This window comes from Natrix helvetica (genome assembly GCF_964273705.1).
Source record: "Natrix helvetica genome assembly, chromosome: 6".
Classification (NCBI taxonomy): Eukaryota; Metazoa; Chordata; class Lepidosauria; order Squamata; family Natricidae; genus Natrix; species Natrix helvetica.
Window position 1 is genome coordinate 85,301,283 of NC_138553.1, and position 137,139 is coordinate 85,438,421.

Sequence of the window (137,139 nt, forward strand, 5' to 3'; positions counted from 1 at the left end):
AAAAGACTGAAAGGCAGCCAAACATTAGCTGGATTCTGGACATGTTGCTCAAGTAAATCACATTAAAGTGAGCATACAACTAACAATTGCCTTATGCTGCAAAAAGCAATTAAAAGAACAACAACAGAGTAACAGAGTTGGAAGGGTCCTTGGAGGTCCTCTAGTCCACCCCCCTGCTCCAGCAGGAAACCCTTTACCATTTCGGGGCAAGTGGCTGTCCAAACAGTCTCTTCTTAAAAGCCTCCAATATTGGAGCCCCCACAACTTCTGGAGGCAATTTCTGTTCCACTGGTTAATTGTTCTCAGTGTTAAAAAGTTTCTCCTTAATTCCAGATTGCTTCTCTCCTTGATTAGTTTCCACCCATTGCTTCTTGTCCTGCCTTCAGGGGCTTTGGAGAATAGCTTGACTGTTTCTTCTCTGGGGCAATCCCCTTAGATATTGAAATGGTGCTATCTTGTCCCCACTAGTCTTTCTCTTCCTTAGACTAGACATCCCCAATTCCTGCAACCGTTCTTCCTATGTTTTAGCTCCACGGCCCCTAATCATCTCCGCTGCTCTTCTCTGCGTTCTTTCTAAAGTTTCAACTTTTTTTTGCATTAGACGTGGTCTCTGTAAGTGACCCCTAGAAAGTTTGTTTTCAAGACAGTCTGATTAATCATGGAGGCAAAACACACTGCTGTACAGAATGAGGCGTTTCACTGGGTAAGTTTCATTGCAGATCTGTTTGCAGAGGGTCATCCTTCTCCTTCAAAGGCCAAAGATAAAAAAGTTGACCTTCCAATCTAGTGAAAGGTAGCAGCAACCCTCCAGCTCCTCCTGGGAAGAAGCCCCACTGAAATCAATGCCTCTTGCTTCTCTGAAGACGCTGCTTTCCCCATAAATACAGTTGACATTATGAAGGCGACTCCTTAATTGTGGTTGCCAGAAGGCCACGGCTTCTGTAGGAGAGCATTGGCACCACCTGACGGAAAGTCACCTGGACTTCAGGGGAGTCAAAGGGGGAATTGACGACATGAATGAAGGCCAAGTGAACATTGACTGGAGGTTGGGAGACAAGGAATATCCGAGGAGTAGCAGGAGGCTTTCTTGGGGAACTTTTCAGCAGCATGGAAATGAGAGGAAGCTTTAGGAAGTGGGGCCTGGAGCATAGGGAGCCTGTCTTTCCTTCCTCGTCCAGATCTCTTCTTCCTTCTCTCTCTTCGCTTCCCTGTCATTCCCTAAGATCCATGTGGAAACTTCATCAGGGGGAAACTTCCAAGAGGGCTGCAAAAGGGAGCGAGGGAGGCAGAACCGCAGAAGCCAAGGCAAGCAGTCCGAGCTCCCTCTCAGCAGAGGCAAATTCAAAGCAAGACTTTCCTTGTGAGCCCCTCTCTTCTTCTGCAAAATTCCCTCAGGCGGCTTGATCCCCACTTTAAGCATTGCCATCACTGCAAACATATTCTACCCCCCTCAAACATTAAGTGGAGAAAAGCACCAGCTGCAGCTCTCTGTGCTTTTCCTGTGTTGTATGATAGGGAAAGGGATCTCCTCTCCTTTCCCCTCTCCTCTCCTCCCTCCCTCCTCTCCAATCCCTCCCCTCTCCTCTCTTCTCTTCTCCTCTCCTTCCCCCTCTCCTCCTCTCCTCTTTTCTCTTCTCCTCTCCCTCTTTCTTTTTTCTCCTCTCCTCTCCCTTTCTCCTTTTTCCCTTCCCCTCTCCCCTCCCCTCTCCTCTCCCCCTTCCCCTGCATTCTTTTCTCCTCCCCTCCTCTTCCTCCCTTCCCCTTTTCTCCCCTTTCCCCTTTCTTCCAATCTTAACCAACACCTGGTTACCATGAGTAATAACTCTGGATGAGAGCTCCCCAAAACTGTATGGGATATTCCTGGTACAATGGGCACAGAATCAATGGGTACAGTGGGGGTGTTTGGCATGCATTGCATGTACCGGACAATTCAATGTGTGACTCTTTTCTGCCTCCCCCCCCCCCAATCTTGTGAGAAAGGTTATTTAAACAAGAGGGACTGGTCTGTTTTTTTAAAGCCACATAGCAATTCGGGCCGTTTAAAAATTTCCAGCAGATATAAGTTGACTCTGCTATTTTAGGAAAGTTTGTTATTCTCAGCCTCATCCTTAGGCCAATAAACCATGGCTGTCACTTTCTATTTTTAAGGCAACCTTTTGGAATGCCCGGTGTGCTCCTTCATGACTTCTTCACAAGAGATTGTCCACACAGGGAAGTCGTGGAGCAAAAGGCAGACGGATCCATCAGGGTAAAACCCAATGTAAATGAATATTTCATAACTCTGTGGCACAATGTCATAGGTGACTTTTTTTTAAAAAAAATTCTTAGTCAGCATTGACTGAAAGGCACCAAAAATTATGAAATTAATTAATTCTTCAATGCGCTTTAAGAAAAAAAATCACAGGTATTTTTTTTCATTCTTTAATAACCAGATATACAGCAGGGAGGGAGGGAAGGGAGGGGGGAAGGAAGGAAGGAAGGAAGGACATGGATGGATGGTGGGATGGATAGAGGGAAGGAAACAAGGAAAAAAAGAAGGAAGGAAGGAAGGAAGGAAGGAAGGAAGGAAAGAAAGAAAGAAAGAAAGAAAGAAAGAAAGAAAGAAAGAAAGGGAGGGAGGGAGGGAGGTTCAGAGAGGAGAGTAAATGTTTTAGAGCTTCTCAACTGCTCTGAGCAGCTGAAATTGGCAGGCAGATCCTTTGGCTAAGACTCCAGTCCAGGCTGCCCTTGACTTCCCACCGTTCCTTCAGCCACCGTTCAAAGTTACAAGTGCACTGAAAAGAGCAACCTGCTTTTTCCTCACACTTACAGCTCTGGCAGCATCCCCACATGATCAGAATCCAGGCCCCTGGCAGGGATTTGGTCAGTTGCAACACCCCAGGGTTACAGTCGTTCCATTTGCTGCCTCCCCAGCTGGGCTTCTGATGAGCAAAGTCCAGAGGGGAATCCAGTTTCATTTAACGGCTGCATGATTCACTTAACAACGGTTGTGCTTTGCTTAACAAAAAGGATCATAAAATCAAGCTCAGCTCACTTGGCAAAGGGAACTCTTGTTCTGATTGTGCTGGTGAGCTGTATATCTGCATCCCAAATGCAGCGTTTCACACGGGTTCAGCCTGCATTCTCATTTCTCAGCTATTGAAAAGTGAGCAGGTAACAAATAGATAGCAGGTGAAGACATAAACTGTGAATCAAGACAGGAGGAAGTCAACACAAGCTTTTCATTCTGTCTCCTCCAATTGCTCAGATGTTTGTTTGACTTAGCAATGGCTTCATATTTTTAATACGAAATAAGAGAGTTTTTTTTAAAAAATGTTCTGCTTTACGACCGAAGGAAAACAATGTATGTGTGTCTCTGCAGCCATTTCCTGTGGCCAATGTTTGTAATCATTACTTTTCAACACTCTCTGTGGAAATCTTACTATATTGATGTTGCGTTGAACACCAACATTTGGATGACAGCAAAGTTTTCTCCCTTCTATTTGCCAACTTTTGAAGAGCTGCAGGAGACAAAACCTTCCGCTCCTTTTTTCTTTTCTGGTATTGTTTCCCAGGTCAAAATGCCTCTCCTTCCATTGGGCTTCCCTTCCACGTGAAAACAGAAGCAGATGCGAGGCAGGTTGGATGGAGAGAATGGCAGAGGGCAGGAAGGTAGGATTATCCGTCCCTTTCTCCCCCACTGTTCCCATCGAATTAACCATCTCCTCTCCCACAGCCTTACATGAGATGAGAAACACCACAAACCGGGTAGACCAGCCTGAAATCAAATGTGCCGCCATTGGCTCATGGTCTGAATATCACTGAGAACACGTATCTAGCTTTGCTGGTATGCGCGTCTTTCTCCAAAGCAGGGAATAATCATGTGCCTTCTCAAATTCTTCTCTCACTTAATACCCTCCCCCTCCCCCAAAAAATAAGACCTCCCCGAAAATAAGGCAAAGCATTTATTTCAGGGGGGGTCAAAAGAAAATAAGACCCTGTCTTATTTTCAGGGAAATACGGTGCATGGAGGAATTTATGCCCTTCCTTGAATCTTTCCAAAAAAAAATCCATTTCGCTTAACCTTCTTCCTGACCACTCCTTGACTTCGTGGCCTCTTCTCCTCATCTTCCAAGCCCCCAATGTTGGCTAGGCTAGAAAAAACAAAGCCAACCCAGTTAGTGTGGGTGCCGTGTTTAATGTCAGGCTTTCCTCCAGCAGGAAATTTTGACTCTTATTTCAGGAATTGACTTGGCAGGGAGGCTCACAAATACAGCTTGGCTAGATTAGATGTTTTATGGGGTAAATAATAAATATACTGTCTGCTGCAGCACACAGAAGTCAAGGCCCGTGCTCTATATGTTCCATATGTTCCAGGCTTTAAGGCATCAACTTTTTTCTCCTACCTTTCTAAGGCAATTGATCTCCACTGCTGGGTTCAAGAACTGGGGAGGGGTGGGTGGGTGGGAAGGAGCTGCACCTGAGATTTGATGATGCCGACCATGTCAGGCTTAGTCCAAGAGCAACACAGAAGGATCTTGCCAGAATTCAGTTCTTTATTTCTTACACACAATAGACAGAATCTTGCCAGGTTAAACCCTTACTACTCTCACCCTAATGGAGAATCCCTGGGAGATTTCTAGGCAGTGGCTGCCCTAAATCTCTCTTCCTCTGCCTCCTATTTAGCTCTGGTCTCTGCTGACTTCTTGTCTCATCCACCTTTCTGGAATTTATCCCTTCTTCCTGGGAAACTATTGCTTCACTGTAGCCCACCACCCTGGCTCCATCCCTCACAGATAGCTCCTTCTAACAATTACCAGCTTCACTCTTAACAATGGAGGGGTTGAGTAAGCCTGAGAGTCCAAAATTGCCTTGTGCCGGCTGGGGAATTCTGGGAATTGAAGTCCCCACATCTTAAAGTTGTCAAGGTTGAGAAACATTGATTACATGGTAGATTTCTTTCACCTCCTACCTAATACTCTATAAGCTATTATTCAGAGTAAAAAAAAAACCCCAACAGCCAGCCACCAGGGGGCATTTTTTCAAGGATTTATTAGAATTACCTGGATTAATTTTAGCATCAACCAGGCTTTGGGGTTTATTCTATTTTACTATAATGAAGATGGAGAAAACCTTTCTTCTAGAACCTGTCAGATTCTGGCTGTATGGTTTGGATTTGGGAGAATCTTACATTCTCTGATATCCGAGCAACCACTTAAGACAGATATTGTTCTGCGGATATGAAATCTTCCTTCAAAACTTCAGAAATTGTTACCCAAAGCTTAAAAGAAGGGAAACTGGCAGATGAAATTGAACAGAGGAACTTAGCAATTTTTCTAAAATGGACTTGCCCATTTCCTTAAAAAAAATGAAAACAAAAGTGGAGACAAACAGAAACAATCATCCAAAACAAATTCAGATCCAGGGAAGGGAAAAAGCCACTTTTTAAATATCTCAGATGTTGCCACAAAGAAGAGGGGGGGTCAACCTATTCTCCAAAGCCCCCGAAGGCAGGACGAGAAGCAATGGATGGAAACTAATCCAGGAGAGAAGCAACCTGGAATTAAGGAGAAACCTCCTGACAGAACAATTAATCAGTGGAGCAACTGGCCTCCAGATGTTGTGGGTGCTCCAACACTGGAGCCTTTTAAGAAGAGAGTGGACAACCATTTATCTGAAGTGGTAGAGGGTCTCCTGCCTGAGCAGGGGGTTGGACTAGAAGGCCTCCAAGGTCCCTTGAACTCTTCTTCTGTGTGCCATATGGTTATCTGGATCTTGATTCAAGAACTCTCATCTAGAAATGAAGGGAGACTCTCCAGCCCTTGGGAAGAGGAGTGCAAGAGCCAGAAGGGAGTCAAGCGGATCTTGAACAGTTCTATCCTAGCAATCAAAGACGGCGGGTCACACCTGGGTAGGCCCTGTGAAACACCTGGGCATTGAAGGCTGCTTCCGAGAGAAGATTCCTGGCTGGAGTAACATTGGCAACCATCTTATCCAAAGAGGGATCCTGTGGGAATCGGTTGCAGAAATCCCGACTCCCATTGACTTGAACCCAGCTGCTGCTTGGCCCTTTGCCACTCCCCGTTGCAGCCAAGGAGGCTTTGTGGCTCTGCAACCCAGCCTAATAGTAAGAACATTTGATTTATGGCCTCCTGCATCTTCCCTGCCAGAACCTTGTTGGTAGCTGGAAGAAGCTTTTTTGCAGCTGCACAACACACAGACACACAGACACACACACACAGAACTCCCTTCCAGATGTTGAGCTTGTGGGACTTTGAGTGACACAAAGATCATCCATGAGAGGAATGCCATGGTCTCTGTGGCATGAAGTCTTCCGCCCAGCCAGCAAAGGATAAATCACGAATGGTCGACTGAGAAGGGATGACGTGGATGGAAATCCTTCTGGACCATATTTGCAAGCTTCCTTCCCCCAACATCTCCTCTCCTGAAATCCGGGTCGTCTTCAGCTTGGCCTCTTCCCCAAAGACAAAAGGTCCTTGTGTAGCCTCTTAATCGATTGCTGCTGCTAATAGTTGGGGCCTTATTCATAATATCATTAGCAGCTCTTGCCAAGCGGTTCTCAGAAGCGAGAAATGAGTTACCAACACTTCTTTAATGTGCAATAAAGTGGATTTGCATGTGGGAGAAAATGTAATTCAGCCTGCCCCCCCCCCCGCCCCAAATGGATACAGAGGAACACAGAGGCAAGGAATTGGGCACCCAAGAAAAATAAGTCCTCATTTCCCCCTCGATTTACAAAGGTTTCTCTTTTAAAAGGGGGAGCCTTGGTGGATTGTGTGTGGGTGGAATGAGGGGTTGAAAGGAATTAAGAAATGTCCTATTTGTGAGAACAATCTATGGAACAGCTCCTTCCCTCCAGAAGTAGTGGAGGTTTTTAAGGAGAGACTGGACAGCCACTTGTCTGGAATGCTACTTGCCTCCTCTTTGAGCAAGGGGTTGGACTAGAAGGCCTCCAAGGTCCCTTCTCTGTTATTCTAAATCTTAGTTTGAGCTCGGTACGACTGACCTCCCGCCTGCCTGGCCGTTCTTGACTGGCGCCTTCAGGCCAAGAACATCCGCAGCCTTCCTGCCCAGGTGAGGCCTTGATGACTCCTGGGGAAGGAGCACAAGGGCCCAGCCCCCCCGGGGGGCCTTTGGATCCCTGGAAAGGATCTGGCTGCTTCCTCCCCTCTTCAGAGGGACACAAAGGAGGAGATTTTGTGGCCCAACTGTGGCACTCGGGCAAAAGTTCCCACTTGCTTTGGGAAACCCAACCTAGTGACTCACCGTAGATGCCTAACAACAAGGACAGGTCTCTCTCTCTCTTGCTCTCTCTTGCTCTCCCAGTTTCTCTGCTCTCTCCCCCTTCCTCTCTCTCTCCTTTCCCTTTCTCTCTCCCTCTCCCTCACTCGCTCCTTTCTCTTTCCCTCCCTCTCTCCTTCTTTCTCTCTCTGCCTCTCTCCTTCTGTCTCTGTCTGTCTCTCTCCTTTCTCTCTCTCTCTCTCTCTCTCTCTCCTTTCTGTTGCTCTCTCCCCCTTTCTTTCTCTCTTTTCTCTTTCCCTCCCTCTCTCCGTTCTCTCTCTCTGTGTCTCTCCTTCTTTCTGTCTCTGTCTCTCTCCTTCTGACTCTCTCCCCTTCTTTCTGTTTCTCTCTCTGTCTCTCTCTTGCTCTCCTTTTTTTGTCTCCTGTTCTTCTCTGTCTGTCTGTCTGTCTGTTTCTCTCTCTTTCTCCTCCTTTCTCTCTCTCTCTCTTTCTCTTCCTTTCTCTCTCTCTGTCTCTCCGTCTCTCCCTCCCTCTGTCTCTGTACAATACCTAATCCTCAGTCTGAAGGCCTCAGAGGCCCTGCGTGAATTGAGAGTATCTTTTTTGGGCTCATGTTCATTCCAAATGGAAGTACGATGGGATTGCGAGAGAGCAAGCGGGAAGGTTTCCTACCGGCTTTGCCCCCTGGACCTTCCATTCTGTAGGAGGACTCTGCTCCCCCCTCCCCCCATCTCCCCTCGTCCCCCGAAGGGTCAGGAGAGACGGTTGCAGGGCCGATTCGCCTTCCCTCCCAGACTGACCTCCCTGATCCCAGACTGACCCCCCTTCCCTCCAGCTACTCAGGAGAGAGGAAGGGGGGAAGCAGAGAAGGCCACTGGCTTCTTCCAGGCCTCAACCTTTCTACTGCTGCCAGTCCTCGACTTACAACCATCTACTCAGTGACCCTTTGAAGTTACCACAACGCTGAAGCGTGACTTATGACCCGTTTTCACACATACGACCGTTGCAGCATCCCCATGGTCACATGAAAAAATTAGGCACCTTGATTTTACGACGGTTTCCCTCTCTCGGGTTGATGCCATCATTACTTGCAACCTTCCCAACTGGCTTATGAGGAGCAAATGGGGGAAGACAGATTCACTTAAGAACCATCAATCATGGTTTCCCCGTTTCCCTGTCGGGGTGGGATTTGTGCAACCTATAGAGCAACTTTGACCCCTGTGCCCTTGACACGGAGTGCCCATTGAGGGCTTGGCATCTCTTGCTCTCCGGATCCCCACTGCCATCGCCATTCTGCCTCTTGTCTCTGGGCAGAAGAGGAGGGCTGCAGATGAAAACCCACCTTTTGCAAAACTCTTACTGCAAAATCCCTTTCCCCCCCCTCCTCTGAACAGAATTACCGGCCTCTCCCGAGAAAGGCTGGGGCTGCCTCCTTCTCCTCTGCCTGCCAATGTCTTCCTTCCATGGGATCTTAAGTCTTCTTCCGAGTCAGGATTGGCAACACGGTTTTTCTAAAATTATAACCTGCCTGGACTTTTTATTCCTCAGCTTCATTGTGGCAGAGAGCATCGTCTGGACTAGCTTAGAGATGGTTGCATTAATAATAATAATAATAATAATAATAATAATAATAATAATAATAATAATAATAATAATAATAATAACAACAACAACAACAACAACAATAATAATGAAAATAGAAATAGAAATGAGTATTTTAACTTATTGCATCCGTGTCTGGTTTGCCCATGGCACTGTGGCAGAGGAGGACAGCGCTCCAGAGGGCCAAGGCCATTGCCCAGAAGGTCACGGGTTGTCCTCTCCCCTCCTTGGAAGAGCTTTGCAGCTCCCGCTGCCTTAAGAAAGTTCAAAACATCCTTATAGAACCTCTGGCCCTCCTGCTGCTCTTGGAGGGTGAATGGGGGCCTTGGAACCAGCCTTGATTCCTGGCATCCATGGGAGCATGGGGTCTCCTTGGCAAGTTCTTCATAAACGCCTTGCCTTTGTCTTCTTCCTAGGTTTGAAAGAGAGGGCCTTCCCAAGGTCCCCTAGGTAGATTTCTACCTGGCAGGACTGGAACTCAGAGCCTCCTGGTTTCTTCCCAGCACTTTTAATCACTGCCCCAACCCAGCTTCTCTCTTGTACATTAATTATAAAGTGAGATAAATGCCTTCTTATTATTTCATTAGCTCAAACAAAGGGGCAGAGAACGGGCACGTCTCTCTCTCTCCCCCCCACCTCTTTCTTTCTCTTTTCCCCTCTCTCCACCTTTCTCTCTCTCTCTCTGCTCTTCATTTCCATCCCTTGTAAATCTTTTTCTGAGTTTCTAAGGTGGGGGGGGGGGGGAATGCAATCCAAACGGTGCCAAACAAAATGAATCAGGAGGAACCCACTGGTGCAAATCCAAAACAGAGCCTGCCTTCCAGAGCTTGTAATAATTTGTTTTGACCCTTTCATGCATGAAAAGTCCACAACCCCCCCACCCCAGTGTTTAGATACATTACAACACCAGGGAAGAGAGCCTGGGCAAACCTGTGCCTTTTTTCATAGGAGTGACTAATTCCACGTTAGTAATCCTGTGCCAGTCCCAGATCGGGTGACTTAATATTCCAACTCCCGAATTTACTTATTTACTTAGCTGTATTTGTAGCCCTTCCCTGCCCCACAGGACACTGGAGGAGAAGCTGCAAAGCGAAGTTTATTCCATTCATTCCGGCAGCCACCCAACTCAACCAAGTGGCTCTTTTAATAATAAAAGCAACAAATGGAGTCACCTTACTGGAGGGACGGGCAGCCTATAAAGTTAATAAATAAAAGAATCCATGGTAATAAAAATATTAATAACAGTCCTGCTCCCATTCTGCTGAACTAGGGCTGCTGAAGGCTCCATTGGAGTCCAAGAGGGTTTTCCCTCTTTCTTTTGGCTTGTGGCATTTTAGCAGCTGGGTGAGGGTGAAGGCTCCTTCAGAGGAGGGTCTGTGGTCCTCAAGAGAAGGCCAGCAGCCCCTGGCCTGGGCAGGGGGTTGGAAGAGAAGTCACCCAAGGTCTTTGGCCTCCTCTTTCATCCCAGGAGACAAATGGAAGGTCACCTGGGGTCTTGGCAGGGGAGTCTTCCTCACTTCCATCTATTTAGGCCACTTAGTCAGAGTTAAGTCAGAGGCTTCCTCCCTCCAACCATTGCAGCAGGCTAACTTAGCCCACTGGCACTCCAAAGCTGTGGTAAGGTACAATGCCCAATCATTGCATGATGGGAGTTGTAGTCCAACCTCTTAGGAAGGCTCCAAGTTGACCACACACACAAGGTGTGATGGGCTTTTAAGGTGGGCCTTCTGAAAGACCCTCTCCCCAGCTGCAGCCCTCCTTCGGGGCCAGAAATGGGGCTTGTTACCCACCCTCCTCCCGATGCCGAGTACCCGAATTTTCTCCAGGGGGGCAGCAACGCCTAAGAGAAGCGAAGGCTGCCTTGGAGAGGGGAAGGGGGAAGAGGCAAGCTGGGGGCCGTGTCTGTGCCACGGGGGGGGGCGGGGGGAGACGGGGCCCCGGACTCTTGGAGAGGAAGCCCAGGACCGGAGTTCACCTCCTCCTCCTCCTCCTCCTCCTCCTCCTCCTCGCGAGGAATCCGCCTCCAGCCCTCCAGGAGGAGCAGTGGCGGCGGGGATCCCCCCGGGGCAGAGCGGGGACTTCCCGGGAAAAGCAGCGGCGGAGACCCTCCCTCCCCTCCGGCTCCACCTCCGCAACGGGCAGGTTGTAGGGGAAGCGGGCGGCGGGGGCTGCCCCTCTCGCTTCGGGGGCTTCTCCGCAGGCGCCTCCGACCCAGGCAGACCCCGACAGGTAGCAGCTGCCCCCACCTGACGGCCCAACTTTGCGCTAAGCCGCCTTGGGAAGCCCAGCCTGGCAGCAGCCTCCGGGCCACGCGGGGGGCGGCAGGCGAGCGCCGAGCAGGGCTGGGCGTCTCCGGGGCGCAGCGGGCGGCCGGGCGAGGGAGCGGAGCGGACGTTCTGCGGGGAACTTTTCTCGACTCCCAGACCCGCCCCGGCGGAGGTGCCGCCCGCCCCGCCCGGCCTCGGTCCGCCCCCGCCGCTGCCAAGAGCCGCCGCCGGGCAGCGCAACTCAGCGCAGGGCTCGCCCGCCGCCCAGAAGGAGATGCGCTCCGTGCCAGACGACGCCCGGCCCGGCCCTCGCCCGCTCTGAGGTGCGCCGGCTCTCCGTGTGTGCGTTTGTTTCTCCCTCCCTCTCCCTCTCTCTGTGTTGCGGGGGGCTTCTCCGCCTTCGCTCCCGGCTCTCCCTTTCCGCGCACGGCGGGTAGCGCCGGCCGAAGTCGACTCGGGTAAGAGTGGCGTGGGGATGCGCGGACGCGTGGAGTGGCGCTCGCTTGCGGGGAACCGCCCGCGACTTCGGCGTGAAGCGAGGGGAGGCTTTGGCTTCTCTGGCGTGGGTCGGAGCGCTGCTTTCTCGCGAAGGGGAAAGGGGAACTGCGATGGGGAAGCCGGGGTGGCATGGCCTCTCCGAGGGAAACTGAGGCAGCGCCAAGAACGTGGGAATGATGTTGCGGGGGGGGGGTATTATCGCCCAAGGAGAGATTCTTTTCTGCTATTCACGCCTTTTGCCCTCCTGGTTTGGCTCCTGCAGCTTTCTTTGGGGTGACTCTGACTGGGCGGGCAAAGCGCTCTGAATAATAATAATAATAATAATAATAATAATAATAATAATAATAATAATAATAATAATAATAATAATAATAATAATAATAATAATAATAATAACAACAACAACGACAACAATGACAACAATAATATCCTTGTGTTGGTCGCCTTCAATGGGAGGGGTGAATAATGCACCATTTGATGTCTGGAGTCTGCTGGGAGGGGGGGATGTGTGAGTGCAACCTAGAGCTTAAATTCTGCCCTCTGAAATCGGCCTCCCTGGTTTGTTCCCGTCCAGCTGAAGCTTTCCAATAGGTTCATTTCCTGCTGGGTGGATCCCCTGACCCTTATATTTAAGATCCAGCCCTGAGTTTTACTTCTGTGTAAAGTAAAAGTGTTTATGGATGCGCTCACCCTTGCCAGCCTGTGCCAGAGTTGCCCTCTCTGGTGATGCCAGAGGGTCTCCTTAAGGTTGAACTGCCGGGCGAGGGCTGGTGCCCTTTATTGTTGAGGATACCTGAGCTCCTGGTCCTCTCCTCCACAGTCACAGTGACATTGCAATGTGGGATGGCACTAAGTAGAGAGATGTGCCGTGATGCAGGAAGGGAGTTGGGAGCCCAGATGTTCCCTGGCAGGTCTTCAAGTCCTTGCCTTCACATCTGCAGAACGTGGCCTTGGCATCTTAAGTCAAGTTAAACTTCTTATCTGCATCAGCATTACTGACCTGAAGGTTTTTTCCTCTTTTGGCCCCAGAGGACCCACAAGCTGGCTCAGGATTAGCTGGGAAGAACTTCAGCTCTGCAGGGGGGGGGGAGGTCCTGATTCACACCCAACAGCCTTGCTCCCACTTTTGCAGGGCTGAGAGGCTGAGAGGGCGTTGGGCTGCTGCCATCAGCTCCGGTGGAATTATTGGGCAGGCAGTTCTGCCAATCTGAAGCCGAGCTGAGCCGACTCTACGCAAAGCAAGGAAGGATGAAAAGGGGTTAGGATTTGGGTGGGCACAATTGGGGAAAAGGAAAAGCCTATTTGAGGAGGGGGGCAAAGCAGCTCCATGCTGAAGATACTAAGAGGTGGGGGAGCTTTTAAAAAAAATTGTTGTGTAAAGTTGTGGAAATAAACATCTTTGAAACTGGGATTGGACAGAAATACAGACTGAGCACTAAGGTTTTTAAAAGCTTTTTTGGTCATATTTATTTTCAAATGGTGCTTGTTCAAGATTACCAGTGGAATATGAGGACTGTCACAAAGATTATTTGTTTGTTTGTTTGTTTGTTTTTTGTTTGTTTATTTATTTATGGAAAGGTTAGCATGGCTACACCAAATTTTCCCCAATCTGAGCTCTCCTGAATTTGTGAGCATGAATGAGCCCCTCTTCCTCCAGGAACTCCGATTTCCCCATCATGTTATCCTCTGAACAAGCTTAAGTAAGAAAGAGTCAGTGGAGAAATCCTCCTAGGGTCAAAGCCACCCCGAGAGATCCCACCAGGGCTGCAAGAGATCTGGAGCTGGTCTTCTCCATCCTGGTCTCTAGCCCTCTTAACCACTAGGCCATGCTGCCTCTCCCTGGACAGCTGGATGGGAATTGTGTCCATCCATATAAGGTTCACACTGGAACGGTTGTTGCAATGAACAGTTAATCTTCCCAGTCTTATTTTGCTTCTTTCCATTGTAATATACAATCTTCTATTGCCGTATATCCCGTTCTCTCAAAAGGAAAAGTGCAGCCGCTTCTCAGCCAAAGTTCAGGGGAGACTGCAAGAAAAACGGGGGCCCTCAAGCCAAGATGGTCCCTGTGACAATGAGATGAAAGGCCTGATTTTTGTGCGTCTTGGACCAGGCAGAGCATGGATCAGACCATGGCACTCACCCTCTTGGCTTCTTGGGCCCTATTCTGTGGCCCAAGAGACACAGGTTAGAAAGCAAAGGCTTTGGGGTAAGTAGATTCGTTCGCCTTTAAGTGAGATGCCCAAAGGACGCAGCACCTTTGCTTGAAGGGTGCCGTTATTGGCGTTATCCACTTGGCGATTCTCATGAGGTTCTCCCACTTCGAAAGCCATTCTCAGCTGTGGGCATCTGAAGAGGGAGAGTCCTTGAAGTCTCTTGCGGAAGGGAGGACTTGGGCTGATTCATTGAGGCAATAAAGGTTGCATCAGGGCCAAGAGCCTCCACTGATGGGCAACTTAATGTCTTCTTTTCGTTGCATTTACGCCTCTTGCTTAATCTAGAACAGAGGTCTTCAAACTTGGCAACTTTAAGACTTGTGGACTTCAGCTTCCAGAATTCTCCAGCCAGCAGAAACTATCAGTGAGCTATGGGTTCACCCTGGCACCTCAGGGTCTGGGGGCTAGGAATCCTCTTTACTATACCACGGTTACTGTAAAAGAGTCGTGCTTAACCCCAAGTTGGGAGAAGGAGTAGGGATCATCCAATATAGGGGTCTCCAACCTTGGCAACTTTAAGACTTGTGGACTTCAACTCCCAGAGTTCTAAGCCAGTTCTAACCCTCACCCAGAATTCTGGGAGTTTGAAGTCCACAAGTCTTAAAGTTGCCAAGTTTGGGGACCCCGATCTACAAACTGCAGCTCCAGAATCGACTCTGTTTTATTAGCAGTAGCCTTTAGTTCCACTCTCCCTTGCCTCATTTTTCTTTTTGAAATATGTGCGGCTCCCGTGTGCTGTGCAAACCCTGCCTCCCGGTCTGCTCCATTTGTGGTTCAGTGCGTGGTGTGTAAAAAATATCCCGGAAGTCAACAAGGGCCGAAATGACTTCCAAAACCTGGTTGTGGTGCAGAGTAAAGCTTTACATGAGGCATGCAAGCCCAGAGCAGAGCGAGGGGGTTCTGTCATTCTGTTGTCAGGCTGAGGGTCTTTAATGCCTTGGCCAGTCTTTAGCACATTCCTCTTTCTTGGAGATGTTGGTTTAATCAACCCTCTCCCTGGCTTGTTTTTCTTCCGAGGTGGCTAGGAATATACCTGACGGAGATCCATTCAAAGCAGCCTCTGCCCCTCAGCAGCCTTTTAATGACAAGGATAAGCCAAACTTGAGTTCTGGCTTTGTGCAGGGAGGCAGATCAGTCCTGACAATCCCCTCAGCCATCACATACGGCAGGGGGAAAAAACCAACCCTTTTTTATAGTGTTTGCAATTCTCTGATTAAAAGAATCTGAATGTAGAACTAAATATACAATGCATAGTGCAGGCACAATGGGAGGGGGGGGGATTTATGTTTGAAAGTGTGTCTGCCAGGAAAATGCAGGCTAACCAACCAAGTATATGCGTCATAGACGTTTCCCCCCACTTCAAATAAAATTCAGAATGACAAAAAAAGTGCAGCATTTCCTAGGAGGCCACTCTGGTCTGTGTTTGCGTTTCAGCTTTTCAGGTATTAATCCAACATTTGAAAGTGATCTTAAACTTGTAAACCTCCGTCCAACCTCATTTTATTCTGACTTTGCCTGCCTCCTCTTCTGCTGCATCGCCAGTTGTACAGGGACATGATTACGCTTCTTTCGTTTAAATTTCCTGGGCTCTCTGATAAATTTTATTTGTGTCACTTGTTAAACAATCAAAATGAATTTATTCCTCTGAAAGTGGCAACATTTTGCAGCATTATGTGTAAGCTTCGCAGAGGTTGCCAATAGTTCTTGTTGTTAGGGATAGTTTTGTGTTGTTTTATTGAATGGACTTTTATTTTATCAACAAAGTTTCTGTCGGTCTATTCGTTATATCTGTTTTACACTGCAAGTTTAATCTGTTTTAGTTAATTGTTCCTGATTAAAGATGCTTTAGAAAGAAAGGCTAACTCATTGCTAGCTATTTAAAACTTTTCCATGCTGCATTTATTTCCTACTTTGTTCTTTGTCTCTCTCTCACTCCATCTGATCATCTATTTCTCTATCTCTCCATTTATCCATCTCTGTCTATCTCTTATCCATCTATCTACTGTAAATTATATGGATTAAACTCTCTGTGGGCACAAAATGTTGGGGTTTCTTCCTCTCCTGGTTTTAGAAAAAATCTTGGACCGCCTTCTGCTCTTCAGAGATTTTTGTTTTGGTTGGAGATGATTGAAGAATGTAATCTTTACAAATGGCCTGATTTGCATCCCTTCGGACTCATATTCAGATTTGAACACAACCATCCTCTGATTTCTCTGCTTTTCTGGATGTCACAATCCAGGTTATTTATAATTGATGAGTGCATGTTAAACCTCACATTTTTAGACAAAGTACCCATGGATTTGAAACATAGAATGGAAAACTACCAACTGGTATCGGAAAAACATGCAAAAAATTACATGGATAAAAGATTTTGTTTCTACTAATAAAGGATATGTTCAAGGTCAATTAAAAATTAATTTTGATGATAAATTTGGGTTTAGGAAGAAATACATTAACAGAATAATTGTTTTCCTCATCCTAGTCTCTTGGCTTTTAAAAAAAACATTCTGATATGTTATTTTTGGGGGTGTGTTTGTGTGTGTCTGCAAGTACCTTTTACATTCACTCTGAATTTCTGAGTGCAGGTAACATTTGGTAGTCCCTTTTATCACTGTTCTTCAGGCATAAGCAGGGAAACAGAGATTGTACTGTGAAACCAGAGTTTGCACTCTCATCTAGGTTTACAGCTGTTTACAGTATGAAAGTTGGGATGCCCCTGTTCCCAGAACCTGATTTAGCTTGACAATGCTCAGGTTTTCTTCCTGTCTGGTTAGCTGGATCAGGGCGATTTAGGGGGATTTAGTTGTGAAATCAAGACAGGAGTGGCTTTTCTTTTACCTCGCCTACCTGGAGTCCTAACGCATTGTGAAATAACAAAGCAAACCTTGAAATAGAAGATGTCCATCTCTGCCTACTCTGGCAAGAGGTTGAAGAAGACAATCATGGGGTTAGTTGGTTAGAAGGGACGTTGGTGATCTAGTCCAAACCCTGCATAGATCCTCAGATCTCACCTCAGGCAAATGAATGTCTCACCTTTGCTGGAAAACCCTCCCTTGACGGAGCACAAGTGACTTCAAGAGACAGGCTCTTCCACTGCTCAATGGGGTGTTTCTCAGCCTTGACCATGGTAAGATGAGTGGCCTTCAACTGCCAAAGCAAAGTTAGCTGGGGAATGCTGGGAGCTGAAGTCCAAGCATCTAGAAATAGTCAAGGTTGAGAAACACTGGCTCTTAGAGAGGAAAATTTCAGCCTGGATCTCCCTCAGTAAACAGGCTTCCGCCCACTGCTTCCTCCCCTGCCCTGGACAATATGGAGAAGGAATCCACCCTCCTCTTCCACGTGACAGGTCTTCAACATCAAAAGACTTCTGTCAGGGTTTTCCTCAGTCCCTTCTTCTTTAGCCAGGAGGAGCCAATGTTACAATGAGACTACGTGCAATCTCAATGCTCTGAGATTGCCATCGATACTTTTGCCACTGGGTGATCTACATGGACCTAAACCGTCCCGCAGAGACGGTGAACAGGAAGAATACGTTTTGCTGATCTCAGGGACATCGCAAAGTCCCTGATCGATCCAAGAGAAGTTCTTCAAGCCAGCGACAAAAAAATCCAGCCATTAGGCTGATGAAGTTGGGGTGGCTCCAAAACAGAAGGATACGGAAAGAGAAAGTGTTTCCAGGAATTTTTACCATTTTAAAAGAGACTGCCTATAAAAAACGTAAAGTTAATGTAAATTGGAGAACAGAAGAAATAAGCGGCGGAATTAAGTTTGGAATGGTTTTGGACAGTGGGTTATCTTACTTTTTAAATGCTATCTTCATGAATGGAATTTATGCAAGCCTTTTAAAATGAATGGATTAAGTTTTCTTCTTCTATTTTTTTTTCTTTTATTATTCTTTGTAACTTATGGACTAAAATTCTCCTCCTTCATTACTGTGGGTGTTCTTCTAACTCATTCAAGAATCAGACTTTTTTTTAAACTTGAAATAAAAAAAGATACAAAAAGAAACAAAGAAAATTGCAACAATGCTACTCGGAGGCTGAAGGTTTGTGTATTGGAAATGAAACATTTTTACTTTTCTCACTGATTATCCTGGCTTGGCACTCCAAGGTCTCACTGCTTGTTTATAGAGAGTGATAAGAAGAAAAGGATACAGATGTCCCTTTGAAGTATATCTTTAACCAGAGAAAAGTGAAAATAAAACGTTATTGTGAATCTATGCTTAATCTTGTTAACCTTCCAAGCTAGAGCAGCAGTGTTTGTTAGCTGGAGATAATGGCACAATTTCAACAGCAGAAAGAAACTTTAAGTCTGCAAAATATATTCTCAGAAATACAGAAATTATCAAACACATATGAGAGGATAGAGAAGAAGTTGGAAGACTTAGAGCATCTAACAGCAAAATATGATGAAGAAGTTGGAGATGTTTATCAAGTGGAAAAAGTGGAGGTTAGAGTCCTAAAAATCAAAGCGGAAAGTGAATATAAAGAAATTTAATTTGCTGATATTTATGGTGATTGGTTTGTCTCTGAAAATGGAAAGAGTGGAATAATGAAAGAGGAATTAAATGGACGGGAAATCTACCCCAGAGGGCAAGATACAGAAGAAGAAAAAGCAAAAGAATTTATGGATTTAAAGAGAGAAGTTTTATTAGCAATATCATTGATAACACTATCGACAATCAAAGATAGGCTGATTAAGGAAACAGAAGAAGGGCATTGAAATTACATGACAGATTTTATAAGCAAGGAGTTGCTAAGAGGAGTCCATACAAAGTTGATTAAGGAGATGATTAGAGGACTAACACCACAAATGGCAGAAAATATGAGACTGTTTTGCTACTGGAAAGATACAGGTTGATAGATGGAAGAGTATAATTTAAAACTAGTTAAACTTAGTGAAATTTAGTGACAATAGATATAGTCAAATAATTGATAATGATAATAATGTATACAATGAGTAGTATTATGATAAGTAATAATTGGATATGAATATTGAATGGTACCCATGAAAGGAAGTTTATAAATCCTTTTGGATTATATCTAAAGGTTAATAAAAAAGAAATAAGTTAGATTCAGTTAAGTCTTGATTATTGGGGGGGGGGGAATGTTATGATACAGGATATAGTCAAATAAAGGAGGGATAATGATAACAACGTATATACATGTATGGGTACACCATAAGGAAACTGGATGTAAATTGTAAACAGTGATTTGGAAAGGAGGATTAGAAAATTTTGTTATTAAATATTATGGATGTTTAGCTAGAATAGGACATAAGGATTCAGTGTTATCGGAGGATTTTAGAAATAGTAAATGAAATGCCAGTATGTGGTTATGTATTAAATCTTGGTATAATTTATAATTGTTTATGTGTTTAAACAATTATAGTCAAATGAAAATGGAGGTATGATGATGGTAATATCTGATATCTGAATTAAAATACTTGAGTGAATATGAATTGTGGTTGATGACTGTGGAAGAGATGCACGAAAACCTTTTGTAACCAACTGATACACTTTCTACAGTATGTAAAGAAGGATGTGTTGTGTTTGTTTTGAAAATTAAAAATAAAAAGATATATTAAAAAAAAAAGACTTCTGTCAGGGTTTTCCTCAGCCCCTTCTTTTTTAGCCAAAGCATAGATGGTTCCTTTGACCCAGAGGTCCCCAAACTTGTCAACTTTAAGACTTGTCCACAAGTCTTAAAGTTGACAAGTTTGAAGACCCCTGATTTAACCCTTCTTCATAGGACTTAGCCTCTAGGAGCCTTGCCATCCTTGCCTTTTGAAGTGGCAACCCTCGTACAACTCTCAATGCATCTTCTGTTTCCAAAAATGGATCCACCTCCTTTTCAATTCCCAATCTTCCCTCAACTCCCCCGCCATTCTGGATGCTATTTTGGAAGCCCCAAGCCCTTACATTCCACAGGCTGGCATTTCTGGATCCAGGGCTATGCGGTAATTGAGCCACACATTTCTGCTTTTTTCGTGCTGCTAACTTTTTTCTTCGTGGATTTGATGCTTTCCACCTGCAGGAAGTCTTTTTTTTGTTTTGCATCGACTAGAGTGCTGAGAAAAGCACATTTGCTGCTCTGAAAAATGCCTCTTTTCAAAATGCGTCTCTTCATTTTTAAAAAAAATAGTTTTTATTAAACATTTTAACCTTTAAAAACAACAACAAATACAGAAAAAACAAGACAAACGTAACAATGTATATACTTTTACAACCTTCTGTATCGGCATACATGTTTAGCTTTTATAGTTCTCTATTCTACGTTGCCTTCCTATCGGTTTTGATATCTGTAATAGTGTAATAACAGTTGTACTAACAATTTTAATAATATTAATTGTTCATATCACCATTATAGTTACATTATGGTCAATACTTTAAGTTTGATAGTAATACTATCTCCTGTTTTGGCTTCTGTTTTCTAGCCACTTATAAATTCTATTCCATATTTTATAATAATCCAATTCTTTTTCTTTTAACTCCATGGTCATTTTGTCCATCTCTGCACATTCAAGTACCTTTATAATTATTGTTTCGTCTGCGGATGTATTGATTTGTTTCCAGTTTTGTGCGAAGGCAATTCTAGCTGCAGTGAGTATGTGTAGTGAGATTTATTGTCTGTTTTTGGGTCTAATATTCCTAATAAGAATGATTCCGGTTTCAGTGCTATCTTTTGCCACCGTCATTTCTTCCAGTCATTTCTGAATTTTGCACCAGTAACTCCTTGTGATGGGCCACGTCCACCACATATGGTAGAATGTTCCAGACTTGTGGCTACATCTCCAACATTTGGGGGATAGATTTGGATACATCAAAATGCATCTCTTCAAGTGCATCCTAAAATAATCCCCAAAAACCCATTGCAACAATCCGTGCTGTGGGTGTTTGGTGGGCAGATTCCCTTTGAAGAATTTAAGCTTCAAATGCCGAATTCCACAGCTAAAGAAACACCGTTTCTGTCCAAATGCTTAAAATCTAGGGCTTAAAATCACCAGCAGTAGAAGGGTTTCCAAGTCTCTTGGTAAACACAGGCACATGAGTTCAGGAAGCAGCTATTTTGCCAAAACTGACCAGGATTTTAGAAGATTTATTTATCATCCGCTTGAGGGTGGAGGAGAATGGAGGAGATGTGATTTATTCCAAAGAGGGGGAATTGTTGGATTTCCCTAGATATTTTAAGTCCGCTCTTCTGTTTTTTGTTTCAGACTGTGCAAACTGTATATTGATTGCATCAAGTAAAGAAAAGGAAAGGGGGGGGAAGGAGGGGCTCTAGCTGAAAGGACATAAGCAATATGGTTTTACTCGGTCCCTGAATAACATTCCTCTGCCATGACCACAAACTCCTGCTGATAAATGTACATAAATGAATTGAGAAGAGGCCACTTTGCGGAATGGAAACGTTTCATGCTTTTCACTATTTTACACTCCCATGTATCTCGCTTTTCATTTGAATCCGTCGATGACTGACGGCAAGAGGCGGTTAAAAAAAAAAGCAAAAGCAAATTTGGCTGAGTGGAATTTCCCGGAATCTCCCGTGCAACTCTGGAGGGAGAGAACGTGAAGAAATAGTGAATATTCCCTTGAAACTGAGCTCAAATTCCTGGTGAATTCAGGACTTGTGGATTTCTTTGAAGATTTTTTCTCCCTATTCCCCAGTGTAGCCTACAGCACTGGGATTTCCTCTTGGTCTCCCATCCAAGGCTTTGCCAGTCAGACCTTCTTTATCCTCCTGAGATCAGGTCAGGTGAGGCTGGCCAACTTCCATGGGATAATCTGCTTGTTTGAAAGGCAGGGGTGGGGAGATGGGGTTTTATCTGCTAGAAAGCACAAGCTGTGTTTGCGATGACATATTCACACATGGGAAGATCCTGCTAAGAGGTCTTCTTTTCCTCTTTCTTTTCCTCGTGTCCCATGCTCTCCTGAATTCACCACCCAGCTCTAAAGCGGGACCTGCCCAAGTTCAGGTTGCAATGAAGCTGCACCTGGTGGAATAGCTCTGAGGTTGTCAACTTCTTTGCTTGTTTTAATTCAGGGGCAGTTTTTTTTAAAGCACTCTTGAGTTTTAATTGTAGTCGATTTTCAGTGATGTTTGGGCAACCCTTTCCCCAAATGCAAAGAATTTGAATTCAGGACCTTTTCTTCACTAAGCAAAATAGAGAGAGAGAGCTGAGTTCTAAGTTAAGAAGATAAAGAGAAGATAGAGAGGATGATGATGATGATGATGATGATGATGATGATGATGATGTCGTCGTCATAAGCAGGTGTCCTTCTCATCTGGGCCGTGCAACTATACTAACGGAGAGCCTTGTTGGATCTCTTTGGATTCAGTTTAATCTCTCTCAGAAAACACCCCAAGAAAATCAGAACCATTTGTGTCTCAGGGAGGGGACTTTCATCTCCCGGTGAGTAACACATGGGAGAGAAGGAATGAAGGACCAGGAAAAGGGAGGGAAACAGAAAAGAAAAGCTGCCAGAGTAATCAGCTGCAATGCTGCCTGTGGCTTTGAGAGGGAACAAGGCACGGTCTGTGGGAGTTTTCTGGCACGTGAACAATGAACAATGGAAATAGCTTTGTTAACACTCTTCCTAGGATTAATATGCCTGTTTTATGTTATCCCCCGTCCCTCTGCCAGGAAAGGTTCACAAAACCTTTGCTGAAATCTTTATCTACCGGGGCCTCCTGTTGCTTGGAGGCTGTCATCATCCCTGTTATTGCGACTATTGTAATAAAGTGAAATAAAGAATAATAAAGGTTCCTCTGGAAACCCAAAGGGGCTTGCTGAAAAGTTAATTTTAAACAGAACAGCCTTATTGTGTGTTCACGCTGATCGGATTTAAACAGCCATCCTAAATTTACCTCCAGCAAATTGGAATATGTGTGTGTGTGTGTGTGTGTGTGTGTTGCCTCACTTTTGAACAATTTTCATGCACGTTTCCCGAAGTTGGTCGCAGAACAATTTGCTCATTTATGGAGGACTTAGAATGTAGAACATTGTGATCAGTTTGGGATGACCTGAATTTTCAGAAATTTTATACCGTACTCGTACAAATCCTCACTCATAGCATGCAACGTGTACCTTCAAATGAATTTAAATGCATTGCATTGTTTTTAAAATAACCACGAGTTCTGTGAAGGAGATAAACTTCTGAAGTTTTTTTTTTCCTTACTGATTTCATTTATGTGGTTTCCCATCTTGTATAAGCAACTCTGGGTAGCTATTACAGTTCGTTCTCTCTCTCTCTCTCCCTCCCTCCCTCCCTCTCTCTCTCTTCTCAAACCTTTATGTGTAATTAGTGTAGAGGCACTGCAAATGGCAAGAAGGATGGCATATATATTAAACAAATAAACTCGGGACTTGCTTCGGTTTGACATTTGGAATGAATTAACCTGCACCTGTTTTCTAAACTGTGCCTCGCTTGCTTTCATTTTGTAATGAAAGACTCATGAAGCACACTCGCTCTCTTTCACAAGCTTAACCTGGTTAATGGCGCTTGGGGAGTTGTTTTTCAGATGGCTTTCTTAGGATGGTTAGAATAGATGGGAAGTTTCATTATAGGAAAGAAGGAAGGAAGGAAGGAAGGAAGGAAGGAAGGAAGGAAGGAAAGAAAACAGGAGGAGAAAGGGAAGGAAGGAGAAAATATTGTGAATATTTAATATCTAAAATTATGAACATTATAAAAAGATGAGGATTTCATATGATAAATCATGAGGAAGGTTGGGATGAATAAGCAACTTGGATTTGAGAAAAGATCAGAGAAAAAGGAAAGATTAATAACCCATTTCAAAATATGCTCAAACTTGGAACTCGGGTTTTGCTGTTGGAGAAGAGAAGATCCTGGATCAGTACGGAAGAGATTGAGGGTTGATCATTTGGCTAAAGCTTTCTAAATTCCATTAGGTTGTCAGGATAAAGAAGACTTAGGGATAAAATATTTAAACTTCGATCCATCTTTTCTGAATTTTGGGTTTTTCCCCCCCATGGCGGGGGATTGTACATTTGAGTGCTTTTGTGTTTTCTAAGTATTTTGACCACGTTCTTGGCTCAAGAGAGGAAAAAATAATGAATAAAAGTTGTTTTAAAATGCATATTCCTATGTGGTGGATTCATACACAATGGCCCCCTCTTCCCCCTCCCAGGTCTCTCTGCATTTAAGAACGTGGATGATGAAGATCTGGGTGGAATTGTGGGTTAAGACATCTGAAAGCAATCTAGAAATAGGCAGATTCTTTATAACCAGGATTTTGGGGGCCAAGAGGGATTAAGAAATGCAGGCTGGCCGGCCCTCAATCTGTTACCCTGCATGCATTCGAAAGATTTAAATCTCTTCCACGCTTCTGTTACCCTTCACTTTATTTACCGCTACTGTTTCTGTGCTGCATACAATCCTGTTGCTCTTCTGTGTGTTCCCATTTGTTTTGCAGCCCCCGCGCCCTGGCCTCGCTCTCTCCTTTCCCTCTCCGGCTGAAGGCCAGGTCAGGCGACAGATTCCCTGCATTCAGAGGAATCGGCTTAGTTCACTAACTTCCATGCCTAACTGGACTGGGAAGCCTTTCTCCCTCTAGGATCCAAAGAGAGGAATCTTGGTTCTCTGCAATGCAGATCCTTGGGTGGTTGGATCTGATCTTGGAGGATCTGATCTTCCACCTCCCTGCAGAGGCTCAGAAGAAAAGAAAAGCAGAAAAGCAAAGCTGCTGATGGATGCAAAGACCAACCTCTATGCAGGGGTGGGCTTCAAAAACGTTTTGAATTTTCTTTTTTTTTACCAATGGGTTCTCTGCCTGGTTGCTCAGTGGGCGTGGCCATAGTGGGTGTGGCCTAGCCAGTCTCCTGACTAGGGGGGAGTTTTTGCCCTCCCTGGGCTCCAGAGGCCCCCTGGAGGCTGGAAACGGGCCCCTTCCTGGCCTTCCCAAACTTCCGGTAGGCCCGTTGTTTGCCCTCCCCGGGCCTCTGGGGGCGCCCTGCGCTTACCTGCATCCAAAATGAGCCGTGTGGAGACTCCTGGGAAGGGCGGAGTGGGTGGTGCAGGGCCAGGCAGGAGTGGGATTTGAGGGATTCTCTGAACTGCACAGAATCTTAGCTACAGGTTCTCCGGAGCCCCTGTGAGCCCCCAGCAGCCCACCCCTGCCTCTAGGATGCCTTTGTAAGCTTTTTAATACTTGTTTTGTGCAACACACGAAGCCTACTGCTTGTAAAACTGGACATTCCTCTCTATTTTTGGAGTGCAGTACGTACTGGCTACCTTGGTGGTCACTGTGCATTTCTAGATGTTCTGAAGGAGTAGAAATAGAAGGAGGAACTTGGGTTGAAGAATAGTTTTCTTAATGAGGGAATGCTCCACAAAGCTCATTTTCTGCAACCACCACTCTCTCAAAGTGCGGGAGAGCAGCTCCTCTCACTGATGTCTCCGTCTTTGCAACTTTCCTTTTGTGTTTGATCTTGACTCTTTCCCTTGCTTGCTTTCTGCTCATCAGCAATGTTAGGTTCCATGAAGGACACCACTTGTCTTTTCTTTTTTTATGTTGCTGTTGACAAAATAAAAAAAAAATTATGTGAATTGCCCCGTTTTCTCAATATCTGGGAGGTCCATGTGCATAGCAGCTGCAGGGATCGGGGCCTTTGGAAAGTATGGGTAGCGAAGAAGAAGGCCTCATCCTAAAAATGCAGAGGGCCATGGATGACCTGGTAGAGAGTCTTCTCTTGAAGTTCTCCCTTGGAGTCATTTAATTCCTCAAAAGGAATGGAAGCTAATTGGCCCCACCTGCTTAGCGTGTGTGACGGCATTACTTGCTTTCTCATATAAATGGTTGGATAACGGAAATAATGTTCTTTTGTCATTTTTGGTATTTTTGCCCTGAAAACTATTTTTATATTGTCTTGGTTACAGTGGTAATCCCCAAACCATCTTCTAAAACCTCTAATTTCCCCAATATGTCTTTATGCTAGCTCTTCTGCTCATATGGAGTTGCCATATACAATACAATAGTAGAGTTGGAAGGGACCTTGGAGGTCTTCTAATCCAACCCCCTGCCTAGGCAGGAAACCCTATACCATTTCAGACAAATAGCTATCCAACAGTATATATGAGCAGACTTTCTAACTCCTTCCTTCCTTCCTTCCTTCCTTCCTTCCTTCCTTCCTTCCTTCCTTCCTTCCTTCCTTCCTTCCTTCCTTCCTTCCTTCCTTCCCCCCTTCCTTCCCCATACTTTCTTTCTTGATCTATAGCACCTACATACAGCATTCTTCTTTCCAGTAATGATTTTTTTTAAATCATAACTAAGTTTTCGGAGGACATAAGTGAATCAACTTTATAGCATGAAGATTTGTTTAGGCTACTTAGAAGGGTGCATCAAGGAACTACCAACTAACCATATAACTATCTAACACAACATGCTCTCCATCACATACAAGTCAGGGAGAAATGTCTAATGACTGTGAGAGCCTGCATTCAGTAAAGATTCTCTGTTTGTAATGCTGAAGAAGGCATTTCCAGTAAAAAATGTGACATTCATTTGTTGCTAAATTGGGCTGGCTTTGAGTGTTACACATTTTTGGATCTAGCATTAGGTAGCTTTGTGCTGTTGTGCTTCGATTTGTTACTGGTTTGTTGATGCTGATCTTGTCGATCAGAAAGGTCAGCAGTTTGATGGTTTGAATCCCTAGTGCCGCGCAACGGAGTGAGCTCCCATTACTTCTCCCAGCTTCTGCCAACCTAGCAGTTCAAAAAAACAGGAAAAAATGCAAGTAGAAAAATAGGAACCACCTTTGGTGGGAAGGTAGCAGCGTTCCGTGCTCCTTCGGCATTTAGTCATGCCAGCCACATGACCACGGAGACGTCTTCGGACAGTGCTGCCTCTTCGGATTTGAAACGGGGATGAGCATCACCCCCTAGAGTTGGGACTAGCACGCATGCACAAGGGAAACCTTTATGCACGTTTTAAAACAGCTTTTATTCTAATATTTCAGAACTGAAAGTATTGTGAAATCTATGTCCCCCTTTGAGTTGATTGAAACAAATCCTAACCAACCCAAAAAAGTCCTACAAAGAAATGAAATGTCATCCTTTCCTTCTTATGCATGAGATAGCTAACAATGGGTGGAACGTTGACTTCTTGGCCTTTCACGCTTCCGGTGTCTTTGTAAGTGCCCAAGTGTAGATTTGTCCATTCAGATCAACTTCACTTAGTAGCAGATTGGAGGCGAGTGCAGCTTCTGCAGACCATGGACAATATGTTTCTAATAAGGTGCCTCTGTGGCCACACAAAAGGGACGAAAGCAAACATTAGTGCCCTAATTGCAAAGGCCTTCTCGATTTGGTTCTCCCCGCAGGCCTTGGGGCCAGGAGGTTAATCAAGCTCTGATGGATGGCCTTGTTTACTATGAGCTGTTGGCAACCTCCGACATTTATTTTTTGGCTTGTTTTAATTATTTAAAAGTTGTATCCTATCCAGGAACACTGCTGTGAAACAAGAGGCAATGTATCCACACGGATATGCACATAACTGTCATGGAAGTTGGAGCTTATGAGCCATTGAATCATTGCGGCTGGATTCTCTCTCTTCAGGAATAGACTTAAGGAACCAGTCGGAGCACAAACAACGCAACATTTGCCATGGAAGCTGTTTGTGTCTCCACTGATGCTCCTAGAGGTTAAGCCATGCACCGTCTCCTTCAAAGGGTTAGGGTTATCTGCCTTCATCTTCATCCGGTCTCCAACTACACCTGGCGACCGATTTACAACTTGCATAACTTCCCCTGGCAAAGGGGATTAAAGCAAAACAAAAATGAGTTGGGGGTCAGCAGTGTTCCTGGTTACGCTTTATTCAGATCTTCTAGTGATCGGGAGTTTCATCTTCTGCAGATAGGGAAGAGCCGGGATCCCGTAGAGGACCACCTGTCCACGAATCAGAGGCTGCCTCCAAAGTTGTCATTGAGCAGGAGACTTCAGGCAGGAACTCTTCCATTTAACACCATCCCTGTAACTTCCCACTTGTAGAACTTTTCCAGAATTTGGAATTGTGAAGGGAAGGCTTCCATCTTGGTCCCTCTTGAGTTTTCCAATTGCACTGCAGACGTGTAGAAGGCCATCTCTTCAGTGCCACAGCAATTGGGCTGGCCCTTTTTTTCTCCATTGTTGGGTTGAACTGTTGACGATATTGTCTGAAGAGGCATTTTCATTTAGCCCGAAGGAAGGAATGGTTCTTTAAGGTACAGTATAGGGTAGCTGAGCCCTGAGTAATAACTGTTGACAAGTCAAGGATGTGGATGGGTGACCTGGTGGTTTGCATCAGGGGTGGGTTCCTGCCGGCATTGCTACCCGTTCGGCATGCAGAAAATGCTCTACGTGCATGCGCTTTTGCACCTTAACTTTAACTTTTATTTAATTTATAAACTGCGCCCTCTCCCAGAAGGGACTCGGGGCGGTGTACAGTCATATTAAAAGCACAATAAATATACATAAATATAAATATAAAAGGCCCTCACATACGCACAACATTAGAAAAGGGGGGGGGGGGTACATTTTTTCAATGAAGCTTGTCCTGCGCATGTGCAGAACAGAAAATCAAGATGGCGGCCCAGAGGACAGAACCGGATGAAGGGAGCGTGTCCAGCCGAGCTACTATCTACTTGGCTGAACCAGGGCGAACTGCTAGGAGCCCTCCTCTGGTTTGGATGTTTCAGTTGAAGATGACGTGGTGACCATGGGATGGAATGAGAAAGTTCCCAAAGTTAAGCAGGATTTAGATATATTATTGTTATTGTTATTGTTATTATTTAGATATTGTATTGAAAAACTCTTTTGCGTCTTTTATGTTTGGGTGAGTGTGTGAACTTCCTTCCTCTGCTCCTCCCTACAACTTGTTATCCATAGGGCTGGTCAATTTGAGCGGTTATGTTAGAATTGTCTTCTCTGACACATTAAGACTTCGATATTCTTGGAAGGAAACATTTTTTTTAAAAGAAAAGGGGATACTACTTGACTATAATTTCTGCAGTATGAACAATGGATGCCACTAAACCAGACACCCATTTTTTACATTTTAGTATTGATTGGAATGATCAAATTTTAACCTTTTCTTTATATTAACCTGGTATAAAAATACTGCCCTGTGTGAATCTCTTGGAGTTTACGAAGTTAGAGGAAATCTCTGGAATATTATTAGTGCTGATGTGAACGAACAGCTTTGAACTATTGTGGAATATCTCTGATTTATATTAATCTGGAATAAACGGATTAATCTGTGTGACTCACTTGGTGTTTACAAAATTAGTGTAAATCTCCTGCATGTTAACTCAACATCAGCCATACAACGGGGACAGGTTTTTTTTTTTTGGGGGGGGGGTTGCTGGCTGCTTGTAGTCATGCGGGAGTCTCCAATTCAGCTTGGTCAAAATGTGAATTGAGCAAAAATACTTGTGTGATTGATTTGCTACAGCTGGCCTCAAGATCAGCACTGTATTTACTGTATTATTAAGAAGTGCCAAGATTGTGTAGACTTATTACCTGTGTTGACTATGCTTATAAACAACTTTGCCATTTGTCTTACGCTTTGTTAATCTATTTAAGCCGTGCTCTCAAAATTCCAAGTTTAGGGATGGTTTTTTTTTTTGAAGAGTTTGAAATGGCTATTTTTAAACAGCAATAAAACCAAATTTGCCATTAAGTGTTTGTTTAAATAGAAGGAAAGTGACACCTGCTTTTCTGGTGGGTGCACACAAACGAAACTCAGTTATTGTAATTGCTCACCATATGTTTCAGGTTTTATGTACACTTAATTTTTTTAGCAATAGCAATAGCACTTAGATTTATATTCCACTTAATAGTGCTTTACAGCCCTCTCTAAGCAGTTTACAAGGTTTGCCCCCAACCATCTGCATCCTCATTTTACCCACCTCAGAAGGCTGGAAGGCTGAGTCAACCTTGAGCCGGTCAGGATCGAACTCCTGGAAATGGGCAGAGTTAGCCTGCAATACTGCATTCTAACCACTGCACCACCCCAGGGCTCATACTTCCCTTATTATGTTTAAACCTATTGACGAACGTATCCATGTCACAACGTTAACTATCAAGCAGTTTCAAGACAGATTAAAAGAAATGAAAAGAGGAGGAAGAACTGGAAAATTGCAATATGAACAAAACAGTTTCCCCAATTCCATTGTGTGGGTTAAACTGTGATGTGGGGAAGAGGCCCTCCCACTTTCCCTCTTTATCCAGTGAAAATCATTCTGCACATGTGCTGAACATACCATCTGTTGCCTGCCCTGAGCATTCCAGATGGGCTCATCAATTCTTAATGTAGAAATCTCACACGCGGAAGAAAATAACGGCGCCTGCTTCCTTGGCTGACATCTTTGTCGTTGAGGTGAAGTCTGCAGCTGTGGAAAAGACACAGGTTTCATTAAGGCCCCTTTCAGACATTTAATTGCGAGAAATTGTTCCTATCAGCCATTAAAGATAATCTGGGTGCCAAAAGATATTCTAGGCTGCCCTGGAAGCAAATGTGAGGATGCAATTTTAAAATGGAGCAGTTGGCAAAAGGGCCATCAGGATAAGCATCCAATTATTATGGCCAAGGAATTCTTAGCAATTGTTCGCACTGGGATAGAATTTGAGAATTCTGCTGCCCTGGTTGAAAAGGGAGGTTTTGCAAAGAGAAGGGTGTGGTTGAAGGTTAAAAGAAGAATAAAGGAGAATATTGGTAGCTCAGGGTTGACATGAGGGGTTGGGGTTAGAGAACTGTGGGTGTTCTCTGAGCTTGGTGGTTTCCTTGCAGACATCTCATGACCCAACTAGATAACATCATCAGTGCTAGTAAGGAATGCCGTTTGCTGTCAGTTTATATTCTGGTGTCTTGCCTTTCTGTGTGGGTGGGTGGGTGGGTGGGTTTTGGTCTTAGAATTTCTTTGGTTGGGCTCTTTGGTTTCTTGACTGGGTGTTGCTTACTTGATTGTTGGTCTGAAGTTAACTTTGGAGTTAATCTATGCTCCTCTGGGTGCTGATTGCTGGCGTAGAGGTGCTGGAGTCTTTTTGTTCTCTTTTGGGCTGGTTGATTGTCTCTTTTGCATGGTCTGCAGATGTTATTGAAGTCTAGGTGTCTGTCAATGGCTCATTTGTCAGAGTGCCAGGCTTCTAGAAATTCCCTGGCATTTTTGGACTTGGTCTGGTCTAGGAGGGTCACATTCTCCCAATTGAACCTATGGTTAATCTGCCTATATGTTGTGAAATGAGAGAATTTTCGTCATGTCTTCTGACTGCCAGTTGGTGTTCAAGAATGGTTGAGGTCTTGAAATGGGTACGAGAGGCTAAAGGGACAGAGGAATAGAGGAGGGCAAAGGCTTGGAAAGAGAAGGCCATCGGTTGTCTCCACCACCACTGCCTCAGTAGGCAGCATCCGGGCACTTGAAGTGGGTGTCTCAAAAGTAGCCCAAATCCTGGAGGATTGTGAATCTGATGACGTTCTGCTTTTATGGTACGAAGAGCTGATCAACAGGTTTTAAGGAAATCTTTCCAGAGTCAGAACCGTCATGTAGCCGGGTCCGCCATTGAAAAGCTGGCCAACTCATTCCCTGAATGAAACTTCTGTTTCCCACAAACTTAATCCTTGTGGTCTACGGCTCAATGTTGGGTTTTATACCTTGCGACTGAGCTATCTGACTTGGAAAGATGGAGACAAACACTGAAGAGGGCCCAAAGGTTTTGAAAAGGATAGTTGTCCATGGTTAGTTGGATTGGCTGGTGGTTGAGATGATTGACTGACCGAAGGACAAATGGGATTTTCACCCGCCCCACAAGTCCTGTAGCTACCTCTGAGATCTCGGTGGAACTTCCTGAAGTGGACAAGCTCCTCCTGGAGCACGTGAGGTCCACCCCAAAGGCTCTTTCCAGACAGGTGGATCCATCCAGTTTTAAGTTAAATGCACATTTTCCATTTGACATGACCGAAGGAATGCTGAAGGGAGAGATGATTTTATTGGCAAACGTTCATGCCATTTAATGCATTACAAGGGGAGATTTGTTTCATATTAAGGCTATCGGCCAAATTGCATGCATTTTTACTGTGAACTGAGCCTAATAGAAGAAATCTTAATTCCTCTTTGCATTGTCCAGATGTTGGAGCATTACCTAGATAGTTTCCTTGGCAGTAGTTAGGCCAAGTTAGTAAGGCTTGAGCTAGTTGGCATCGGGGTGGAAATCCCTTTCGGAGAAGTGTGCTTAAATAGATGCACATTTTTGACTGAAATGGAAAGAAGATGCAAAGAGACCCGGTATATTAGTGGATCTTAAAACAAATGTGTGTATGGGAATAATTAAAGTACCAAGAGTCTGTGCTGAATACTTGAACAAAGATATTTCCTGTTAAGCAAGAAGCATCTGTATTGAAGTCCACTTGGATCATTTGCAGAGAAGTTGCATTCCAATACCCTCAGAGATAAATGCTATTGCCCAGTTTGACTTATTCCCAGGTGCATAGAATTTCAGGTGCTTATGAGAAGAAGACAGCAGGCCCAACGCTTGGAAAACACTACAAGAATACATGTGGTGAAATATAATACAGTGAAGAATTATTCTGTTATAGGAGGGCCAGTTTTAGAAAAAGGCAGACAGGATTGTTAAATAATGTTGATACTATTGCTTTTTCTTTTTTTAATTTTAAGCACAATTTATTGTAAAGTGTAATTTTCTACTTGGCATTTTTAAACTTACGGCAATTGAGTGTTTATAGAAACAGAATATCAAGGTATAAGGAAAGCCAAGCAGAATATAGTATATGCTGTTACACCTCTGATCCTTAAACTGGTCCTGCTGGATATGCTGGACTACAAATCTCATGGTTCCCAGATGCTGGTTAGAAATCATGGGATTCGCAGTCCAACACCTCAAGTAAAGGATGGTTGTGTCAACTCTTTTTCATTTTGGGCGAGGTAAGCCAAATACAGTTTTCAATGAACACTTATTGTTTCCAATAAGTAATATATTGTCAATGCTCCAATGTTATTTATATTTGCATTTGCCAAAATGCATGCAGGATAAAGATAAAGGGCACAATTTAACCCAGGTTGAGTGCCCACTTAAATAGAAAACCAAGAACTCTTGACAGGCTATTTCTGGGTTTGTTAAAAGAGAAAGTGCAGGGACATCTTTGATTGTCGATGCCGGAATATCAAAAAGTGATCAGAAAAGTCAGGCCAAGCCATTGGGATGTGGGCTTCTGGTTGGAGACAGATGGAAGAGGAGGACAGCTGGGAAGTATCTCCTGATTTTAAGCAATGCTCCTCGCCATTGTCTGAGATTCTGTGTTCTCACCAGCTCTTGAAGCTGCAAAGTTGCAGCCGATGTCATTCTCTGCATATTTTGGAGCAAGTGTGAGGAGGAGGCAGGGAAAGGAATCCAAATGCCGAAGAGGAGGAAGTATTCCGGGGTTGGGCTGAAATTTGAGAGAGAACGCTTCTGTTTTGATACGATGACTAGGGTTTTATCAGAGTTTGCTTTGGAAGCGGTCCAAGATGGATGCTTAACAACAGCAAAGGGTTTTCCCATGCAGCCAAATCGGAGGTAGCCATTTTACGGCCTTTTTTGTTGTTACTCTTGGTTGTTGTTGTTGTTGTTGTTTTGCAGATTTTCCAGGCAGGTGGAATCTGAGAAAGTCATTTAAGCTGCACTCCTGTATTTAGAGCTCTGGAAGGCAGCCCCACTCAACTCAGTGGACCCATTTCCAAGCAGGCCTGCCAGATGTTTGCTAGCTGTGCAGTGGGATTATTCTCATCTGTACTGCAATACACAGCATTAATGGTTGTTTATACTGGTGATAATAGCAACAATAGCATTCTGTACTATCATTTTAGCTTGTGCTTTATATCCCCCTTTTTCTTTTAAAGAATTCACTGTTTTGTCCTGTAGTTCTATTTGTTCAGTGCTTGAGTGATATAATCATGGAGCTGAACTGTGCAGCATTAATCATCAATATTGTTCAATATAACTTTTCACTTGCTGGGGTAAATTGTGTAATTGTTAGCTCCCTTTTTCCAGTATGATTAATATAGTTGGTCTGGTTTGGATAAATAACTCCGATTTTCTTTATGTCAAATTATATCTTATTTTCTAGGAAATAAATTTTATTATTGCTGACTTTCTGGTGGAAAATCTGTTGGAAACAGTGGTTGGTTTATTGCACATGTCTTTTTCATAATTGGTAGTCTTCACAATGTTGATAATTTTTCTATTCCATTTTGTTGGACATCCTTTCCAAGCCCTAAATCTGAGGAAATGTCTTACTTTAACAGACTATGTTTTCAGAGTTGAGCATTGCAGAATCCCCATTCAACAAGTAATATTATCATGCACACTTATTTTGGCTTTTTGCCAGAATGAGTCGGGGAGGATTAACCATGATTAGGTCAGTTATTTGGATTACTGGCAAAAGTATTTGTATCTTTAAGCATGCTGTGTGATAGTGATACTTAATGGTAGAAGAGGGAAGGAAAGGAAAGGATAAGGATAAGGATAAGAAGGAAAGGAAGGAAGGGAAAGGAGAAGGAGAAGGGGAAGGAAAGGAAAGGAGAAGGAGAGGAAAGGAAAGAAAGGAGAAGAAGAAGGAGAAGAAGGAAAGGAAAGGAGAAAGAAAGAAACTTTTTAAATTAGATATCTGAAGTATGTTTCTATTTCTTCTGGCTACTTTGTCTTAATCTTTGCATTTGGTACACCAATGGTTAATGAACAATTGTTTATTGTTATATTTCAGAACTTGGACATTTACTTCTGAATTTTAGGTCATATATCTCTTTTTATTTATTTATTTCATCAGAATTTATTGGGTTTGACACACTGGAACAGTTCTAGAGAATTGTGAGCAATATTCCCTTTTTAATCAAATCGTTTTATAAAATAGGGGAGGACAGTTGCCTATCTGTGATTGATCAATTGTTGGAAAGAAAGTCACCAACAAAATGTGAGTTCAACAACGGAATCTCTTCAACAAGAGATTATTGCTGAGTAATCCCTCCTGGCTTCTTTGTAAAAACCAGAGTAGTAGGAGACCTTCTCCATGGACAGGGCACTGCCAGCCAGTCTTTGGGGAATAGTGCACTTTCTCTGCATAAATTCCAAAGGTAACGAAGTTGTGACAGCTGTTCTGCTGAAAGCTGTCAGATTCTTGTATCTGTCATACTGCTAGTGTTACACCCAACACTCCCAAATATTTCTGATAAGGAAGACATTTCAGAAGGATATAAAAACCTTCCTTCTTCAGAGGAGTTCATTCTGTAACTGAACCATCCAGACATGTTGTTGTTTTTTTACACTCCATTGTGCAAACAATACACAGAGAACATTAATTTCTTTTCAAGAAAATTTGAAGAGAAAGCCAAGCAAATAGCAAGCACTAGTATCTGAGGGATACTTTATCTATCTCACTCTGAGTATTCCATCCTAGGTAGAAATCAGGGCACTGGGGCACTGATGATGTTACCTAGTTGGGTCATGAAACGTCTGCAAGAAAACAACCAAGCTCAGAGACCACCAAGGACCCCTCATTTCTACAATTATTCTCCTTTGTCGCTAAAAGATACTGTTATATTCCCCAGTTATGGTGACTCCCCCAGAGGTTGAGCTACTTGGAAACTTACAAAAAGTATGTAGATGGTGCATAGATTGTATTGAATTTCATAGGATACAAAGGTTTAACATAGCAAGTGATAAAGAATATGAGAAGAATAGAGATAAAGTCAGTTTGAAGTCAATTTTCATGCAGCGTGGCCCATGAAAATGGCTACCAAAACATTTTTTTAAAAAAAATAACGAAATTTCAAAGGAAACTTAGGGGATGTTCCTCAAGATTATTAGTCAATAAGTGATGATTCCAGATTTAATTCCCGTTATAATTAATGCACCTTTGACAGTGTGAAGTTTGTAGCAGAGAGAAGAAGAAGAAGGCTGTACGTACGAGTACTTTGAAAGGAAAGGAGGAGAAGAAAACGTCTGTGCCTCTGACCTTCTGTGCAGAGGGATTTCCTGGACAGGCCAAGGGAAGCGAGGATGGAGGTTTCTCCAGAGTGCAAGCGAGCGAGAGACATAACTCCAGCCCTCCCGATGCCATCATAAATAAAAGCTGGACAGTAACGGTGCTTCCCTGCACCAGCCTAAATTCCTCGAGGCCCTCTTTTAAAAACTTTTACAGTTTAAAGGCATGATAAATGGGAGCCTAGAAGTGAAAGGTTAAAAAAATAATCAGTTTATCACATCTCAAGCCAGAGAGAGATCAGCCAGTTTTCTTTGCTGGGCCCAACTGCAGCAGCCAACGATGGAGTTGTCGTCTTTGTCCAAATAACTTCAAGTGATGGGTTCCATCTTGAGCAGTTGTTGCCTTGGTTGATGTAGACCCAACGTGGAGGTGAAAGGTCGGGCGAGGGGCCTTTGTTGGCAGGGCGCCACCTGCCAGTCGAAGTGGGTTTGAAGACCTGTCACCACATCCTGAGGGGACAAGGACTTATGAGGTGGAATGATAGGCCGCAACAGAGTTTTTAGCCTTGGGGCGACCTTTCCACACAAAACTGGAGATTTGGGAAGTTCTTTGGAGGCTTTCTGAAGGGGTGCTTGAGACCGTCAATGATATCCCCCCCCTCCTTTTTCCCTAATCAGCATCTCTTCGGTTTTATAGGGTTCTGCCAATATTACAATTGTCATTATTTCTCCTCTTTTGTATTGATCATAATTACATAATTAATCTAATTGTATTGATCATAAAAAAGTAAGGAGATGGGACCAGGATAGTATCTGGATGGTAGGTCATAGGCAAGATCAGGAAGTAAGCAAGAATAAAACAAAACAAAGCAGAAGAACAGGGTTGGAAGGGACCTTGGAGGTCTTCTACTCCATCCCCCTGTTCAAGCAGGAAACCCTAGAGCTGTGATGGCAAACCTATAGCACATGTGCCAGAGGTGGCATGCAGAGCCCTTTCTGTGGGCACATGTCCAGTTGCCAGCTACTCTTCTGGTTTAGAGTGCACACACCCGTTTTCCAGGCTGTTTTAGGGCCACAAAATGGCCACAAAACAGGCATGCGCAGCAACCAGCTGGTCTTCGGGTTTCCGCCATTCCAGCGCACGAGTGCATGCCCACACATTCAGGTTTGGGCACTCGGTGCTGAAAAGCTTCACCATCACTGCGCTAGACCATTGGAGACAAAAGGCCGCCCAGTCTCCTCTTCAAAGCCTCCAGTGATGGAGCCCCACACAACGACTGGAGGGAAGCTATTTCACTGGTTAATTGTCCTCACTGTCAGGAAATTTCTCTTTTGTTCTAGGCTGCTTCTCCCCTTGGTTAGTTTCCAGAAGGGATTGGCACACAATTTACCTGTTGTTTACAATATGGAAGCTTCCACGGAAAATTAAAAAGGCCACTGGCTTACTTGCTCTTAAAAGACAACTAAATTCTTCAAAGTTGGTCTACCTGTGATGGTCTCTGTCCTGGCTACATCCTTTTGGGATGGGAAGCAGCCACCAATTACACTTTTGGGAAACAGCAGGGAGAACAGGCGTCATGAGGGCGATTCCTACCTTGCTACTCGGAGTAGAGTACACAGGCCGTTGGTTTGTTATATTCCTGTTTTCACTGAATTCCAATAACATCTGATCTACTGCCATAAACGGCTTCCTGATTCTATTGGGATTTATCCATGCTAGGCTTCCTTGCCTAAGTAAGTCGAGTTTTAATTTATCTAACAGAGAAAAGTGGTTTTCCTCTATATTGGGGTGATCTATGGTAGACAGGTAAAGCAACAGGGATGTCTTACATTACATCTCCTGCTTCTCTTTTTTTCCTGCTGTCAGCTCAGACAAATGTTTTCTTAAGTTTCTACGAGGCTTCAGAGAAAAGAAAGACAAACGGGAGCCATACAAAGCTGAGTTGAGATACTCTCTTCTGCTGGAGCTGATTCTCTTCTGATTCTGATTTATTTGCACTCGCAGGTGAAGGGTTGCATTTCTCCAACATTCCCTCTGTAAAAACCACAGACAGAAAGGAAACAAGACCATCCCAGATGATAGAAAGCCAACTTCATTTTCCATTTCACTTTTTATTCTGCTTGGGACCATTTGATTTTGTTTCATATCTAACAATACCGCAATCACAGCAGCTGCATGAAACTATTTGAGGACTCTCTTGTGCCGCTTGGCGAGATGGAATTCAGAGTGTGAATGTGTGATCGAAAAAGCCAGAGAGTGTGATTGCAATCCATTTTAATATACCTTCTATCAGTGTAGCTTTTGGATCTGCCTTAGGGAAAGTGGGAAGTGAAATGCCGCATAGCTATTCCTGGAAGCCCATCTTTCTGAGTTCTTCGGGGCTTGGAGATGTTTAAATCTTCAATGCTGGGCTGTCAATAATTTGATGGTTTCCCCTCCAAAAAAATCCAATTGTGCTACAATATTCTCTTCATACAAGGTTTCTAGTTTTTTTTTTAAATCCACACAAATCATTTCTTTTACTGCCAACATTTTTAACCATCTGTTTGTCCTGCACCATCTTTAGGAATGCTATGCAATGCTGAGGACTGTGGGCACTGAAGGATTACATCATTTAAGTTCAAGTATTAGCTGAAAAAATATTAACCCATTATTTTTTGCAGTAAAGCATGAACAACAGAATGGAATAACAGAACTGGAAGGGGTCCTGGAGGTCTTCTAGCCTAACCCCTCCTTAAGCAGGAGACCCCATGCTATTTCAGACAAGTCTCTGTCCTGCCTCTTCTTGAAAACCTCCAGTGACGGAGCACCCACAATTTCTTTCTTTCTTTCAAGCCCTAAGAAAAAAAGAGAGAAGGATGGGAAAGGTCTGGGGGTTTGTCTGAAGCGAAGAGGGCTGAGGTGGGAATTCTAACATCTTCCTCTCGGGACAAAAAAGGGCCCTTGAAAGAAAGGCTGTGACGAGGAAGGCTTATTACAAGCAAAAAATATTTTTAAAAGCCAAGTTGGTCCCATTGGTGATGTTTTCAAAGCTTGGAGGCCTCTGGATCTCTCTCTCCCTCTCCCTCTCCTTCTCTGCCTCCCACGTGGCCTGACTTTATATTTTTGTGAGACTTGCCAATGCGGTTTTGTGTCTTCCTGGGGAGTTTTCTCGTGCGAAACACATTTTGCATCTTCACAGCCTTCGCCAGGAACAAGTTCCCCTCCCAAGAGCATGTCAGATAACAGCCCCTTCCACCCAAGGAGAGTCTGGAGATAAGGGGAGATGTTTATGCAAAGGAGAGAGTGATTCTTCTTTGCTCCCTGCAGAAGCCTGGAAGGCAGGGACCCATTTCCCCACGGCCCCTTGCCAAGTCGGGACGAAAACAAAGAAAGTTATCACGGGAGGAATTTGGTCAAGGCTCCAGGAAAACACAGATGGGACTATAAGGTTCTTCCCAATACTTTCAGAGATGTTGAGGGTGTTTGCTGGGTGTTTATTAATAACCTGAATAAAAACTAAGTGGAGGAAAAATGGTTTAATATTACATTTCTCTTCCAACGTTGTTGTTGGTCTCTTTTCACAGTATTTTTTAAATACTTTCTGAAATATCCCAGCCTAACACGCACACAATTTCTCCAAGCTGACCATGACAAAAGAGGGATTACAGGTTCTCCTTGTTTAGTGACTACAATTGGGACAGGCAACCTGGTCACTAGGAAAAGCAGTCACCTAGTGAAGCTACGACTGTGCTTATGATCTCACTTCAGCTTTCTTTTGTTCTGCAGTTCTGCAAAGGTTGTATATGCAAGGACTGGTCACCAACTTACTTCTTTGTCACCATTGTAACTGCAAGCGGCCACTAAATGAAGCATTCACTGTACTGTGAACTTCCACGAAGGGGCCGTTAGTCAAGATGTACAGAATGTGGATATCTGTCCATCTCCTTCCCTTATTAAAATCCCAGGCAAAGGACATGGGATGGAATTACTGATAGGCCTCCATATTTGGCTGAGAGGCTCCGTTTGACCTCTATTTGTTCAAAGGAAAAATCATGTTCTTTGTCAATGCATCCCATGCAGGATACTAAGGAACAAAGCGTCCTGCTCCGTTCCAGATTTGAAAATGCCCACAGCAACACGAGGTATGAAACCCTTGCCAAATGTATGAATGCTACCCTCCCAATGCAAAGAGTAATTTTCCCATGCCTTGAAATAAGAGCATTTATTTCCAGCCTGTGGAGATTCACATATCTACAGATAATGAAGCGATCAGCTTTGCTACAAAGTGGCTGTGAATAGGCTGTTTATTGTTGAGATTTTGCCGGAGGAAATGTGCTTTGGCACCCAATGGACTCTGATGATGAGAAACAAAATGGTTGGTCCTTGCTGCTCTCTTGGTGGTTGTTTTGCAGACATTTCATTACCCAACTAGGTAACTCCATCAGTGGTACAAAGAGTGGGATGGGGACTCTTTTTAACTCTACTCCCTTATGTCACTGAAGATGTTACCTAGTTGAGTCATGAAACGTCTGCAAGGAAACCACCAAGCTCAGAAACCATCAAGGCCCCTTCATATCAACCCTGAGCTACAAACATTCTCTTCTATTGGACCATTTTGCCAAAAGAAATGCAGACCCATCATTATTAGAGAGGTTAATTATTCATCACCTCTCCTTAAGTGTCATTTCTGCTGACTATATTACAGTAGCTTTTCTAAGTAGTCTCTACCAGAATGGATGCATTGCTCACTGGGAATACTGGGAAATGGAATCCAAACTGGGAGGACACCAGTTTAAGAAGACGTCATTAATTCTAGTATTCTAGAAGCCAAGAGGAAGTGGAGTCTATCAATTCAAAAGCCTCTATTTACCTCTGCAATAAGCTCATTTATCTTTAACCAGATTATTTAAACTATAATCAGAAACTTTCCCCAACCGTTCTAATTGCTTTGCTGTCTCATTTCCAGAATTGCGGTCTTCTGTTTGGAAGATGGTAGCCAAGCCAAAGTTAATAAGGAAAAATTGCCAAATCAGACCTGAACTTTCTATCCACTTTGTGAAATGATTATGTTGCACTGCTATTGAATCAATCACCACAAATAATAACAGCCACAAGGGAGCTGAATGTGACCATCAGTGCTCACCACAGAACATAATAAATGGAACATGAGAATCCTGCAGAAAAATAAATAGAGCATCTTTGAAGATAATTTTGATTATGGAAAGGGCGAGTCTAACATGGAAATAAGATATCGTTTTACATCTAGATCTCTTAATACCAGTTTAGGCTTAGAGTAGGAGCTGGTTCCTTCAAAATGGAGCTTTAAAGAAGGTCCAAATCTAATGGAATCTCATCATCATCCCTAGCAAAACCCAAGAAAATCTTTCCCACTCCAATGATAATTCTCCCAATTAAGTTAGGAAATATTCCCCATGAACACAGATAAATTCCACATTGGTCTCAATTCATGTAAAACCCGGCTGAACAAACCAATTGCAGAAGATTGGAGAGCGTCCCCAACTCCTGAATTTTGGGGCCAGCTGCCAAGAAGAAGAAGAAGAAGAAGAAAAAAAGTATTAGCTTTTGTAATCAATCAGTTTTTGTAAGTGTTGTATTTCAAGACACCATGGAAGAAAGTCAACTTCTGGGGTTGTCACTTTTCCATAGTCTCGCTTCCTGTAGCTTCCAATCTAAGTGATTTTGAGAAAATACAGGATCTCAATGCTGAAAAATGGCCTGTTTTGTGTTGTGAGCAATGTTGAAGTTTAGTTGGCTTCAGCATGTAAGATAACAGAATAATTTCCCTGCAGTCCCTCATAAAATGGAATGGTTCATTATTTGCTTATCAGTGACTACAATCTACTGGGTTAGGGAACTGTACAGAACTTTTTATACATTTTCTCATCAACATTGTGTAGTTACTAGAAGGAGTTTCTTGAAGGGGGAAAGTTTGAACATTTTGGGTAGCTCCTCTGTTTTCCAAACTTGTCATGTTTGGATTTTGCAACTGTGGTGAATGTTGATTTATACAACATGTCACAGTTTGCAAACATTGAAATAAACAATTTTCCATTTGACATAATGTAACTTATTCGTGAATAAAATATACCAACTTCCAATATTGGTTTCTTTCCACCATTTTACATGAACATTTGGAAATCAAAGCGCATTAAAACTGACTTACGTAGAAGGCACTAATCTACGAATGAAACGCGCCCTGTAGATTTACTCCCTTCTACACATTGTTTGGCTTGCATTACTTTGAAGTTTTTGAAGTATTTAATTTTCTGTCAACTTTATTCAAAAGTTTTGCTTGGATAGAAGTTCTGCGGTGATATTTTATAGTGGTTTAGTTGTACATTATTTACACTAACAAAGCATTTGGTTCATTTGCTTGGAAAGTAGCTGCCTTTTGAAAATGACGTTCTTTGAATTCTGTGTGCTATTTTGACATGAGTCCTCTCAGGCATCCTTTGCACAGATCTGGATTTAGGGGTTTAATGAAGGTATTGCAACAGGCTGTAACTGTCCATTGCATTCGAAAGGAAGATCTACTCCATTCAGGTAAACGTAGGACCCAGGAAATGTGGAGGGCCAGTTTACTGTAAATCTGCGATCGGAAACAGACCTATCAAGGCAGAGGCCTTCGAGCTGAGTAATGCAGAGACATCTGGCTACTGTTAAATAAGTGCAGGGCTTCCTTTTCAGAAAGTTGTCAAGACAAACGCTCAAATTCCAGATATTTGCGAATTGAAGAGGGGAGGAGAAGGGCAGCCATTCCAAACTCTGAGAATTTGGATTGCAAGAAGTTTACCTTCGTGCAAGTTCCAGGGCTACTTCAAATATTTGGAGTTGAGGTCTCAGGTTAAAAGAGGCTCAAGAGCCACGCCTGGCAAACCACACATTCCATCCGAATGAAGGAGCAGGCCCCGAGGGGAAGGGCTCAGCAGGGGCCTGGTGGAGTCAGAATCACGGCTGGACCCTCTGGAAGAAGCCTGGCTGCACACAGGTTGCTTGGGTGATGCGTTGCAGGGAAAAATAGAACGGGCTTTTGGCAGTGAACAGGTGAAACTCGAAAAATTAGAATATTGAGCAAAAGTTCATTTATTTCAGTAATGAAACTTAAAAGGTGAAACTAACATATGAGCTAAGACTCATTCCATGCAAAGCAAGATAGTTCAAGCCATGATTTGTCATAATTGTGATGATTATGGCTTACAGCTCATGAAAACACCAAATCCACCATCTCAGAAAATTACAATATTGTGAAAAGGTGCCATATTCTAGGCTCAAAGTGTCCCACTCTAATCAGCTAATTAAGCCATAACACCTGTAAAGGGTTCCTGGGCCTTTAAATCGTCTCTCCGTCTGGTTCAGTAAGAATCACAATCCTGGGAAAGACTGCTGACCTGACAGTTGTGCAGAAAACCATCCTTGGCACCCTCCATAAGGAGGGAAAGCCTCAAAAGGTAACTGCAAAAGAAGTTGGATGTCCCCAAAGTGCTGTATCAAAGCACATTAATAGAAAGTTATGTGGAAGGGAAAAGTGTGGAAGAAAAAGGTGCACAAGTAGCAGGGATGACCGCAGCCTGGAGAGGAATGTCAGGAAAAGGCCATTCAAAAGTGTTGGGGACTTTCACAAGGAGTGGACTGAGGCTGGAGTCAGTGCATCAAGAGCCACCACACACAGACGGATCCTGGACATGGGCTTCAAATGTCGCATTCCTCTTGTCAAGCCGCTCCTGAACAACAAACAACGTCAGAAGCGTCTTACCTGGGCTAAAGAAAAACAGACCGGGTCTGTTGCTCAGTGGTCCAAAGTCCTCTTTTCTGATGAGAGCAACTTTTGAATGTCATTTGGAAACCAAGGACCCAGAGTATGGAGGAAGAATGGAGAGGCACACACTGCAAGATGCTTGAAGTCCAGTGTGAAGTTTCCACAGTCTGTGTTGATTTGAGGAGCCATGTCATCTGCTGATGTTGGTCCACTGTGCTTCCTTAAGTCCAGGGTCAACGCAGCCGTCTATCAGGAGATTTTGGAGCACTTCATGCTTCCTTCCGCAGTCGAGCTTTATGGGGATGCTGACTTCATTTTCCAGCAGGACTTGGCACCTGCCCACACTGCCCAAAGCACCAAAACCTGGTTCAATGACCGTGGGATTACTGTGCTTGAGCTATTTGAAAAAATAGCAAGCTCTTATGCAACATGGTGCAAAAATGCCAATAACCCATTAAAGAAAATACATGAAAACACCGAATATTGTCCAATCTCAGTAAGCGTGGGTGAAAACCAGTCTCTTGGGTTTTCTGGATTCTGATGAAATTTGGAGATGGCCACCTGAAGCCTGGCAAGGTCTTGGGGGAGAAGACTGAAATCTCTTGAAATGTGACGCTGTTACAAAAATGTTGGCGCAACCATCTCCATAGATATGTGAATGGAATGGGAAAAAGGGAATGGAGGAGAGGAGAAGAGAGGAGAAGAGAAGAGGCCAAGTATGACTGGACACACACAAGGCATCACCTTGTGGTACACCTGCGCACACTCTTTTTAAAATTGAATTGGAGAGGAGACAGGCTGTTCCTACCAAAGAACATGAATAACATTTATAATCCCTGTCATTAAGAAGAAAATAAGGCATTGGCTACCTGGCCGTGCTCAAGAGCTCCTTTCTGCTTTTGGAAGAAGGTCTTCTCCAGGCCTGAAGGAAGGAAGCGAACGAACGACCTGAAGCACTCATTCCCCCCCCAAAAAAACCCTCTTTGAGTGTGTGTCATGTGAGTATGTGAGTAGCTGACAGTGGGTTGAAGATGAGGTGGGATGCTAATCCTGAGCTGCTGTCTCTAAGCTCCATGGACTTCTCCAAGGAGGTCTGAAAGGATACTTAAATGGATCTGACAGAGATTGAGCTTCTGAAGAGCTGAGATTTTATTTTATGAGAATCCCAGATTGTATGTAAAACTGTCCTCCCGGGAAGCATAGGTGCCAACTTATGGAAATCAGAGAGGGAGGGAGGGAGGGAGTAGGGTGGTTTATGGGGGCATAAACTCTCCAATCCTTTTGGCTTCATCGTGAAGGAACATCTAGAGAGAAGGACAGTTCCAGGGTTCAAAGCTCTTTATGACTTCTCCTTCCAAGAAGCCTGAATCAGAGAAAAGAATTTCTGATGAAGCCTGCAGGATGTCACAGCTTGCTTTGAAAATACCAGATGTTTGGGGTCCTTCAACCTCTCTGTGCTTTATGTCCATCACCACTCCCTATCATATCTCACTTTCTCTGTCTTCCCTGCTAATTGAGCAGAAAAATAATCAAAACTCCTTAAGCTCTTTTCCATTTATCTCAATTCCCTGGCCTGCGTCTCTCTTCTTCTGAAATGGGACACGTCTCCTGCTCAGATGCACCTCAACTGACATGGCTTTTCCAGAGAAATTACCCCAGAAATAACTGCAAGGAGGCAAACATGTTTTTCCAAAATTCAAAGATTTAACACTCTGCAACACCTCCTCCTTTGTGATTAGTAGTCTTTTATACTTCGTAGGAACTTGTAGCATCTGCAAATTTACATTATGTTTTGGCAAACAGAATGTATCTGTCATTTACCAGCAACAACTAATTGTAATCATCAAACATAAGAGCCCAATTTCTTCAGTTGAACTGTGTAGTTCCAGATCAGTCAATTGGAAACTAATAATATATTTTATGAATTGTCCAATTTGGAACTGAACTTCATTTTGGGAGTTTGTGCATCCCGAGAAAATGAATATTCCAGCCGTCTGAACTTTGGAACCAGCTTATAACTTTCTTTTTTCAGGGTCTGTGAAAATGTGGCAATACCTAGTGCAAATACGGTCAATTTATCTCACACCCCTGTTTTTATTTATTTATCCTTGGTGAAGTGGTGGGTGTATCATTGATTTGTGGTCGTCATAAGTATTTTGAGCTTCTAAAATATAATGCGTAGCCTTCGAACTATTTACCCTTCTGCCAAAGTAATTTCCAAGCTCTGTTTGCTAAAAAGATGATCTTTTATTTCTCTTTACAGACCTCTGTTGTATTAACTAAGGAAAGACAAGTTTTCGGCAACATGAACAGAAAGCACAATTGTGAAGGCATGAAGAGGGCGAGAATTTCCAAGCCACAAGTTCTATGTCTCCTTCTATTTTGGGGGATTCTGCTCTTCTCGGCTGAGGGGACATCAAAGCACCATGTTCCAAGACTGAAACTGTCTTACAAAGGTAAGGGAGGTGTTTTTTTAATGGCCCCCGTTTACTCTTCTTAGGCTTTTCAATGTAATGTATGTTTATTTAGCCGAACATAACAGAATAACAAGAGTTGGAAGGGATCTCGGAGATCTTCTAGTCCAACCGCCTGCACAAGCAGGAGGCCCTATGCAATTTGAGACAAGTGACTGTCCAGTCTCTTCTTAAAAGCCTCCAGTGATGGAGCGGCCACAACCTCTGGTGGCAAGCTGTTCCACTGGTTAATTCTCCTCACTGTTAGGAAGTTTCTCCTTCGTTCTAGGTTGCTTCTCTCCTTGGTTACTTTCCATCCGTTGCTTTTTGTCTTGAATCTGGGTAAGGCTAGTAATTTTAAATTAGGTTAGTTCAATCAATTTATATTAATTTACACATTTTACACTTACAGATTTATTTGATGATGATGTTATCCGTTCAGTTGTGTCCAGCTCTTGGCAATTCTAGAGCCAGCCTCTTCACATCTCCTAGTGGATTTATTTGTAGCTGTGTAAATGTTATTTTTATACTTTATGCTGGTCAACAACCAAAGTTTTATTGAGTAAAATATGGCATAGAACAAGTGCCATTAGATCCAATATGGTTGGGATTCGTGGTGTTTGTTCTGGCAGCCAGTTTCCTATGGTATTTTTCAGGATATGTACGAGATAATTTATCTTATTAAATAAAAGCAAGCAACACAAGTGTCATCAGACTTTCTGAAAATGGAATTTACTTGGCCAAACAAAACTTTTCAAAACAAACCTTTATTTGGTTTTGTTTAGGTTGAGTAGAAATATCTGGCAATAGAATTGAAGATTTGTGAAACTGGTTTTAGGAGTCCTTCGCTGATAATGTCACAATAAAACATCATTAAAAATCAACGCTGCTAAGAAAATAACTTAGAATATTGCATAAAAGTGGTTTAATATAAAAGCTACAAACATAGGAAATGATATGAGACCTTTCCTTGTGGGTGGCATGAAAGGATCTCAAATTCTTGAAGTCCCTTTATGCTTTTGGCACTGAATAAGGAGACCTTAAGAGAGGGGCTTTCTTTGGAGAATGGGATGCAGCCCTGATGCATTCCTGAAGTTCTCCAGTGAGGCCCGTGGCTGAATTAATAAAGCATTTTCCAGTTTTCAGCCAACATGATTACCCACTGCTGGTCTTCATGTGGTGGGGTGAATCTGCAGTCTTCCTAGTCAAAGAAGCATTCCCCCCACTCAGTTGAGAGAACTGAATTGTTCTGAAGAAAGTCAAAAGTTTTGGTGAAACATGTCTCCACCAACACAACTTCCAGAGGCTGGAAGAAAGTCCCAGTTATAAGCTTGGAGAAGTGATGCCAGAGGGACTCAGCCTAAGTGGATAATAAGTACATTTTGTGATGCTTTTTCTCCCGGTTTTAGATGCTAAATATGGATGGCCATGTTTCTAACAGTCTTCTGCATTTCCTCTCTGTTAATTATCCCTTCCACCGTCCTGCAGCCCAGCCTTCCCACAGTGACATCAGGGTGGCTTATGCAGCAGCTGAACTAAGAATAACCTTTCAGAACTGACCCCTCTCAGTTTCGTGACAGTGTAAACAGTTATGAACTTGCCCAGTTTTTGCTTTTTGGGAATCACAAGAGGGTCTCCGTTGGAAGCGGGAGGGAGGGACAGGGAAGCCAATATTTCTCCAAAAGATACGGCACCGTAATTCCCCAGGGGACTTGGCTGAGTCCCAGGAGATGAGATAGGAGGGAGAAAGAGAGGGAGGCGGTGGAGACAGGGTGCCTTCTCTCCTTCTTCTCCCCACCGCTGTCTTTCCTTTCACCAGGAATGCCTGGCTCCACTTGACCCACTGCTTTCCTGGACAACTTGGCAAGGATGGCCAGGAAGCAACTTGTATCATATGATATGATATACATGGAATTTCCTGTCCGACTGAAAGGGAGAACCGAGAAATAAAAAAAACAGAAGGATAAGGTGGAAAGTTGGATTCTGTAACAAGATGGCAGCGGCCAGTGGCAACTTTCAATCCAGCTGATTAGTCAAAAGTCCAATTACAGAAAAACAAATATATACCCTGGCCTGGGATACTAGCTGGCTGTACTTCAGACTTATGTATTTGCTCTGTTTCCCTGAGAAGGAGTGGACTTTCTAAGTGCCACCTTGGAGACCCATTGGAGGTACAGGTTCAATACAGCCAGGAGGGCAAAAGTAATGCCTCAAAGCCCAGGCTGATTTTAGGGAATTGGTTGCTAAGCAGAGGGATGGCATGGGGGGAAAACTGTCCTTGTGCCTAGTTGTTCTGGAGTGCAATGCTCTATAGCATTGTTTTGAGGGTAGGAGTTGAAACAATTTATGTCCAGGATGTGAGGGGTCTGTAAATATTTTCCACTTTTTGACTCGTGCAGTGTGCAGGTCCTCAATGGAAGGCAGATGGGGAGCCATTGTTTTTTCTGCAGTTCTGATTATCCTCTGAAGTCAGTGTCTGTCTTGTTGGGTTGCAGAGCCAAACCAGACAGTTATGGAGGTTCAGAGGACAGACTCAATCATTCCTCTGTGGAACTGAATCAGCAGCTTTTGGGCAGTTTTGAGCTTCCTGAGTTGGTGCAGAAAGAACGTTCTTCGTTGTGCTTCTTTGATGACGTTTTGGATGTTAGGTGTCCATTTTAAGTCTTGAGATATGACAGAACCTAGAACTTGAAGGTCTCTACTGCTGATACTGTGTTGTCTAGTATTGCGAAAGTTGGTCGTATAAGAGGGTTTCTCCTAAAATCTACTATCATTTCTACAGTTTTGAGTGTGTTTAGTTCAAGATGACATTAAATCAAGGTCAATTTGTGGAATGTGGCTCTTGGATGCCATCAAGACTCAAGCGCACCCTTCAGACGGGGAGGCAAATGTGCAGTCACATTCAGATGTTGGCTTAACTCCGTCATGATCTCTTTCTTCTATTTCCCTCCAGATTAGCTTCTCCTTAACATGGTGAAGTCTCCTTCCTTTCTGGATTGATTCATAAAATTAGTTAAGAGCCCAGCTTCAAATATAATTATCCCGACTCACAGTATCTTTTTAGCATCTCTGCCGTTCTTTTCTGGCAGCTGATGAATTGTAAGGCCATCAGTTTTCAGAAAATCCAGGCTTGTCCTTTAAAACAAATGTATAAGTGAAAGAGATTATGAATTATGCAGGCATAGGGGTAAATCATACTGTAATCTCTAAGATTGGCCTGTGAGGAATGCCAACGCTCTTCCCAACAGGCAGCACTCAATGGGATTTGCCAGGGACATAAAAGGTTTCCTTTCTTCTTTGATAGCCCCAGAGCTTCCATTCCAATTAATTTTGGGTATTTTCCCCAAGGGCTCAACGTGCTGATCGCTTTAGCAATGAAGCTAGAAATCTAACAGAGTTGTAAAAGATGGGGAGCAGAGATTGACTGTTACGAATTAAAGCCCGTTTGCCTCATTTCCAGTTAAGAGAGATAACAAAGCAGTGGTGAAATCAAATTTTTTTTTTGCCACTGCTTCTGTGGGCGTGGCTTGGTGGTGGGTCATGTGACTGGGTGGGTGTGGCCAACTTTTTTTCACTTTTTAAAGCATTTTTCCCCCCTGCCGGTTCAGCTGAATAGGCAGGAAAAGTGCTTTAAAAGGGAGGAAAAAAAAGCTTCCGAGGAGTGTGTGGATCAGCTGTGAGCTGGGAGATCATTGAAAGCTTCCTCCCCGACTTTTCAAAGCATTTTTTCCTGCCTATTCGCCCAAACTGGAAGGTAAAAAATGCTTTAAAAGGCGGGGGAAAAGCTTCCTACGATCGCCTGGCCCACAGCTGAGCCGCACAATCCTTGGAAGCTTTTTTTGTTTTACTACCGGTTCTCAGAGCCATCGACAACCGTCCCTATCGCCCGAACTGAGCCGAACCGGGAGGATTTCATGCCTGTAGCAGAGGCGGAATCAGATCCCTGACTGATCGCTGCCCACTTAAGACCAAATGGGGGGGGGCATTTAGCCATTTTCTGCTTCCTTTGTTCTTTTGCACAGTTGGGGGTCCTGTGGTGGCGTTTGGCTCTTGGGCTGCTCCTTCCCTCCTGTCCTTGGGACGCTCGGAGGAGACCCAAGTGGGGGAGGCTCCCAGTGACTGTTTCTTGGCACTCGCCTCTGACAAGGCCTGCTGTCTTTTGGAATGAACTCGTCTTTCAATCAACTCCTCTGTCCTCTCCATGCAGCAGACCCACACAAGGCCCATCTTTCTCCAGAGCATCGATGGCCACACAGTCAGCCTTGGCACCATGCGCTGAGGGTCAGACGTATATCATACGAGCCAGGGTTTGTACAGGCACATGCTTTCTGCCCTGTGCTGCAGAAGGACCAGAGGAACAATCGCAGAAGAATAACAGAGCTGGAAGGGACCTTGGAGATCTTCTAGTCCACCCCATCCTCAAGTGGGAGGCCCTGTATTATTTCAGACAAATAGTTGTCCATTCTCTTCTTAAAAACCAGTGTTGGAGTAGCTATAAGTTCTGGTGGCCAGCTGTTCCACTGGTTAATTGTCCTCACTGTCAGGACATTTCTCCTTGGTTCTAGGTATTTCTAGGTAGCAAAGGCACCCAGTTGCTCTGATCCGGGAAGGAAGAGCTTTTCTTTACATCGCAAAGCTACTTTGCTTGGGAGATTGGAGTGGATCTCTATCCAATCACCAGTGGAAGCTTTGCAGAAGAATGGAAGGAGGGTGTAAGTCCTCTAAACGAGTGTCTTTCTTCCTTTTATTTGTTCAGTCTCTCTCTCTCCTGCCTGCCTTCCAGAAGCTCAAGACAGATTGGACGTAGTCTCCCTTCATTTTATCCCAACACCAACTCTGTGGAGGGAGGACAAGAAGCAACGGATGGAAACCAATCAAGGAGTGAAGCAACCTAGAAATAAGGAGGAATATCCTGACAAATGAGAAAAATTAACCAGTGGGAAAAACTTTCCTCCAGAAGTTATGAGTGCTCCAACAATGGAGGTTTTTAGAAGGAGATTGGGCGACCATTTGTCTGACATGGGGGTAGAGGGCTTCCTGCCTGAGCAGGGGGATGGACTAGAAGACCTCCAAGGTCCTTTCCAACTCTGTTGTTCAGTTGTTCTGAGGGGTGGGTTGGCCTGAGGAATCGGGAGTGGCTTAAGAATCTTCTTCCGGTGAGCTTCCTGTGATTTGGAGTAGAGTTGAACGTGGTCCTGATCAGGTGCTTTACTCACTGGAGCATTTGGGCCACCTGCAGCCACACCGTCAAAAAGAAAGTGGTGGCAGTTGACCCACCTTTGTGTGAATGCAGATCAGACTTTCCCAACCTCAGCCGCTTTAAGGCGTTTGGGGCTTCCTCTCTGCTTCCACTGAGTCATTTGCTACAAGATGGATGGCAAATAAATTCAATAAACAAATAAATACCTTCACAAATGAATGAATAAATAAATTAATCCCCCAGAATTCCCCAGCCACACATGCTCAACAACACTTAACACTTTATATCCACTTTAAGGGACATGAAGTTATCTAAACTGCCTTTCTCCCCACAATGCTTAGCGTTCGTGACGTTAATAAACGGCTGTAAGTAGAAACAGTTCTTCACTTTTATTTTAAGATCGGGGGAAACAGTGGGGGGGGCCTTCTCCATGCCTCAGATCAACAGCTAAGCATGTAGACAATTTCCATGTTCTTTTTTCTCTTCTTCTTCTTTTTTTAAAAAAGTACATTTTTAACTGCTTGAGTAACAAGATGACTTTGCTTTGCTTGGCAGTAGCAGAAGTAAGATAAGCCGGTTTCTAAGACGGGAACCTGTGCAAACTCCCAGCCGAAGGTCGCCTTGTAATGACAACTGTTTCACTTTGGACACATTTTCATTCACAATGTTTATAAGCTCATTATTTGGACTGGCTACATTCTGGGAAGGGGGCTTATTGTTCTGTCACCAACAATTTGAAGGCACAAAAGAGAGTTTCATCATCTCGGTAATAATAATTATAAGAGCCACAATATTTTTAAAAGGCCTGTTTGTGCAGCTGTGCCTCCCGTCAAACCCTATTTGAAAATACTGCGTACAATTATGCCTTCCAAGCCCTAATGGGGCTGCCTTGTGCCTTTCGCGATTACATTGATGGCTAAGCTAGTCCTGGGACAGAGAATAGGGGGGCATTTCAAGGAAATGTATTTATTTATCCAATGCGCAGGGCTTCCCACATGTCAGGCAACACAGTGCATGATTTTCTCTTTTGGGAGAAGTCTCAAGCCCTTGGAATCGATGCTGTTTGGCTTCAGTCAAAGGGGCTAATGACTGCAGCTTTAGCGAAAACCGGGAGGCCAAATAAATAGGGCAATAACCGCTGCTCTCTGCCTCGAGGGGGCTTCTAAGCTGGAGGGCTTCAGATCAGGGGTCTCAATTTTTTTTTATTACCAGTTTGGTGGGTGTGGCTAGATGGGGGCGTGTGACTGAGTGGGTGTGGCTAACTTGGCATCACTCAAGCACACTCAGTCACATGACTCCCTCACCAAGCCATGCCCACCGAAATGGTGAAAAATTTTGATCGGAAGGGGGGGGCTCTCCAGCCTCACCGGAGCTAAGGGAGAACCTGCAAACGTAGACAAAAGTTTTTTGTCTTCTTCCCCGGCCCCCGGAAACACTCTGCAGGCTTCAGCAGGGCAGGGGGAAGGCAAAAATGCCCCCCCCCCTTTTGCAAATCAAGAGACGCATCCAGTCTGCGGGTTGTGAGTTTGAGACCCCTGGGCCTAGAGGTTTCCTGTAGTCTCAAGTCCACGGTTTGGTTCTCTTTTGGTTCAAAGTGGTGGCAGTTCTACCTTGATAGCCAAAATGACTATCTAGCCAAAGACTTCAGTAGCCTGAAAGTGGAAAGTTACGTATTTTGTACCAGATCTGTGGACATTTTTTTCCAAAGCTGGAAAGTTCAAAATGCTTATAGAGGTGACATAATCTCAGTTTTGATAAATGTGGAGCTTATTGGGGGGGGGGGATCAGCAACTGCTGTGCTAGCCTTCCTCTGCCCTGTGTCCTCTAGCAAGAGATCTTTGCTAACTCAACTGGGTTATCTTAACCAAGATCCTGCTGGGTGCCTGTATTTATAGAAGACACAAGGGATCCGTCTTTATACATTCTCGGTTCCAAGGATTTTCTTCGTTCCCTCACAGACTTGCTGCTTTCGAACAGCTGCATCCCGTTCCTGGGCTCGGCGGAAGGGCTGGATTTTCGGACTTTGCTCCTGGATGAAGAAAGGGGTCATCTCCTGCTTGGCGCCAAGGACCACATATTTCTGCTCAGCTTGGTCGACTTAAACAAAAATGGAAAGAAGGTCAGTCGATCATTGTGCGCCCGTATTTACAGAATCAACCGGTCTGCCTCTTAATCGATCTGCTTCCTCCCCCTGATTTTGTGGAAATATCGGATCACCCGTCCTGAGCCATCCTGTGGGTTTAATAATCTAAGCACCCAGGGTTACGTAGCTTGCTTTTAATAAACTGAGTTTGTCAGCCTGCGGACCCCGCGGAGAAGGAGAGCAATATAATAGCATAAATATCAGCTGGACGTTTGCCCTCGACGGAGCTAGAAAGTAAACAGTTGTAACATCTTTCTCTGCCTTTCCCCGGGTATTATGACAGCTCCATGCAAACAGGGTCAGTCTTCAGGCAGAAGGACTCATATTTCACTTCCCTCCAAGGGAAAGGACGGTTCCTATTGTTAGAAGTCACCGGAGACACCCTGGGGCCCTTAGCGTTAATGGGGGAGGAAGGCCTCACGTTTGATTTAGCTTGCTTCTTCTTTTCTTCCAGAACTGATTCTAGTTCCTTTCTGGAACTGGTTCTTTGCTCGGATGTTTTTTTAAAGAACAGCAGAGAAGCGCATATGCGCGGAGATGCTGAAGGCCCAACTGAGCGTTTATTGCCACCGTCTTTATTTGTTTGGGTGAAAATGGCTTTGGCTTTGCTGTCAGGAGCTCCAAGGATGTTAGATGGGAAGCAGAAGGGCTGAGCGGTGATAACTCCTTCCTATAAAATCTGAATAGGCATTGGGCATAATCCAAAGTGACTTGACTATAATCAGATACGCGTTTGAGATTTCATGGAAGAACATTTAAGAAGAAAAACACGAGGGCTTTTTTAAATTTTTGCTGGCTATTCCAAATTGGGTATTTCAAAGAGGGAAAATGTATGCGCTCAAATCACCCTTGGATTAGACTTTCCAAAAAAAAAAACTCATTGAAGATGCAGTTACACATTTTGGAGCACAATCCTTTCTTTCTTGGTCTGCTTCTGACGGGCTCTTATGATTCATGAGGGTGCAGTTCTCAGCGAACATGTTGTTTGCCATCTTTTGTCACAGTTCCATTGGATGGCAGCTCAGCCTTTCCCTCTTGCAGCAGAGGGAAAGAATCTCTGAAAAATGGTCCAAGAAGGCAAAATCATGGAGACATTGGACTATGGAGTCCTTGCTGTCCTCTGTGCCTGGTTCTTTGCTTGCAGACATTTCATTACCCAAGTAGGCAACATCATCAGTGACTCTTCTCTTCAGACATTAGAGCCAGCCCTGCTAGCTGAGGAATTCTGGGAGTTGAGAAATCCACTTATCTTAAAGTTGACAAAGTTGGGAAACAAGCATTAGACTGTAATGAAGTGAAGTAGGTCCACTTCAAGGAAGCAGTTCATACCATGAAGATAGCGTGGCTCTTTCAATTCAGTCTGGGTGGACTGGAACCACCTGAGACAGGTGCTGCGAGATACATGCCAGCCTTCTTCTCCTAGAACTTCCAGGCTGGACCTCAAGATGTGATGGAAATGCACCTCTCAAGAATTGTAGTTCCCAATCCATCTGAAGAACGCCTGGTTAGAGAATCTTGGTTTATCCTATGGAGACTCTCTACTCCAGTTGAAACACTGAAGGTTAAACCTAGCTATTATCTGCTTCATAGTTCAACGCAAGTTGAGCAGGACACACCATCGTTCTTTCTGGGGATTTTCAGACTGCCAAAAGGTTTGCGGCCTTCTCTTCCGTAGGTCCTGCTTTCCCTTGGATGTGGTTAGTCAGGCTGCCCCATGGGCCTCTGTTTACAGCTGGGCCGGTCTGTTTCTGATACGTTTCTCCCTGACCTCCATCGGCAGCCACTAGCGCTAACGGCAGCCTATTTTAAAGGTGAGCTCCTGTTCTGAATTATTCTCCCTAAATAGTGGTCTCAGGGAGATGCTGTGGTCTTTTGACAACCAGCCTGCCTCTTAAAATATCTCTGTATGGATTTATGCTTCTAGGATGAGACACTCCCCCCTCCCATCAATATCTCTTTTCTATTTTGTCCCTCCAACTACAATTTTTATGTCTGTCAAGGCCACGTGAGAGGCGCCAGGCTCGAAAGATGCTTCCTGGTAGCAGATGAGTGTTGGAATGCAACGTTTGTGTTGTGCTATGTTCGTCCAGTCAGGTTTGTGTTGGCTAGAGGCCACCTAGTCGCTTCAGAGCTTCCTGTAGGTGAGGAAACTGCATCCTTTGGGAGAATCCGGCCCTTCGCGTGCCTTGAAATTGCGTCATCGGACAAAATCCCCCCCCCCCCCCGGAGGGGTAAACCCTAGAGGGAAACATCCTGAATTAAAAGGCTGTGCGAAGTGCTTTTCCTGCAGCGATAGGAGGAAGGACGAGTGCAGAGCAAGAAAAGAGGAAAATGTCTGGCCTTTAACATGGCAGGAGAAAACGGAGGGCTCTAGGGGGAGATTTGGCACCATGGAATAAATACGGTCATTTTTTTTATTAGTTAGGAAAGCGTCTGCATACATTCCCCCATGAATAAATGCTGTTGTACCTTATAAATCTCCAGAAAATAGATGCTCTCCGAAAGGAACCAGTCAGCCTGCGGGATTCCCCGGAGAAGCCCAGCTAAATGATGCAATGCTGGGACTTGGAGCTTTAATGGCCTCTTCTGAGCATCAGGACACATATCTTGTTAGAACAATGTGCCCCCCATAGATTCTTCACAGTCTCCTCTTTGTCCATAATACGACTCTCCAACTCAGGGATTTCACCACAATGAGAGAGGATAATTTGGTAAAAGTCCTCCCTAAACACAGCGTGGAAGACTCATTTAAAATATTTATTTATCTTGACGTGTTTGTTGCATGTTTTTAAAGATGTTTTGTTACTTGGGAATGTAAATAGGGATTCAGCACACAGACACAGCGGAGTTGACATGGACGTTCACCCTGCTTTTGCTACAATGTGTTGCTATCGAAGAACAACAAAATGTTGACAAGCTGCCAACACGAAAGGCCTGTGAAGGCCAGAGGTAGTTGACGTACATCTGGGCAAAGAGATAAATAGATGGAGCTCTCTTATTTCGAGCCAGCTGGCTTGGAGAAGGCTAAAGGCTGTGGATGCATTGGACTTTCTCTGCCTTGTGGGACCTGAAGTGAGGTTAGCTTCATCCTTCTCAATGTCCAGGAAGCCACTCAAGAGCAGGCTTTGTCACCTGGGCCTGGGGCCCCAGGGCAACCTAAAACAGCTCCATGGCTCAATGGACAATTCGGAGCCCTGGTGGCACAGGGGTTAAAGTGCAGTATTTCAGGCAAATTCTGCCCCACTGCCAGCAGTTTGATCCTGACCGGCTCAAGGTTGACTCAGCCTTCCGTCCTTCCGAGGTGGGTAAAACGAGGACCCAGCTGGTTGGGGGCAAGAGGCTGACCCTGCAAACCGCTTAGAGAGAGCTGTGAAAGCACTGGAAAGTGGGATGTAAGTCTGAGCGCTATTCACTCTCTGCTGTTTGTGATTTGCCCATTTCACTGTCAATAATGATCCTTGATATTTTTATAGTGAATGCTTTTATATATTTGTTTTACTCGATTGTTGTACACTACCCAGGGTCACTTTTGAAATATGGCTGGCCATGTAAACCTAAAAAATAAATAAATAGAAATATTCAGTGCAATGTTTTCCATTGGAATTGTTCATGAGCCGTGAAAACCTCTTATGAAGATTCAGGGGGAATCTGAGTAACTAGCAATTTTGCTGACTACTAACCTTTTCTAACCAGCAATTTTACTGAAAGGGTTTAGTAAACCCTTTGGTGAGCTGAACTCTTAGTAAACCCTTTGGTGAGCTGAACATTAAGAGCTGAATCTCTTAATGCCTCTTAATAACATTTGTCAGTCAGTAAAAGTACTGGCCAGGTGCCTTCTCATTTCTGGATGTCATAGACTAACATGGCTTAGAATTGGTCCTGGAAAAAAAGGCTGTTCCCCTGGAAATTCCCTGCCTAAAGGAATAAAGACAAGTGAGCCATACAAGTGAGAGAATAACATCATTTTTCAATCACATTTCAGCCCCTGTACAGATGGCTGGAGAATCTCAGCACCAAGGAGGGAGAGTCACGCCTGCTCTCTGAGTCATGCTTTGCTTTTTGAAGCCAAACAACCCCCCTCCCCATATCTGATTTCCATTCTCCTCTTCCTTAGCCATCTGACATTTTCATTCCACCCAAGTGGACAGTGGTAAATCCATCACTAGGCCAGCTACCCGTTTTCCGTGTGGAAAACATGTCACTCTACATATTGTGAGTTGCCTTCTCCCTTCTAAGTTGAGTTGCAATCTCAGTATCAAAGCAGCGACTATATTTTTTTAACATAACAGGAACAATCTGAGCCATCCTTCACTTTCTCCGCTTCGCTTTTGAAAAGGACTCGTAAATCAGCCCCATGGAAATATTCCCTGCTCCCATCACGTGTGGCTCATTAGCTCCAGATTTATGGGACGCCTGGTGTTTCCCCTTCCATCTGGAGGACCCTGTTCCTCCTGCAGGGGAGTCCCCCAGAGGAAAAGCTTATCAGTGGCCATGGGTCACCAGGAGGGCTCAGCTACGTATTGATCCCGGTGTCAAAGGCCACGTGCAGTGAAACGTGAGTGGAAGGAGCCACAGCTTCGTCTCCTACAGTCACAGAATGGGAAGGAGTTGTTGAGTTGTTAAGTCTGCTTAATGGCCATCTAGTTTCCTTCCTTGGTAAGGAAAGCTACCCTCCTTCTGAACTGGCCATACAATTAGAAAGGCTGTGTCTCCCCCCCCCCCAAAAAAAATAGTCAATCAGAATCTGTCTCCCAAAAGTTTGTTATTCCCTGTCCTGCCATTGAGAACAAGAGAGAACCAGCCTTAAGCCGCTTCTGTCTGATGTGCTTTCAACAATTTCAAAAAGGGATTGATGACGTAGTTGACTTAGTTTCTAAAGGCTGAACCAACTGAGGATCCAATCTATTCTTCCAAACTTCTCTCTCTCTCCCTCTCTCCAGAATTATGCCTTGCCTTTTAGTTTACACCAGCTTTGAAGGTAGTTGCAGCAATTAAAAAAAGAACATAAATTATAATAATAAAACGATGCAGTTTAAATCAAAGCCAACATTTAAAATTCATGTCATTGAAAGACAGTTATAAACTTGGCCCAGTTTTTCTGGGGACAACAAAAATGTAAATGCGTAGGGTGCAAACCCCATTCACACTGAGTCAGCCTTAATAGGGATTGCACCCTAAAGCTGTATACATTTACAAATAAGTACTGTTATAAGTGAATGTCAATAACAGATCTCAAAGTTTATTCTTAGAGTTTTTTATCTTTACGGTTGTTAATCATCAAGGCATGTTTTTATGCAGGTATAAAATCTAAATGCGAATGTAATGGGTGAACAGCATGCTTAGACTTCGCCTTCCTCAAAAACGAAGCTTTAAATGAAAGCACCCAATAAAGGAAATAAAACTCAAAATAAAAAAGGAAGGGAAAATAATAATAATCCGAGTGATCAGTTGGGTGAGGAATGGAAGGAGGACATTGAAGAAATGGAAGACAAAATGTTATTTTTTAAAGGTTTTCAGGCATTTTATTTACCCACAATTATATATGTTTTGAGATATAGATAGTACACCCAACTAATGGATGCTTCTCCAGGAGGCATTTTTAATGCAATCAGGAGTTTTGTTTTTTTTTAAAGTGTTTTTTATTTGACATTTTCCAAACATTAAAATCACAATTACACTTTTACAGCTTTCCATTATTGGTATTTCTTTTTTCTGATTTCAGGTTTTCCATGTTATGTATAAGATAATAGAATGGAAAATGGAAAACGCGATCAGGACTTTTAATGCGTTCTAGCTGAATTTTAATTTTAAATGTAGCTGCTGATTGCATATTTTATTTTATTGAATGTGCTTAATGCTTGTTAAATATTTTACCTTCTTTCACATCAGATTTTAGTATATTGAGAGCCAGGAAAATCTTGTTCTTTGAAAGGTGATGACCAGCGTTTTAAAAAAACCAACGCATCGTCCATGCGGTTTTTGTCCAGACATGAAATTATTGCAAAATTGTTATTTTTTTCATGGGACTGCTGTGGGGGGGGGAAGGGGGGAGGAGGAAACGATACCTTTCAGGTAGGCGAGGATCCTGTGGCTGTTGAATGCCAGCTCCGTCCTGAGCGTAGGTCTGGGCCTGCACAGAGGGAGGCGGGGGTTTAGTCACAGGCTGCCTCATCCTTGCATTGAGGTCTTTGGATGCTGATGTAATAGAGAAGTGAATGTATAAATATAATTTAAGTCAAGAATAACAAAATCATCTGATCCTAAGACCCATTTCTAAATGAATTGCAGATATTTTGGCCCGCAGCAAAGGAAAAAGTGGATTTATGTAAACTAGCCGGGAAAGATGCCCATGTAAGTATGTTGCTTTTTCTTTCCCTCTCGGTCTTCTTACGATTGCAATCTGTGCACTGGGGGAATCGGGTGGCCTGAAATGCACGCGGTTCTTAACGTCTCTTTCATTTGATCTCTAGCAAAGCCTCGGCTGCGGAGCTCATGGCAGTGTTGGCACAGCGCTGTCCCTGGGGGTTATATCTGGTTTACTCATGGTTTACTCAGCCTGGTTTACACCCACCCTGAGTCAGAAGGGGCTCCCTGGCTGCACTTAACAGGGCTGCGTGTCCTTCGCCACAAAGAGACGCTCGTTAATTTCTCCTGCAGCCATAAATAAAACGATTAGTCAAAAATGTTGCCACCGTCAAAGCAGGAGCCATTTTGGTTGGGATTAATGCTCCACTGAAGATTTCCTCTGCGTTTTTCAGTGTTTTTCAATCTCTTTGCTCCTGATGCCCAAGGGGGCTATAATGAGATGTTGCATTCAGACGTTGGTTTGGCCAAGAAGTCCACTCCATCCGTCATCTCATGGCAGCTCAATCACGCAAATGAAAATCAGACAGGAGGGGAAAAAGCATTGCTGCCATTTTTCATGGAAAGCCCCCTTGAATATATTATTTCATCCCTCCAAGATTTGTTATTTCACAGAATCAGAGTGGATAACTTGAAAAAGGGTCTTAGAGACATCTAGTCTAGGAGATACAAAATTAACTATAAAGGCTCTCCTTGTGCTCCAATCAGAGGCCCTCACCTGCTGAGGAAATCTATTGTTGAACAGCTTTTATCGTAGGACTTTTTTTCTTGATATCTAACCAGAATCTAATGGTTTAAACCAGGGATGTCCAACCTTGGCAACTTTAAGACTTGAGGACTTCAACTCCCAGAATCCCCAGATAACAAGACTGGCTGGAGAATTCTGGGAGTCGAAGTCCACAGGTCTTAACGAGGCCGAGTTTGGACATCTTTGGTTTAAACCCATATTGTTGTTGTTTTGTCTTGTGAGGAAAACAATCGGGATAATTCTTTCCTGTCTTCTACATGACTCTTGACAAAGTTATCATGGCATCTTGTAGGCTTCTCTTCTTTGCAGCCCAACGGCATTCAACCCTTCCATTCTTCAGAAAGAAATCTCTGATCAGGCTGCAGTTCATCGCTGGCCTAAAAAGAGATGTCCACAATTGGACACAAAGTTTGGGGTCCATCACGAAGAGGAATCAGAATGCTTTTTTAAAAAAAACTTCAACGCTTTGATTTCACTCCACTTTCTCTTTTATGCTTCCATCTGGTATTCTGAATATTAGTTTCTTTTTGCTAAAGAAAAAAACCCCTTTCACCATTATTCCCCTAATGGCATTACAATATGTGGAATGTTGTACTGGAAATGTTATGAAGATGTGATTTGCTGCAAGAAGCCACCTAAGGATGATCAGGAAGAGAGAAAGGAAGCTGGAATTGGATATGCAGCAACCTGCTTCTTCTCATACATCACCTGGACATGTTCCCCCCCCCCCCCCCACACACACCTTTTTGTTCCAGCTTATGTTGTCCCTCTTCAAAGTCAATACTGAAACTTTTCCAGTAACATCAACCGCAGGTCTTTTCCCAGACTCCCACTCCATAAATGACATAAATTGATTTTCCAGCCGATTGTCCCTCCTTTGAGGGCAATCTAGCTGTCGAGAATACATTGTAGACAAATTATCATTATGATGTATTTGTTTGATGCAGCTCCCGAATGCCGCTCTCTTCCTGTTCTGTCTGAACTACGTCCACCTCTTCGCTCTTGTTTTCTTCTCTCTCTTTCTCTCCATCCCTTCCCATGGCAGATGGTGGAGCTGAACTTCCCCTGACATCTGCAGGTGCCGTTTGATTCCTAGACTGCAGGAAACTTCATATCATCTCAAGGCAAAGGAAGGGTGATGGAGGAAGCCTCCCCTCTCCCCGCTCCTGCAGGGACATTGTTTTAGTTCACCCTTGTAGACCTAGCCAGATAAGGCTGGCAGGAACCCTTTTCTCCTTGGGCCTCGGCATCTCTTCTAGACCACATCCGTTGGAACGAGCAAGCAGCTGGCCAAAAAGCCCCCTGGCTTTTCCTCAGCTACGAAGCTGTGCTGATATAGGACCTGTCCTGCTCAGCTAATCACGGGGATTTTGTCCAGCTGGTAAAAGACAACCCAGCCAGCTCTGGCCACTCCACCCACCACCTCCTACATGGATCCATCTGATGGGACTTTTCTTCCAAGTCTCCGTGGGTCCAGCTTTTACACCCAGCTTTGGCTCGCTAAAGTCGTGCTTTTGGTTTCTACTGAGACCAGCGACACGAGGGGCTTCCTGCTGCCGGCCATGGCAAGGAAGGTGAATAAAATGGGCTGCAAAATGAATTCAGGGCGGCTTGCTGGTATTTTTGACCAACCGGGCTGTTTTTTGAGACAAAAGGAAGGGAAAGTGCCTGAGGATGGTCAAGCCAAAGAGTTCTGGCCACGAAGTAGAACTTTGCTTCTACTTCAAAAAATTAGTATATCCATATTTCTTGCAGAATAAGGGATTTGCTGCACAGCAGGCTGCAAAATACATTCAACTCTCAAATGAAGGTTATTAAAAGAGAAACCAACGGGTGGTAGGCTAATGTGGGCTGCTGGGCCTGGAAATGCCCCCCGTGTGATTAATGTATAGAAGCAAAACCTCTGATAAGACGTTTCCCTTCTTCCAAACACTTTGAATCAGGGCTCTGACCCAGCAGCCTTTGGGGAGGGCACGTGAGGAGGACCCTAGTCAGGCAGAAAGGCTCAGCTGCCGGAGGGTGGCCAAGACCCTTGGCTTGGAGGGAAAAGGGCAGCCTTCATTACAAGGGCAGTAAGCAGGCTCCCCCTCCCACCACCCACCCTCTGAAGTCAACAGGAGTTGGGACACACCCAGGCACCGTCTGTCCCGCAACCCTTTTTGATTTCTGTGGAAATTGAGCAATTCCCGAGCAAAGGAGGTTGACAGGAGAAGACTTCCAAAGGGATACGACAGCCATTTCTGCAGTCCTCCGTGACTGATTTAAAGAGAGCGGCCCTGAAGATGAAACCTACTCTAGACCAGGGGTGAGTTGCTGCCGGAATCACTGCCAGTTTGGCGTGCAAAACGTTCCATGTGCGTGAACATTTGCACCTAAAAAGGGAGTGATGCAATGAAAATAGTTCTGCGCATGCGCAGAACCGAAGATCAAAATGGCGGCGCTGGAGGAGAAGCACTTCGGGGCGTGGCAGGCCTGGGTCCCTGCCGGTTCCAGCAACCCAAGCAGCCAAGTTACTACCAGTTCGGCTGAACTTATCCGAACTAGTAGGAACCCACCTCTGCCCCAACCCCTTTTAATTCAAGAAGGTGGGGGATGAAAGGATCCGATGAGTGATGTGCTTGTAACCCTTCTGAGATAAAGCTGCTTAATATCCCTTTTTCGCCTCTGCTATTGTCTGTTCCTGTCACCTCTTGCTGCCCACGGCCCCCTTCCTCACACAGGGGCTGACTGAAGACATTCGGTTTGACCTGGTTACAATAAGCAAGTGGGTATTCAAAAGATGCATCCCCATCCCCTTGTAAGCCCCCTTTCTTGGGAGAAAAGCAGCGCTTTATTGATTCGGGCAACACAAAAACCTCCCAAGCAGAGTGTGAAAGCCAGGGGTTATTTTTAAGTATAATGAGCCCTCTTCACCAGCTGGCAGCCTTGCAGGAGAAATGCAACTGCTCCCCTTCTCGGTGCCTTCCCTGAGTGTTGTGTAGCAGCATTCTGGGCTGCCCTCTGGATGTTAATAGCCGCTGATGTGGCCTGTCCTTCTTTTCACAATAGACGGAATGTGCCAACTTCATCAGGGTCCTTCAGCCTTACAACAGGACTCATGTTTACGTCTGTGGTACAGGAGCTTTTCACCCGGTCTGTGGCTACATCGATCTCGGGACACACAAAGAGGTAATTTAATCCTTCCCCAAATGGACCATGACTTTTCCTAGCATCCATCATTTCCATGGAAATTAAAAAGAAGAAGAAATAGAGAGAGAGAGTGTACAAGGTCTTATAAAAATGATCTGAGCAGATGCTGCCGTCAACCAGGCAGGGTGAGGGGTTTTTACCAAATCGTGTAAGAATTTATGTTCTCACATTTTTGAATATTGATATGTTGGCCAACCTCAGATGAGGTGATTAATGTGGTTGGGTACAGACGTGCTTTTATCAGGTGATTGATGGTCTCGGGAGCACATTTGAGCCCATCAGATGCCTTTTGCCAGCAGGGGGTGGCAGTAAATGAAAGGAAAACACCCCCGGAATCCTTTTGAATAGGCTGTGGGCAGAGTCTCCCCTCCGGAGCTCCATCATTCCCCTTCTGGTGCCTGCTGAGCCAAGATTCCCCTTGAAGATTTTGTCCATCTCTCAGCATTATGGATGAGCGGTGAAATTAGATTTACAGAGTTCATAGTCAGTGATGGAGGAGGAGGAGGAGGAGGAAGATTATGGTACCAAATATCTGCTCTGAAATTGAAACGTGGTCACCACCCCACAAACCAACATGGAAAGTGAAGTAGAAATACTTTATCTCTGTTGTCTTAAAACTTTTTTCTCTCTGCATAAATAAAAAAATCTACAGTAGCATCATTTTTTTTCTATTTTGTTCTGTATCTCGAAAAGGCCAGATAGCTGCTATATTAATTCTGTTAATTATCAAGAAATATGACCACATTTCCTTGGCGATGTCTAGACTCTAATCTGAGGGCTGTCTTCCAGTCAGCCTTGGGGATACCTGCCGATAACGTTCCCTAGGAAAAATAAATGTCTGGCTAGAGAGCAGATTCCTTCCAACCTGATTTTAAGCTTTCTGGGTCCTTTTCCAAGAGGTTTGCATACTTTTGTACAACGTGATTACGAGTCTAGGCCGGCTGCCACCAAAGTTCATGCCAAATTTAATCTAAATTCCATAGGAGTCTCTCGGTCATACCTATAATAAACACATGGGGGTAAGTGCAGGTGGGATGGAAGCTGTCACCGTCCTGTCCAGTTGGTTAAATGTCCCAGAGAGAAATCTGGCCAGCTGATAACTCTCTGAGAGGGCAGAATTCTGCGAGGGTTTTAGCCACCCGAGTGCGAAGGTCTTTCTCTGGCCTTTCTTCTGAGCAGCATTAAAGAGATGCCACCTTGGGGATAACAGGTGGCAAAGGCCGTTCATAGCCCTGGATACTTTCCCCTCCGCCTGACCCGGGAAGGGCACCGTTTAAAATGATGGATTTGGACCGAATGCTTTATAAATGAGTTGGGCCAATTGGAAACTGGAAGGATCACAGCTCCAACATTGCTGGAGGTTGTTAGGTTGTGTAACTTGGCTCTGTTCTCCATGAATTGCTCTGGCACCCTCTGTCCTTTCTAAAAACCAAAAAATACTTTTTCTGGGAAACGTCTAAAAGCCTGTTTTCTTTTGCAGTATTTCTTTTACTCTGTCACTGCTGGACAGGTAGGTTGTATTTGAGGCAGTCTTGATGTAGCCAGAAAACAGTCAGGGGAAGTGCTAAGTAGCCTAGCTTTGGTCTAAAAAATATATATATATAGTGTTTGGTTATAATTATATCAGTGTAGTCAATGGATGTGTACTCAAACCTAATTCATCATGTCTCCATTTGCACCCAATGGGCAGTTGGCAATCCCAACCCCAACCGTAACCCCTTGCTAGACATTTGACTCTTTCCTGGCCTTAGAAGAGAATATTCTTTCAGCAGCAAATGTGTCTGTAGAGCTTTTCAGGGAAGGGCGAAGAGCATTTGAAGAAGGGCTTCTGAAAACAGAGACCTCCATGCAAGCCATTCATTAATTATAGACATCTGTAGAGTGGATTGAAGCTCATAATCTACTCTACTTCTTCTTCACTTCTTTATCTTGCTTTAAATCCAAGAGGAAGCACATAACACTCTTTCCTCCAATATTCTCTCCCAGCAGAGGGAGGGGGGAAGGTAAGGGTGGGATTGAGTGTCTGATCCAAATCAGCTCCAGGACCTCCATGGCTGAGGTGTCTCCTGGGTCTCCTCAGTTCTGGTCTCCAGATCTCCTCAGTCCTAGTTCAACAGTATAATGGCCGACTGTCTTTAAATCCAGACTTCCTCCCACCTGAAGCATTGAATTAATGGATGTGTCTCCTTTCTGTGCAGGATGTCATGTTCAGATTTAATACTCACAACTTGGAATCCGGCAGGCTAAAATGCCCCTTTGATCCCCAGCAGCCTTTCGCATCGGTCATGGCAGGTAAGAATTCCTCTCCCAAGAGGCGATTTTTCTGTCACTTGGCTAAGACGGATACATGTTTGAGTTTTTCTTTTCTTTTAAAATGGGATGGGTTTTTTTAAATTCCTTTCTGCTGAATCTGTTAATAACCAGACTGGATGTCTGTGGAGGCTCTCAGTCATGCATGGTCGTGGTTGTCCCAAAAGTTCTTTTTCAAGAGGCAACTGGACTTTCTTTCTTTTTCCCTTGAAGACTTTTCGCTTCTCATCCAAGAAGCTTCGTCAGTTCTGGAGCTCCTTGGATGGGAAGCAAAATGTCTTCAAGGAGAAAAAACAAGAAAACAAGCACCTTTGGGACAACTAGAGTGGACTGGTCACCGTTAGTCTTTGCAAAACTGCATCCCAGCTTCCTAGGGAGAAGGAAGGCAAGTGCTGGAGCGGAGGTCTTCTCTCCCTAGAGCAGCGGTTCTCAACCTATGGGTCGCAACCCCTTTGGGGGTCGAATGGCCCTTTCACAGGGGTCGCCTAAGACCATCGGAAAGCACCTATTTACGATGGTCTTAGGAACCGAAACACCTGTGTGCCAGTGTTTGGAGCCAGGGGAGAAGCGGTGGTGGCAGGTGCTGCCTTGTGAAAGGGAGGGGCTACCTGACAGGAGCGGCGGGGCGAGGACAGCCGGCGACCAGCCAATTGTGACACAAGAGGCACCGGCGGGCGGATCCGATGGCTGTGCTTGACGAGGGGAGGGGGGAGAGTGGAGCACCTGAGAGGTGGCCGGCCCGAGCTCGGTCTCCCAGCGGCAAGGGGAGGGGACGCCGGGAAGAAGGAGCCGAGAATGGAGGCGGGAGGGATGGCGACAATGTCCCTTCAGTCCGCAGCCTCCTCTTCCTCCTCCTCCTCGGAGACTCGGAAGTTCACGTGGGCGCTCTGCGGCAGCTGTCTCCAGGCATTCGGGTTTTCCCTTTTCTGTAAAAACCGTCCATTCACAAGGAGACCCGCCTTCGTTTCCTTCCCACCATATCTATGAATGAATGAGAGGTTGGAAAACTTGGGATCGAGAGGATTCCGGGAGTTTAGGGGCGGAGGGGAAAAAAGGAAGCCGTCACAAAAGATCTTCAGCCGCTTTGGAAAAAAATAGAGCACTACATCTTTTTAGTTTTAAGTTTTAAGCTTCTATGCTTAGAATAGAATGGAATGGAACAGGAAAATGGAATGGGAATGAAATAGGAATAGGATGGAATAGAATAGAATGAAATCGGAATAGAAACGTTTATTGGTGACGTGTGATAAGACACACAAAGAATTTATCCCCAGTGCACCAACTCACTGTACGTATAAACAGCAAGTAATAGGTCATAGGTCAAAATAATAGTTACAATCGTTAGTTACAAACAACAATTGATAAATCATAAAGAACCAGTAGGTCAAGATGAAAAATAGGAGGGGAAATCCAACCTAGTACTGGATTTCTCTTTGACCGACCCTTTTTTTTTTACTGTCTTTCTTCTCCGTTCAAATTGTAATAATGAAAATACATCCTGTATATCAGGTATTTACATTACGATTCGTAACAGTAGAAAAATTACAGTTATGAAGTAACAACGAAAATAATTTTATGGTTGGGGTTCACCACAACATGAGGAACTGTATTAAAGGGTCGCGGCACTGGGAAGGTTGGGAACCATTGGTCTAGAGGTTCTTCATCCTTTAGACCGAGAATCTTACCTGCTCAGATCGTGGTAGCTGGAGCAGGGTGTCTTCCTTGGAAATATATATTAGGGGGCAGAGGGGCAAGGAAGGTTCTGGAAGCATTGCAGGGCTGGAACTAAGACAGCCTTCCTTCTGGGGCTCTGCACATTATAATCAATAAAAGATCAATATCATGTCATCACAGTAAAATCATATTGTTTAGTTATGATGAAGTGAAAACTTTGGAGTAAGGCCAGGGTTTCCTGGTGCACAAACCTCACAGATGTGTTTAGTAATTCATATCCCTGAGAAGCTTCGTGAGCGAGCAGCAGACTCCTTCCATTGTACTGCATATAAAAATAATCAGAAGAATAGATGCTTTTTGTAGCTAGAAAACATTTGCAAGCTCAGTAGATTTTTTGCTGGTTTTTAGGGCAGCTTGCAAAAACACCTGCTTGGCTGATCTCTTAGATTCTCTTGGAAGATACATCTTGCTATGCTCTGCCTGCCAATTTCTATTGCTGAACCCATCTTGAGCCGCTAAAATAATCATGGTATAAACCTCTCCGATTAACAAATAACCAGGCATAGAACAGAAAGCAGGAAACAATTTGTGCTTATCTATAAGGACTTGGAGGAGAGAGAGATGCTTTTAGCTTCTCCTACAAATGTTCAGATTTTCAAAATATATTTCCACCTGACAATCTAGATTCCATATAAACAAATATTTCTTTAAAATAAACTCTATTTTAAGGAGATTATTATAAATGGTTGATTAAGAATATTCATGTGCATTGTAGGATAGGAAAAGGGCACCACTCATGTTTAGAGATTAGCATCATTGAAGTGCCATAAATCTGCTTAAGCATAGCAACAGAAGTGAAATTGATGTGTTATGTTCTACAAGAATTTAATATTAAGAATTTGATTGTGAGGGCATAAATACTAAAACTGACCTTCATTCTAGCCTTAAAGTTACTTTCTGACAAATGACGTCATTGATCAATGATGGAACAAAGCTTTTTCAACCATCTAACAAAATGGAATTCAATGGTAAAAAAAGTCAGGTTCTACATTTAGGCAAGAAAAACGAAATGCACAGGTACAGTATAGGTGGTACCTTCCTCAATGGTAGTAACTGTGAAAGGGATCTTGGAGTCCTAGTGGACAACCATTTAAATAGGAGCCAGCCGTGTGCAGCAGCTGCCAAAAAAGCCAACACAGTTCTAGGCTCCATAAATAGAGGGATAGAATCAAGATCACATGAAGTGTTAATACCACTTTACAAGGCCAAGGTAAGACCACACTTGGAATATGGCATTCAGTTCTGGTTGCCACAATGTAAAAAAGATGCGGAGACTCTAGAAAGAATGCAGAGAAGAGCAACAAAGATGATTAGGGGACTGGAGACTAAAACATATGAAGAACGGTTGCAGGAACTGGGTATGTCTAGTTTAATGAAAAGAAGGACTAGGGGAGACATGATACCAGTCTTCCAATATCTCAGGGGTTGCCACAAAGAAGAGGGAGTCAAACTATTCTCCAAGGTACCTGAGTGTAGAACAAAGCAATGGGTGGAAACTAATGAAGGAGAGAAGCAACTTAGAACTGAGGAGAAATTTCCTGACAGTTAGAACAATTAATCAGTGGAACAACTTGCCTCCGGAAGTTGTGAAAGCAGTCTTTAAGAAGATGTTGGACAGTCATTTGTCTGAAATGGTGTAGGGTTTCCTGCCTAGGCAGAGGGTTGGACTAGAAGACCTCCAAGGTCCCTTCCAACTCTGTTATTCTATTCTATTCTACAGTATTGTAGATGAGCTTCTGAGCAATTCCAGGGAAAGGGATCTTAGATTACAAGATTTGGAAAGAATCAACTACAAGATTTGGAAAGATTCAGAGATCTGCTTGCAGATTCATTGGGCTTAAATAATAGGAGATGAATTTGTCCCACCCTTCAATTAGGAATGGCTGAATCATTTCCCACGGAGTGTTAGCTTTGCCTCATTTTTGTATGTCTGCTTTAACGTCTTAAAAGCCTGTCTGAAGATCTACTGTGGCTCCGGTTTCAACACAAATTTGTCTACATTGTCCAATCTATACATTTTTGTTTGGGCTGCCCCCCCCCCCAATGTATGAATGTCAGTGTGTTTGGTTTTTTGTTTTTTGTTTTAATCAGAGAACTACACTGCAAAATTCAGAGAAGTGCAGATATCCCAATGCAAATCAGAGAAGTTTGCAGAAAAACCCCCGCAAGTCCGGAGTTTCTTTGGCCAAATCCTCGCTTTGATGTGGGCTGCATTTGTACATGCCTTCCAAAATGACCCCTGATGTCTCCGTGCTTAAGTGCATTTCATGTGGAAGAAAATCCTGCCCTTATTGTATTGCTAAAATCCTAGCCTAAAGCGCCCTGTCAAAGTACAATATCGCTCTGTCTTCTTCCTGTCCTAGAATCATATTTGGTGGAGTCAGGTATCTGCCATCCTGGAATGCTAGATTAATCCCTTCACTTCAACACGACCAAGAATTCCCTTTGACAAGCTGCCTCTTTTCTACTTTTTTCTTTCCCCTTTTGGCTCGCTTCCATTTAACTTGTCCATCAAGTTATAATGTCTTGTTGTAAGGTAAGAAGAGTGTACCTGGCCTTTTTCTCCTGTTTAATTTATGGCAGAAGAGATGTTGTAGTCTGTTTCTTTGAAGGATTGGTCACAGTTCAAAAAGAGAATATGATAAATATTCTTCCTTTATTCTCAGATAATGAGGTGGATAATTCCGAGTCCTGACCTTGCTAAGATCTAAGTCATCCATTATGTAAAAAATAAAATAAAGAACCCAGAACAGAAGGGATTGTCTGTCTTGAAATGCTTTACATTTTCAAAGTGGTAATAAAAGATTTTTTTAAAAAAAAAAGATTATTGGGAGGCTCTCTAGTCTTCTTTTCTTGAAGACAGAAATTCCAGTGGATAGTAAATTTCTCAACATATCTAGTCCTCCTTGGAAATGTCACATGGCAGATGAAACTTTTAAGAGTTGAATTAGTAGACGCTTAAGATAACCAAGGCCAAATCTATAAAGTTGAATTCTGATGCACTTACTTCCTACAGTATTCTTCTAATACTAGAGATTTGGAAAACTGAACTGAAAATCCCCTTATCTGAGAATGAGTCTCGGCCAATTAAGTGTAATCATTTTTCTCTGGTCTCAAAACTGTTAGAAATCCACTAAAAAAACCTTCAAAACTAAATCAAGCATGAAGAAAGCAGAGGAAATTGATGCTTCGTGGGATGGAATCGAATTCTTATCATATCTTGCAAGCTGCACCCCGATGGGCTTATAGTAATATATCTCCTCACAACGGAACAGATTATAGCAGCATTTGGTAAACAAAGTCACATAATTGTCAGAAGCAACCAGATCAACTTATATATTGCAGTTTAATTTGTATTGTGGAGGCCTAGCCGTATATATCATTAATTCGATACTTAGCTAGCCGTTTAAGGAAGTATTAACGGTTTTACAAGCTCTCTAAAGGCTGATTATTTTGTAGTTAGGACACCGTGTCTCTTAGAGATACACAATTTGCCCATTAGGTTACTAGCCATAGGGCTCCAGCTTCTCGTTGACACTGGACACAATACTGATGATTTGCAAATCATAATCAATAAATCCTGGTTTTTACACTCACTCTCTGAAAGGAGCCCGAATTCCTCCTCAGAATGGGCTGCAGATGTAACATTAGCCTCTTTCCCCATATTTGGGACACAGTTGGCACCTCTGGATTGCCTGGCCAAAGCCAGGAATCCAAATTGGTGGCAGTGCATTGCATCAGTAGGGATCTAATTAGATCACTATAACAATATCAATTAACAGTGGTTGAAGCCACCAGGAGAGCAAGACCCTGACTCGGTGAAAGAGGAGGAGGAGGAGGAGAAAGAAGGAGAAGGAGAAGGAGAAGAGTGCCCTCCAGTTCAGGGCTCATGTCTAACTCAATTGAAACCTCCAGTTTTAATTCAAGAAGAATTCAAGAATATCCATTCTATATTGCATTGCAGATACAAGTTGCTTGTGACTTTAGCTTGACCCTGACGCTCCTTATCCGGGGCCAACTCAAATTAAAGGCCTCCACACTCCGTCCTATTTTATAGGGAGCTGTTTGTAAGCTGGGGGAGGCTCCTCTTGTGGCTGCGAAGCTTTTGCTGCATCACCACAGGCATCTGGTTTGGGAACCTCTCATGCCTTCCACCAAAGCTGTAGCAGAGGAAATTTCCACCACAGTCAGAGCTGGTGCAGCTTAAAGAGGACTCCATGCAGTCCTGGTAGGATATCAACCAATCCCTTAATCTTCCGTTTTTTATATGTGGACAGACCGACCACAGAAGCGTCAGGGGAAAAAACCCAAATCCCTCTTTCAAAAGCTTTTCACTTTCCTGGAGAACTTTAGCAATTTCTTCTCCTGGGAGAGCTACTCCTGAAAAGGGACAAGCGATGCCAAATTAAGCCATAATCTCTTTCTTAAAAGCTGACTCTTGCTTGTCAGGTGCAGCACCCTGGATGGCGTTTTCCCCCCTATCTGAAGTTTACTTTTTAATCACAAGCTTTTCCCAAGGGGAAAACAACGCAAAACCACAGACCTGCCACAGAACAAAGAAGAAGGCTGGTGTTGAAAGGACGTTTGTCATCCAAGGCTGAAGCAAGGGTGGGTTTGCTTCTTTTAGCCCTTTGACTTATCCGTCATTTAGCCTTTTCTGTCAATAGGCAGACTTTCATTATACAATCCATTCTTCATTAGGGATTTTTACCTGACAGAATGACTTTTTGGTTATTGCAAGAAAGAGAGAGGGAGAAGGAAGGAAGAAAAAGAAAGAAAGGAGAAGAAAGAAAGAAAGAAAGAAAGAAAGAAAGAAAGAAAGAAAGAAAGAAAGAAAGAAAGAAAGAAAAAAGTGGACCTGTTCAAGCACCTTGACTAGGAAAATCATTGTTCAATACCCCTTCTCTTCTATCCCATCCCATCCCATCCCATGCATGTGAGATGCAATTTATTGAAATAAATCCTCTGGAAACCACTAGGTTTAACAACAGTTCCTTGTTTTATCTTGCTGAAGTAGCTTCTTTTGGAACCTGATGTTATGTATTTCTTCTTCCTTCCTATCATCCACAACACTGATAGGAAAAAAAAAGACAAAGCATGTTAAGAAGGTCTGGGAAACTAAAGCTCCCTCTTGTTGCACAAATGCCTCTGAACACCCAGCCTGATCTGATGATGCCCTCCGGATATTTTGGTTCCTCTTCAAACTGTCATCCAAAATTCTGCAGGAGTTCAATTTGGAGAAGGTTGATGCAGTAGAATCAATAATGCACGTGAAGACGTACACAGATGTTAAACAGATTAACAGAGTTGGAAGGGACCTTGCAGGTCATCTAGTCCAACTCCCTGCCCAAGCAGGAGGCCCTACAACACAGCCATTGTGCTGTTTCTTTTGGGTAAGCAACAGTTTGCAAGAAGCAGAGGGGAGAAAAAGAGCTGGAAGAAATAGTGGGAAAAATTAAAAACAGGAGAGAAGGAAAGTAAACCCAGGTCCATTTTACTTCCACCTCTCTATCACTTCTCTTGTTGCCAACATTCCTTTCTTCTCTCGTTTCTGGGCATGCTTTTGTGCATTTTTGTCCTGTAAACTTCTCACCTCTCTCTCCTTGAGGTTCGTGATTACTCCCTCCCAGCACAGTTTCTCTTTCTCTCAACTCATTTGCTCAGACTGAACCATTATGGCATTAATTTTGGAAATTTATCCTGGATAAAAATGGCTTGTTTTACCATTAGACGACTGCAGAAAAGCAAATTATCCACAAATACCAGCCAGGAAATGTTTTGATAAATTGAAATCAAGTGTGTGTAAAAATCAGCAGAGGCAATTTTGCTTACGTGGATAATTTTCCTCCTAAAGTTGTTGTATGTGTGTATGATATTTCAATGGGTATAGAATTGAGGGAGGATATCTGAAGGAGTTCCTTTCTCACTCTGTCCAAGGTCACAAAGAAGCCTCCAAGCACCCAAAGTCATCTTTGACACAATTGGCGAGACACATTTCTGCCATTTTGCTGTTTTTAATGTGTTTGTGTGTGCACAATTGACTCCTGGTGATTGCCTGGAGAAGAAGTCCCTGCAGCTTTTTTTGGCAGATTTTTCAGATGTGGTTTGCCCTTGCCTCTTTTCTAGGGCAGAGAGAAAGTGACTGGCCCAAGGTTATTACCTATCTGGTTTTGTGCCTAAGGCAGGACTAGAACTCACAATCACCTGGTTTCTAGTCTGATGCCTTAAGCACAATGTGGTTGTGTGATCATAGGCACAATCTCAACCCTGTTTTATCTACACCTCTCGGTATCCCAAAGGCAACTGGGCTTTCTTTGTTTTTCCTTGAAGGCGTTTTGCTTCTCCTCTAAGAAGCTTCTTCATTTCTGAAGGAAGAAAAACTAAATACTTCTGAACATTCAGAACTGAAGAAGCTTCTTGGAGGAGAAGCAAAATGTCTTCAAGGAAAAACAAAGCCCAGTTGCCTTTGGAAAACGCACCTTTGGGGCAAGCACAAACCGCGTGACTGAGAATCTCCATAGAGACATACCTCTGGACAACCCTTTTCTTCACAGGGACTGAAAGGAGCGGATAAAAAGTCCAAATATGGAGCTGTTTCGCTTCTGAATCCTTTCGAGGCAGGCTGTGAGCTTTCCGGAGGCAGCTGGCTGGCCTGCGTTTTCTGACTCCCAAACGCTGGAACAGTTTTTCCAGGGTTCATGAATCAAAAGTTTTATGTATCTTCTGACTCTGTATTGATCATTATTCACGAACCAAGAATGTTAGGTTGCCGTGTATATAATGCTATAAAAAGGCTGCACTATCCTAGCGACAAGGTTATGAAGTGAGCAGCGCAGAGACTTATTCATTGAGCACAATACTCAGTTACATTAAATGATTAATTGCTTGGGGGGGGGGAACCCACACAGTGTGATTTTTCTCTGAAAAGAAAGCAAATTCCCATCTCCTGGGGAAAGAAGGAGAAGGACGGCTGTGTGGGAAACACACAGAACACTTCCGCCATTGGCAATTAAGGGCCAAGATGGGCTACTCTGGGAAGACAAGGCTAATACCCCGGCTCTGTGATCTTAAATAATATATATATATCTATATATTTCCCCCTACCCACCTCCTGTTTACAGATGGGTATCTTTACTCTGGAACAGCCTCAGACTTCCTTGGCAAAGACACGGCGCTCACCCGATCTCTAGGCGCATCGCAAGACCAGCATTGCATTAGGACGGATGTGTCCGAGCACTACTGGCTAAACGGTAAGAGGGCTCGCAGGTGGCTGTGGCTCACGCTGCTTCAGAACCTCTTTCACTTGAGGGCGTCACGAACAGATCGGTAGACAGAGGACTCTTCGTGCGATACTCAAGGCGGTTTCTGCAGATATCTTGACAGATCCCAACCTTCACAGCCCTTTCAGTGCCACGTTAGGAGCACATACAGCTGCATGCTAAGACACATATGTCTAGAAGCACCAGTAGCACCTCAGATTTAGATTTATTTTAGGTTGTCTATTCATTCATTCAGAGGGAAGGAGCGAATTCTCTGTGTGGCCTCAATGACCCTCTAAAAAGGAAGCAAATGACCAGCTGTCTGCAAGGAGTACAAATCCTTCCCTTCCCCACCATCCAGTCAGAGCTGAAGAAGCTCCTTGGATGAGATGCAAAACGTCTTCAAAGAAAAAACTGAAGGTCTAATTGCCTCTTGGAAAAAGCACCTTTGAATAAGGTGAAAAAGAATAAGAATTCTTTGTTTGCCAAATGTGATTGGATTCGTCTTCAGTGCATAAGCTCTCAGTGTACACAAGGAATACATCCATCAAGAATCTAACTAAGTTTGCTCAGATTTTAATCACATGACGGTAGGTTATGCAACGCTCATAAGTCGTGGGGGGTGATCATAAGTCCCTTTTTTCACTAGTGTTGTAATTTCAAACGATGGTTAAACAAATGTTTGTAAGCCGCCTATTTTATGAGTACTAAATTCTAGAGAAAAATTCAGTTAGGAGGAAGAGGAAGTGAAGAAATATATCTCCTTAAAGCTGTTTTGCCAAGGCCTCGATGGGTTTAAAGCATGAGAAAATGCAATGAAGTGGCATTACCCTTGTTCCTATTATTATTATTTTTTTAATTTCTTTCAGGAGCAAAGTTTATTGGAATCTTTCCTATCCCAGACACCTATAACCCAGACGATGACAAAATCTATTTCTTTTTCCGAGAAGTTTCGCAAGAGAGCGGCACCTCCGACAGGGCCATTCTTTCCTATGTTGGCCGCGTCTGTCAGGTGAGCAATGTGGATTTTGTAAAAAATAAACCCATCGTGCTGTTTCTTCAATAAATAGAAATCGCCCCAGCGAGGGGATAATCTCCCCTTAAGTGGTGTCTGGCCCACACATCACAATATGGGTTAATAATCCAGTCTAGAGTCCCTCCAGCTCTTCGTGTGATGGGCCCAGTTGCATTTTGGGCACTAACGTATTTTCGTAGCTGATAATGAAATTAAATACCAGCCACTGAGCCACAGAGAGTCTCTTTTGATTCATTTCCACCCGTTGCTTCTTCGATTCAAGACGTGCTGTTGCCTTTTCAGATAACACTTTTGCCAATATACCTTGTTTTCCCCAAAATACGACAGGGTCTTATTTTCTTTTGACCCCCCTCCCCCAAATAACTGCTTGCCCTTATTTTCTGGGAGGTCTTATTATTTTTGAGGTGCAGGAGGCGGCGAGCGTGGTCTCCTCATGGCTGCTGCTGTGCTGTAGTGTTATCGGGGAGGGCTTATTTTTGGGGGAGGGCTTATTTTAGCGCATGTGCTCAAAAGCCCAGTTGGGCTTATCCTCCGGGGAGATCTTATTTTCGGGGAAACAGGGTATTTATCCTCCCTGACCAGTCTGAGGTTCCAGGTTTCTGCTTCCTTGCTTTTTCTTCCTCTCAGCTTTCTAGGTTTTCTACTGTTCCCTATTTCCGTATTAATGCGTATTTCACACACACAGAGACACACACACACACAAACCACATGCGCTCAAGCACAAATCCTAAATTGGCTTTACGTCATTTTTCATTCGGCATCTCACCAGGGGGAGAGTGTTATAAATTGAGAGGAAATGCTTTCAGTGCATTCACAATCAGGCTGAAATGCATAATTTGTCATGACAAATGGCATTTTTGATATTTTGCTTTAAAAAGAAAAGAAAGTAGCAGATATCAGCAGTTTATCTGCAGTAGCTGACATTTCTTGTTTTGCTTGGGAAACACTGGAAAGTTCCCACAAATATCAAGTGAAATGCAGTTGTTGTTTTTTTGCATATTATTTAAATATATTGTGGAGGAATAAGCTTACGAAGTTGAATATCAGTGGAGTTTTCTGTGCAAAAGGCTCAGATATATAAATGGCAAATATGCATACGTGCATTATATCATAAGGTACCATTGAATTGTGAATGTCTAAAATAATGAAATATTAGATTATTAGCTCATGACAGATTTTCATTTCATTATTCCGATGGCCCTTCTGCCCAGTGACTATGTAAATTTGAGATTAAAACAACAACAACCCAATAAATCTGCTTAAATATCCTCATTTTAAATTCTACCTTTTTCCACAAATGAAAGTAACTTCAATGGGAGCGGAGGTTCTTGTTTCCTTTTAATCTAACCCCAAGCTGTCCTTTCTGCCGGCCTTCTAATGATAATGACCTTGATAATAAAGTCACAAACAATGTGAGAACCCGTTGTTTTGTCTCGAATATTGCACTGATAAATTCTTACTTAGTTTCTAGGGGTTTTTTAAACTGAGATTTACACTGACTATCTTCGTCTTTTGTGACCTCCAGAAGTGCTGAGATTATTTCTGCCAGAATTCCCAGGAAGAATGCTCTCTAGATTTTAAGAGGGCCTTGATTTGTGAGGCCTCCTCTGATATCACCAGTTTCCATAAGGGCTTGGTGGCAGATTTCTGAGATAATGAGGGCTCCCTGGTGCTCTCTGAGCTTGGTGGTTTTCTTGCAGACATTTCATGACCCAAAGTAGGGAACCTCATCAGTGCTAGAATGGAGGAGGAGGAGGAGGAGGAGGAAGAGGAGGAGGAGGAGGAAGAAAAGAAGGAGGACTGTGGGGTCCCTGATGCTCTCTGAGCTTGGTGGTTTTCTTGCAGACATTTCATGACCCAAAGTAGGGGACCTCATCAGTGCTAGAATGGAGGAGGAGGAGGAAGAGGAGGAAGAGGAGGAGGAGGAGGAGGAAGAAAAGAAGGAGGACTGTGGGGTCCCTGATGCTCTCTGAGCTTGGTGGTTTTCTTGCAGACGTTTCATGACCCAAAGTAGGGGACCTCATCAGTGCTAGAATGGAGGAGGAAGAGGAGGAAGAGGAGGAGGAGGACTTTGGGGTCCCTGATGCTCTCTGAGCTTGGTGGTTTTCTTGCAGACGTTTCATGACCCAAAGTAGATGACATCATCAGTGTTAAATATGCAGAGTATTGATGATGTCATCTAGTTTGTGTCAACCCTGAGCCAATCCTCAATGGATTTCTGAGACAGCATTGGTTTTTGAAGGAGTCATAAATAAACAAATAATAAATGGTTCCTTCCCAAAGGCTGGGCTGCCAATTTGGAGGGAAAGGTCAGTTGAACCCAGTTGAACCGGGCGTCTTCAGAGAGGCAGAAAGAAAGGTAATTTTCATATGTCCAAAGAGTTGTCATTTAGAGGAGGGAATAGACTTATTCTGTGCTATCTCAGAGGCTTTATATCCAGGTTGATATTAAAAGGAAGTAGATTCGGGTTAGATAGTAGAAGGCTAGAAGGAAGTAGGAGTTGGAAGGAAATAGATACAGGCAGTGGTGGGATTCAAATAATTTAACAACCGCTTCTCTGCCCTAATGACCAGCTGGGCAGGTGGGGCTCGGTGGTCTTGTGACTGGGTGGGTGTGAACAAGTCAACATCGGTCAGGTCGATGGGTGCTTTGCCTTAGCTGGGACAATGTCATGAGGGTTAACCAGTTTCTGTAAGCAGGGCAATAAAGATGAGGCTAGAAACAACACCAGAATGTTTCCTTCCTGCCTTCCTTACGGGATTAGCCCTGGAAAGTGGAAGAAAAAGAAAATGAGAATCCAGATGATAAAGAGTTGTAGATCCAAAGTAGCAGGTGTTGGGTGAAGTGGTTGTGTGTCACCCTTCACTGAGGGTCTTCAGAGATGGATAGCCACCCCACCTGCTCCAAGCAGGATAGCAATTCCTCTGACTCTCAGGAGTGGGGGAACTATGGCCCTTCTAGGACCTGTGGACTTCAGCTCCCAGAATTCCAGAGTCAGCAGGGCAGCTCAGGGATTCTGGGAGTTGAAGTCCACAAGTCATAAAGAGGCCACAGTTCCACACCTCTAACTGAACTGTGGGATTGGATTAGGTGTCCTCTGAGGAAGCGATTCCCCACCCTTTTGTGCCACAGGGACCGGTTTCACGGAAGATCATTTTTCTACGGACCGGAGAGGGGAGGAGGAGACCCCTGCTCTGAGGAACTTCCCAATGCGCCAACAAGGACAGGTGATTTCCTCCTGTCCGTATCTCTTGAAGACATTTTTTAAATTCAATTCAAATTCAGTTTTTCCTCTTTCCTATGATATCTCCAAACCGTAACTATTTAAAATTTTGCAGTGCGCTTTTCCCCTAATTGTCACAAAGGTATTTTTTTCAAGATGCAACTGGACTTTCTGGTTTTTCTTTGAAGACGTTTCGCTTTTCCTCCAAGGAGCTTCTTCAGTTCTGAAAAAAAGCACCTTTGGGACAATCATGACCTGGATGACTGAGAATCTCCATAGACATTTCCCCCTAATCCTAATTTCCCTCTCAAGGATGCACAAACTGTTTGAAACTAAAACAGATTTTTTGAGCTCTGTCTCTTTCTCTCTTTCTCTTTCTCTCTGTTTCTTTCTCTCTCCCCCTCTCATTTTCATTTACCTCCCCATCCTCCAACAAAGCTTTAGTATTTTCATGTCATAGGATGATTTTTATTTTAAAAAAATAATATTCTCCAATGGATGCAAACGTGTATCCCTTGGTCCCTCTGGCTCTTACGCTGTTCATCAAACTGATAGATCCTTGCCTGATTGCGTTTATTTGGCAAGGGAATTGTGTATGATTAACTACTGTGACTCATGGAAGAGTTATGCCATTTACGCTGCAGCCCTTAAACTCATCTGGAGGGCAATCAGGGAAAACATTTGCTCTTTTGGCTGGATGAATTATATCCAGTAGTACGTAGCTGTCATACCTTTGCTCCATGTATACATTCTTATTTTCATGATCTAAGATGCTGTTTACCCGGATGAAATGTAGGCTTCGTTTCACAACACGCTTAATCTCTCCTTTCATTTATCCATGTCTGCCTTCATTGCTCACTCATCAAGGGAGCATCCATCACATTTGCTCTCACAAAGCTGCTCTTAAGCCAGGCTGGAGTCCTAAGGATTTCACAGACATGTCCATGCAATGTTCTTGGCAACGGTGGTTGCCACTGTCTTCTCCTGGGTGTGTTTTGACGGCCTGGGCTAACATTCAACTCTGGATTTAGGGAGGAGCTTCTGAATGTAAACAGGATCGCCTGAGTGCTCTTACCTGCTAAGGTCTCAAGAACCACCTGTGTCTTCTCTTGAAGGAAAGAGGAAGGAGGAGAAAATGGGTGTGGGTGACCTTCTCATGGAAAACATGGCAGACCTAACAGAAAAACAGAGAACTTCGTACTTGAAACGTCTTTGCAGGCTTAGAAGATGCCCAGACATTTGATTTTCCCCAGAATGCTTCATCTGATTGAGCATTTCCCATATTTCCTTGGTATTTGTGGTAGAGAAATTTTAGCAAGAGCTAAACAAATTGTGTCAAAGTTTGTTGCAAAAATCAAATCCAGAAAGCACACATAGATAACTGATTCAGCGGGATTCATTAACTTCTTTATATGCATAATAACACATGAATAAATGTACAATACCCACAGCAGATTCTTCCAAGGTGGAAGAGAGGAAAGATTGTTTCAGTTCAGAGTTCAGAGGAGACAAAGTCCTGGCTAGTTTCGTTTCTCAGCACAGACTCAGAACTATAGGCACGCCTAGGCACCTAGCTGTTGCTGTTTCAGTTTCTCAACAGCCCTCATAGGCTGACTTAGTTGCTATGCCTATTCATTGGCTGACCTGTTGCTATGTCCTATTCCAGTTCATGAATATTCTGACAAATTTCTAAGAGATACGGATGCCCAGATAGAAGTGTCCAGCACATGAAATGTGTTGTCTCCATTTGGACACAACCATAAAGAGAAAAAAGGCTTCTATTCTCACTATTTTTACAGGGTGGCAGAAAACACCAAAGCAAACCACCAACACTGCCAACAACAAAACAACTCTGCTTGACTAGATTGATCAAAATGAGTATTATGCAGAATCCTGAGTGGATTTGGTAAGCCCACATTGAAAGAATACAAAAAGAGGCTTTACACTTTTTGAATCATAAACAGAAAAAGCAAAGAAAGGTGTCAAAATAAAATCTAAGAGCACATCTGCAGCTTGCAGCAGGCTAAATCTCGCTATGAATAAAGATGACTTGTATCCCCCCCCCCCCCCCACAAAAAAGGCAGCCTAAACCAGAACGTTTGGGCATCACTTAAGGTGGAGGACATGGGGCAAAATGCAAATGAACTGCACTTTAAAAGGAGTAATTACGCTGAGCGGCTGCGTAAGTCTGCCCTGATTACAAGCTGAGTTTGGGGAAGTTTCTTATTAATCGGCGGTCCCTGTGGCCAGACATGGGAGGAGCATCAATCACAGCCAGGTCCTGGCAGAAAAAGCAGGATGCAAGTGGAAATCAAAAAGAAAAAGAAAGGAAATCGCCACAGAAATATCCCTCAACTTTGCTCTGCATAGCTAACTTGATCGGAGATACCAATAAAAATAAATAAAAGGGATAGGTTACAGTATATGAAATATACTGAGTGGATTTGGTAAGCCCACATTTAAAGAATACAAAAAGAGGCTTTAATTTTATCAACCCCATAAAACGGATGACTTTAAACGCACCATTGCTTTTATAGGTCCTCGGCAACATTTTTGGCTTTGATGAATTAATCATTGTTTGTAATGTTTCCAATCAAGAAACATTAGAAATTCCTGTCCAAAGATGATCAGAGGTGAACTGAGTTTTGTTCAGAGGATCCCCGTTTACCATGGTTGCTCTTGTAAATTGTTAGTGCACTCTTGGTTTCCAATAAAGGAGAATATTTGTAGCTCAGGGTTGTACTGGGGGGTTCACAATTAATACCAAAGGACAAGACTGAGAGACGGCTCCCAAGTTTGGGAAATGAGTTACGTAAATCTCTTTGGCTAGGAACAATCTCCTTAGCTGGATGATCTATTTGACATTGTCATTATTGTTGGTTTCTGCTCCAGTCAAGATTAATGTTTCTGTGGGATCCATCTTGGCGCAGATCCCTTTGCCACCCTGTAGATCATGGTCAACGGGGGGCTGAATTTGAATCCTTTTACAATTTAAACACTCATTATAGCCAAGAAATCACAGGTCACGTGATCTTTGATTTCTTTGATATAATATAGGGGGAGGGTTTAAATTCTAGAAGAATTCAGTTTCAACCCATCATTGACCCTGGGTTTTGTGCCAGTTGACCCAATGACTTCACCTGGTTCTGGATTGAAATAAGTGAACATTTCCTACGTATGCCACCTTTCACTTGTGCAGGGGGAAAAGAGTAACAAAAGGTCAATGAAAAAGAATAAAATAATAACAAGTAATACTGTTGATGGGGTATAAAGAGCTGAAGGTGTTTTGCTATCATATCGTCTTGTAGCAGGAAAATGGCAAAGCATGGAATGATCACGAGCAACAGCTTATCTTTGAATATCTCCTTTCTTTGTGCACAAGGATATTTGTTATTCAGACTTTCCCAAAGGGGAAAATAATAGTTTGTTTTTTTGAAAAAAGCACACAATGCAGTGCTTTCAATATAGCCTAAGAAATGTTGGATTCCAGACTTGAGCTGCGCTTTTTACAGGAATCTGTTCCTAGATGTCACTGAGGTTTTTCGTGAATATAAAGCATATGAAACATTAAATAAAACTATAAAAAATACCCTTGAAACATATTTTCTGTAGGAAGTTAGCAAGATTTCCTGCATCTGTTTTCTCCTAATTTATAACACAAGCAAAGAGATTGTTGTAGTTGATACTTGGTGGTCCACAATGTAATTACACGTATTTCTAGAATAATACTTCTGAGAGCTCTCTTATTGAAAGAGATTCCAGAATGATAACCATTTTACTCGCTGCAGCAAAACCTGGAGTCTGGTTAATCAAACTGTATTTAATCTGAAAAAGGTTCTGCAGGAGGCTTTGTTGTGTGTCCCTGGGAGAGCACACACTCAGAGATAGAATTGCCCTGGGTTGCTTCTTATTCCCTTCTTGGTTTGAGAAAAGAAGTCTCCAGTTTTCTGTGTGATTATCCGTTGACTGTAAACAATCTCTCTCAAGGTAAATGATCTACCTCCCGTTTGACAATCGTTATGTAGGTTTCTAAGATCCAAGTGCAAAGATAAGCAGAGATTTTATAGCTATTTCCTTGTGCTGCCAAGCAAGGCACTTCAAGGCGAAGTATTCTCTTACAGGGTAAGAGTTTAATAAGCGGTGGGTGCTAATAAAATGGTTATTTGTAGTGAAAAGAAGGTTCCAGAAATGCAGCAAAAGCAGATGGAAAAGACTTTGAGGCCTAAAAGGCTAACAAATCCATTGTAGTCATCATTGATCCAGTTTCAGAAGGAGAGTAAACAGAGAGCTGAGCTCCTGAGCTCCCCTGTCTCGGCTAAAGGAACGACTTCTTACATTTTATGAAAGGGACACAAAGGAAGTTTTATCACTTCATCAGCCAAATGATATCCCTGCATTCCAAGTGGGCTCAGTCAGGACTTTTGGATTTCGCTCAACCGCCCGCGGCACCAATGCAGTTTTAAAAAGGGGAGGAAGCCATTGAAAAAGTGAACGTGGGAATCGAATAGCCCAGTTGGCGCTTCATTACTAGTGGGCTGTTCTTTAGAATGGGTGAAGAGATAAGAGCTGCTGGGCCACCAAGAATAGCTGTGCCCAGATTTATATGGATTATTGCAACACCAGTGGAGAACTTTCCAGATGTTCCCAAGGCTCACCTGCATGTCAACATAACCAGAGGTTCCAGAGTAGTCCAATAGCATCTAAGAATCCACAGCTCCTGAACTGGGCATGTTTATTTGTAAGCCCTCATGGACATGGGCCTTTCAATAGCCACTCCAAAACCTTTGGGGGTATTTAAAAATCATATTGCTGAATTTTGAGGCCAAATTGCCAAGAAATAAAGTTGTGGTCTTTTGTTGATTTTTGGAACTGGAAAATGGCTAACATGTAGAAGGTGGTGGCAGAATAGTTGAGGACATAAGACAAGAAATGATGACTTTAAATCCCAAGGAAGATTTTGGTTGGACATCAGGAAGAGCTGGTCAACCATGGAACAGACTGCAATGTTTTTCAACTTTAGCAACTTTAAGATGCATGGACTTCAACTCCCAGAATTCCCCAGACAGCATAGCTAAAATCCACAAATCTAAAAATTGGGAGTTGAAATCCACAGATCTAAAAATTACAGAGGATGAAAAACTCTGCTGTGGAAGCTGGATACTCTCCTTTACTGTAAACCAGAGGTGTCCAAACTTGGGAACTTTAAGATTTGTGGACTTCAACTCCCAGAATTCCCCAGCCAGGGAGTTTAATTCCACAAGTTTTAAAGTTCCCAAGTTTGGACACCCCTGCTGTAAACTTTAGATGGGCTGGATAACCATTTCCAAATTTGCTCCTCTCTTTACACAACTTAAGTCTTCCTATTAACCAGCAACTTTAAAAAAACCCAATTAAAATTACTATTATCATTTATTAGAATGACATTGGAGGTCAACGCAGTCTGATCAACAAGTGGACAACATTCCTGAAAGCGCGGCTGGTTTGCTCCATCCCAGGTCCAGAAGGAGCTGACACACATTTTGATGAACTCCGTAAGTGAATTTCGGTCATGGCTGATTCCTTTCCTCCATCATGGAATTGTAGTAGAGTACACAGTTCAGTGATGCCAGCAGTGTAAATTTAGAAAAACCCGATTCCTTGGAAGAGAATTTGTATATTTACATGCTTTGGGGAAAAAAAAGAATGAAACATAGAGTTTATAGAATAATCTTCTTGAATAGAACTTACCTGAAAGCTTCTTCTACCCTCTTTCCCTGAAAATAAGACCTCCCTGGATAATAAGCCCAATGGGGCTTTTGAGCGCATGCCCTAAAGTAAGCCCTCCCCGAAAATATTGCAACACAGCAGCAGCCATGAGGTGACCACGCTCGCTGCCTCCTGCACCTCAAAAATAATAAGGCCTCCCCGAAAAGAAAGCCAAGCGCTTATTTTGTGGGGGGGAGGTCAAAAGAAAATAAGACCCTGTCCTATTTTGGGAACACACGATAATTGAGTAGTAGACTGCTTATCTGGACCAAAAAATGAATATAGAATTAACATTTCTTTATTAATAGGAAAGGTAGCAATAATTATTGTGATTTTTATTATTGTGGTAGCTCCCAAAATTAAGTTGCTTATAAAGAGTACAGATTTTTAAAACAGAATACCGATCGAGAATTCTTGAATTCCTTTATACGTTCTTGATCTTGACAAATGAAACATATCATTTGACTTGCATTGCAAAGTAATAATGAAAAATATACTTTAGATTGTTTCTTACGAATGTGTGTAGTGTTTTATTTCACTTATGAGTAGAAAACCAGATAAGACTTTTGGAGGGAAAAAAAAGAATATGAAGAAAAATGATATATAACTTCATTTTAGAAACAGCTAGCCAGTTTGAGACAGATCTGTGGCTAAGTCAGTGAATCCAGTTTCATGGGTTAATCAGGTAGAGGGAAAAAAGAAAAAAAAGAGGTTGTGATATGTTACATCATTATGTTTAATTGCTAAATTGCATCTTTTTCAGTCCTGAAAAAAAAAGGATTTTAAGATTAAAGTAACGATGAATCACGAAATATCATTTCAGAGCACAACAATTAAAATGCTAAAGTTTAGATTAACTCTTTGAAATTTTATACTTTGATCTATAGTATCTTTAAACATAAAAAAGTAGCACTTTTAGAGTTTGTGCAGACACTTATTTTACCATGTGCAAAGCAGTGATAATTATCCATTTCTGGGGTAGTTACCATTGAGGTGATCTAGTAAATTTAAACAGAGACGTAGTTCACTATGTGAATTAAAAAATATCATATAAACTAAAATATGGATGTTGTGTGCGTGTGCCTGCCTGCTTTTTGTTGTTGTTGTTGAAATATTGACATCACACGGCATGATATGAAATGAAATGCGTATAATCTGAACTCTAAAATAACGTTGTCCATTGCAGAAGACACATTCCTGCTTTCTACAAGGGACGAAAGGAACCCCATGGTGTACGGCGTTTTCACCACCACCAGGTATGTTTCATCCAACTCTACATAGGAAATTTTTTTAAGACTTCAGAGTTTCCTTGATGGATTATGCTAGATATTAGGCTGTTGATTGAATCACAATAAACTTTTTTTTTACCTTTTGCAAGAGCTCTAGAAGGAGGGGTGGGGCAGGAAACTGGTGATTTGAAGGAGAATATTTGTAGTTCAGGGTTGATACGAGAGGTCCTTGGTGCTCTCTGAGCTGGGTGGTTTTCTTGCAGATGTTTCATGACCCAACTAGGTTACATCATCAGTCTAGTATGCAATGGATTTGCAGCGGGGAGGATGATTTTTTAGCAAATAAAAAAAAAGTGACATGTATCGTATGCCACAGGGGTGGATTCTGGCTGGCATTACTGCCAGTTCACCTGTGTGCGTGCTTGATGCGCAGTTCAATGGAAATTGTTCTGTGCATGGACAGAACTTAAAAACAAGATGGCAGCAGTGATGGTGGCGACTGGGGAACCGGTTCGGAGGCATGTCCAGCCTGGGTTGCTGCCAGTTCTGTGACCCAGGCTGGCATACCACTACCGGTTCGGCTGAACTGGGCCAAACCGGGCCAAACCGATAGGAACCCACCTCTGCTATGCCGGTTGTGTTTAAAGTGAGGCGGGCTTTCAGGCCTCTGTTGAAGCTGATTAATGACACGCCTGTGTCCTCCCCAGTTCTGTGTTCAAGGGCTCGGCGGTTTGCGTCTACAGCATGGCCGACATCCGAGCAGTCTTCAGCGGCTATTATTCCCACAAAGAAAGCGTGGACCACCGCTGGGTTCAGTACGATGGGCGAATTCCCTACCCTCGGCCTGGCACAGTAAGTATCTCTCCCCGAATTACACCTCCTTGCTATGAAAACTCTTCCCTTATGGGGTTCCCTTGAATGGATGCTAATTTCCATCCACAACGTTTTAAGATTCTGTTTTTATTCCTTCTTCAGCTGGACAACTGGGTTCTGTTCTGTTTTTTTTTTTTGTTTGTTTAAGTTTCTTCCCGTCTTTGAGGTTGCATTGATCAAGACTGCGTGTTTCCTGACTGTCTCTCTTTGCTTTTTGTCTGATTTCCTGGGGGAAGTAAGTGGAGCTCAACTCCTGGGGCAGCAGCATCTCATCCATGGAATATTCTACTTTGTCAAATGCTAAAGCACAAGCATGCCTGACTTACCTTTTGCAATTTCCTTCTGTTCTTACTGCTTCTTCACCATGCATTTTTTTTTTAAATAAAGCAACTAAAATGTGACCGCTTGGTGACATGCATTTCTGGCTGGCATTTTTAAAAGATGTAGTAATGAGCATGATTTATGGAAATGCAGGAATATATAAAAACCTTTATTCACCCACCTGGTAAATAACACTTTTGAGGCAGTCCTATCCATTCTTATCTCAGATATATGAAGATTCTCTTTCAGGAGAACATCCTATTTAATTGTTTCAAAATATATTTAATTAAAAGTTTTAAGAACAATAGTAAAAACTGTGACAAACTAAATTAGAACAGAAAAAAGTGAAAAAGAAAGAAGGGTAGCATTTGATTTTTATATATCAGACAATTTCCCATCTTTCCTATTAAAATGATTTACCTATTTTATATTAAAATGATTGAAATAGGAAACATGGGAAACCACCTGGTATGTAGAAATCAAATGCCACCCTTCTTTCTTGTTTCACCTTGTCATTTTTTTTCTGCTCTAATTTAGTTCGCTGTGGTTCATTGTTTGCTGATTTATAATTAATCTTTGTAGAAAAAGCAGGGAAATTAATGAAATAGGAGGATCTAGGGAAATAGTAGACGGGTGTTTAAAGTTTTGATTATGCTCGGAGTGCATGGAAGAAATGCGCTCTGAACCATATTCATTCGAGACTAATTGCAAATGAAGCACTTCCCTTATTTAGGACAAGTCTTAGCGTCTTTTAGGTGTGAAATGTCATCTTCTGTTTGGCGTGTTTTCTGCCTTCAGAGCACTGGGCCACTTAGGCTGTGAGAGACAGGCAGACTTTGAGCAAACTCTTTCTCCTGCTGCTCCTTTTTTCTGAACGTGGCCTGGATGGGTGGAAAAAGATGCTCCCTTCCTCAGGATCCCCAAAGCTCCTTGACTGCCCTCTGCTGTTAACTCCAGCGGGTCCCTTTGCTGTAGGAAGGACGAGGCAGGGGAATGGGCACCAGCTCCAAAAGCAGATTCAAAAGCTACATTTCACACTTCGTGGATCAGGAGATCAGGAGCAAAATCCGTTGTGGTGAAGCAGAGAAACAAGCACAGCCGTGGTTGTGTGTGTTGCACTTTGGCGTGAGCTTTTCCTAACCCTTGTACTTACTCGGGAAAGTTTCGGAAAGTTGCATCTTGGGTCGCTTGTGTTTTCCGGATTTTATCCGTGTTACTCTCTCTTCTGGGATACAAACGGTGCGGTGCAAAGTGAGAGAGTGGATTGAATCTGATTCCCATCCAGATGTGGGGAACAGCTGGGCAGCCCTTCTGATGTGCCCACTTCAGAACTATGGGGGGTGGGGGAGGGCAGTCCTAGGAGAATATTTTCGCCCGGTTCTCTGCCTCTACCAAGGAATTCCCTTGGCTCCTTTTAAGCCAAAAGAGGCAATTGAAAAAAAAACCAAAATAAAAAAAGCACGGGGCATTTTCCCTCTCGCATTGTTTCCTCCTAGGTCTTACTGTAACATCCACAGCTCTTTCTTTCTCATTATCCAACATGTCAGCTTGCTCTGTTTAGCAGTCACTGTCCCTTCCGTTTCACTTCCAGTTCTTAGCGCCTCCGTTCCTATCAAAGGGCTTCTTAGCAATGTTCTTTTCCCTCTTCGCTCACCGCCAAAATCCGATCACAGATTCAATCCCAATACTCCGTCTGATGTGTGATTTTCTCCCCAAAACAAAATGGCAGCTTAAATCCCCCTCCTTCTGCCTAGCATGTTAAGTTCAGTATTGCTTTGATGCTGGGATAAGTTGTGGATTGTCTGCATCTCCAAATTAGAGGCTGTTGAGTTCCCCCCCCCCTTTTTTTTTTTTAAAGAGAAAGTTCACTTGTTTTTCTTCTGCAAATTTTCTTCTCTTCATCCACCCTTAATATGCTCTGGGTTTTTTTCCCCCTCCCAAATGAATCATGGCTGATTAAATAATAGGTCCCCTCCCTGAATCTTGTAAATCTCGTCTACTTCATGGTTTTGCTAGGTCTTTTTAACAGACAAAGCCAACTCAAGGTTGTTTTCTTCTTTTTGGGGGGGTGGGAGGTGAGGGGGGGATTTTTGCATTTATCCAAAGGAGAAAAAAAAAAATAACCCAGACCCTCTTTCCAAATTTTCCCTCATCTTAACAGCTTAAATGATGTTTTGGAGAGAAATATGATACTAAATGTCGAAGGAGAAATCCTAGGCTAGGAGAGCAGAGCCAACACTAAGCAGGGTAGGAGCTGATTCCAGATGCCACCTGAACTAACAGTTTGATTTGATGCAGAATGAAGCATTAGCTGGAGTCGCCCCAGCCTTCTTTTGCAAAAATATTTTTCTTGGAAAAAAGAAAAACATAGATTTTACCTTGACTTTCTTGCTTCCTGACCTTGCTTCTTTGCATGTAATTCCTTTCATAACTAATCAGGTGAGTTAGTGGAAGTTCGACTTTCTTTACATTACCTTAAAATGGTGTTTTTCCAACTTGACTACTTTAAGATGCCTGAACTTCAACTCCCAGACTTCTCCAGCCAGCTGCAGTATTTAGTATTTGTTATCTGCTTGCATTTGAAAACTAGTATTTCAGAGAAAATCCCACCAGCTTTTTCTATAAGAGGTATTGGTTCTTTTGGGCAAACATAGGTTACTCAAAGTCACCAGAATAAGGAAAGAATTCCTAGCGTCTGCCTGCTATTTTATTCCCTCTGGAATGAGGGTCCCTCTGAAATCCAAACCAGGGGATTTCTAAGGGCCTTTTTCTTCTTTTCTTTTCTCCTCTGACATCAGACTCCATTGGCTTGGTTTAGTGTGTTCTGTATTGTTCTGGTTTTTTAAAATGTTTTAATGATCTGGAGTCACTGGGAGCTGAATGGCAAAATAAATAAATAAATTATCGTTGCTATAATTATCTAATTCAAGGCAATGTCTTGGGTAAAAGAAAAAAAATCAGATTAGTATACTTCAATGTGTCCAATGCATCAGACTTAGCTACCAGCTGTTTCAGCCTGCAGAGATGCCCAGAACTTTTCGACTGCTGTTGGAATTCATTGTTGGAATATATTTCTATGAAACAACTACAGTAGTATTCAGCCAGTAGATGGCAGTATTTACGAGTTTGGATCTGTGGTATATACTCTGTGCTGTTTTGTCTGAGTAGAGTTTCTTTTTTCCTGTTACAGAAAAATAGATGTGCAGTAAAGCACATGGTGACTGTGCTCTTTGTTCGCTCTGTGTGGTGCTTTATATAAACAGAATTTCTAACAACTGCAATAGATGGAAATTGCAAGGCTGCTTCATAAGGACACAAGTGATTCACTCATTGAGTTGCTGCTGATACGTTCACTGCTGATGTCCAGAAGAGAATCTCTTTCAAACTGGAGTCCCATTGCATGAAAATCATTGCCCATAGAGACATACAACACAATCCATAATTTAATTATGGAATTTACTGTGTCAAAATGTGATGACAGGGAGTGTCTACAGTGGCTATTAATAATGTAGAAATTGAAATTCCTACATTAAAGCCAAAATTCCTCTGAGAAGCAAATAGTAAAGAAGGGGTCTCTTCCACGCCTACTTGTGGTTGTCTGGCTGGCCACTGGAGGCATAAAGCATTACTCAGAAGCAGAGGTATGTATGGGCAGCAGATAAGATCCGATTCAGAACTCACCTCAGAGAGAATCTGAACTAATTCAGATTGCATGGCAGACTAAACTGGCATCCTGCTTGAGAAAAATCCACCGTTTCATATTTCCCACTTGAGTGCCAAAAAGAAATCAACAAATGTCCATTAGCAAATTGAAGGAATTAAATGTAATTTGTAGGCATGAAGTCTGTAAAAATTCAAACAAACTCTGCCTGGGTTTCTTTGGAGGGAAAATATTGGAAGGGTGTGTTTTTTTTTTAAAGGAATCCGTGTAATGTATTTTATTTCATGGCAAAATTTGGATGACATTTTGGGGTCATTCTGTACCTTGAGATTTTCTGCATGAGAATTTTGGTAAAGGAATTTACGGTTCAAGGTACTAAAATTACTTTTTCTTTGTTTATATGAATGTGCCATGCATAATAAAAACCCTTAACTAAACCCTTCCAATAATCCCAAACAATAGGTGTACTCCCAGGCTAGAATTTGGAAGCTTCTTTTATTTTGGGCTCCAACTTGGAACTCAAATTACAGCCAAGATGCCATAAAATTGAGCAACTCTACTTCTCTGAAAGACTGAGGAAAAGGTTTGGGAGGATTCTTAGACAGAGTATCCCTCTTCCTGTTGTGGGTGCTTTGCTGGATCCTTTGTTGTGTGTTTTGCATGACAGGACAGTGTCAGAGTAGGGTGCTTTGTTCAGATACAAGTCTCTTCCTGCTTGTGAAGCTTCTACCCAGGGGCTTATGCACAGGGGTTGTGTATCACAACTGCATGATGAAAGCTTTGCCTGTGTGCCAAAAAGGAATCAGGCTGCCATCTCTCAGGAAGCCCCTCCCTCCTTGGTTTTGATTGACATGCAAGGAATCCTAAAGGAGTTTTTATCAATCACAATTTTTGTGACAATATCACAATATCACCATATTGATCTGTTTTGCATTTTATTTATATGTTTATTTCTATCTTTCCTTTACTATTTTTTACAAATAAAAAATAATAAAAATAGGTTGAGCTGGCCAACCTATCCGATGCGGTGAGGCAGGTTGGGCTGAGAGAGTTGGGGGGGGGGGGCTGGCCCAAAGTCCCCCAGCTGGCTTTCATGGCTAAGGCAGGACTAGAACTCCCAGCCTCCCTCTTTCTAGCTCGGTGCCTTCCCCGCTAGAGCAGACTGGTTCTCTCTGGTGCCCAGGAGGCCATATTATGGGTGAGTTCTTCTAATCCAAATGCTTTTGCACAACTGGGCATTTAAAAGAAATCCTGGCTTCAGCCCCCCGATCCCACTCTGGCCACGTCTGCTCCTGCAACTAGCCCAGGTACAAGCATGGCCTGGGACACGCCCTCCTGCCTCGCTTCTTCCGTCATCCCGTCCCCCTTATGTGGATGAACGAAGCAGCTTAAGCCATCCGTAGCGGATGTTAAATTGGCCTTCCCCTCCTATCCTGACACGGGAGGACGGAGATGGAAAGCAGGTTGGTGGGGTGGGGAGGGAAAGGGGATTTTGCTGTATCCTTCCCCTGCCACGCCCACCAAGCCACGCCCACAGAACCGGTAGTAAAAAAGTTTGAATCCCACCACTGACCTCAACTCCCAGAATTGTCAATTCCCAGAAGTCCAGACCCAGGAGGTGGAGAAACACTGTTAGCCCAGTTGCCGCAGCTGTTAGAGCTTAATCTGATTTCCCAATCCCTATTAGGAAAACATGTTCCTGACTTCCCAAAGTTCAAATCAGTTGCCTGGACTTAACGAGGGGCCCCTCTGCCATAAAATTACCTAAGTACCATGTGCAACAATTGGGGGTAATTAAAAAAAATGGACACAAACAACTCAGAAGATTCAGTCCAGGTTTTTTGGATAGTTTCAGCATGCATCATGTTCTCTAAGCGATGCCAAATCTTAAGCGCTGGAGCACGTCCTGAAACCACCCATTCTATCTGCATTTCAGCCTAATAGACCTGCCACATGGTGTCTTTGGCCCAAGTGATGGCAGCTTGGACTTGCTTGAAAGGTCTGTGTCAAAACTGCAAACCCCTCCACCCCAACTTCAACTTTTCATAAACCGTCCTTCATCTGCTTCGTGTAAGAGGCCTCTTGCGTGTAATCGTGGAAGCCTTGGGAGAAAACATGGGGCATTTTCCATTTAACAGGAGAAGATAATGGAAGGTTAATATCCGTTGGGGTCACAGATAAGCAGGTCAGCCATCTGAGGCTCCATCTGCTTGAAAGATGGGTAGACTTGGCTGGGGGATTCTGGGAGTTGAAGTCCTCTCGTCTTCGACCTGCCGAGATTGAGGATCACTGCCTTAAAGCTCTGGTCCTCCTCGTCTTTTTGCTGTTGAATTTCTGGTTGAAGTGTTGTGGAAGGATTCTGAAGACCAGAGCAATGTTAACTGAAAACTTTCACCTGGCGCGCACACACACACACACACCAAACTGCACAACAAAGCGACTAGATTAATTAAGAGCCATGGTGGCCCATTGGTCAGAATGTGGTATTGCAGGCTGACTCTGCCCCCTGCCAGCAGTTCGATCCTGAGTGGCTCAAGGTCGACTCAGCCTTCCATCCTTCCAAGGTCGGGAAAATGAGGGCCCAGATTGTTCGGGGGGTGGGGGGGATATCCTGACTCTGTAAACTGCTTAGAGGGGGATGTAAAATAGCCGTCCAGTAGTACATAGGCCTAAGTGCTGTCGGCATTGCTGTTAATGCTGCTGTGTCATTTATTGCCTTTTAATAGTCTTGAATTGCCTTCCCTTCACCATCAATAGCACCGGTTGTGTGATAACCTTGATCCAGAGTAGGAATAAGGACCAGGGAGACCAATCTTCCCTTAATCCATTTTGAAAGAGTGTCATTTCTTATTTCTGGAGCGTGGATACTTTATTTAGTTATTATTATATTATTATAAGTTTGATGATACCATCTCCGCAAGGCCTCTGGTACAGACCAATGTTATGTCAGAAATATAAATATCAGGATTCAAGACAAGCTGTCTATAGACGTTTATGATACCGTATTATTTTCCAAGGCAGTGGAGACCACTGTAACAAAAGCATTTGTAAGGCTTTGAGACATGAATATTATTATTAGGCTATCAATCTTTTTGAATACAGTTCGTCAGGATTCAGGTGCTTTTCCAACAGCAGCCAGAAGAGGGCGATGTTGATTAACGGTTGAAAAATAGCTGATGAGGACATCTGGGCCTTTGCTGTGAGCAAATTCAGACCGCCTGGACCATCGGCTTAGATTTCAACCACATGGAATGAAATGCCTGCTGTTGGCAGTGCCAGAGTCCCTATTTGAACGTGCCTGGCTAAGGCAGTGCCATGGTGAAAACTGAGTCCGGATGAGTCAGCGTTGTTGTTTATCCCTCTGGTGCTGCCTGCAAGAACAGGGACTTCCATGTCAATAGTATTATTGCTCCCCACAGCCTCCAAATCCTTCCCGGCTGCTTTCTAGCCTCCCTTTCTCCCCCTGACAGTATCAGAAAGTAAAATACGGCGTCTTTTCAAAAGACGAAGCGGAGGATATCTTTCACACACACACACCCCTCAAGAGCTCGGCATTTTCAGATATGAGAGACGATTTTAATATTTTGCGTCGTACCAGCAACAAAGGCCATTTAACTGTTCAGATTTAGATGAAGACATATTTCTCACCACCAGGACAGATCCCCAAATGACGGCAGTTAAACTGCAGAAGATCTTCTGTTTTCTGCATGTGTTCTCAAACCCTTTGGGGGATGGGCACACAAGACGCAGGTTGTATGAATAGGCTGGAGGTGTTCAGAAACAAGGCAAATGACAGGAAATTACTGGAGAGCAGGACATAATACAATTAGTAATGAATGTGTTTGAACTTGGCAGAGGCTGCAGTGTCAGGCCTGCAGCCATCTTTTCGTCTGGATTTTTGGCCTGCCACACTTTCTATTATTTTTCCATGCAATTTCTATGGTGGGAAAATGGGAGGGGGGATTGTACGGAGTTAGATGATAGGTAGCCATAAAAAAAAATCTTTCTAGGAAGCCAAGGTCATCCTTGCCAAGGTCATCCTTTGCCTCTGCACCTGACCGGAACTGGGTGGGTGGAAGCTGCAACATGGCAGTGGGAGATTGGACCATGGGATGGGCTTGTGGATGTGGAGGCAAGATCTTGGACTTTCAACTGGGTGGGGAAAACCTGGAAGCTTTCAGATTGGGGTTTTCCCAGATGTGCCAACAAGGCTCTCTTCATCAATTGGAACTTTGAAGAATACTTTGCCTCGGACTCTGGTTTAATTTTGGATGCTATTTGGAACCCCGACATGCAAATCCTCTCGGATGGTCCAACCCCTGGTAGCTTTTTTTACTCTCTAGGTCTCCTCCTCCTTCCCCTGCTTTCCTCCTCCCTTCCTCCCTCTCCCCCCCTCCTCCCCTGAAAGTGGGACTTCTGAAAGAAGAGAGGGTCCTGGGAACACGAGGGGTGGGTGCCCCAGAAGGGCAGGGCAGTCATAATACAAGTAATCCTCCACTTACGACCACAACTGAGCCCCAACAACAACTGTTGTCACGTGAAACACTTGTTAAGTGATTATTTCCCATTTTACAACCTTTCTTGCCACAGTTGTTAAGTGAATCTGTGGTTGTAAAGTCAGTAACATGGGGGTTAAGTGAAACTGGCTTCCCCCATTGACTTTGCTTGACGGAAGGTCGCAAAACCACAGGACAATCGTCATGAAGGCGAGTCAGTGGACAAGCATCCGAATTTTGATCTCGTCATCCTGGGGATGCTGCAATAAGGGTGGGAAAGGGTCACAAGTCACTTTTTTTTAGTGATGTTGAAAGGTCACTAAATGAACTGTTGTAAGTTCGAGGACTACTTGTCATCCTAGTGCAAACTAGCATTGATGACCGCTTCTCTTCACTCCTTGAGGCCAACTGGGGCCAAACTCTCCCCCCCCCGCTAAATGCGCTGCCTCTTCTCTCCCGTCTCCGCCAGTGTCCGAGCCGAACCTACGACCCCTCGGTCAAGACCACCCGGGATTTCCCCGATGACGTCATCAGCTTCATCAAGCGCCACCCCCTGATGCACCGAGCGGTTCACCCCGTGGGAGGGGCTCCGGTCTTCACTCAGGTCAACGTGGGTCACCGGCTGACTCAGGTGGTGGTGGATCGGGTCACGGCCGAAGACGGACAGTACGACGTCCTGTTTCTAGGCACAGGTGAGCCTCGGGCCAAGAGAGCCGCCTCGTCCCCAAATCAGTAAACGGCAAGCTCTGTATCTCATTTCCCCCCAAGGATTTCTTGGGATGGACTGAAAGACAAGGAGGGGATGTGTCTCAATTGGATGGGTGGATGGATTAGCCCTTGAGCCGTATCAAACCATATTTGTTCCAGAAACAAATTATTAGTGAAATTGGAATAAAATATGATTAAAAATGAAATTGGAATCAAACACAATCTAAGATGAAAATGGAATAAAATACAATACTTTTAGGCATAGATAAAATGTGTTAAAATTATATTTCGGTGTCACCCCTACAATCTACCCCAACGATATCTCACTTAATAACAAGCGATACGATAACTAGAGCAGACGAATTGCATCATTCCCTATCCAAAGTTCCAGTCCGCATATGGTCAGTCTTCTTTGCTTATTTATTTATTTTTACTTCTCAGCTTCAGAAAGGCCCCTGAGCAGATTGCAAAAGGTTGCATTTTATACTGCACACAAAGAGTTAAGAGTCCTCTAGTTTTTTAACTTGCAAGGTGACAAGCTGATCTGGCTAGATCGGTTTGTCATCTCCAATATAATGGAGGTCTCACATGAAGCAGCTTTGTCGATCCTGGTTTACCAACATCGTATTTCTATGCCACTATTCCCCTGGAATGCAAAGTATCCTTACAGCATTTCTTCTCAAAGAAAAATGTCTGTGTTAGAATTAGATAACAGATCGATGCCTTCGGCTTTTAGTCATGCCGGCCAAATGACCACGGAGACGTCTTCGGACAGCGCTGGCTCTTTGGCTTTGAAACGAAGATGAGCACCGCCCCCTAGAGCTGGGAATGACTAGCACATATGTGCGAAGGGAACCTTTCCTTTTATAGATATAGATATGTAGATGTAGATATAGATAATCAGGCAAACTTGCATACAATTTTCAATAGGGACTTTTAGACCCATATGTTGATCAGAGATAGAAAAAACTTACTTTGGGTATGGAGGAAAATTGTGAAAAGCTAAAATTCTAGTGGAAGAGAATTTCCAAATGAGAAATACCAAGACTTTCTCATATCTGATATGATACTAAGATTAAAGATATTTATGGCTGAGCATTATTTTGGCACCAGGCCTATTTAAATTAGCTCTAATCAGTCAGCTTTGCTCTTCATTATAATGGATGCCTGCAAGTTTAAAATAGACAGTAGGTGTCAGTCCAGAGTTTTAGCAGGGAAGATTCATCCAGACTATGGAAAAATAAGATTCTTCTGACATGTTAAGAAACTAGAAACTTGCTCCGTACTAAATCAACCTAATGGCAGTTTTCTCAGCAATTAAACATAATAGCATGAAAGACTGAACAACGGTGTTTTTTGTGGTTGGTTTTGAAAGGAAGCTGAAACAAGCGCTCAATTAATAAGCTTGCAAAGTGAATACACAGAGCCCATTTTTAGCCTAATCTCACCCACCAAATTGCCATGAAAATTTGACTCTGAATTCTTTGTTAGACGAATAAAAGCCTCCAAACATAAGAACTTAATAGATAAACAAAAACGTTAGAAAGAAGCAGAGAAGGTAGAGGGATTCTGAAGATCGGGTGTAAGTTTTCCGTTAATTCAAATTGGGATCATGTTTAGAAAAACTTATTTTCCCCCCAAAAAAGCTAATCAGAATCTTGAACTGGATACTTTTTTCTCACCCATGTCAAGATTCTCAATGGGCACAAAAAATACATTTTTTTTTCAAGTAGTAGTAGAGATACCCTTTAACGTTTATCCTCCAATTGCAAATTACAGGTGAGCAGTAATGGTACCAAGACCTGTACTTGGCTAGAAGGTGCATCCTTTCTCAGGCAAACTCACAGAACCCTGAGATGTAAAGGAGACCCTGGGAGACACACACACACATAGGGGTGGTGCCAACCGAAATAATCTTGAAGTCCTCTTAACAGCTGTGTGAAGATTCTTCCCTTTTCTTTATGTGTCAAACAAGAGTGAAAAGCAAGCAAGTTGAACATATATGGGGATTCTCAGCCATCCTGCTCATGGTTGTCCCAAAGGTGGTTTTTCAAGAGGCAACCGGAATTTCTTGTTTCACTTGTCACCCAAGAAGCTTCTTCAGCTTCTTCAGAGCTGAAGAACCTTCTTGGATGAGAAGCAAAACGTCTTCAGAGGAAAACCAGAAAGTCCAGTTGCCTCTTGAAAAAAAAGCACCTTTGGGACAAGCAAGTTAAACATTATCACAACTCAGAATTAACTCTACACTTCTAGAATCTTCATAATACGAAAGAGAAGTCAAGAGACGTCCCTATGCTCCTCAAAATACAGCAATCCTTTGCAATGCCACTACACCACGTAGCATCAGGAATTGAGCCTAATTTTAGAGCTACATTGTAGCCCTCAATCTACATTTGGGACCTTCCACATTTCTCCCAGCGTGCCATGTTTTAAGAGCTTTTATTCAGTCTTCTTCAGGCTGTACGTAGCCAAACATTCCCTTCACCTCCAAAATGTGGTGAATAGATCAGACTCAGCTTATTTTTTCAACCTTCAGGGTTTGGTTTACTCATACAAGAAGAGCTGCCTTCCCTTCCTTCAGATTAAGCGATACTGCATGAAATTTTAGCACATTGGGAGGAATTTGTAGGAAATTGAATGTGGTCAGTTTACTGGAAACTATTTATCTCTCAATCATTCTTCTCTTAACAAAGATTAATACTAACGGTATAATTACCTTCATCATGAGGTTTAAATTTAGTGAAATTAGCATACGGGGCAGTCAGTTTAATCAAAGGAGAAGGTTGAAGCAACGTCTGCAGTTAAGTTCAAAGATGCTTCTTTCCTTCAACTTTGATATTTGGTTATTTTAATTTCAGGATCCTTTGTTTGTTCAATCACTGCCATATGAAAAGATCCAGGCATACACGGTTCAGGCCAAGGGAAAATATAGGAAATAATTCACAATTGATTGCAGGGGGATTGGCCTTGTTGCTTGTAGCTCATTTGCATAATCCACTCGCAATGTACCTGGGGGCTTTTTGGGGTGCATGGGAACCAGACTGGGTGTTTTTTGTTGTTTTTTTGAATGATCAGGAAAAGTCTCTAGGGCTTAGTCCATGCTGAAAGGCATTGTCCGTGGTGGGAAACGTGGCTTGAGCTCTGAAGGCAAGACTTCTGTTTACAGGAAAGTGCTGACAAGAGAAGAGTTTCCAGAAACATCACGATAGATTTTTTTTCAGCAGAATCTTTTCCATTTCAGATACCGGAACTGTGCTGAAAGTTTTGAGCATCACCAAAGAAAAATGGGACATGGAAGAGGTGATCCTGGAAGAACTGCAAGTATTCAAGGTAAGCCTCCAAAAAGCAAACTATGTTTTACAAAGGAAATAAATAATTAGTAACATATTTGCTTTTTATTTTATTTTATTATGAAATTTATTTGCCATCCAATGACTCTGGGCAGCTAAGAAAGATTTGGGCCCAGAGGAAAGACTTCAATAACAGCAACCTAAACAGTATTGGCTTTTTTGTGTACGAAGAGGGAGAAAAAGAGTGAAATTGGAGATCAGCCCTGGTGGAGTCAAAGTCTGCCGTCACTTCAAGGGTAGGAAAACCCTCCTTATCACCTTGCTGGGGTGCTGCGTCCCTGTTCCAAATCACATCATTTTCTCCAGGCTGCTGATTAAGCAGCTCTCCTGCCAATAGCGGTGACGTCATGAGCTTTTTCGTGATATGGTTGCACGCATTAGTGGTACCACCCCTCAGAATTCAGTCTTCTTCCAGGCAAGCTCGCTGGTTGTCTTCATGAACACCTTCAGGGTGTCCAGATATTGCAAAATAATCATTTCACAGGGAAAAGCTTTTTTAAAAAATAGATTAACCTCCCCGTATGCTTTTTTATGACGTTAAGTAGATGTGATGGTTCTTGTTTTAAGCCTCCTTCCTATATCATCTTTTCGCTGCCACAGACACCAATTACAACTACATCATGTTGGGAAAAAAAAATCAAGAATTGCCAATCAGCTGCCAAGTAATCTGGAATGATTAAGCATGTACCAATTTGTTGCATATTTGTAGTATGGGATTTAATACCAAAAAGAGTTATTAGCTCAGCAGATGTTCTTCTTCTACTCTATGCACTTTGTTTCTTTTCCTTTTTTTTTTCTTACAGACAAAAATTAGAAGGGGAAAATCACTGCAGGCTCTGTATGTTTTTATTAACCCGTCTGAGGGTTATTTAATTTGATGTAGGTATTTCCAAGAACACATGATTGACAGCAGCGAGGGCTTTCCTCACTCAAGGAATATTGTAGCCCACGTCGCTTGCTTCCACCAAATGGTTTATTTGACCACCCAAAGATTGTTCTACTCGAATGGAAGCAATTAATATGTTCCTGCTGAAATCTCTGGAGTTCTTGGCTGTGGCAAAATCAAATCCAGGAAGCAACTTCAAAAGCTCAAGACTGCACTGGGGTGTTTCCCCCCCCCCCCCATCAAATCACCTTCATTTAAACGGATTATAGGAGCCCGGAATTCCATTCTGATATTCCAAGTTAGACCCCAAAGATAATGGATTTCTCAAAAAAGCTTTGATACAACTTGGGTTTTTTGGGGGTGATGTGAGAAATATATCACTCCCTGATAACATCTTTTCCTCCAGAGGAAGGCAAGCGATGTTGACCCTGTCTTCACTGTCTTTATTTGCTTTGCAGCACCCGTCACCTATCTTGACTATGGAAATGTCTCCAAAGCAGGTAATTCACAAGTGGTCATTTGAGCCCTTGATGGGTGGCTTTTTTTAAAGCCCATGTCTTAATATTTTATGATTTAATATTTGCTCAGGGTTCCCCTCCCTCCCCCAATCTTACCCTTTCTGGTCCTTCCTGCCAAAATTACTCCTTTTGATTTGAAATCCATTGCCACATTTCACACGAGCACTCTACGTTCATTGCATATTAACAGAAAAACAGCAAAAGAGGGAAGCGATAAAGAAGATGTTGCATGCATAGATATTACTTTGATTCTTCCTTGATGACAGCTTTTATGCAGAACCTATTTGTCACATGGATACATCTTTATCAGTCGTTGTATTATGCCAATCCAACCATGTGAGTTCAGAAGTTGGTCTGAGTGGCTTCAGCAGGATTTCTGCTATCATAAACAAATTTAGGGTTCCATCTTCAATTGGAGATGCAACTGTTTTTATCTCTCTAGACTTGGTCATTTGCCAAGATTACAGGGAACTGCCTTTGTCAACATTTAAATCAGGGTTTCTTAACTTTAGCCACTTTAAGATGGATGGACTTCAACTCCCAGAATTCCCCAGCCAGCATGCTGGAGTTGAAGTCCATATACTTTCAATTTCAACACTTGAAGAGCCATGAAAGCTTGGATAATCTCAACCCTTTTAGAAACTCAGATTCATTAATTAGAAGATAAAGAGGTCTGGAGTTTGCTACTTAATCAGTTTGTGTCTCTGCTCCTTTAGATTTCTGTCAGTGTTGTATTTTTTTTTTACTCTGTTGTTGGCCCTGCATTTTCAAACAGACGTGAGGCCAAATCTAAATAATCGGAAGTGATGCCATGATGTTAAACAGGTGAACTGCTTAAGTTCACTGTTTAAGAAAGACTTGAAAGTCTCTGGGGGGAAAATACCACGGTTTTCTGCTTATCTTTATAACAAAATCGTTGCAGAAAATATTGTGTATTGTGAGCCAATGAACCCAGTTAAAGCAAATTGATTTAACTATGTGGAAAGAGGCCACTTCATGGATTCTGTTCCCTGCTCTATAAACCGTAATATTGGTGGACATATTTCTACAATAGCAGATTTTTTTTTAAAGTACTTTAATGCTGTAAATCAATGTGAAGTTGTTTCTCATTTGTTTGCCTTGTCTGATTTGTAGCAACAATTATACATTGGTTCCAGAGATGGGCTAGCTCAGCTTTCCTTGCACAGATGTCACACGTATGGGAAGGCGTGTGCTGATTGCTGCCTTGCCAGAGACCCCTATTGTGCCTGGGATGGAAATTCCTGCTCCAGATACACCCCAACTTCCAAAAGGTAAGGCATCTGCCCTTCTGAACTGCCAATGGTGGCTTGTTCCTTGAACCAGAGTCAGGATGAAACCCATTTCCTGAGGACCATATTAGGATCCTCCTTCCCTCTTTCTCCATTGAGGTCTGCCATCATTTTCCCTGCTAGGTTCTCTACAGGGTCCGTAGTTGCCTATTTACATTAGAATAAAATCTCTCTATAGCATTATGTCAACAAAAGCCATAATTAAAATGAGATCAGATGTGACTGCAATGGGACATTGCCAAAATGGTGTTCCTAATAAATGACTAGATTTCTTTTGAAACTTGGCTCGAGGCTCATTAATTAATTAGGGCAACATTCGGAAACCTGACACCTTAGCAATTAGATAGAAAGGGTAAGTTTTGATCCCTTAGTTGATGTAATCTGGGGTTTCATGGCAAAATCTCTTGGCAACTCTTTCTTTGCTTGAAAGAAATCCTGGGATTGAAGAGACAAGAAAGGTGGAACGGGGACGAGTTGAAAGATCTTCTTAAAGTACCAAGTGCTTTATAATCTTCTTCAGAGTCATTAGTCGCATCTTAGATCCTTCCTCAACATGCACAGCCAATGAACCTCCATACTTGGGTTCAGTCCATGAATTGTCATCCTGAAATATAACGTACATACCAAGCAGGAATATGAGAATTCCATCTTAAATGCCATTTGGGCAGTGATTTCTTCATAAGCAACTTTTTTGTTCATTTTCTAGGCGTGCAAGGAGGCAAGACGTGAAATACGGAGACCCGATTACCCAGTGCTGGGATGTTGAGGACAGTAAGTATTGGGTTGATGTTCTTGTTTCCAACATGGCAACCTTCATTAATCCAACCAAAAGTGATGGCTGGTTTTGGGTGGTTTTGTTTTAAAAACTCAGGGTGTTAAAACTCACTTAACCAATTTCTCACTTTCTGTCTCAGAGGGATGCCTTGGTCTCTTCTGGATGCTGAGAATTGTATTCTTGACTCTTGTTATTCTGTGATGAGCTAATGAGGTTGTCCATTCCGAAGAACACAGTAGAATAAAGAAGAATATTTGTAGCCAGGATGGAGTAGAGTAGAGTAGAACAGAGCAGAACAGAACTTCTTTATTGGCCGAGTGTGATCAAATGTACAAGAAACTTGCCTCCAGTGCATAAGCATATGTGTACAAATTGGCGCCCATATTCCATAGCCAAAGGTGGCTGGTATACCGTTATGCTTTCTGAATATTGGAGCTTACTCTCTAGCTATCAGCAGCAGCCATCAAGAGGTGAAACAAAGGAACCGACATGGAAAAATATTGTGTCTACAAGAATGCGGGAAGACTCGTGGTGAGGGAGCCAAGTGAGAGTTTCCTGAAGCAAAATCATCAAATGCACTTCTTACATTCTCTTGCTTAATTTCGCACAGCGACTCTTGGATCGAAATCTGAAATCTTAGTTCCAATTAGCAAGCAATCCAGGATTTCTTCTCATTCTTCCCTGCTAATTAAGACGTCTCCTCCTCAACAAGAGTTTACTGTCTCCCAGAAATCTCGCAGCTGATGCTCCTGCCAGACGGACTGGCTCCCTGGCAACAGGCCGGGCTCTAGGCATTATCTAGAGTCATCCTTGTGGTTAGGCTGAGATTTCTGTAACAACATAACATAACATTTAAAATGTTCAGTTCAGAATATTTATTTTCCTTTCCTAGAGGAGTTTGGGGGGGGGGGGTGAAACCACTGAAGCAAAACAGTATTATTATTTTTCCTTAAAAGAAATGAGTATCTAATTCAGGGTTTCAATTACCGCACAGTTGTTTTCATATTAATCCTGTTGTGTGTGCAATTCAAAAGCCCCGTGCAGGGCTGGAGTGCGGTCAGCATTAAAGCAAAGGAGAACTTCTCTGTCTTTGTTCTGGGGGGGGGGGAGAAGAGCTGTCCCAGCGAAGATGTCAAAATCAAATTTCCGGAAGGAACAGATTTTATTTGTCTTGCAAGGAAGCAAGGATGGAGGCTGATGGAGATGACACAAAAATAAATCTTGGAAAGAATTGAATTTCCAACGTGTGAGCTAGGGAAAAATACAGGACAATTTCTTTCTTTAAAGTTTCCTGTTGCACCCAACTTCAGTTTAGTTTCCCCGTACCCCAAAAGTGACCATTCATTGTTCCCATTGTTTCTATCCTGTCCTTGAAAATATTCAGACGGTTCAAATTGTTCCCAAAATCATGTAGATATCTTCATGGCAGAATTATCCCAGTACTTTTGAGTGCTCAGAAGATCCAAGCGATTAAAGGTTACTCTATAACTCAAAAGGTCTTTCCGTGAATTCCCTTTTTTCTCTCTCTCTCTAATGTCTTCTTCTTTCCCAGAACATTTAATTTTCTCATACTTTTTGGCTAATGCATTCATTTTTGTATGGGGGTGATTATGAGCCTCAGTGGCGCAGTGGTTAGAGTGCAGCACTGCAGGCTACTTCTGCTGATCACCGGCTGCCAGCAGCTTGGCAGTTCGAATCTCACCAGGCTCCAGGTTGACTCAGCCTCCCGTCCTTCCGAGGTGGGTAAAATGAGGACCCAGATTGTTGGGGGAAGAAAGAGGCTGATTCTGTAAACCGCTCAGAGAGGGCTGTGAAAGCACTGTGAAGCGGCATATAAGTCTAAGGGCTATGGCTAAGCGCTATCGTGGTGATGTGCATTCCATGAATTGGAAAATATAATAATGAAATAATTATTGGGTTCTGATTCCAGGAAAAATGAATTAAAGACTTGGGGGGGGGGTTGACTTTGATGTCCTTGTCTTAAGCCTCATTGAAAGCAATTTCTGAACAGAAGAATATCGATCGCATCCTTCTTTCCCAGTGAGGGAGACCACAGGAAGTGACCAAGCCAGAGATGAAGGGCATTGTTAGAAATGGCTTCCATTAATTCGAATGTTTGTGTGCCATTCCACACCATTTGCTTTATTTAGCGGCTTATGCGCTGTTTCTGCCATCTGCTCCACATCGGTCGTGTTTCCCTGGCTCTTAAAGACATCAGGGCAGGGCTAATCCCCTCTCCCGTGTTTGCTTTTCAGGCCTTAGTCTTGAAACCGTGGACGAAAAGGTGATTTTCGGCATTGAATTTAACTCAACATTTCTGGAATGTGTCCCAAAGTCACAGCAAGCTTCCATCAGGTGGTTCATTCAGCGTTCTGGAGAAGATCCCCGAGAGGAGGTGAGGCTGCCTGTCCCTCCAGAGAAAAACTGCACGTTCATTGGTCAAAAAACTGGGGCTGATAGTCTTCCTCAGTATTAGATTCAGCATAACTGCTTTAGCTCATGAAATAGGTAGGTAGAGATAGAGAGAGACAGAGACAGACAGACAGACAGACACATGGATGGATGGATGGATGGATGGATGGATGGGTAGATAATGGATGAATGGATGGGTGGGTGATAGATGGATAGATGGATAGATAGATAGATGATAGATAGATAGATAGATAGATAGATAGATAGATAGATAGATAGATAGATATGGATGGATGATGGATGAATAGATAATACATTAATACATGAATGGATGGGTAGATAATACATGAGTGGGCGGATGGATAGATAGATGATTAGATAGATAGATAGATAGATAGATAGATAGATAGATAGATAGATAGATGATAGATTGATAGATAGATAGATAGATGATAGATAGATAGATAGATAGATAGATAGATAGATAGATAGATAGATAGATATGGATGGATGATGGATGGGCAGATAATAGATGAAAGGATGGGTAGATAATGCATGAATGGATGGGTGAATGGATAGAGGATAGATAGATAGATAGATGATAGATAGATAGATGATAGATAGATAGATAGATAGATAGATAGATAGATAGATGATAGATAGATAGATAGATAGATAGATAGATAGATAGATAGATAGATAGATAGATAGATAGATAGATAGATATGGATGGATGGTGGATAGGCAGATAATAGATGAATGGATGGGTGGGTGGATGGATGGATAGCTAGCTAGATGGATGGATGGATAGATAAGATAGATGTTGCTTATTTGGTCAGAAATAAGTTGGCCACAACCAAACATCTTATTTTATTAAACTTTTCTCTGTGCCTCTTTTCAACTTTTCCCTTTCCTCCAAAAGAGTAGGGAGTGTAGCTTTTCCGTTTGCCTCTTACCCCCAGCCTCGATCCCAGCATTGTTGGGTAACTCTGGGTGAATCACATTTAGCAAGTGACACGATGTTGTTCCTGGAATTCCAGCACGGAAACCTTTTCCCAGGCCTTCCGTGCCTCCCTCCAGAAAGAGAGGAGGGCTCGGAGTGTCCCATCAGGGGGCAAAGGCTGCTTTCCTAAGAGGAAGGAGAGGGCAGCTTCCAGATTGGCCCTTTGGCCCTGCAGGGTCTTTCCGCCCCTTTGCCCTAAGGTCATGTTTTGGATGGTCATTTCCAGGCAGAGCTGGCCGTGGAAGTAAACAGGATCTCCTGTTATATCATTCAGTCGTGTGTGTCTGTGTGTGTGTGTGTGTGTGTGTGTGTAGGACATCTCCCTGCGGTGAGAAGGAGTCACTTTTATTTCAGAGATGTTCAAGGCAAGGAGCAGTTTGGTCTCCTGGTTTTGAGGCTGTCCTCCTGCTTGTACCAGAGTCACGGAGGAGGCGAGGGGGGAGAAAGGAAGGAGGGTATCGGAGCTAACATCAGTCGCTCATGAAGCTGGGATCAGGCGAGATCTCTAGGGCCCCCATCCAATTATTTCGTCATCCTAAAGTTCCTTTCTGCAGTGAATTGCAAAGGCAGGTCAGCATGGAACCAACTTTGGCTCAGTTCTTGGGAAAGGCCGTTTGCCACTTTTAAGAAATATTAGATGCAGTTTAAGTTACCTTAAGTTACTTAATTTCATTACCTTAGTCCAATTTGCCCCAAGATTCAGCTTTAACGACCTGCCATGTGTGCCATAAATATAAAGCCATTGTTTTGTATTTATTGTTTTATTGGATTGTTGTACCCTGCCCAGAGCTGGGCGGCTGTATAAATTTAATTAATAAAATAAAATGTATACTTTCATAGAAATTATACAAACAGGCCCTACGTCTAAGATGGCAACTTGGGTACTCTTCTTTTTCCTTACTCTTCCCTGGTGACTTTTTCCCCCTCGGGTGGTTTCCTCAGTAATCAGTTAAGTCTTCTTACCCCCCTCCGTCCGTCCGTCCAGCCGATATCGGGTTTCCTGAGAGTCAGACGGTGTTTCCATGGTGTGCAATTTGATATCTGTCAGTTGTTGTTCTGCTGAACTTCAAAGCTTTTTTCTCGAGGTGATGAAAAAAACTATGAAAACGGTTCCGAAACAGACAAAATTAAAGAGAAGGAACTCGCAAGAATAAGGAGTGAGTGAAATGCCACGGGAAAATTGTAAAAGTGATAAAATCTCCTAGCCCAGAATTATGGTATTATTTAGGATCCTCTGATATTTGGGGGTCACTAAATATTTTAGAATATGGCGAGCATGTAATTAGCGCTCCCATGAATTGGTTCCTGGTCATGGTGGATGCAACCACAGAGAAAACAGGAAGACTCGCAGGGATAACTTTGCTTGTGTCAGAGTTCCCATGTGGATTATGCTTCCGTAGCACTAATAAGTCATCGGCATCATCACCATCATGAGTGGAACAAGCCCTGTAGTTGAAGACATGATGACAACTGGTCAACGGATGAGTTGTGTTAATGAAGCGCATCTCTACAGACTTTGGACAAAAGAACCCAATTAAAAGCACTTATGAGATCTCAAATCAATATGATTACAGATGAACAGAGTTGGAAGGGAGCTTGTCCAACCCCCCCCCCCCTGCCCAAGCAGGAGACCCTACACCTGACATATGGCCATCCAATCTCTTCTTGAAAGCCTCCAGTGATGGAGCTCCCACAACTTCCAAAGGCAACTTCTGTTCCATTGGTTGATTGTTCTCACTGTCAGAAAATTCCTCCTTATTTCCAGGTTGAATCTCTCCTTTTTCACTTTCCATCTATTATTCCTTGTCTGGCCTTCAGGTGCTTTGGAGAATAGCTTGACCCCCTCCTCTCTGTGGCAGCCCCTCAAATATTGGAGGACTGCTATCCTGTCTCCCCTGGTCCTTCTCTTCACTAGACTAGCCATGCCCAGTTCCAGTAACTGTTCATTGTATGTTTTAGTGTATAGTCCCCTAATCATCCTGGTTGCTCTTCTCTGCACTTTTCCTAGAGTCCCACGGGTGCTTTTTCCAAAAGGCAATTGACTTTCTTAGTTTTCCATTGAAGATGTTTTCACTTCTCATCCAAGAATCTTCTTCATTTGAGACTGAATTGTGGAGGATGGAAGGATTTATATTCCTTGCAGGCATCTGGTCGTTAGCACTCCCTCTGAGAGTCACTGAGACTCTATCAGAACTGAAGAAGCTGCTTGGATGAGAAGCGAACCGTCTTCAGGGTAAGACCAAAGACCAGCTTCCTTTTGAAAAGCAGCTTTGGGGTCACCTGGATGGCTCAGAATCTCCACAGTTAAAGCAAAATGAACATCAGCAGGTAGTCAAAGCATAGAAACAGCTGAACTCCCAGGTAAAAGGTGTGCAGGAAGACTAGCAATTAGATTGTACAAATAATGAATAGAAAGGGGATTCATTCAAAAGAAATCTAAATATTTTTCCTCCCTTTGGTTCTTTGTTTTGATAAATGTCCAGAATGTGTAAAAGATACCCTGACTGAAAAACACCAACCACATTTGAGTCTTGGTTAACTGGGCTGTCTTATGAATTAATGGTGATAAGAAGATTTAATGCGAAGAATCAGGAAATCTCTTAATGGTTTGGAAGCTCAGGCTATAAATTAAGGACTTCCTTATCCAGGTGCCATTGCTGCCAACAGCTCCCCAGGCAGCCTTTGGCAACCCCCCGTTTCCAAATCTTTCTATATTTAAAATGTGGGAATTAGCTACATTCCAGGCTTCCTTAATTGCTTCCTGAGATTCTATTTTCTCTTTTCCTCCAAGGAACACAAAGTGGGATAAGTATTATTTCTGTATCCCCCCCTCCCCCCATGATTTAAATAGGCTGAGGTTATCATCAGTTACCCCATGAGATTTGAGGTTGAGTATGGAAATTTTGCTTTCTTGAGTCCTAAATCAACAATGTTTTAAATTACATAAGTTGCTGTACAAATGTTACCTATTTATATTGTCATTAGGAAAGGACATATTTATCTATTGTTTGGGTTATTTTGACTTAGGACAAATATTTATATATAATCTTATTCTGGCTCATTTCTTCATCAGTTTATGAAATTCAGAAAATAAAATAAAAGGGAAACGTGTATATCCTGTTTTGACATTTCCACACAATATAACCTTTTTAGCATTTTACCTCAAAATAGATAAGGGAATGGAGTTCATAGCCTGATTTCTTTCTGTATAACGTTCAGCAGTGCTCCATAGAAAAACGCAAAAAAGCAAGAGATAATAACTATTACATTCTAATTCTCAGATTTGCCCAAAAAGTGAACATAATGGCTAGACAATAAATGAAATCCTGAAGTTTTTCCAATAATGGGAGACAAAGCGATTCCATGTTCTGGGATTAGAAAGACAGAAATATTTTCTGAATAAACCTTTCACAAAGGCAAGTGATGATGACAGCCTTTAGTGCATTTTTAATCTGTTTCTTTCTGTCTTTTTTTAACACCCTCTTTCTTCCTAATATGCAATCCCCTTGAATAGTTCTTTGGTTTGCATTGAAAGAAGGAATGGCTCTAAATGGATATCCCAGTCATTATAAGCTTGGAAAACGCAAGGTTCCCTAGGTCATTGCTATGAAGATGAAGAAAATGAAGATGATTGATTGACGTCGGTGGAATTTAAAGTCAAGAGATGATCAGCTTGTGTCAGCACCAATAGAGACCACAAGTCATTTCTCAAGGCAAGAAGACATGGTGTCATCTTCTGTCAATCGGGCCACCTAGATGAAACATCAGGATATCACTGTGGCCAAAACAGAGGATTGGGTGAGACCAGGAAATGGATTTTTTAGAGCTGATCTATTGACGGGAGTCCATCACCAGAATTGAAGGCTCCAGATCTCATTGGTTTCGGCGGGATCAAGCTTTAGTTAGAAGTGGATTCAGTCCTGTATGTAGGCGTGCGAGAGAGAGATCTGCAGCTCCTTTCACGTACAGTTAGCTATAATTAAGTCTCACTGAAAATGTATGGCATGGAGTTAAGTATTTCAGCAGAAATGGTGGGAGTTATTTCATGCATTATCTTGTCTCTGTGGAATATTCCCTGAGGATTCTGTAATTTGTAGAAAGCTGATACATCACTGTTACAATTGACACTTCTCCATAGTGATTCTCGTGACCTCCACCCAAAACACTTTCATTCCCAGATCTTTTGTTTTGTAAAAGAAAATTTCTCTTGCAGCTACATGGGGAGAATTCTGGTTTCAAAAACGAGCCTCTTCACCTTCATAAGTTCTGAAGGTTGTCCTCAATCATAAGTACCTTAAAGTGTCTGGGCCAGGTTTCCCAGGTGAGCTTCCATAGCTAAGGGTGGCCTTGACCTAGGTTCTCCCCATCTTCACCCAACACTAACCATGCTACCAGATTGGCTCATGTGCAGAACTGAACTCGGCACTAAGCATGCTTTCAATGTTCACTTTTTAGAGCCAAGTTCAACAAAACCACGGTGTTCCTTAGGCATAGATAATACAGACTTCAAAATAGTCCACAACTGGATGAAATATAGATACTCTGAATGAATGGCCTCCTGCAGCTCTCTCTCTCTCTCTCTCTCTCTCTTTCTGGGCCAGCACACGTTGGTTTGGCTCTGCTTTGGAGAGACGCTGTATGTGCCACAGAAGTGATGCAATTCTCTCCTAAAGACACAGCACAGTTTGACTCGAGGTTAGATTGCTGAAAGGAAGCCTTCCTCTCCAGGAATTTCTGCCACTGGAAGCTCCTTTGAACATCTGCTTCTTTTGGCCGGACAGAAGACTGGCATAGACGGGACCTCTTGCCATTTTTAGAACCATGGGAGGTGTTAATAATACCTGTTTCACTTCACTAACAGTGGAGGTTTTGGGTGAGAGCAATGGCTTTTTCTAAGGCTGCATCTCCTCAAAATTTTGCACAGCCCTAGTTATTCCTGAATCTGATCTACTAGCCACAATGTTTGTTTAATTTACATCTTTGTAGAGTTTGTCTGTGTGCCGTGGTGTTTTCCCCCCACTGTTTGGAATTTAATCAAAGTTTTTTTTAGTATATCTAGTTCCACCAAACCTGTTATAAATTAAGCATCTGAATGAAAGATTGAAGACCTGGTAGCAAGAAATGAGATTCCTGCTGTTTATGAAACTCCAGAGGCCTGAGGACAGGGAAGAAAGAATTCTAAACTTCTGGGCAAGCAAAAATGCCAAAGGAAATAAGGAAGACAGAAACATTGAACAGCTCTTCAAGATGTGATAGGGATGGAGGCCTCATTTTTTCATGTCATTGAAGATGATAGATGACAGTCAGACACTAAATCCAGGCTCCCTTCCTTCTTGAGATGTATTTCTGAAAGCCTCAAATTTGAATACAACTCATAGTTTCCTTATAGGAAGACAGAACACAATAATCTTTATCAATACTGTATTTGCTTTAGAAGTTAGAAATATTTCTATCACAGTGACTTGAGAAAAATAAGTTCTGGAGTTAAAAAAAAAGTCACTGCAATGATAAACAGACCATCCTGGCATCTTGTTATCTCAGAATGAATCTCAATTCTCACAATTCCCAGCTAATGTTGCAAAATAAAAGTAATGATAAGAAGCGCAGTCCATCTGGAAAGTGTTAGTTTTAGAACGAGGGAGAAAGAATCAGAAGTCGAAGCTCAAGATAATCACAGTGAAAAAACCGTTTTTACCACCTTAATCTGGCCTGTTTTTCTTTCATATAAAGTGTTCAAGGGTTCAATTGGGAGATTCAGTTCCAAGATAATTTGATGGAAGGTCAAAATTAAACTTTTCAATTGGCGTGGTTATTTGAGCAAAATCACTCATACTTGGAGATCTGCCCCTTGACTGGGTCTAAAAAGAGTTTTTATACTGATTCAAGAAGGATCAGGTCTGAACGATGGTCAAAGGCAGAAGATCAACCATTAAAAGTGCCGGCCAATTAGAAAGTTAGCCATTCAGAAGAATCTGTTTGGAGCAACCCGTAGGACCTAACTATTAAGAGAACCTAATAATCCCTGCAGAAAAAAGAATACCACGTTCAGTGGATGATGGTCTATGTTCCTGAGTCAGCTGTTTCTCACTTTCCATCGTACAGGTCCTTAGCAAGTGTCTTCCCACTGCAGATTCCTTCATCTCCTCCAGATTCTTCTTTAGAACTTCCCTTTCCACACCATATCTCTGGACCTGTTTTTCTTAGCTAAGTACTTGCAAATATTGGCTGAGATAACACTGTGGTTCTACTTAATCTTGACATTCATGTTTTTTTTCTTTGCAGTTGTCAGTCAAATATGCTTCATTCAAATAATTGTAGGACTGTTAATCAATGAAAGCACAGCGTGTTTTAAGGTGGTTTATCTAACTGATAATAAAGAGGTTTATTCTAGAATAAGTTTTCATTATGACCCAAGGCTGGTTGCCTTTCATTTCCCCCCAGAAGCAACACATTTAAAATGCAGCAGAAATATCTTAAAATATAATATTCCATTTGGGTTTTTTTTTTTAAATTCGATGTATTGATATGGATGTCCAACTCAGCAGCTAAGTGACTTTGAGGAGCATTGAAAAAGTTAAAAAAAAGGAAACCATAAATAATTAATATAAAATAATAGAGTTTCTTAAAATATCCTTAGCAATATAATGGCAACCTGAAGCAACCCCCTCTGCGACTCATTCATTGGGGGCTTCACTCTGATTTAAAGTAAATGACGAATGTCCCATTCACAACAAAGTCACCTCCTTCCTTTGACTTAAACTCCCATATGTTCCTTCAAAGGAAATAGGACACATGATGATGGAAACAACCATGGCAAGTAGCTCAAAATCTCCAATTCCAACTTCAAAGTTTCTTTGCCACCACCAAAAGGGCCCCCTCATTTCTGCCAATTTGCTAAACGACCGGGTGGTACTGATGGCCGAGTGCTGGTAGCTTTATAGATCTGGACTTCACGGTACAAAAGCATATTACAAATGAGAAGGAGGGGAAATCGAAACCTCGAAGTCTTCCCTGCTAGTCATGTCTAGCTTGGTATTTGGTCATAATCTCTCTTTCTTAAAACATCTGTATGAAGCATGGTTCAGTCGTATGCATCTGCCTTGCTATTCAGTTTTCAGGGAACGTGTGTGTGTGTGTGAAAGAGAATGAATGATGAGGAAAAGAGGGAATTGTGTCCACATATTTTTCACTAAAGGAACAGCCTACGACCTGCCCTCTGTGAATGCGTTTAATTCAGTCTATCCTCCTCGCTTTGTAAGTCTATCCCTTCAGAGGTTTGCTAGAAAGGCACAGAAACCAAGTCGGGCAGGGTTCCATTTTCACCTCTGCTTTGCTCATCTGATCCCTCTTCTTACCCTGCTAAAGAAATCTTTGAAAACTAATATTTTAGCAAAATGTATTTTGCATTATAAGCGTAATGCTCAGATTCCCCAGTGTTCATGCTACAGGCTGTTTGGCCAAACTCAATCTTCCACCATTTCTGCTTTTCATTCTGCAGACCTCAGTGTGGCAGTAGAAGAACATGATGTGACTTTCTCATGTCAGGGAATGCTTTCAGATTTATCCCCACTTCAGTGAAAGCCTCCCTGGGATACAATGGCTGAAGGCATGAACTGTCAGCCAGGAAGTCCCAAGTAGAGATCCCAAAGATCAGGAGATCCTGTCTGACAAGTCTATACCTCACACCTTTAGCTTTCCATCGGCAGTGACCGGTGGCCAGAAGGACTTATGAAGCTTCTGAGTGTGGAGTGCATGTAGCAACCTGTTGGAGCATTTGAGAAAAACACAAACATGTCCCACAGATGAGATTATCAGATATTAAGATCTGCTCTACTGAGGGGAAATTTGGGGGCAGCCATTTTGAATTTCATGGTAGCCATATTTTTGGCTGACCATCACTGCTGGTCCAGTTCCAAGATTACTTTCAGAAACGTAAGAACTCCCGGATGGGGCTTCCTCCAACGGTTACTCTGGAATAAAAGAAGCTCCAGGAGTATTTCCACAGGATATTTCTGACCACATTAGCAAATATCTCACATCCTGGGATGGAGGCAGTGCAGAAAAAGGAATGTATCCTTGCCCTCATCAGAATGCATCTCCCTCATCGGAGGAGGAGAAAATATAAAGTTGTATTGGGGAAAACAGTTGGACCAACTGTTAGGTTAAAGTGAGAAAGTTGTCTCAACTATGCACATGAAAGAAAAAAACAGACATTTGTCCCATGGGAATAGATGTCAGTTACAAAAAATGTCCATTTTAAATCCTTAATCTTTCTTTTGTTTTTGTTTTTTAAATAAAGTAATTAAAGTCATTTTCAGTGCATTGAAAGAAATCTTCTGAGCCAAGAGGAAGACATTTTTTGGGGTAATCTCATTCAATCCAGAATGAGCAAAGAGGAAAGATATTTTTAATGGGAATTGCACAAGGAATAAAATGGCATGAAACCATAAGCAGGGAAAAGATACAAAAAAATGGGGCACAGTGCAGAGAAATAAATAGGGAAATTATTTTCTTCCCCACTTATAAAACTGGGACCGGACTCACTCAGGGAAGCTGAAAGGTAAAAGAGGCTCAAGATAAACAAAAATGCAAAAGTCAACTCAGGGATTCATATTGTCCAATGAAGGGATGAGCCACAATAAAGGAAGTAGGCTTCTTGTGGGCTTGTATTTAGCCACCGTGGGATAAATTGCTAGGGATGATTGATGCCATCCATTATCTTCCACTTGGGTCAGAGGCACAGATTGGAACTGGGCCGTGCACATGAAGCAGTCCGATAATTTTAAGCCACAGGGCTCCTTTGTCCTTTTCATCAGCAGCGAAGGACTTTAAGAAAGTAATGCAAACAGTTGTTATTTGTAATAGATCCCATAATTATTAATTGCATGTGAAAATGCCTGAAAACCAATACTGGCTTCAACATCAGGAAATGTTTATTGTGCTACATTGATTGCAAGATCTGGAGAAGATGGCTGCGGTTTACCCTTTAATGCCACATAGACTCTGTTGCTGACAGATTGGAGAATACAACCCACTCAATGGCGTAGACACAAGCACACGCCCAGAGCAGCCGAGGAAACCCCGTTTGTTTTTCTTCAGGGGAAAAGAAAAAAGAAAAAAAAATCATTTTGACCTGTTCAATATTTAAATATAAGTCTAGGGATTGCTTTTAAAATGGTGCATTTAACAAAAGAACAACAACGAAAAGCCTAGAATTGCCACTATGGAAGTTGGAAGTAACTGCCTCCCTTCATAGACGGCCCCTTCTAAGCGTCACTGTTGTTAGAAAGCATTTCCACTGCCTCGACTCCGTTGCACCAATGTGGCCTTCCTTGAAAACCAGGGATCTGCCCCGTTGGGACCCCGGCACAAAGGCGGTCTTGGCATGGCCCAGGAGTTGCATCCATACGCCGAATCAAATGGATGTTTTTGTCAGTTCTACCACTGCAGACGTTAAGAGTTTTCTACCATCTAATTTTTTTGCTATCTAAATTTTCTAACATCTGTTTTTCCCCCCCAAAGCTTCCTATATCAAAACCTTACTTTATCTGTTTTGGAATGACTGCTTCCAAGCCACATGGCCTGCATTGATTGGCATTTTTGACTATTTTCAACGCATCCTTTTTAGTTCTAGGCAGGCTACCCATCCAGTCATGTTCCTCTTCTTAGGAAATGTAAGAACGCAAAAACTGTCAACACCCTCCAGATGTTGCTTGGCTACAACTCCAAGCAGCCATTAGTCCACCTGGGCAATTATGAGGGATGGTAGGTTAAGAAATATCTGGAATACCAGAATGACTGATGGCATTCGTGCATGAAATGAGATATCTAGAAATAAAAAATCCCCCAAAAATTATGTGCGTTTACATGGAACATGTAGATCTTCCAGAATAACTTTCCATTATTGTCCAAGAAGATACCATGAAGATTGTTTCTCTACTTTATATGTCCACCGTTTAAGGGTATCTAGCAATTACATTTTCTTTTTCATTTTGCAGCTGATAATTCTGCTTCTTTCCCTTTGTATCATGTGAATAAGTGCAGACTTTGTATCACAGGAGTCATGTTGGAACATCCAGATGTGGGGTTTTTTTTAGAATCACGTCATGTTTATATCTATCTTACTTGAGCTTGAAACTGGACAGATGAGGGAAATCTTTACGGGCTGCAGAGTCATCATAATCAAAAACCTTGTTTGTGAAATAATCACAAATAACACATGGAAGCTACCAAATAATATGGACTGAGTAGAAAGGAGCTTCACAAAGAGGTCTTGTGTTAGATTTTGTTGAAAAATCTCTTCCTTTTTTCCTGGGTTCAATGTTCATATGACATATACTTCTCTTCTATAAAATATAACATAAACATTGATGGTGTTTCTTCTTTTCCTGCCCAACAGCTGAAACCAGACGAAAGAGTCTTCAAGACAGAATATGGGCTGCTAATCCGTAGCTTGCAAAAGAAGGACACTGGGACGTACTACTGCAAGGCGCAGGAACACACGTTCGTCCACACCATCGTGAAGTTAAACTTGAACGTCATCGAGAACGGACAGATGGAGAACAGCCACAGAGCGGAAGAAGAACCAAGCCGGACGCGAGATCTCCAAGCCGAGTCCCGGCTGAGATACAAAGATTATCTCCAGCTGCTTAGCAGCCCCAGCTTCAACCTGGACGAGTACTGTGAGCAGATGTGGCACCGGGAAAAGAAACGGCAGCGTAACAAAGGAGGTCCAAAATGGAAGCACGTTCAAGAGATGAAGAAGAAGCGGAACCGGAGGCATCACCAGCCCTCATCCACATAGTTGTTCCCAAGAGACAGTTGTGCCAGGGAAGGTACTTCTGTTGTGGTGGTGCCGATGCTCTTCTCTCCAGCAATGTTGCTTCTCAAAGAGACCTGGTGGCACATAATCGCTGAGGTATTTGAGACCTTTGGACAAATACGCCATTAATGGGGGGAAACTTTTGGGATTTGTATGTTCCTCAGTTCTGAACTGACATAAAACAATGCTCTGTAAAGTTCCTTGATGAAGGAGATCCAGTGGCTGTTTCCTTCCTTCCCCAAGGTTGAACAAAAGGCCCGTACGGTGAGTGAACTATTAGGTCCAAAGAAACTAAAAAACATGTGTGGCTGTCAGATTTCTTCTAGCCGTCCAAGGATCCTTATCCAGACACACTTTGGGTTCACTCAGCTGCACCCACAAATGTCCTGGCTTGAATGGACAGATGAGAAAGGCTTTGTATAAGGGAAGAAGAGAGATGCCTTCGTATATAAATCCAGTGTAACCTTAGCTTCATAGAAAGAAGGTGGACATGAGTGGCAACCAGTTGGACTGCTGTCTGTTGAAAGGATACGCCGACACAGATGGGAAATGCCAACAGAGAAGACAATTGAGCAGGGGGTTGGACTAGAAGACCTCCAAGGTCCCTTCCAACCCTATTATTCTATGTTCTCATATCCAGGAGGCAAGTGGGTGGCCAGCGCAGAATTTCGGGCAACACCCGTTTTCTTTGGAAGGTATTTTTTTGCCCCTCTTCTCCACGTCTCTCTCTCCTTACCATGTTTTGACTCTTTTGCTGTTTTTCAGATGTTTCTTTGACATGAAAACTAGACCGATTAAATCTACCAGCAAAAGGAGGGAAGGAGCGTTGTTGAGAGGTTGTGGGAAAACAGCCTTTTCCCCAGTGTGTTAGGAGCGGTAGCGCATTGGCGGAAATTGTGTTTTATATTTTTACTAAAATAAAATGAAAACAAAGTCCATGTGTAAATAATGCGCACAAAAGAGATGGGCAGCTTCAAAAATTTTGTAAAATGTTCTCCTTTAAAGAAAAAACTTTTTAACTTTTCGCTGCTTAAATGATGGCTATGTTTTTGCAAAAGGACGCCCCGTTTTCAGCAGGTTCTCGCTCTCAAGCGGACAAATGGAACAGGCCAGCCAAAGCTACAATCCTGGTTTCACGGAGGCTGCTTTGTAGCATCAGAAGCCAGACCAAGGAGAGCCTGGTTTGAGCGTTTCTTCAGGCTGTTTTTGCACAAGCTTTGTCTTCTTGAGGCCAATTCCCCAACCGCTGCCCTTACCTCACCCGGGGCCCTTCTGTTTCATGCCTTTTGTCAGTGTGAAATGATAAATTAGCCATTTTCCTTGCATGAAGGAAGGTTTTGATTGAGACCAAAAGCGACAGGTTTTTCTTATTTCTCATGCGTTCTCTTTCATCTTGGGAGTAAATTTTGTGGGAAATCTGTGTAATTGGCGTGGCACTCAATAAAATAGAGACTGGTTTTGATTCCAGCTTTGGGGGGTTAAATAGATGTTTCTTTACGTACTTCTTTACGTATTTGTGTGTGTGAAGGTTTTGAATTAATAATTGTGTGGCCATATTCTGCCTTGGAAGTTGGGTGAAGGGCTGCACCTTTGTGGGGGGAGGAAGACATGTGCTCGTGAACCATTTGGCCTTGCATTTATTCAAGTATCTAATATTTAAGCATTGCTGGAGCCAAAATCAAATGGACCAAAATTTGTTACAGGAATAAAATGCCGCTAAACATCTCCATCAAGAAGGTCAACGGTCCAACCCAATGTAATTTGGAACAGTAGGGATTTTGTTTGTTTGTTTGTAAAACAGGAAATTTTATAAAACAGAAGAGAAAAAGCATTGAGGTCAGATGAGGATTTAATTAAAATATGTTGGGGGTGGGTAGGATGAAATCAGCGCATCTAAATAGCTCAGTGGCTCCTGCATAACGCACTGAAACTCTCATGCAATTCCTATTTTAAAAAGTAAACGGAGGTTAACCATTCCAGGGGTGTTCAGATGTTGCGGTCCAGGTTACTGGGTAAAAAGCATCAATGAATAAAATGCAACTGCAAGTAACTCGGGGGGGGGGGGACATCACAGGCTCCCTTCATTGCTTTAGTTGGGTAGTATAAATAAAGAGAATTCTTAGTGTCATTTTATTTCAGTGGGAGGAAACTGATTTTAGTGGTATGCACAATATAACTGGGATGTCATTGACCCAAATTGTATGGGCCATTTTACAAAGAATGGATTTTTAAAGGCAATGAAAATGAGCCTGAAATTGATATATCGCAGAGGGTTTTTTTAGACTAGACCCTTCTAGCCTTCTTCCTAAAACTCTTGGACTGGCCTACAAATAAGCCTTCCTATTTTTCTGCACAGAAAATCAGTTCTGCTGTGAACGCCCCTTGTTCTTCCATCCATCCCCAAGCACAAAATTACAAAGCACGTGAATGACATGACAGCCCTTTCATCCTTCTGTTACAAGGGGGACACCTGCTTAACTCTTTGGGGTGAGCCAAAGTCAGTGAGGGCCTCCCACCTAAATGGGCATGAAAAGAAGTAAAAATACAACAAAGGACATTTTGTTGGCTGAAATGACGCAGGATTTTTTTTAAAAAAAAAACCTTTAAAGTAAGTTTAAGTTATAAAATAGTTGGAAGGGTTGAGACGATGTGTTGCCAGATTGAACACAGCCCAGGGAGGGAAAAATTCTGCTAGGAGGCTCAGAATGAGAGACTACAAAAAGGCATTGGACCATTTGGAGACCCAAGAAGGAATTGACACAATGACTGGTGTGTTTCTGTTCACAAGTCATTAGTTTTGCTTCAAATACATGCTTTGAGCGTAATCATATGCACACTGGGGCAAGGAATGAATCTAGAAGCGTGTTAGATAGGACCCTTTGTGATGTTTGGAGAGGATGCTGGAGGTTCTGAATATGGGAAGAGTTTGTACCAAAAGTGAAGAAAATGAATGGATGAGGAAAAAGAAAAGAAGGAAAGGGGACAGTAGAAGGAAGAAAAGAAAAGTATGAGTCCTGTTTGTAAGTTAATTCTCCATCGTAATGACTGGAAAATGAACAAAAGCAAAAAAGATTGTTTTGGAACAAGGTGAAAAGAATGTATCCTTCTGGGAAAAGTGAAAAGGGGTGATTTCTAGAATCCTGAATTGAAAAAGCCGGTAGATAAAGAAAAATACATAAAAGAGTGATTGTTGCAAAAATGAATATGTAAAATAGCTGCATTGTCATTGAAAAGCAAGGAAGCAAAACAGATGCTCCCACTTTTAAAACGGGTTAAAAGTGGGAGAAAAAAAAATCCAACGCTATTTATAGAAAAGTTCTCAGAAAGCCCAGTTAAACCTGGGTCAGATGTTCCATGGAGACAGAGATTTTTAAAAAGATTCAGGCTCAGCCAACTGCTCCTCATCCTTTATAGATGGACAAGAGATTAAACAGGCCCATTAATGCAAAACGTATCCTTCAACAAGTTGTAACTTTGGGAGTGGAGGTCAAGAAGCAACAGTTGGAAACCAATCAAGGAGAGAAGGAACCTAAAACTAAGGATACATTTCCTGACAATGAGAAGAATTCACCAGTGGAACAGCTTGCCACCAGAAGTTGTGAGTGCTCCATCCCTTGAGGTTTTTAAGAAGAGACTGAACAGCCGTTTGTCTAGAATGGAATAGGGACTCCTGACTGAGCAGAGGGTTGGACTAGAAGACCTCCAAGGTCCCTTCCAACTCTGGTATTCTGTTAAGGACAAAGAGTAATAAAGGTCTTGTTGAGAAACTGAAGAATTCAAGATTCAGCCTTGGAGCTGCAGGTGGCTACTGCAGCAGGCCGGCCAAAAATTGTTGAATTCAAACAAGAATAGTTGTGGAATGAATCAAGGACTTTGTGAATGAAAAGAAGCCACAATCCTGTCTTAAAAACAACTAATTTTGCAAACAGTCATCCAGAAAAACTTTCCTATTGCTCCACCAGCTGAATGTGGAAGGCATGAAGTTTGAAAAGTGAAAAACTCTGAGAGAAAGGAAAAAAAATACCTAAGAGAAATAAACAGAGAGATTTCAAATTGCTTTCTGGCACCAGTTTTGCAATATGTTTCACAAACATACACGGAGGGGGGAGCCAATTAAGCTGAATTTTTTTCATTCTGTCACGAAAGGTTTAAAGGGGTCAAACATTATAGATAATTAGTGAAATATCTGATGCTCCGGGTTGTTTCTAATTATCAACCTTTCTGCAGAACTGAATGAATTCCCCTATATTAAGAAAATTAAGACAACTGTGTCCTTGGTCGGCTGGTGATGAATTGGCCTCCAGATGTTATGAGGCTTCACAGCTGCAGTTAATTCAGATGGCATACGGTATTCTAATATATAATAAACCTCCTTTTGCCTTCTGAATGCAGTTTTGCAGGTGGTCCTTAATTTACAACCAGTTGCTTAGCAACTGTTCAATGTTATGACAGTCTTCCCACAATCAAAGATCCCATGGCTGCCCCCCATAAACACACAATCTCCCCCAAAGTAGCTTACAAAATATAATCACAATGAAACCTGCTGGAGGTGAATGTTTTGGGTGGGTACCCCAGAAGGACCGAACTCGGGAATCTTATCCAAGCAGTCATTAGCAAATCGGGTTTCACAACTGCAACAGAAATGAAGCTTACTTCTTGAAATACATTATGAGGAGGAGCAAAACAGCCAGCTAACTACAGTACGCCCAACCAGAAGAAATGCTCAAAAGCATCGACTCTAAGCTCGGGTAGAAGAGCCAAAGGGATCGACTTCAGGTTTGCCGTCTCTTAGACCCCGATGTTGGGGAAGAGGTGGGGCTGGGTTCCTCCCGGCATTACTGCAAGTCAGGTGTGCGCAAAACGTTTTAAAAAAAATAAATTTGTGCAATTACAGTTGTTCTGCGCATGCAGAGAACCAAAAATCAAGATGGCGGCCCCGTAGGAGAACAGGTTCTGGGGCGTGGCAGGCCTGGGTCACTGCCGGTTCCAGCAACCCAGGCTGCCCAACCACTACCAGTTCAGCTGAACCAGTCCGAACCAGTAGAAACCCACCTCTGGAAAGTGGGAAGGCCAAAGGAGAAGGGGGCGGCAGAGGAGGAGATGGTTAGTTAGGGTCATCGACGCAAATGAGCGTGAATTTGGGGAAACTCCCCAGAGACAATGGAGGATAGAGGTGGGGGGAGGAATGACAGGCCCTGGTCCACAGGACTACGAAGAGTCAGGCACAATGTGGCAACTAAAGAAGATGAAAAGTGAGCGGGTGACCAGAATGAATGCTTAGCTCTCTAGCTGCACCACACAGCCCCCCCCCCCCGGGTCAGTGGGTCAGGAGGTGCTAAGGAGTGCGAGGCAAAGGAGCCGGCCTTCCCAACATACCAACCATTGGGGTAAAGTCAACAGCAGGGGGGGGAAGCCCCAGCATTGCCAGGGGAGTCTTCCGCTTCAGAGTAAGCGGAGAGGCCTCTGCCACCACCACCTCCCAGCGGGAGAGCCAGGCTGGAGAGGAAGCAGCCCAGCAAGGAGCCGCTTCTCCTGACGGGGAACTGAGGCGCTTGGCTGGGATGTAATTGTCTGCCATTATCCAAGAGTGCAGCTCAAGTCCAATAATGTGGAATCTATGGGGGTGTTTTTCATTTGGCATGAAAAATATAGGGTTGTTGTTTTTTTAAAAAAAAAATGGAATTATGGGCAAGGAAGGTAATTGTTACCAAAGCCAGGTGCTTTAGTTATTAAAGATATACGATGATACGACAGAATAGAAAATGTCACAAAGACAGGTAATTTTGGTTATTTTCCTGCCTTGTTGCATTTTTTTAAAGCGTACAGTGCAATGGGAGGGGGCTTTAGTGCTTATCTTGGAGCTGCTAAAAACACAGATTCAGTCAAAATTTGAGCTGAAATACAAGTCGAGGTCAATACGAAGGGAAAGGCCAGGCTTCTATCCACCTGCTGTCATTTTTTTTTTCAATTAGGAAAATGTTTACACAATCCTACAAACTCCACACTTTTACAGACGGATCAATCGACCGGAACTGTTGCAAATGGACGTTTAAAAGCAACATTGAAGTACACTCTAAGGGTGTGACTGATGTTTTATTTGAAAAGGAAAGGATGGGGAAATAGTTAGACTGATTCTCACAAGGTTCTCCACGAGGTTGCAGCAATTAAATAAACTCGGGACAAGGTAAGTGTAACAAAAAAAAAAAACCCTTTTAGGAGCAGTAATGAAAACCACAGAAATAAAGTGAAAATGGGGGGGGGGGGAGCACTTTATGCAAAAAAAAAAAAAAAAACCCTCACCACCCAGATCTTTAAAATATAGTCAAAGTATTGATGCCCCCAGTTCAATATTTTAGAGAACCTGATATCTATTTTGTCAGAATATAAAACAAAACTACCATGAATTGCCTAAAGGCGAACAGTCCAGCAGTGGAGAGAATAAATCTCTTTACCATAGACGTATGTTTTGGATCATCAGATTTGGCACTTCAAAGGTGTTTCTCAAACATACAGTCTATTGATATTAAGTTACACACAGTGGGTTTTTTATTGTGCATATGGTCTTACACAGAGAGAGAGAGAGACAAACAGACAGACAGAAAGAAAGAAATCCTACATATATAGCAAATTACATCAATATCTGGATCCCTGTTGCTTGTAGGATTATTTTCAACTGGTATGTAGTAACCAGCTGCCCCAAAAGAGGATCTTTTTCTTTAGATTCCTTGTAATGGAAATCTTGGCTCTTAGTGAATAATCCAGAAATGCAGAGACGGATCACCTCAAAGCAAAGTATTGCAAAAGAGGAAACAAAATTACATTTCTGACATTTGAATAAGTTATGCAAATTAAAATGTTTGATTTATGACATTTATCGTGTCAGGTAAAATGAAGCAGTCATAAATTATTATGAAAAGAGTTAGTAATCAGACTAACTCTTCACAAACTGTGATATCAGAAAGGAAGAAAGGAGAAGATGTAGGTGACTTTGAGGCTTTAACCAGATTCTGGTCACAATGACTATCAAGATGTCCCCTGTCACAATTGCTAAAGCAATTATCAAGTGATATTGGAAGTCATGCAGAGGATAGATAGATAGATAGATAGATGATAGATAGATAGATAGATAGATAGATAGATAGATAGATAGATAGATAGATAGATAGATAGATAGATGATAGATAGATGATAGATAGATAGATAGATAGATAGATAGATAGATAGATAGATAGATAGAGATGATAGATAGATAGATAGATAGATAGATAGATAGATAGATAGATGATAGATAGATAGATAGATAGATAGATAGATAGATAGATAGATAGATAGATAGATAGATAGATGAGAGAGAGAGAGAGGCCTCTGGCTTGTGGCATGTCCATGTGTCAATCAAAGATAAGTTGAGCCTTCGAATATGTTCCCCATGTGTTTCTACTTTAAACCCCTCATTTTAGACCAAGCCATCCTAAATTTCTTCTGGTTTTAACATTAGAAAAAGACAATTAGAAGCTGATGGGAATTGTGTTTCTTTTGTTTCAAGAGCCAACATATTGGACCAATTCCAAAGCAGACCCGATGCACTTAGCACATCTACAGATCCAGGTTAATAACAGGTGATAGTCCAAAATGTTGCTTAATAGCAGATTTGTTAATAAAAGAACATTCTAAGCATGGAAAGGAAGGTTTAAAGATATTTCTTCCCTCTCCACAAAGCCCAGCTACGAGATGCCAGTGAGGCTCAGGCGTCTTGTAGAAACAGATGGTTTGTGGTAACAGAAGAGCCTCATGGCCTACAGAATATTCATTTTTTTAATTAGATATCATTGCTGGTCCTTTTTTGCCAACTGTTCCGTATTATGGTAATTTGTGTGCGTATCTTCAGCAGCGGCTCCTTAGGAAAACAGAAGTGAGATCTTGAAAGGCCACGTGTGCCTCTGTGTTAAATCACATCAGACCTCGGATCACAGGAGGGCCCCTTCTTGGCTTCTGGAACATTCCTTCTGCCACCCTCTCCTGATCCCCCAGCAGCCCCGGAGTTAAGCCTCCTCATGCGGGTTTCATTCACGCGTTTAACCTTTCCAAAGGTAAAGCTAATAAAGATTATATCCAACTGTCTCTGGGTTGGATCACATCCTCGGGGTGAACATGTGGGATATTAGGACCTTGAGTTATAGCCTTCAAAGCTTGAGTCTGTGGCGAGGATTCCCCCCCCCCTTGAAGTTATAGGGAGGAAGAGGAAGAAAGTCCCGGCATCAAATGATTCCGGTGGAATTATAACTGCCCAGAAATATTAGAAGAAGGTCAAAATGTCAGAATTACTATTTTGAACAATGAATCCAGTCTAAATCTCTAAAAAAATAATATTCTAGTCTCTAATGATAATAATGTATACTATGTAATCTTCTCTATTACAGTGGTGAAATTCAAATTTTTTACTACCAGTTCTGTGGCCGTGGCTTGGTTTGCTGTGGCATGGCTTGGTGGGCGTGGCAGGGGAAGGATACTGCAAAATCCCCACTCCCTCCTGATCAGCTGGGACTCGGGAGGCAGAGAATAGATGGGGGCGGGGCCAGCCAGAGGTGGTATTTGCCGGTTCTCCGAACTACTCAAAATTTCTGCTACCGGTTCTCCAGAACTGGTCAGAACCTGCTGGATTTCACCCCTGCTCTATTATAGAAAATAGAATATCAGAACATCCTAATTTCTAATAATGTTCTAGTATTAGAATTCCAAGTCCACTCTGAATCTTTATCACGAATGACAAACATTTGCCTTAGTTTCTGCATCAAAGAGTAGAGCTTTAAGCAGAGCATATTTATGCTTTCTGCAAGTTATTTCTAGCTAAAAGGGGAGTGAAATTACATCATTAGGAAATGAACTGTTTATAAAATAAATATGTAAAATAAAAACCAAGAGTTAAGCTCCATAAATAAACCAGAATTCCTAAAATCGTGGCTTTCAGTGCAGGAAACTGTAACTTCCTGCAACATTAATCCATAATTCCGTGCTTTTGCAATCTGGAATAGGATGAGCTTGGTCTCAATCTTCTTTTGCCTGATGAACTTTCAAGACTGTGAAAAATGCTATTAGGTTCCCATCAGTCTTTTTCTTCCTTCAAAGCTAAAAATATTCTATTCCTTATATTCTAGTCTTTACAGGGATGAATTTCTATGTTTTACTGTTTACAGTTATCTGAAAGCAGATAAAAGATTTTATGGTTTTGAACCATTTAAGAGTGAAGTTGAAGCAGAACTATGGACAAACGATGCACGTGTGATGGCTAAAGCACAAGCTTTTATTGAAATATAAAAGAGAAGAAGAACGAGCGGCAGAACGAATGATAAAGTGAGCTAAAAACTTTGGTTATTTTATGCAGATGGAAGGATGGGAAAATATGGGGTTGAAATTTACCCTGTTATAACCTGAAAGGGAACTTTTATAAAATGATGTACAGAGTCATTAAAAATAAACGCTCCCACTTTCTCTAAGAAGTCTTTTGAAGTGTGAGGTCACAAAAGCCTTTTCAGGGCTTGAGATGAAGCCTGACCAATATAGAATTCAGTGGAACAATTACTTTGGATGGGTAGAAAATGTGTACTTGTTGATGGAATAGGAAATTGTGGTTGCTTTTTCACAGGCATTTCTTGGGGCTGACACCTACTGAGTTGGGAACAGGCTGTTTAATCCCTAGCCCTTTTCATGCATTATTTTTTTTTATTGTTTGGTGTATTTGATATACACAGATCAGCGGTGTCAAACTCAAGGCCGTGGGGCCAGATCCGGCCCATGGGGTCCTTTGATCCTGCCTGCAGGGCTGGCCCAAGAACAGCAAAGGACTGGCCCGCAGTGCTTCTGCCAGCAGAAAAGAGCTCCTGAGCTCTGCTTTGACTAGCAGAGGGTTGCAGGAGGCCGTGGCAGCCAAAAACGGAGCTCGGGAGTCCATTTTCACACACAGAGCACTTGGGTCACCACAGGTGACCCCCAACAGGAGTGACATCCAGCTGGCCACGCCCACTCCAGCCACGCCCAGGCCCCTGAGGTCAAACACAGCCCTGATGCAGCCCTCAATGAAGTCGAGTTTGACACCCCTGACAAAGAGGTGTTTCTATAACTGTCCTGCTTAGAAAGACTCCTAGGGGTTCAAACTGAAAGAAAAAAACACAGAGCAATTCATAAAATGACCACAGCTGAGGTCCATCATCCACCAGAAAACCATTCCTGAACGGAAGGATCAACACCCCTTCGCAAAAGGCAAGTAAGACGGAATCTCTCACATCTAAGGGGAAACATGCTCCATAGTTTGAGCCTTTTCAGGCCTACTTCAGCTCACTTGGATTGGAGACCCTCAACGTCTCTTCTTGAGATGACTTGAGATCAGACCAAAAAGTAGGGCACACATCTAACTAATAGATAAAGGAAGCAAATGATGATTTGGAGATGGCTTGCAAGGTGTATGTGAAAGGGAGGCCGGGGGGATGGGGGGGGTCCTGGTCCTCTTGCAATTATAAAAAAGACCCAAGTGAGCAATTGAACATCAAGAGCAGATTTGACTTGAAGAATGTCAACCTTTCACTCATGAAATTTAAGATGCCTGGGGAAGAGGCACAAACAAGCCTGGCTTGTCTCTTTACTCATACTTTTGTTCACTTTTTAGTACACTGTGCCATTCACAATTCATTTCCCAGATGCATTAACTAAATAAATCAGAAAATATCAGTTGACAGGATCTCCTCAGTTTTTGCCAAATTATACACCAATGAGCAGTTTGCCAGTGCAATGCAAGACACTTTTTAACAAAGAAGTTAACACCTCAACATTGTTCATTGTAGTGTGAAATTAGACTGAAACAGGAAACTGTTCCTTTAACCTTAATTAACTCGGGCCGGCTTTTCCTTTCAGAGAAATCTTCTGAACCCATCAAAAGTTAAATGAAACTCATCGTGGTTTCCATCACACAAATTAACCCACAGTTAGAGATGAACCAATCAATGTCCACACCAGATACTGGAGCCCAGGAGAAGCAAACGGGGGGGGGGGGGAAGCACGTTGGGATAATCCTTTGTTGCTAAAGAATAAAGCATTTTGCGGCCAGGTCCTTGATCTGTTTAAAGACGTGTGCTTTAATCTACTTGATCAATGCTGATAGCTGGGATGCGTCTCTGGTCATTGTTTCTGGTGTTTTGTATCAGGAGTTTATTGTACTTGAAACCAACTCAGTTCTTGCTCCTTTGTTCCACCTTGGCTCTTTCAGCTACACGTCCCGACCACTATCAGTTGCTCTTCAGTATCCTGAATAGTATTTTATTGGAGATTGATTTTTGAGAGGGTGTTTATGGTTTTATTGGCATCCTAATCTTTCTTTCAGCTACCTGTAATTGTTTTAGCATCTGGTTGCCTAACAATGAAAGAGACAATTTGTGTTTCCTTTTTCTTATTCTTGGTTACTTTGATTTGGAAAGCATCTATTGATCCAACTCCTGTGAAAGAAGGGGAGGGATTCACAACCAGGCCCCCTGGTATTCAAAGAAAAAGACATCGGTCTGAGATGCTTCCCTTAGAAGGGGGTGGGGGGGGCAGAGGAATTATGGAGAGACAGACAGACAGACAGACAGACAGACGCTCCTGTACAGTTCTTCCCACCAACACAACATGGCAGACATGTTAGAATCAGCCTATCAACCACTACAACCACTGGCCAAGATCAAGGGTACATGGTAAATATCCAAAAATAACAAAACAGGGACTGGGCAGGCCAAAGTTGAAAAATGTCATTTTACGAACAAAACAAGGGAAGACATTGATCTGGGGCAGGTTGAGAATGATGGGTGTTGATGTTCTTAACCAAGGTTTGGTGGCTCATCTTCATGCTGGGCCAAGCAGGAGGAATGTGTGAAGCCTTCCAGGTGATATTTTCTACCTATTCATTTCATCTGGGGATGACCAGTCAAGATTACTAGAAGTCCTTTTTTTCCAGACAGCCTTTGAAGTTGCTGAAGTTGTGGAACAATAAGCAACACTTCCCTGCTCCACAGTCACACCTGTGTTGAATACACCTAGAGTTCTAGAATAAGAGAGTTAGAAGGGACCTTGAAGCTCTTCTAATCCAACCCCCTGGCTTAGGCAGGAAACCCTGCACCTATTTTAAAAATTTGCACCGTGTCTTTTTACAGAAATGCGTACATTGCAAAAGATTCTTTATGTACCTCAAAGTCTGTGAAAAGAGATAGATAATATAGAAGCCCCATTCTAGGATATCTGAACATCTGGATAATGGCATTGAAGATGAGTTTATTTTGAGAAGTGTGCATGAGATGTATGTAGACTACAATCAGCCCATATTAGAGGGTTAGTTAAAATAATAACTAGAAATTGAGTTTGGGCTGAATTTTTCAAGTGTGCATTTTGGTATGAATGTAACATAAATACATATTGAACATCACCAAAACCACTTTAATGGTCTCAGGCCAGCCTTTTAATAAATTGGGGAAAGTGTCTCTTTTCCCCTCTGGAATTATCTTTCCATTAGGGTGGAAAGTTAATATATCAGTCAACCAAACTGAATGCCAAGGAATCTTTGCTGCTGCTGCTGCTTCTCAAAATAAAGTGGAGGGGGGAGAAGTTGGAGGGTCTGTGTTTGATTTATGCTCAGTGTGGTTTGATCTCAGGTCTCTGCAGGTTTTCCAAAGCTTTTGGGTTTGGGAGTTCATCCATCACGTACCCTGGAGAAGAGACTGGGGGTGACGTAGAGAATGGCTTTGGCCCTGTTGGAAACAACCAAAGAAGCAGGCTTTGGACTCCATGCCCTTCCTTCTAATCAGGAAGCCTTGGTGCAAAAGAACTGGCGCATGGCGGTAACTGTAGATCTGAGATTAATTCATCAAAAGTTGCATTTCACCAAGGAATGTATCTGAAAGGATGGACAAAAGGGTTGTTGCTTTTTAATGCTGGAGGTGTAAGAAATGTAAGAGCTCACTGACCAGGTAATATTGTCTACTAATCAAAGGATGCAGCAATCTCCCCCGTAGTTTCTATGATATCTTACAACAGCATCTTACATTGTTCACATGGTAGTGAATTCATTGACGAGTCGATGTATGGTATAAAAGGTAGATTATTTTTTTTCTTTTCAAAGGGCAGGAAGACAGAGAGGGGGGTAAAGAGGGTGGTAAGCAGAATTAAGAAAGAGAGAGAGAGAGAGAAAGGAGGGAGGGAGGAAGGGAGGGAAGGAAGGAAGGACCTGTGCAAACATTATCTGAAAGATAGGAAGGCAGGAGAAAAGCAATCGGTCTCTACCACCAGAGTCTCAGAAAGCATAGATGATCATGGATCTGAGAAACCAGGATCTATTCCAGCAGAATAACCAGGCAGCCCTTGATGGAGATGCTCAGCTTCATGGGACTTAAGCTTCCCTTCTGATTTCTCCTGGTATTGTCTACCACAGCCTCTGAATTGACCCTCCAACTGACCTGAAACGGCCACCCCGAGACCCCTCTTTGAACAGGACTGTTGCCCCCAAAGCAGAGTAGGAGCTGGTTGCAAACCACAGGCGGCGTATTCAGTAGAGCAGTCATTTCTCTCTGAAATCTGCTTTGCTTTCCAAGCCTCTCCCTCAGCACTAGATGAGGAGTCATTTCAGGTATTCGTTCATCATAGGCCTAGTGGCTGTAAAAGCAGGGGTCAACAATGCACCTGGAATGATCCGAAATGAAGAGGGGGGAAAGCCTGTTCCTTGGGCCTTCCTCCGTTCCTTTTAGAACACACAAAAAACATCCCCAGTGCTAATCATCCAGCCTGCCCCCCCCGCCCCCTCTCCTGGGTTCAGAGTGTAACCCCCAAGGATTCCCCAGGCATCTTGGCCACAGCCGAACATTCTCGGATCTGAGCTGCAGATGAATCTGTTGGGGAAAACTGAAATAGTTCGTTTGCTTCAAATGGATCCCTCTCATCACTGTGGACAGGATGTCTTTTGACTCGGGACCTCATCTTTCTATTTGTTTTTGCCAATTAGGGACTGTCAGATCTGCTCTGTCGATAACACGAAGGTGGGCAGGCTGGGAATTTCCAAAGGTTTGTTTTAGGCGTTAGATTTCCAGATAGGGTGGGGACAATGTTAAGCTTCAACACTGGGTTATGTCATTGTTTTCACTTGCTTTCCCCTACAAATGACAGGAAATCCATTTCTAGGCTGGGCTGCGACTCCAGTGACTTCACATATAAAAACAGACAAATGTCAGGGTTCCAAACAGCCTCCAAACGTAAATCAGAGTCCGAGGCAAAGTATTCCTCAAAGTTCCAATTTATTAAGAGAGCCACGTTGGCACATCTGGGAAAACCCCAATCTGAAAGCTTCCCAGTTTCCCCCACCCAGTTGAAAGTTCAAGATCTTGCCCCCCCACACCCACAAGTCCATCCCATGGTCCAATCTCCCACTGCCACGCTGGCAGCTTCCTCCCATCCAGTTCCGGTCAGGTGCAGAGACAAAGGATAACCTTGGCTTTCTAGAAATAATTTTGTTATGGCTACATATCATTTAACTACGTACTATCCCCCCTCCCATTTTCCCACAATATAAAATGCATGGTAGAAGAATAGAAAGTGTGGCAGGCCAAAGATCCAAAAGAAAAAATGGCTGCAGGCCTGACAACAAAATTCCAACAAAAAAACCCCAAAGATGGTGTCAAGAGAAAGGAAGAAGAGTCAAACCTCTCCCCCATCCAGAGAAATAATAATAATAATAATAAAAATACAGACAAAAGGCTCTCCAGTTGTCAGGTGCAAAAGGCCACCTGTGAAGTACCAATTAAACTTCTGAAAATGCTAGATTTGCACCAGCAGGTTAAAGCTCCAAATCCCTGTGGGGCACAAAATCTATGGGGTGATTCTGAACCTGACCTACCGCTGGGGAGAGAAAAGGAGCAGTTTCCGTGTACATGACTTGAACTCCTAAGAAGAAGCTCATTGTAGGAAAGCAATGAAGAAACAAGCATTTAATGATGCATCTCAACATCCCCTCATAGTCCATTTGCAGGAACAATTTAGGTCACGACCATCATTGCAAGCCGAAAACGGATTAGCTGGAAAGAACCCTTGACGGATTTCAACCAAAAGATGAGACCTCCCATCCTGCAAGGTTTGCACTGCTTTCAGACGGTGCCAATTTCAACTGGGAGAGACATGGATTTGGATTAAGTGTTTAACTAGCTTTGATGGCTCCAGAATTCTTCTTTCTCACAAATAAAGGTATAATTTACAAGGCCACTTCTGCCTTCATCACTGTGGCAGATTCAACTCAGATCCTGTTGCATTTTTTAAATTATCTTGTCAAATAATTTAATCATCTTGTGTGGCTTGATTGCTTATTAGTAACCTATAACTTTCACTAAGTGTTGTATCTTGTGTTCTTGATGAATGTATTCTGTTTTACTTTTCTTTATGTACACTGAGAGCATCTGCACCAAAGACAAATCCCTTGTGTGTCCAATCACGCTTGGAGAACAAAAGAATTCTATTCTAAAAAAAAAAATAGAAGTTGGAATATAAGAATTATGGACAAGGAAGGAAGGAAGGAAGGAAGGAAGGAAGGAAGGAAGGAAGGAAGGAAAAGAAAGAGGAAGGGAGGGAAGGAAGGTGTGAGGAAGGGAGGAAAGGAAGGAAGGATGGGAGGAAGGGAGAAAGAAAAGGAAGAAGGAAGGAAGGAAAAAAGGAAGGAAGGGAAAGAAAGAGGAAAGGAGGGAAGGAGGGAAGGATGGGAGGAAGAGAGAAAGAAAAGGAGGAAGGAAGGAAGGAAAAAAACAAGGAAGGGAAAGAAAGAGGAAAGGAAGGAAAGATGGGAGGAAGGGAGAAAGAAAAGGAGGAAGGAAGGAAGGAAGGAAGGGAAAGAAAGAGGAAGGGAGGGAAGGGAGGTGTGAGGAAGGGAGGAAAGGAAGGAAGGATGGGAGGAAGGGGGAAAGAAAAGGAGGAAGGAAGGAAGGGAAAAAGGAAGGAAGGGAAAGAAAGAGGAAAGGAGGGAAGGAGGGAAGGATGGGAGGAAGGGAGAAAGAAAAGGAGGAAGGAAGGAAGGAAAAAAACAAGGAAGGGAAAGAAAGAGGAAAGGAAGGAAGGATGGGAGGAAGGGAGAAAGAAAAGGAGGAAGGAAGGAAGGAAGGAAGGAAGGAAGGAAGGAAGGGAGAAAGAAAAGGAGGAAGGAAGGAAGGAAGGAAGGAAGGGAAAGAAAGAGGAAAGGAGGGAAGGAAGGTGTGAGGAAGGGAGGAAAGGAAGGAAGGATGGGAGGAAGGGAGAAAGAAAAGGAGGAAGGAAGGAAGGAAAAAAGGAAGGAAGGGAAAGAAAGAGGAAGGGAGGGAGGGAAGCTCTGATCTGAACGTTGTCCTGTTGCAGCTTCTTGGAAGAAAAAAAATACAGCTTTTCTGTCTAAATTAAACAGAGCAAAATAAAGGAAAACCCACCCACATTGCCTGGCTAACATGCCAAGCTTTCTGGGGACAATCCAAGGGCTGTGGGAATGGAAGTCCATGAAATCTGGTTTCAACCGCTTTTACATTGGAAGTCTGAGGGGTGCAGAAGGGGCGTTCCTTTGGCAAAAGTGTGCATTTTGTGAGTCTTCCGTGGAAAGGAGGAAGATCATTGTGCCCTCGAGTTCACACTGGCAGATGGGTTTATGGGTCATGGTTTTCCCTTTGCCAACTCCTCCTGCTGGCATCTAGGAACGGAGGAGGCAGTTCCAGAGAGAAAGCCAAGGAAGCCGAATGGTCTGCTTATATAAGAAGCGTCTCCGGAGCATATTTTATTATTTGCAACAAGGCTTTCATTGCTTTCCCGCAAGGCAGCTGTTGGTTGCCAGTGAAAAGCAGAGGGACGGTGCTGGTAACTCCTTCTGAGAGCAGGGAGGGAAAGAGGCGCCTGGGGAGCTGGTTCACCCTGCGGAAACTGCACCCAACCCTAAACATAGATGGATTGGTGCAGAAAGATGGATGGAAGAGATCCATTTATGGGGTTTAATAGCGATTTCATAATTTTATTGATGCCTTTTGGCCTGCCAGCTGGCACGCTCAAGGGTGCAGGAAACAGAGCCACACACTCAGCAGCACCGGCACAGATGGAAATAACAAAGTCACCTGAAAGCTTTGCAACTTGATGAATGTGAAAGTGTTTCAATGTAAGTCTGAGCATGTGGAGTTCCACCTTGGAAGACGGTACAAAATGAGGAGGTCTGCTTCAAGAAAGGACAAGGCGGATGTTGTAAAAGTAAAAGAATAATAATTGGTGTGTGTGTGTGTGTGTGTGTGTGTGTGTGTGTGTGTGTGTCGTTCAAGGTGCACCAGAAACAGAGACCCCCATGAAGGAATTCTGGAATTCTGCTTTATTGCTCATAATAACAGTGTTTGGAAAGCCTTGCAGATTTTCTGAAGCAATAACAAATGTTCCTGAACTGCAATAGCTTTTTTTTTTACCTTCCTAATATTTATCCAGATAACGGAGAAACTACCTTGAGGATGGATAGACACTATTTTGATGAATAGGAGAAAATACAAGTTCAGAAATTTTCTGTGATTCTACGTGGGACCGAATCAAAATCTCGGTTTGGAAATCAGAATCTCTGAATCTCTTGTCAACTATAAAAATCCCACAAAGGCCTAAAGCTTTATTCCATTTGGCACATCAGATGAAATGCCGGAGAATCCCTCTTTGTTATGAGGAAAGCAGAGAAGGAGAAAGAACTGAAGGCCAGTTAAATTAGCCATCCTATGAACGTATTGAGAATCAGACATGACAGCTTAATGATGATTACCCCTTTCCCAAGGAAACTCAAGGAAATAAAGTCTGTCGAACATCACCTGGATCCAATCCCAATCACAACTACGTTGGTTGTGCCTTAAAAGGAAGGAAAGCTGACAAAAACATTTAACTTTATCATCTACATTGACTGGTTTACCTTGGAAGAGGAGTGACTGATCATACACAATCCATCAGTTACCCTTGTAATCCACTCCTCATTCCCCACCGTGCATGAACCAAACAAAATAGTGTAAAGGTGTCTTCAAAGTGAAAGCCAACTAGGTGCTCCTTTGGAGGCTCTCTCTTCTCAGTCCTCCTGGCGTCCATTACCCCTGTCTCCCGACAGAAGTATTCAAACAGAGGCTTAAAAAGGTGCTTTGTAACCGTTCATCTCTTGAAAAGAATCTGTGCCTGTAACCTAAACGTGCTGGAGCCTCTTTGTGCAGCTAATGTTATCAGAACTCTGCATTATCAAAGCTGCCCCGTAGGTAGACTTAAAACCTCTCTCATAACAATACATGAATCACCTGGACAGCCTCAGATACCTACTTCAGGTTTGTTTGGCCTGCTTGGAAAGACCATCACTCACACTCCTACAGGTCGGAAGACTTCATTCCAACATGATACAACCCCATCTTCTAATCAGGGAGGATACGGCTCAGTTTTTCACTGATCTATGATCATGGAGTGGCCAGATCTTTTAATGAAAAGTAACTTGTTATCTCATTCAATCATTCTATAATTTTCATGCCTGTACATAACTCTCCCTTATCCATTTTGGTGAACAATGCTTTAAATATATTACATGTTTCCAAACATTCAATTAATTAATCAACCTTTGCTTCAGAAAATGACCATACTAAGGAATGAGGCCTACAAAAAAAATTGCAAAAATAAAAATTACATAAAAAGCTAAAACAATATTTGAACATATTTTTAAAGTATTTTTAAAAATAAATGAATGGTAATTTAAAAAGCATAAATCTAGTCATTGTACATAACAGTTTATATAATGTAAATACTGATTAGACGTAATACTGTCACGGGTCAACTTGGGATGTGTTTTGAATGCTGTTGCATGAAAGTTGGCAAAAGCTGTATGTTGTAGCAGGGTTAGTATCTGAGAACAACAAGGTCGCATAAAATTGTCCTTTGCACCCTGAGTATTTACAGGCCCTTTCCTTATACCCGGCAACCACATTTTTCTAATATAGGCATTTTGGTGAAGTATTACAGATAAGCATACTTTTTCAAGTATGAGCATTTGTAAGCATTTTTTTCCAAAGAGAAATGTTCTCTGGATTTAAAAATTGGATTGACACGGATTGAATAAATACTTATAAACATAAAATGTCTTATTTCTGCATGCCACTTTCCAAAGTAAGCCGATTTCAAGATTTTGTGAACCGCATGCTATTTGACCACTATTTAGCTTGAAAGGTATAATGGAATCACCTTGATTTTTTACCTACAGAAGAAGACCAGAAGGAGGTCTTCTGTGAGGAGATTGGCCTGAAGAATAATGACTAAGAAGAGAGAGATTCATGCCACCGTTAACATTTGAGCTTCGATATCCACAGTCCCACAGGCTCCCCACTGTGTGCCATTCTCAACCATCAACCATTTTTCTATTCGCTGTAAAGGTTATTTAAAACCTTTGTAACACGGTGGAATGATAGAATAACAAGGAATTTATGCCCTTCTCAAACAGGCCAATGGACTTTTGGAAAATCTCCACTTCTATGGAACCTCATTCCAAAGAATTAAGGGTTTCCCCCTAGTGTGATTTTTGATTGCTCTCAAGTCCCAGGGGAAATGCAGGTTCGCTCAGCTGCACCATTTTCCCCTGGGACTTGCGCAGGCCTTCAGATGGGATGAGATCCCCATTGCCAGGAATGATCTTCTGATCTGGAAGCCTGCTGGGGCTGGGAAGAGAATCACTGCAGCGAGTAAGAACAAAGTCAGGGCTCACAAAGTCAAGAGTCACCTGGCTGAGTGATTTTAGTTCATCCCCCCCCCCGCCCCAAAAAACCTTCAAAAAATA

General features: G+C 43.0%; 1 protein-coding gene and 1 long non-coding RNA gene across 6 annotated transcripts; both read left to right on the plus strand.

The window, feature by feature from the left end:
* The first annotated feature begins 2,480 nt into the window (after positions 1–2,480).
* On the plus strand, positions 2,481–121,595 carry SEMA3D (semaphorin 3D). 5 transcript variants are annotated; one of them, XM_081957239.1, is made up of 18 exons: positions 2,481–3,651; positions 45,816–46,008; positions 53,164–53,324; positions 59,637–59,699; positions 63,508–63,627; positions 65,847–65,940; positions 74,814–74,942; positions 75,821–75,963; positions 84,628–84,742; positions 86,143–86,212; positions 86,893–87,037; positions 96,006–96,228; positions 99,486–99,574; positions 100,939–100,980; positions 102,133–102,290; positions 103,015–103,079; positions 105,339–105,478; positions 116,898–121,595. In XM_081957239.1, exons 1-18 carry the CDS (start codon positions 3,625–3,627, stop codon positions 117,300–117,302), a joined length of 2,382 nt encoding a protein of 793 aa, XP_081813365.1. In that variant the 5' UTR covers positions 2,481–3,624; the 3' UTR covers positions 117,303–121,595. The 5 variants fall into 5 exon arrangements, with proteins under 5 accessions (XP_081813365.1, XP_081813368.1, XP_081813366.1 ...); XM_081957242.1 differs by lacking the exon at positions 2,481–3,651 and adding an exon at positions 10,428–10,461; XM_081957240.1 differs by lacking the exon at positions 2,481–3,651 and adding an exon at positions 11,305–11,434.
* Positions 121,596–123,296: 1,701 nt separating this feature from the next.
* On the plus strand, positions 123,297–126,659 carry LOC309395003. Its single transcript, XR_014175838.1, has 3 exons — positions 123,297–123,504; positions 124,864–124,936; positions 126,512–126,659. It is a non-coding gene; the product is annotated as an uncharacterized lncRNA (long non-coding RNA).
* Positions 126,660–137,139: the final 10,480 nt, after the last annotated feature.

Bases quoted from the DNA above. Each gene is read 5' to 3' on its own strand.
- SEMA3D (XM_081957238.1), top strand. From the start codon at position 33,345: ATGCTTAACAACAGCAAAGGGTTTTCCCATGCAGCCAAATCGGAG. The intron at 59,700-63,507 runs GTAAGTATGTTG...TTTTCACAATAG, and splicing joins TAGCCGGGAAAGATGCCCAT to ACGGAATGTGCCAACTTCAT. The intron at 63,628-65,846 runs GTAATTTAATCC...CTTTCTGTGCAG, and splicing joins ATCTCGGGACACACAAAGAG to GATGTCATGTTCAGATTTAA.